A 144179-nucleotide genomic window follows, 5' to 3' on the forward strand; every position below is an offset into this window, starting at 1 on the left:
GCCTCCTCCCACTGTGAGTTGTAATGGACATTCAAAATACATGCTTCTCTCTATCCTCCAATGATCAAAACATATATTAGTTAATACACGTGTATAGATAAAAAAAAATCTACTCACCAAGTGGCAGCAGGAGAAAATGCATACAGAAGATGATGAAATGTGCAAGCTTTCAGAGACAGTGGCTGTTTCTTCTGGCAGAAGCGTTGAAGGGGAAGGAAGAGGGATGAAGGAAAATATATGTTAGCTATGGTTGTGTATTAAGGTGGAAGTAATTCACACCACTCTACAAGCAGCAGTCCATATTTGAATTATCAGAAATAATCAGTTTCCTGGTGAGAGACTTGCTTGGATAATCAAGAGAAACTATTCATGTCCTGTACAATACTTTTTAATTATTTTTTCATTTAACTTATATTCTTTAACGATGAATTAACAAATATAAAGTTTGTACATATCAACACTGTGAACTGGGATGATTTCAGAATGCACAGTCATATTAGTCTACAAGAAATTTCTTGTATCCTCACACTCATCCTTGCTATTGAGTCACGTGGTCTTTACTGGCACATCAGTGTAGGCACTTAGAGTGATGCTCACCAACCAATTCAGTTCACCAAACTGTAATACAAGTTATTGCTTCTGTTCATGAAAGGGCAACTGGCCACAGACAATTTACCAGTAAAAGATTTAAATACACCATAAAATAATACTGTCGTAAAACATTTTGGCATAACGGACAACACAAATAAAGAAGATCTTTGATAATTACAAATTTAGCAATTAACACCCACAAAAAATAAATTAAAATACCAATGTCAACAGACGTCACAATTACTTCCAATTTACAAGCACGAAAACAGAATATTATTTGCAAGTAATAAAATTTCGAACAGTGCTAGGAATACTAGAGAACTCTGAGTACTATGGGATAATTTTCAATATATGAAGTATCTAGATTTAAAACATCAACAAAGCATAATAGCAAAAAGTTAATAATAGCAAAGCACAAAGATGAGTTGTAACATAAACATTTTCTGAATGTTATATGAAGAAATAAAAATTATGGAGGAAAATAAGCAGTAACTTACGAAAGTCGAGAGATAAAATATGAAGTATTAAAAAGTGCAACAAGTAGAACTCACATTTATTTTACAAATAACACCAACCAAAAGAAATCTATGGTAGTAAAACATATGAAACAAATAGTCTCTTTTGGCGAAAATGAGAAGCAAGCAGCTTGCTGCACTCTAGCTCCGAAATGAACATATTATTCTGCTGGTTTCCGAAGAAAATTTCATAAGAAAACTTGTTGTTGTTGTTGGTGGTGGTGGTGGTGGTGGTGAGGGTCATGATTATGGTGAGGAGGAAGAGGGTGAAACAAAATGTAGACATATCGCCTATTTCTCTCAGATAGCACCAAAAAGGTCATCCTAATTTGATAAATGGTGCAACAGTGTTAAACTCTCATTTTGTGAGACACTGCAGAGATGACTGGAATCCAACCCAGAACATTGATTAAGTTCACAGATTAGGTACTTAATGCCATCACCACTCATCCTCTTGTCAGTCAAATAATGATGTAAAAATTCCATCCCTAACGATAATTCAAACCACATACCTCTGAGCTGAGTACCATCATAGAAGTGTGCAAAGTGATCTTTGCTATTTGGGAGGTTTAAGAATAAGTTTATGATGCCAAAAACACCAAAGTCAATAGGAACTCAAACAGTGTCTATTGACTCGCAGAGAGAGGTGATGAGAAAATTCTTTAACGTCAAAATTCAAACAATGAATGTATGTATTTGTTACTGTTTATGTTATTATATTAAATACAGAAATGAAAATTGGAAAATGATAATATTTAGAATATTTTCTCTCCATAAATGGCTAAAGCACACAGTTATCTATGGAACAGTAAATAAATTTTGCATGTACAATTCATACTGGATGAATATAAATGTTTTTCTAAGATAAAGCTGTGAGAGAACTGCATATCTATGTGAACATTGTCACATACAAGAAAGACAGTGCTGCAAAGTTTAATTTCAGGACTGTAGATTTATTTCGTATTTACTATGGATCAAACATTACATAGCCTCAAGCAGAATTTCAACATAATATGGTTTACTTTCAAAACTGGGATAAAGCACCATATTTGCACACTTGTCTTAACTGTCCACCAATTTCCCAATTTTGACAGCACTTTTAAAAAATAAACTCTGGCTGTGGTCAAGTGGAGTCAATAAAACCAGTGGTTGACAATCTTAAAATATCAGGCTCTTCTGAGATGGAGAAGATATCCTCAGATGTAAATTTCTTTGTAACAAATTCAGGAGTCTGGGGAAGTGAGAGTTGAGAATGTTAACTAATGTGAGTGGGCAATGATGAATCGCAGGATATACAAAAATAGTTCATTAACACAATTTAAGACTGCAGGAAATTAAAATATACCATTAATTACAACACCAACAGAGACAATTCTAGCTTGTGAACCATACTTACACACAAATTTGTGGTTATATAACTGATGCTAATAATTCATCACAAAACAAATTCACTGACAAGGTAAGTGGCAAAGAGAAAGAGTGTATAAAACATCATTTTTCTGTGGTAATACAATATGACAAAGACAGCATATAAATACAATTGAATCTAGGCATTTTGGAATGAAACTGATAAAATGACAGTATCAGATCACTATTAAAACTCAGAACAGTCTGCTGAACACACAACATCTAAATTATATACACTATACAATCACTATACAGGATAATCATCTGAGTAGAACAACTTATAAGAGCTATACATACAAAGCAAAATAAAAAATGTTAATAGTACAAAAAGGTACAAAATTATCAGCACATGAACATCTTTCTTAAAATCAAAGAAAGACCTACCACAATAATTTAAAAAATTGCAAGGTAAATGTCACCACTATACACAAATAATATGACATATCAGTTTGCATGATATAGTATGTTCATGCTTAAATTCGGCAGACACATTATCATGAAGATGAGTCATCAGATTCTTCTCGTGTGGTCACAGTTTTGACCATATGCTTAGCCACAGAAACCATGTCCTCATGCATGAGAGCTGAATAAAGTTCACCAAAGGTACAACTGCGAGGTTTTCGACCCTTCCACTCAAGTAACATCTGATACGCACATTCCCGGAAGCCTATGGAGTGATGAGCATGTTCCAGATTTAGTAATACCTGCTCCTCAATGCCCAATGTACGGCCAAGATTGCGCCAGTCCTTCCGAACAATTTTTGATGAAATCTGCCAGAGATCCTTATCACTCAGCTTACGTGGATTTTTTCTATCCAACAGAAAAACATCAGAAACATTAGGTTTAAAGCATTAGAAATAAAACAACACATTACAAATGTAAGAAACAATCATTATAAGTCAATATACATCATATATATTTTTCCCCTTGCAAAAGCACAGTAAAAACATAAATATTCTTTTCAGTCACCCAGCAAAGTCTTCAACCTTAAAGGTTGGACCTGTTGTCGCCTGTAACACACATTACACAATAACATCAAACACACACAATGACATCATGAAAGTCAAGGAAGAAGAATAAGAAATATATCCCCTGGGTGAGCAAAAGCCTTTGGTGAGTCGAACATTGCAGTTGGTTGCTCTTACAATCGGGGGGGAGGCCAAATGATTTTTGACAAAGAAAAGATGGATGTGAGTGTAATGAGAGTGATTCAAGAAGTGTTGAATGAATAAGAATTGGCAAATATCTTATCCAGCAAGTTGAGCTTTAAGAAGATTTTGTCTTAAACAATATTACCTAATACATCAGTCATCAGTGCTTAACTATTGGGCCTACTGGCACAGTGACTGACAGGACAAAATACTGAACACTATGTTTAAAATGTTTACTGAGGAGGACTTTACCATGGTTCGCCCTTTTGAGCACCAAATAAAACATGCTGATACAACATGTAAAAAGATAACTGATCACAAACTAAAAAGCAGCTAAACTTGTTCACTAGAAGGCAAGCCATTGGATTTGACAGTATACCCATCTGGTTCAACAGAGATGATGCAAAATAATTTGCTACTCTTCTTGCAACAAATAAATGTATACTTCTAGAGCAACTGGATATTCCTCAATTCATTCTCATTTTCAAGAAGTGTCATTGTACAGATGCATTGTCTGCAATGTCAATCTGTTGCCAAATAATGAACAATGTTTTATTTTTGCGTATTATGAATCTTCTAGAGAACATTTATCTCTACTGTAGGAACTGACATACCGTCTTCAACCAATGATTGGGAGAAAGTCAGTTCTTTCTGTCTGACTGTGAGATGCATTAGGCTGTAAATGGCAGCAGCAAAGTCAATGTCGTCTTCCTTGATTTGTGGAAGTCTACAATGTCACCTGCTGACTAAAATGTTATTACAGAATCTAGGACCAGGTCGGTGACTTGACTTAAGACTTCCAACAAAACGGTACTCATTTGGTCCTTCCCAACAGTAAATCATCATCAGACATTACAGTAGCATCAGGCATGTGCCCGAGCTTCATACGACCATTTGTGGGCAGTGCATTACATTTGCAGAAAGACCTGCAAAAGTTTGGCTCTGGATGTAAGGGCTGTCAATGGATTCTAAATGCAAACAACTGCAACATATTGCAAAGAACGACTAGGATAAGCAGAAAGAAGAAGAAATAGGTGAAATGACCAATTACTATTTGATCACATAATTGGCAACTGTAAATTATGTAAAACATCTAAATGTATGCATATGGGCTAATTTAAGGTGTGAAAAGGATTGAAATCATCAAGATATTCAATATCATTAATTAAAATTAACTTTAATATGAACAATTATATTTAAAAAATTGATCTTCATGCCACTGCAAAAATCAGTATTTCTATTTTAAAAATAGTATCCAGTGACTAAAGGCAAAATTGTTTGTTAAGCAAATGTAAGAAAAAGACGACGAAAATGTAATTGTAAATCGTGGTTTATTTGTCTCATAATGTACACAAACTAAATCATTTGATTCAGGGACATGAGACATGTCAAATTGTGGTAAAATTTCACCATAAACAAAGAACAGGTGATGTTAATAAACAGCATCAAAATCATAATACACCTTGCTCTAATTTCCATTTCATCCTCTATGAATTCTTCCATTGAATAGTAGTATTTCTCCCACAGAATTTGCTGTGGCCTGATTTTTAAAATTTCTGGCATCATATTAAATATGTTTTTGCCCATTAACTTGATATATATTGCCATCCCCATGTACTGAGGAGTCCATGCATATAATTTCAACTGGTGTGTGGGTAGCATAAAACTATTATTATTTCTTGTGTTAAATGTGTGGTTAAAATGGTTCTCCTCTAATAATTTTTGTCTGCTGTGTACGAAGATTATGATTTCATAAACATATGTGGAGGGAACAGTTAGGATTTGGTTTCCAAAATAATGGGCAACAAGACTCTGTTTGCTGTGCAGTACACATGTGATGGACAATTTTCTTTTGCAGTTTCAGTATCCAAAAAATTATCCCATATCTAATGGCAGATTCAAAATAACTATAATAAGCAATTTTTTGTGTACTCATGTCAGTGGAATTTCCTAGCATTTGCACTGCAAATGCAAATCAGCTTTGTTTATTTGACAAGAAGTCAATATGTGTATTCCAGCTTAAGTTCTTGTCCACATTTAGTCACAGGAATTTGACATTTTTCATAGGTTGATTTTTATGTTTTATTTTAAGTTCCACATATTCTGATTGATTGATTTTGAAATGTACCAAATGGGTTTTTGCAATATTCAGTTTCAACCCATTTGCTGAAACTAGTTTTCTAAGGTACCCAATGTGCTTATGATGGAGCTTGGATTTTTTTTCTGCATCGTCATCTTCAATTATTATAACACAAGTATCATCTGCAAACAGAACTGATGGCGAGTTAATATTAATGGATAAGTCATTTACAGAGAATAGGAACAGGATTGCCCCCAAAATGGAGCATTGAGGCACATCTTGTGATATTGTACTCCATTTAGAATAATAATTCATTGTATCTGAGGTGATAGTTACCCTTTGTTTTCTGTTGTGTAAGTATGATGGTAGATAATTTATAGCAGTGCACTTAATCCCGTACTTGTCTAATCTGTAGATAAGCAAGTCATGGTTCACGGAGTCAAATGCTTTTGTGAAACCACAGAAGATACGTACAACTTTACTCCTCTGATCGAATGATTTGCCTATCTTTACAATAATGTTATTCACTGCTTCCAGAGCGTTTTTTTCCTGGTTGAAATCCAAACTGGTTACTTATAATAATATCATTATTTACAATAAAGTTTTTTATCTAGCTTGCAGCTACTTTCTCTAACACTTTTGACAGGAGTGGAAAAATAGAAATAGGCCGATTGTTTCCCATGTCTCCCCTTGACCCTTTCTTGAACACAGGTCTGACTTCGGCATACTTCAAAACATTGGGAAAGCATCCCTGTTCAAAAGATTGGTTGTCTGCTTTAGTTAAGGGACGTGCTACTATGCCACACTCTGTTTTAATCACTTTAATGGATCCCATCCCATCCACCAGTTTTTATTTTTTAATGATAATAATAACATTTCAGACATTTTTTATTGTGACTTTTTTAAAATCCGAAAGATACTCAGCTTCTTGGTGGATTCCAAAGGAATTTACTTTACTCTGATACTCTGTTACATCAACATCTGACTTTGCCACATTTATGAAGAAGTCATTTAAACACACCAATATTTGAGCAAGGTTTACAACAAAGCTATCATCTACTTTAATCCTACATATTAATTCATTACTACTAACTCTAACACCTAACTCTGATTTGACAACAGACCACACTGCTTTTGTTTTACTTTTATGTTGTACAATGAACTACTTATTTGTTTGGCTGCCTTCACAACTTTTTTAAATATAGCTTTATATTGACGAACATACTCAGTAAAACCTCTATTTTTATTATATTTCTGTTCATTGTGGAGTTTCCTCTTCTTGGCACTAGAAATTGTTAGGCCCTCGGTTATCCATGTAAGTTTATTAGGCTTTTGTTGCATGTGGTTCTAAGTGGAAAAGTTTCATTAAATATTTCAAGAAAGCTACTTAAAAAGTTGTTGAAGTTCCTATTACTCAACATACAGCAGTTCATGAAATTTCTTTCTTAATTCTTTTATAAGGTAACAACAAAAATTTTGCTTGTACTTAATCCAAATAATATATTTCCCGAAGCAATCAGCCTTAAAATCAGTTTCAAATAATCTTATTGGTTAATTGGTTTGTGCCTGAACTTGATACCGATGAAAGTACTTATAATGGTTTTATACATTAATTGTCTCAAAATATCACTTTCAATACTGAGCAAATGCAAAATGTTGAGGCTGTCTTCTAACACAGAGGCTAAAAGCCCGTCTTTTTATCAACTTCAATGTTGAAAATGACCTTTCTTCACTGCTGTTTGTGACTGTAATGACAGGTACATTCTTAGGGGAAAAGGAGTACTTTATTCATCTACTTCTCCTTATTAATAAGATTTTCATTTTCCTCATCACCTTTTTGAAACTCGTGGGGGAAAAAAAAAACTTGAAATAAATCATTTCATTACCTAGTTGACAGTCTAAAGCCATCATCACAAATATTAACTAAATTTTGAGGTGCAACAGTTCTCCCATTTTTGGTATTTCCAATCAGTTGATAAACCTAACACAGGAATCAACTAATTTGTTTCAGGCCTCTTGTTACAATATAGATTTTAACTGATCTATGACAGGAAGGAAACTGCTGGTTCATCATTTGTATGATAGTCTGCTTGACTCCTGGTGCTCTGACACAGCCAAGAGGTGGTAAACATACATTAACTATGTGCTTGCATTGTGTTTCAGTTTCCTATTCACTGGAAAAGACTGACCCACCCTGACAGCTGTGCACATTAGCATGCTACTTCTGGGATTCAGAGAGAGGTGCTGGTCCCTGACTGAATCTACCCAGTAGATTAATGACAAGGGCTGGTGGGCTGGCCTGCCTGAATGTGGTTTTTTTGGCAGTTTCTCAAATCTGACAAGGTAAATACCAGTCTGGTACTCATGTCTTAAATTAGTCGCACAATTCACATGCATTTTGAATATGTACTCATACTTTCACAGATGGGATAACACCAGAGGCAGAGACAGATGGGGTACAAAAATTCTATCCCAGGGTGATGTCAGAACGGACATCTTGCACACCCTCTACCATGAACACTGTCAGATCTAGAAAAATGTGCCAACCGCCGAATACATGGGATAATGCTGGAAAAAGGGAGACTTAAGGCAAACAACAAACTCATCAGCTTTCGCCTCATATTCTTCAAAGCTATCCTTTGTTTCTATGAAGCTTGTTTGGCTTGCCAGCCAGTACCAATAATTGAAGACTATCATACTTTCCACTCACTAGAAGCATTATAACACTCTTAGTTCATTCTCTTTCACAACATGTGTACAAGAGCTAACAGTAAATGAAACAGGACAACTGGCATCAGACAACCATTGAGCTCTCCTGGCATCTACATCAAGTATCACAGCATGAATTCAACAAATGGATATTCTAAGGTGACAATGGTATCGACCTAATTGCGATACAGAAGGCAAAACTGAATCAAAAGAAAACTTCGTCTCAAGGGGAAAAATAAATAGCTTTGATTTGTTGGGTTTCACACATAACTAAGCCTATGGCGTACAGATATATGTGAGATCAAATATTGACAATTTGTCTCTTGTTGCCGTATCCACTGCCAATCATGATGTAATTGTGAAAATTGATGAGCTCACGATAATCAATGTCTACAAAGCTTCCTGCTTACGCCTAGCTGAAACATTGAATGCCCACATACATCCTGAAACGTATTTTGAAGACTTATACACTGATGAGCCAAAACATTATGACCACCTACTTAAAAGCATGTTGGTCCACTTCTGGAACACCATTCGGCAGTGATTCTGCATGCCTTAGATTCAACAAGTACTTGATATGTTTCCAGAGGTTTGTGGCACCAAATATCTACCTATGCACAGGTCACACACTTCCCATAATTTAAGTGAGTGTGGAGCTGGCACCCAACAGTGTCCCAGTTGAGTTTCATTGGATTCAGATAAGCCAACTTTGATGGCCAAGACGTCAATGTGAGTTCACTAACATGCTCCTCAGATCATTGCAGCATGATTCTGGCCTTGTGACACAGACAGTTATCCAGCTGGAAGATGCCATTGCTGTTGAGGAATACATCAAGCATAAGGGGTTACAGGTGGACCCCAACATTGTACACATAGTCCACAGCTGCAGGTTCCATGGAAGGCCATGTGAATGTTCCACATAACATAATACTACTACACTGATCCGCATCCACGGCGTGCTGCACGTTTTGAGCAACCATTCGCCTGGATGATGGCATACTTGGACACAACCATTGACAAACGGGATTCATCTGACCAGGCAACAAGATTCCATTGATCCGCGGTACAATTTTGGTGTTCCCATGCCCATCGTAATCATAATTGATGGGTCAAAATCGGAACACGTAGGGGTGCTCTTCTGGGGAACACTGTGTTCAACACTGTGTGCTGAACGTTGTGTTCCGAAACTATTACGGCTGCACTAATACTGTACTCTGTGTCAGACCTGCCACAAATTGCCACCTATCCTGTTATAAAGACTGGGCAAGCCTCCTTCTGTGATGAAGTATGGATGTCCAATGTCTTGCCACCTACTTTAGGTTTCAGCATTCTTCAACTACTTTCCACAGATGCTCACAACAGTAGCATGCAAGCAGGCAAAAAATTTTGCCCTTTCCAAAATGCTCACTCCCAGGCACTGGGCCACAACGACCTGGCTTTCATCAAAGTCGCTTAAATCTACAGATTTCCGCATTTGTGCCACTCATCGTCCCTAGAACAATTTCCTATTCACCTCTGCTCTGCTCTATACTTCTCTGACCATGCCAGATGCCGTCAGTGCCACTAGGCAGAAGCAGGAGGTGCTAGAGGCCTTCTCAGCAGTTATCGAAACAGAAAAAAATTATTCCTAGAGGTAAATATATCCAGCAAAGTGGAGACCACAAAATAAACTATTTCACAACATTGATGTTGAGAGACACAAAATGTTATGAGACTGGTGAAGACTTTGATTCTAAAAAGTAACATGAAAAAGCTGCGTATTGTCTACACTTCAAGAGCTCCAGAAGACTGAAGGCATAAAATTAAGGTTAAAAAAGGGATAAAGACCATCAAAGCAGCCTGCAACACAGAAACCAACTACTCACTCCACTTCAGCATGACAGAAATTGCAGTAATTCTTCTGGACATGAAATTAGGAAAAGTCCCTGATTTCAATGTCATTCAAATCAAATTACTCCTACATTTTGGAAACAATACATAGAAAGTGACTTCCCAGATTTTTCACCATTATTCTGCAGACAGGCAATATTCACCATCAACTCCAAAGAGCTAATATCATTGTCATCTTAAAAAAAGAAAGACAAATGACCTACATTGTTCAGCATGATTTACAAACTTCTGGTAAGATTACATTATAACAATATCAGCCCTAAAATAGTTAAACATATCCCTTCCAAACAGGCAGGATTTTACCCTCATCAAAGCCGGTCAGATCAAGTTCTCTTATTTACGATGTTCATTTGAACAGGAGATCAAAAACAATTGGAAACCCCAGCCACATTTACATCTACATCCACTCCTCTTACCATTATGAAGTGCATGACAGGGGACAGGGGGGAAATCTCATCATATCAATTATTAAGGCATTTTCCTGTTCCATTCACATGTGGAACATGACAGGAATGATTGCTGAAATGCCACTGTGTGAGGTGTAATTAGCCTAATCTTGTTTCGTGATACCCATGAGAGTTATACGTAGGGGTTGGAATATATTCCTCGATTCATCACTTAATGCTGCTTCTAGAAACTTCTAAGTAATTTTTCATGGGATAGTTTGCTTCTATCTTCAACCTTTTGCCAAGGCAGTTCTTTCCTCATCATCATAGCTCTTCCATAAACCTGTAACCATTTGTGCTGCCCTTCTTTGGATCCATTCAATATCCCCTGTTAGTCCTATTTGGTAATGGTCCCATAAGTGGTGGTGTTGTTTTGACTGATTACATTTCCTTAGTAAGCATATGAACTGCAGTCTGCAACCTGTTTTACCTAGACTGAGACTATGTGATGGTTCCGTTTCATATACCTGCAAATTGTTACCAGAGGTATTTGTATGAGTTAACCGATTCCTATGGTAACTCACCAATATTTCATTCATTTCTTTTTCTTTAGTGAAGTGCACATTTTTATGTTTCGGAACATTTAAAGCAAGCTGCCAATCTTTGCACCACTTTGAAATTTTATCAAAATATGGCTGAATAATTGTGCAGCTTCTTTCAGTCACTACTTCATTATAGATAACTTCATAATCCGCAAAAAGTTTGAGGTTACTGTTAATATTCTCTGCAAGGTCATTAACAAACAACATGAACAGGACACACCTAAAATCGATGAGTCAACATCCAAGATAAATTACTGCTCCTCCCTGCACAAAAAACTCCCAGTCCTGTCACAAATTTTCCTTGATACCCCAGATGATAATACTTTTGATAGCTAGCATAGATGTGGTGTGTGTTTAGAGTAGGTGAACTCCTAAGGGACCAAACTGCTGAGGTCATCGGTCCCTAGACTTACACACTACTTAAACTAACTTACGCTAAGGACAACACACACCCATGCCCAAAGGAGAAAGGTTGGGTTGTGTGGGTGAGGAGACCAAACAGCGAGGTCATAGGTCTCATTGGATTAGGGAAGGAAGGGGAAGGAAGTCGGCCGCATACTTTCAAAGGAACCATCCCGGCATTTGCCTGGAGTGATTTAGGAAAACCATGGAAAACCTAAATCAGGATGGCCGGATACAGGATTGAACCACTGTCCTCCCAAATGTGAGTCCAGCGTGCTAACCACTGCACCACCTCGCTCGGTCCCAAGGGAAGACTCGAACCTCCAGCGGGAAGGGCCCGTGCAATCTGTGACGTGGCACCTCAAACCGTGCAGCCACTCTGCGCAGCATAGATGTGGTACTGAGTAAAATACTTTTTGGGAATTAAGAAATTTTCCATCTCTCTGACTCCCTCTCGGTATGTCATGTGAGAAAAGTGCAAGTTGGGTTTCACTTGATCAATGTTTTCAGTATCCAAGCTGGTTGGCATGGGGATGTCATTTTGTTCAAGACATCTCATTAAATTTCAGCTCAGAATATGTTCTAAGATTCTACAAGAATTGAATGTCAAAGATATTGCTTGGAAGTCTCATGAATCACTTCTGCTACACTTTTTGTAGACGGGTGAGGCCTGTGCTTTCTTCCAACTACTGGGCACAGTTTTTTGTTCAAAGGATCTATGGTGGGTTACAGTTAAAAAGGGGGTTAACTCTGCCACAAATTCAGTATAGAATCTGATAGGGATTCTGTTGAACTCTGGAGCTTTGTTCAGTGTTACTTATTTCAATAATTTCTCAACACCACTTTAATATCTATTTTACTCATCTTTTCAGTGGGGAAATACTCATGGGTTTTCCTTTGTAAAGGAATATTTGAAAATGGAGTTTAGCATTCCCACCTTTGCTTTGCTACCCACAATTTCACTTCCTGTCACATTCAATGGAGACCGGACACTAACTCTGGTGGCACTAACAGCCTTTACATATGACCAGAATTTCTTTGGATTTTGTGAAAGATTTTTTGATATTCTTCACACATTGATCTTTATGTGTTTCTTTTAGTATCTGCCTATTTACAGCCGTATGCTTTGTTTTACATCTATTATAAAAAAACTAAACTCCTCCTGGACAGGCCATGAAGGCCCAACAGTATCGACCAGCCACCATGTCATCCTCAGCCCACAGGTGTCACTGGATGCAGATAGTGAGGGGCAAGAGGTCAGCACACCACTCTCCTGGCTGTATATGTTTCCGAGACCATTACATCTATTATGCAGTATTATATTTCTTTATGAGTTTCTTTGCTGTGACTGTATCCCTCCCATCACAGACTGTTCTACTGGGTACATATTAATCATGGTCAACTAATCTTTAAACCGTAGTTCCTCTCCACACTCTTCTCCTAGACTAAAAGTTTCAAGTTCCTGATTGAGATATGCTTCTTTATACACTTTACTGAACTTATAAATTCTTCTAATTGCTTTAGTTGCCATTTGTACTTTGGTAATCATTGTTGTTACAATTGCCTCATGGTCACCGACACCAGTTTCAATGTGGATGTCCTCAGAGAGGTCAGGTCTATTTGTTATCATTAGATCTGACATATTTCCTGCTTGGGGGGGGGGGGGGGGGGGTTGTCCCGAATTATCTGTTCTAAGTAGTTTCAGAGAAGGCATTTCAAAATGTTTCACAGTATGTCTTGTCATGTCTACCACTAACAAAACTGTTATTTCCCCAATTGACTGCTGAATGATTAAAGTCTCCACCAACGATTAATGTATGACTGTGGAACTTCTACACAAGTGAACTAATGTTTACTCTGAAGTTTCTGATTACATCAAGAGTTGAGTCTGGTGGTCAATAGAAGGACCCGATTACAATCGTATCCCTAGCCCCGGTACGGATCTTGCCGAAACAATCTCGCATGCAGGTCCAATTTCTATCTTGTTGGATTTAAGTTTCTTGTACATGAAATGTATATGCAGTTGCAAATATGAACATCTGTCATCTTTACAAGGGAATGACAACAATGAAACTTTGTGCCAGACCATAACTCGAGCCCGGATTTCCTGCTTTATGTGAGGAGCTCCCTTAACTCCCTTGGCTATTCATGCACAACCAATTTGTAATTTCCTTCCAAGAGAGGGCATTTTAACTGAAAACTGCTGCCTGGTATCTGTGGATAACTGTGATATTGCAGTGCCTGCGTTGTTAAGAAGAACAATGCAATGTTCATTTGGACATGCATACTTAGAATGTATTCGCAGTTGCAAATGCGAACAACCATCGGCTGTGTAAGCTGTATTTCATGACAGCTGTAGTTGCTGCAGTGCCTTCTCCTTTGGACATGTGTGCATGTCAGAAGGAACTCTGCATCATTCTTCTTAACAAGGCAGGCACTGCAACAACATAAGTTTCTTGTCTTCTGCGACAAATACATTAGCTCCATTTCCCATTAGTCTATCTTTTGAATTGCACTTTAATTTTCACCAGAAATCTCACTGTTGTCAACTTTTGGTCTTAACCACCTTTCTGAACCAAATATTATTGCATGATTCACAGCTTTTTATGAGCACTTTAAACTCTGGCACACTACTGTGAATGCTTCAAAAGTTAACCAGGATTCTAATACTCTCACCTGGGAGACAGGGGGCATTTCTTTGGATCTTACATGGATACTTCCAGATCTCCTCCAGCTATCATTATCTGGACCGGATGGAGAGTCGCCTAAAACAGTCAGCTGCCTGGTAGCAGCCTCTGACATATAGTGCACACCTGAACCATTAGGGGGCCGTACCGATCTCACCCCTTTGACATAGTCTAGGAAGGAATTCACAGCCATGCTTGTCACAGAACTTTTGCAGTCTCTTGTTAAAGCCTTCCACTCGACTCAGAACCAGGGGGCTACACTTCAGAGATGAAATAATAAATACAGCTGCACAAGTGAGACAATACTTCAGAGGCACACAATTTGATTAGAAGTTACTTGTGACGACTGGTGTCAAAAAGCCTTCTGGGAATCTATAAAAATGGAATCAATCTGAGATACGCTGTTGACAGCAGTCATTACTTCATGCGAATAAAGAGCCAGTTGTGTTTCACAAGAACGATAATTTCATGTCAGCGATTGGATATATCATTCAGCAGATTACTACTGCTATTTCCTTTCTCAGAATTGGGTGTCACCGGTGCAACTTTCCAGTCTTTAGGTACAGATATTTCGTCTAGTAGCCAGTTGTACATGAGGCGTTTGAAAAGTCCATGCAAAGTCCGAGAGATGGCACCACCAGCGTGTATCGAGGTCATGTTTGGTTAGTAGCATCTTTGGAAAGAACACACACCAAGTTTCAGCCATACTTGTCTAATTCTTTGTGTTTGGCATTCGTGTGAATCAAGGAAGTCGGGTGATTGTCAAAAAATGGATGAAAAAGAATTTCGTGAGGTGATTAAACATTACTTTACAAAAAGCAAAACGCCTCAGGAGAACAGTTTATAAGTGGTTTCATAATTTTCAGAGTGGTCATATGGGCACAAGTGTTGCTGAACGCTCTGGATGCCCTGTGGAGGTTACGACTCCAGAAATCATTGATAAAATCCATGATATGGTGATGGATGACAGAAGAGTTAATGTGAGGGTGATTGCCAGTGTTGTGGGCATCTTGAATGAATGGGTATATAATATTTTGCATAAACATTTGAACATAAGAAAGCTATCCACAAGATGGGGTCCACGACCACTCACACTTGACCAAAACGGAATCGTTTGCAGCTGTTCAGGAAGAATCTGCAGGACTTAAAGCGTCGTTTTGTCACTTTGAATGAAACATGGATACATTACTACACCCCTGAGACCAAACAACAATCTAAACAATGGGTTACTAAGGGAGATTCTGCACCAAAAAAAGGTGAAGACCATTCCGTCAGTCGGAAAGGTTATGGCGACTGTCTTTTGGGATTCGCAAGGGATAATCCTCATTGTCTATCAGGAAAAGGGTAAAACTATTACAGGTGCATATTCATCGTTATTGGAACATTTGAAAACTAAGCTGCAAGAAAAATGCTGGTGATTGGACCACAAAAAAGTCCTTTCCATCACGACAACGCACCAGCACACACCTCAGAAATTGTGGTCGCAAAATTAATGGAAATAGGATTCCAACTCATTTCACATCCCCCCTATTCTCCAGACTTGGTTACCTTGGGTTACCGCTTGTTTCCCAATTTGAAGAAATGGCTGGCAGGACAAAGATTTTATTCAAATGAGATGGTGATTGCAGCAACTAATAGCTATTTTGCAGACTTGGACAATTCCTATTATTCAGAAGGGATCAACAAATTAGAACAGTGCCGGATGAAGTGCATAAGTTTAAAAGGAGACTATGTCGAAAAATAAAAAAGGTTTACCCCAAACACAAAAGTAGTTTTTATTTTTGCATGAACTTTTCAAATGCCCCTTGTATATGACTGCTAAGTATGGAGCTATTGTATCAGCATAATCTGAAAGGAACTTAACTGATATACAATCTGGATCAGAGGCATTGCCTTTAGTAATTTAACTGCTACACTAAACCGAGGATATCTATGTCTAAGATACTCGTGTTGGCAGTCATTCTTGATTTGAATTCTGGAGTATTTACTTTGTTTTCTTTGGTGAAGGGGTTTTGGAAAACTCCACTTTAATGGCACTATCACTGGTAACAAAACCATTATTACCATCCAGTGGATGTATTGATTGTGTCTTGCTGGTAGTGTAGTTCACATAAGAATCAAATCTCTTTGGATTTTCTGCCCAATTTCAAGACAGACTTTCACTGTGGAAACTATTACAAGCATCTCACATTGAAGTACATGCTAAATTTTGAGCTTCAGTAAAACATGGGCATTCTTGGAGGTTTTGCATTCTTTTAAAATTGGCATGCCTTTTTCGTTGCTTCTGCGACAGTCTTGAATACCATGGGTATGGTGTCTGTTCTTTTGGACATGCAATGGTTAATGCATCTCCCAAGTAAGCAGGAGATCACGAGTTCCAATCCTGGTCTGGTACACATTTTCAATTGTCACTGTTGACTCAGTGTAATGTCCCTATGCAGCTGACATCCGTAATCCCTTCCCTTTTCTTTCCTTTCTCCCCCTGCAGCTTCAATTTAGATATAATCTTATTAATTCATTTGGTATGTATGTCTCAATTGCTGTCAATACTATTTCTTTCTATTTATGCCACACAATCTATGCTTACATAGTTGGCTTGGAAGGGGTGGAGACTCTCTCTTATGAAAGCGTCAAGCAAATATTTATCTGCTTTTTAAAAATAGATATATTTTCCATTTTTTGTGGATTTGGACATTATGATATTCTGTCTCACTACAACTTCCTTGTGGTCACTAACCCCTGTATTCATCATGATGCTCCCTGTTTGCTCAGCATTATTCATCTCTGAGGGGTCAAGTGTGTTTACGCAAACATTTCCACTTCGAGTGGGCTCCTGAACTAATTGTTCAAAATAATTTTTGGAGAAAGCTAAGATTCCACTTTATGCTACTACTGACTTTAAAAACATATTTTTTACAACACAGTGAGAGTAGATTGAAGTCCCTACCAACTATAATTGTATGAGTGGGGCACCTATTTGATGATGATGATGATGATGATGTTTGGTTTGTGGGGCACTCAACTGCAGCGTTATTGGCGCCGGTACAAAGTCCCAATCTTTACACAATCCAGTTTCATCACTTCCACAAATAATGATGAAATGATGAGGACAACACAAACACCCAGTCCCCGGGTGGATAAAATCCCCAACCCGCCAGGAATCGAACCCAGGACCCTGTGATCCAGAGGCAGCAACAATAGCCACTAGACCACAAGCTGCAGTACCTACCTGAAATGAGACTCAAGTTTTCTTTGAATTGTTCAGCGCTCAGAACCTGTGTCATGTTGAGTCAGAAGGGGAGGGGGAGGGGCCTCAGAAGGTGGTGGTGGTTAGTAAAAGGAACCAATTACTAACTGATTCCAGTTGTCAACTATAATCTCCACCCATACTAAACAATAGAACCCATCTACTTCAATTTCAATAAAAGATAAACTACTTCTAATAGCACTAAACACTCCACCATCAACTGTATTTAATCTATCATTTATGAACACAGCAAGAGCCTTTTTAAAAATTTTAGCTGAACTTATCTCCAGCTATAGCCAGCTTTCAATACCTACATAATGATTTGAGGTTCAGTGCCTTCTGTTAGTGCTTGCACTGGTTCTTTCCCAACACAGTTATGACTATTTACCCCTACGTCTACCCTCGTCATGTGTTTGCCCTGCACCCTTTGATACTGAAGCCCTTTCTGTGCTTTTCTGAGATACTCTAACCTAAAATACACCCAATCCCCTCCACACTGTGTCTGCTACAAATATAGCCGCCTCCTGTGTGTAATGGACCCCTGTCCTATTAAGTGTAACTCAAAAGCCCACAACCCTATGGTGCAGGTCATGGAATCTACAGCCTACATGGTCACATAACTATCTGAGCCTCTGACTGAGACCCTCCACTCAGCTCTGTATCAAAGGTTTCATCCCCAAGCAAGACTGGGAGTCTTTACCATTTCAAATAGCAGTCCAAAAATAGAATCTTTTCTGATCCAAAGCAGAACATATTGTTAGTAACAACATGAGCCACCCCCTACAGCTGGCTGCAACCCTTTGCTCTTCATGGCATGAGGAAACACCCGTTCTACATCTGGCATTACTCCCTCTGATATGTACACAGCCATATCCCAAAAGGGCCTTGTGAGTGAAGGGTCATCAACTCAGCTTTCATTTGAGCACAGCTGTCACAGACTCTATCCATACTAAAGGAGGTGGAATAAAATGCTATCCAGTTATTGAAAGTAGGACTGTGGTTAGTAAACACACAAACATGCAAGAAGTTTAACAACTGAAACTTAAAATACCACAGGAAAATCAAAATAAGTCACTTCTAGCAGGAAGCTCGTAACAACTCTCAAATGAAATGATATGCTCTGCTGAGGTGATGCAGGAAAGAAAGCTGCCACCTCATATCCTCCCCCCCCCCCCCCCCCCCCCCTCGCCCCCCCCCCCCCCCCAAAAAAAATGTGATGAAATTAGAGAACAATTGGTTTTGAGTGAGGATACTGTGGTCAAAAGTTTCTTACAAGGACAAGTTTGCAACTGATGATACAATACTAGCTTTTTGCAGCACTCACAAATACTTGAAAAAACATATTGCATCACCATACACAAGAGCACTGACACAAAAATATAGCAAAAATTGGATCTATCTGGCAAACGTGGTTTCACACAAATGAAAATTTGGAAGTCAGCTTCTACACTGGCATGCCATAGAACTCTGCAGTATCAGTTTATCCAGTTTATCAACCTTATGGCAGGATACAAAATAATTTGGAGACAGGGCATGATATTAAATGCAATAAAAGCAATCTACTGCTAAAAGGCATCAACCTTATCAATGTTGGACTTCCTAACAGATGCTTCCAAGTGGTTATGGGTAATAAATGAAGCAAAACAATGAACTTCCGCCGAGATACATAGCTGATATGCCTGAACCACCTCATGGAAGTTTGAATATGATTTTTTTTTTTTTTTTTTTTTTTGGGGGGGGGGGGGGGGGGGGCTAGCCAAGAGGGAACACAGGATTCACTTTGAGTACAAGTACAAGCTACTGTCCCTCAATAAACCTCAGAAGAAAACTGAGCTTCAAGAATCATCTCTCAAACACAGCTGCCAAATTTAGAAACAACAGTAACATATTGCAGAAATTTGCCGGCACTTCATGGGGTGTGAGGGTCTTCAGATGCGATGCGATGCTATGCTATGGACTTCACCTTTACATCTAATCTATCCGCTAACAGCATATTGTGCAGCGGTTTGGGTAGTTCCATCAATGTCCACCTAAACTGAACTATGCACATTACAATAGCACAATAAAGGGGATCCTAACCTATTGGCTGCCTGTATTAAGAAATATATCCCCACCTGAAATGAGAGAAACCACTTGGAATAAGCCCCAAGAACAACTTTCCTGTAGTTCCATTTTGTATAAATGGAATGGGACTGCAGCGGGAGAAAGACTTGAAGAAAATAAATACTGACAGCAGTAATTTTATTATTTTTATTGGTTTACTAGTTTCGGTGCCTACTGGCACCGTCTTCAGGCCCTATACATGTAGCTAGATAAGTCATCTGAATGTCCATGCTGTTATAAGGATCACTTAATTTCAACTGGCTTCCATAGATGTCTGAAATTCTCTGTAGTCATGGACTCTTTACATCTCTAATGAGTTGTTGTTTGAAGTGTGGAAAGTCCACGTTTGCAGAGGAGTTTCAGAAATCTACAGAAGCCAGCTGAAATTAGTGATCCCTATAATAGCATGGATGTTTAGATGACTTATCTATCTACGCGTATAGGGGGCTGAAGATGGTGCCAATGGGGCACTGAAACTGGTAGTCCAATAAAAATAATTAATAAAATTACTGCTGTCTGTATTTATTTTCTTCAAGTCTGAGAGCAACCTTATTTTACAAATCCAATAAGATATCCCCCAACTGTGAGAGAGTCAGACAGCTTTCTAAATACCTACCCCTAAAAAGCACAATAATTTTGGATTAAAATTGATTCAGCCTAACTGATTGCTGGAAAGAGGAATGGACCACACAGTCACACCCCACTTTTCACAATATGCCTCACCTACCAACCATATCATACGGATTTGACTGGCCTCACAAAATCTGCTCCACCCTGAATGGAATTCGAACAAACTATGGTAGACAGGCTGACTCATACAGATGGGAGAAAATGGCTTCTCCCAAGTGCAGTTGTGGAACTGCCAGGCAAACACACAGTTGAAGATTGCCCTTTGACAGTCTTCATGGGTGACCACTCTGAATTCCTGCTTCCAATAAAAAAAAATCAGCAAAATGTACACTCAGGTGTAATAGTGTTTCTGTAAATTTTCTGGTTTTCTATTCTTTTCTCGCTATCTTCTTATTTTCATATGATCTGCATGATTTATATGCATACTTAATATTTGTATTGCACACCTTTTAAATTTAATTCAAGTGATGCAGTACACCATACACTACATAATAAATAAAAACAAAGCTCTTTTAAAATTTTTCTCAAGGCTTGAAAATTGTCTTAGTTTTTTGGCCCCAGTTTGGTACGAATGTATGAATGATACAAATCTTTCAGTTTTGTGCGCCTCTAAATACTTGAAACACTGAAGTGAGCTGATCAATGGCCTTCATCTGCATCCAAGTCTAATGATACAGAATTGTCTCCAGGGGACACCACATGGTAGGAGTACTGTTCCTGCAGGCAGAATGATTTGCGTGTTCACAAGAAGCTTAGGGCTATGCTGCCAGCTGCTGGCAGGGTCTCCCAAGCCAGATAGGCCTCAGTGGACAAACCAGATGAAGAATGTCCCATAACATCCCATTTCACTCCTACCCACTCCCACAGTCCTTTCGCAATTCCCAAACATCCAACACAAAGTGAGAGGCAATCTGTGCCGCAGTGTCAGAGGCACATGCAAAGATGTATCATTAATGGAGCCTCAAGAAAGATCCTAAATTCTCATAGGGCAAAAAAAAAAAAAAAAAAAAAAAAAAAAAAAAAAAAAAAAAACTGAGGGACTTGATGAGCCGTCAATCACCCAAGAATAAGGGCTGAACCAATGGAAGCTGTTTCCGCAACTGGATCGGGCAACAGACCAGTCCACCGAGTGGAAACTGTTACTGAGAAGTTGGACCAGATCAAGATCAAATCCTTGCTTGGGGCTCAGAGGAGGAAATGCCTCAAAGAAAAACAGAAAATGAAAGTAAAGAATGGCTTCCTAAACACATGTTGTGGTCCTCAGTGCGAAGACTGGTTTAATGCAGCTCTCCATGCTATCCTGTGCAAGCGTCTTTGTCACCGAGTAGCTAATGCAACCAACACCCTTCTGCATCTGCTTACTGTATTCAACTCTTGGTCTCCCTCTATGACTTTTACCCCCCACACTTCCCTCCAGCACTAAATTGGTGATCGCTTGATGCCTCAGAATGTGTCCTACCAATCGATCCGCTTTTATAGTCACATTGTGCCACAAATTTCTTTTCTCTCCAGTTCTATTCAGTACCTTCTCATTATTTATGTGATCCTTAACATAAATGAATGGAACTAAAAGGTCTTGAATCAAAGACCTACAAAAAAGACCCCCTTCTACTGCTGCAAGAGAATAAGGGAGAAGTCTACTACTCCCATTTTTCAGGATACATGGATCCAGAAAAAGCCTAGGCAGGAAATAGGGAAACAGATCTATAGCACTGCAGTCTTGTTTTTCAGGACAGCAGCTAGCCAACAAGTACAGCTATCAGTCAGCATCACCTTGCAGTAAAGGAACTTGTTCAGTTGGTTCTCTTCGAAAAGATTTTGGGGGGGGGGGGGGGGGTAGCCTAATTCAGGAGGGTCTATCTGCTCTTCACTTCGTCTCTGTGTGGAGGGGAACAGTGGAATGGTTAAGGAGGTGGTGCACAAGATATCTCTGTGGGGGAAGGCAAAGCTACTGGTGAAGATAGCAGCTTAGTTCTTTGAGACCCAATTTGGGCACCAAAACTTCTTAAGGATACTTCTCCAAAACTCTGTTCTAAAAAATAAGAATGCAGAACCAGAAGGTCTTGACAGAGAAGTCGGCGAGAAACGCCTGGCAGCAATGCGAGAACAGGGCCTGAAATTGTACTTAGGGTACTCGCAGGTTGCTGTCAGCATAACCAAAGACATCAGAAGCAACCACGGCAGCGAATTGGAGACAGCAGGTTTTGCAGCTAAACCTGCAACACAGTAAAGGGCAACTGCCTCCCTCAGTCTTTTCCTGGGAAGACATTGGATGGATGTGGCCCTGATCCAGCAACCCTATCTATGTAAAGGAGGTATTTTAGACCTCGGAGGAATTGGAGGCAAGTTGATGTATGCTGGAAATCTAAAGAACTCCAGAACGTGCATTTATGTTAAGAATGGAATTTCATTCATACTGATGCCGGACATTTGCTTGGGAACTTAGTGACGAACAGGATGAACCAACATGAGGAAAAAGCACAAGGGAAATTGCATTGGTCTCAGCTTACCTTCCTCATGAGGACAGTACTCTTCCTTCCCATGAAGTGAGGAGACTGGCAAATTGTTGCACACAGCAGAATGAACACCTGCTGCAAGTTTGATGCCAATCCTCACAACCTGGTGTGGGGGAACAGTGACATGAGCAGTAAAGGTGAGCACCTGCTTGAATTTTTGCTAGAAAATAATCTGGAAATCTTGAACAGGGGTAGGGAATCTACTTTCAGGTACAGAAGTAGGGAAGAGGTAACCAAAGTAACTTTTGAGTACACGCTAACGGGTAGTTAGTTACGTCAACCAATGGTACATGGTGGTGGAGCCATCGTTATCTGACCAGATGTACATTAAGTATATACATTGATCAGCCAGAACATTATGACCACCTACCCAATAGCCAGTACGCCACCTTTGGCACAGATAAAATTAGTGATGCGTCGTGGCATAGAAACAGGAAACAATGAGGCCTTGGTAGGTCACTGGAGAGAGAGTTGCCACCACATTTGCACACACAAGTCACCTAACTTCCTGTAAATTCCAGGAAGGGGGACAATGAGCTCTGATCCCACATTCAATCATGTCTCAGATGTGTTCAATAGAGTTCAGATCTGGCGAGTTGGGTGGGTTGGTGGAGGGGGTAGCACATCATCTGGAACTCGCCGCTGTGTTCCCCAAACCACTCCATCACACTCCTTGCATCATGACGCATTATGTTGTTGAAAAATGCCACTGCCACCAGGAAATATCATCATCGTGAAAGGATGCACATAGTCTGCAACCAGTGTACAATATTCCTTGACCATCATGGTGCCTTGTATGAGCTCTACTAGACCCATGGATGCCCATGCAAATGTTCCCCAGAGCACAATAGAGCTGCCGTCAGCTTGTCTCCGTCCCACAGTCAAGAAACTGTTGCCCTGGAAAACAACAGATTCACACTCTTCCATCAGAAGATGAAGAAGGTATCGGGATTCATCAGACAATATACTGCTCTGCCACTGCGCCAATTTATAGTGCTGATGCTCACGTGCCCATTTCAGTCGTAGTTGCCAATGTCGTGGTGTTAACATTGGCACATGCATGGGTCATCGGCTGCAGAGGCCTATAAGTGTTCAGTGCACTGTGTGTTCAGACATACTTTTACTCTGCCCAGTATTCAAACCTGATGTTAGTTCCACCACAGTTCACTGTCTGTCCTGTTTTACCAGCCTGCCCAGCCTACAACATCCAATATCTGTAATGAGGGGTAGCCACCCAACCGCATCACATCTGGACATGGTTTCACCTTAGTTTCGCCATGTGTTGAAGGCCCTCAACACAGCACTCCTCGACCACCCATCAAGTCATACAGCTTGTGAAATGCTCGTGCTGAGCCTCTGGGCCATCACAATCTGCCCCCGGTCAAACCCAGATCGATTGCGCACCTTCCCCATTCTACACTGATACTACATGTACTGTGCGTACGGATGGCTAGCAGTCATTCCTCGACAGTTGGCACTGCTATCGGCTGGCTGGGTTTATATCGATAGTAGGTCGGTGGTTCTGCCTGATCAGTGTACGAAATTGAAATGAGTGTTAAACAGATCATAGCCTATAGAAATATCAGGAAAACAGACTGGGTCTCATATGAGATAGACCTAAACTCATGCTTATCTGAAGTCAGAACTTCAATAAGGAACAAAATAGAGACTTGAGGAAATGGTAGCTGCAGTGACATCTGCCACTACGACTGCATATTTAGAAGGCTGCACAATCATCAAGAAGATCACAAACAGAAATGTACCATGGTGGAACAATGTAAACCGTTTAGTGTCGCCTAGCAGCAAGAATCATTCCTAATGGTTGGAGCACACTCAGGATTGTTTTCATTCTGAAGCCAGGGAGAACTGGTCATATCAAGGCAAGGGTATGAGACTTAACAGTCTGACCTCCATTCGTCAAATGAAATTAGAAAAGCTGGTCATTGCGCATGTGAGGGAGAAGAAGCCGACTGAGGTTACTTTGCAAATAAACCAACATTCATATCAACCACGTAAATCATGACAAGCTGCACCACCAATTTGTTGGAAAGGTCGAAAAAGCTCTACACTTTCAGGAAACAGCTCTCTGCATCTTACTGCACATCAAGAGGTTGTTTACCAATATGACCTCTGAATCCATGGTTAGAGCTGCAGAAGAGCACGGCGCTGAGACTGCCATATGCAGGTGGCTTAAGACCATGCTAAGTAGATGAAAGGTAGCATCTACCATGATGAATGAGGAAATGGTGATCAATACCACTAGGGAGTGTCCAAAACGAGGGGTCTTGTGCCTACTACCTAGTGACAAATTAACTCACTGAAGATTTAGATACTAGATGCTACTATTGCCATGGATGCATTTGATGTGAGATTCTGGATGCCCAAAAGGAATCCTGTTATTTCCAATTTTTAACCTGTATGCTCCTGCCGCTGCCTCCATTGTAAACCAAAGGCATAATACGGGCACGTTGAGCATAGTCTCCATCCCAGCCAAGTGGCTCTGAAATCTCTTATCAGCTCTTGCTATGAGATCAAAAATCATTACAGAATGCCATTTATTCATAGTAATACTTGGCAAATTTGCTAGTACCATTAGCACACTGGCACAATGTGCACTAGACAATGTGAAAAACTGGTGCAGAAAACAGGATCTAGGGCCAAGTCCCAAGAAAAATGTTGTAGTACCATTTACAAGGAAGCAAATCCAACACACACACTGGAATCTCAAGCTCCTCAATGAAACTCTACAACAGGAGGGGGTAGTGAAGAATCTAAGTATATCCTTGGATGCAAAACTATCACAGACCCCTCATATAAAGAATATAGGTTCCAACACAAAAAGTACTCTTATGAACACTAGAAGGGCCTGCAGTAAAAACTGGCATCTGAACTCATGAGTACATACTGAATATACCACTGTGATAGGATTTATGGTAATTTATGGGGCAGCATTTTGGCGGAATGAAATAGAACAGAAGATGGGAAGGTGCAGAGATTGGCCTGCTTAGTGGTATCAACAGCACACCCACTGCTGGGATGGAGACCATGCTCAACATGCCCATATTATGCCTTTGGTTTGCAATGGAGGCAGCGGCAGGAGCATACAGGTTAAAAACCAGAAACAACAGGATTCCTTTTGGGCATCCAAATCTCACATCAACGTAGTGAGTGGGGTAAATATAAGAATGGTCAGGCACATGTCGGCAGACCACACAGACCACACATTAACTTCCCACTGCTTCAATAAACCCTTCACTTAACAATAGGAAGAACAGTGTACACAACCATAACACTGTTCAGGAGACATGGGGCCATAGTATTTAGTGTACAACCTGGGCCAAAGGGAGGGAGAGAAGACTCTATAGGAAAGCTGGCCACAGTATCCCAGTTGGAAGTATCCACTATCAGTGTGTGGCAGGAGGAGAATTTGAGTAGGTGGTATAAGGATCATAGCATCTACATGTATTCAGACAGCCAAGTGGCTCTGAAGTCTCTTATCAGCTCTTGCTACGAGATCAAATATCGTTACAGAATGCCATGAAGTCCTTGGAAGACTATGGGAAAGCAAAAGATAAACCTGCTGTGGGTACCTGGTCACTCAGGAATTAATGCCAATGAACAAGCTGATGGACAGGCCATGACAGGGGCAACGAATCCACTTATTGGACAGACCATGTCCCGTCCATCACCAAGGTGCTGATAAAATCAAAACTATGTTGCTGGATCAGGAGGCAGCATGTAGAAAATTGGACTACAATCCAAAACCAAAAACATGGTAAGCTAATGATGTCGAAGTCATGTTTCAAGAAAAGTTCTGTAATCTTGAACTTGAACAGGAAAAAAATTAAACTCCATGGCCACGAGAACTTTAAGAAACATCTACACTTGATAAGTATAGGAAGAGGAGGAGAAGAAGAAGAAGAAGAAGAAGAAGAAGAAGCCCCTAAGCATAGACTACGCGATGAGGATGATAAAGCCACACAAATCTTATCTTACAGTGTGAAGCTCTGGAGGGCAACATACACAGAATATTCATATTGGTATAAACTGAAGAAATCGCGTCTAATAAGGAATTAATACAGGGTCTCCAACTACTTCTTATGGGTACCAGTTTGCTCTATTAGAAGCACACGGAGGAAAACTGCAAATAAACTCTGTTTTGATGTGGGCAACACTGGGCTTGGACTACTGGTATTTTTGTCTTCCTGCATTAATCAAATGAATGATGTGGAGTAGTATTTTAACTGCTTGATTCAAGTGACATCTTCGCTGAAAACTCATTTGCCAATTATAAGGAGTGTTCAAAAGATGTCATAGGAGCCAAACGGATTTAAATTAGCATATGCTGCATTGGGATAACATAGTGGGACATCGGGGAATGCAAAGTGTGCATTATCATCTCCCACTAAAGAATTCAAAGCTGTGGCCTCAGCAGGCAAGGTGATTCCCGCCACCTTCTCAACATCTGACATCTGATACTCCTCGAATTCCTTGGGCATGGAAAAACCATGAACAGTGACGTGTAATGTGAGACACTCCGTAGCAAAGTCCATCAAGAGCACGTGGCCTTGGGTGCTCACTGAGGGAGTGATTCTGCTCCACGATAACACATATCCACAAGTCTCCAAGGTCACACAAAGTGTAACGGCCAAGTTCAAGTGGGAGCAGCTTGAAGATCTGCCCTACAGCCCGGTCATATCATCCTGTGACTTCCATGTGTTTTGTCTGCTAAAAAAGACCTCTCAAAGGGAAGCACTTCAACTTGGAGGATAAACTGAAGGACACAATGGAGGACTGGCTCCTGTCACAGCAACAGGAATTCTGGGAACAGGGAATCCTTTGGCTCATGAGATAGTAGTTGTGCTCAGGCCCCTGGTGATTACTTTTGAATAAAGACTTTAATTATACGCACAGTGTTGTTTTGCTCCTTTACTTTTGAGTATCACTCGAGGTTTCAAAACTTCCATGGAAACAGTTGGTGAAATATGATAAAAGCTCTAATAGTCCAACTTAGCTTCAATTTCTCAGTGACTAAAGTGTTGGGTTTTCAGGTGTCACTGAGACTTTGATTAAAGTAATAGAAAGTTTGCTCAGCTGCCCACTGAAACATTCAGCTGAAGGAGCCCACGCAAAATAATTATGTCTACATATTTTATGATTATAAATGAGTCCTTACCACAGTATTAGGGCTATACCCTCGACAGTGACCCTAAATGTGGCCCTGGAGTATGACAATAAAATCAGGGAAATTCAAGAACGCACAGAAAGAAGTTCTCTGAGGCTGTAGCTACTGCAATAACGAATACCATGTAGGCAGTACAGTTGAAGAGAATAGACATATCCAAAAAGGGCAATTACAGAAGTTGGACAGACAAACATAGGTATACGAAAAGAAACCGCATGGAACAGTTGATAGCAGAAGAGATACTTCAATTATTATAAATGTATGGAAAGTTCTGGTTGAGAATAACAAATTATTTACAAATAAAGGAGATGATTCACTGAAAGGCAGAAGCACTACGCTGCTGATAGGTACAAAAGCAAAAGGTACAGGGCTTTACTTTGAAGTGTATAGCAGCTCATGGGAGAGTGGGGAGCCGTCTGAGGGCACCACTTTGGGAGGGGATGGAAGTATCTTGGGTACAATGTCCCTCATTTCAGGGCATAATAATAGATAATCAAAGCCCTGACAAAGGACATGATTCAGTCGTTCCAGTCTTAGGTGGTAGTGGGTGACAAGGGGGGACGGGGGACCAGTTTTTTTGTTGTTGGTTCTTGGGATGGTTGTGAGGATCAGGTGAGTGAGGCGATATGGCATGGGAGATCTGTTTGTGTATTAGGGAAGGGAGAGCTGTAATGCCCACACAGCACCCTCCTATGCCAACCTCCTTATGGGCCACCTACAGGAAACATTCATAGCTTCCCAAAACCCCAAACCCTGGTCTGGTTCAGGTTTGTTGATGACATGTTTATAATCTCGATCCAAGACTCGGACACCTTATCTTCATTCCTCCACATTCTCAACAACTCCATATCAAATCCATATCAATCTCCATACCAAACCGACCAATCATCAGCAGTACCTGCACTTTGACAGCTGCCACCCCTTCCACACTAAAAAATCCCTCCCATACCACCTGGCCACCCATCACAGACATATCTGCAGTGATGACAACTCCTTCATCCTATAGGATGAAGGCCTCACAACGGCCTTCACAGACAAGAAATACACCCCCCCCTCCACCCCCGCAGACCTAATGCATGAACAGATCTCCCATGCCATATCCCCATATACATCTGATCCTCACATCCATCCCAAGAACCAAACACCTCCCTCCCCTTGTCACCCAATAGCACCAACGAATGAACCACGTCCTTCGTCAGGACTTTGATTATCTATAATCATGCCCTGAAATGAGGGGCATCCTACCCAAGATATTCCCATCTCTTCTAAAAGTGGTGTTCCGCCGCCCATCCAACCTCCACAACATCCTAGTCCATCCCTATGGCACTCTCATCCCCAATCCCCCCTGGTTTGGTTGGCAGGAGAGCCAACACCGTGTTACTAGAGGAAGCCGAAAGGCACGCGTTTTAGCTCACGCAGGCTGGCGTGAGGTCTGGAACAGGACAAGGAAATTAGACTTTAGAAAAAACGGACGTAGCTGGTGGAATACTTAACTTTAATCCATTAATGGTGAACATCGCTCTGGACAGTACATTATTCACAGTATCAATAGTAACTGGTAATGGCGCCTTGCTAGGTCGTAGCAAATGACGTAGCTGAAGGCGATGCTAACTATCGTCTCGGCAAATGAGAGCGTATTTTGTCAGTGAACCATCGCTAGCAAAGTCGGTTGTACAACTGGGGCGAGTGCTAGGACGTCTCTCTAGACCTGCCGTGTGACGGTGCTCAGTCTGCAATCACTGATAGCGGCGACACGCGGGTCCGACGTATACTAACGGACCGCGGCCGATTTTTTCTAAAGTCTAATTTCCTTGTCCTGTTCCAGACCTCATGCCAGCCTGCGTGAGCTAAAACGCGTGCCTTTCGGCTTCCTCTAGTAACACGGTGTTGGCTCTCCTGCCAACCAAAACAGGGGGGGACTGGGGATGAGAGTGCCATAGGGATGGACTAGGATGTTGTGGAGGTTGGATGGGTGGCGGAACACCACTTTTAGAAGAGATGGGAATATCTTGGGTAGGATGCCCCTCATTTCAACCTAGCAAGTGTGGTGTCTGGCAGTGACACCACACCCTCCCATAGGAATTGTACACTTGTGGAATACCCAGATGCAAAACCCTGCCTATCAACCCATGCAGCACCTCCTACTCCAGTCCTGTCACAGGCTTATCCTACCCCATCAGAAGCCACTGTGAAAGCACCCATGTCAATTAACAGCTCTGCTGCAATCACTGCACAGCATTTCACATTGGTATGACAACCAACCAGCTGTCAACCAGAATGAATGGCCACAACCAGATTGCTGCCAAAAACAAGGTTGACCACCCAGTGGCGCAACATGCAGCAGGGCACAACATGCAAGATTTCAAAGGCTGCTTCACAATCTGTGCCATCTGCATCCTCTCCACCACCACCACCACCACCACCACCACCAGCAGCAGCTTTTCTGAGCTGGGCAGATGGGAGCTATCTTTATAGCACATCCTTCGCTCCTTTAACCTCACTGGCCTAAAACTAAGGTAATTCGCTGTCCTCCCAACCCCCTGCCCAATAGTGTGTGTGTGTGAGTGTGTGTGTGTGTGTGTGTGTGTGTGTGTGTGTGTGTGTCTCCAACATGCTTAAGAAAGGAATTTCATTCCAAATGCTACCAAAGCAAAGCTCTGTACCTTTTGTTTTGGTACCTGTTGACGATGCAGTGCAGAGTCATCTCCTTTATTACTAAATAATTCAAAATACTTCAACTGACTGACGAAAGAAGGGAGTACAAAATTGTTGTTCATAATACAAGAATACAGAAATATACATCAACCTGGAACGAAATAAACAGGAAATGCAGAGAAGCAAAGGTGAACTGGTGGCAGGAAAAATGTGGAGAAACCAAAAAAGAAATGGTCATCAAAAGGACTAATTCAGCATACAGAAAAGCCAAAACAACTTTCAATGAAATTAAAAGGAAGGGTGTCAGTACAATGGGAATACCATTGTTAAATACAGATGAGATAATGGATAGATGGAAAGAATACTCTGAAGGCATCAATGAGGGAGAGAAATTGTCTGATGATACAATAAAAGAATAAACTGGAATTGATATGGAAGAGATAGGGGATCTGGCATTATAGTCAGAATTTAAAAGAGCTTTGGAAGATTTAAGATAAAATAAGGCAGAAAGAATAGCTAACATTCCATCAGAATTTTTAAAATCACTGGGGAAGTGGCAATCAAATGACTATTCATGTTGGTGTGTAGAATCTGTGAGTCTAGCAACACAGCATCAGATTTTTGGGAAAAACATTATCATTATAATTCTGAAGCAATCAAGAGCAGATATGTGCAAGAACTATAGCACAATCGGCTCAACAACTCATGCATACAACCTGTTAGCAAGAATAATATGCAGAAGAAGAATGGAAAAGAAAATTACTGATCTGACAGATAACAAATTAGTTTGACTTTTGCAAAGGTGTAGGCACCAGAGAGGCAGTTGTGACGTCCAACTGATAATGGGAGGAAGACGTTAAATAAATCAAGAAACTTCCATTAGATTTATTGACTTGGAAAAAGCATTCAACAATGTGAAATGGTGCAAGGCATTCAAAATTATAAGAAAAATATGAGTAAGCTATAGGAAAATATGGGTAATATATAATATGCACAAGATCCAAGAGGATAAAATAAGAATGAAGTGCTGGAATTAAAAATCCCAACTGTTCAATCTGTAGCTGAAGAAACAATGATGGAAATAAAAGTGAGGTTCAAGATGTGGAATTAAAATTCAGGATGAAAAGTTATCAACGATAAGATTTGTTATGACACTGCTATCTTCAATGAAAGTGAAGAAAAACTACAGGACATTTTTAAAGGAATGATCCGTCTAATGAGTACAGAATATGGATTGAGAGTAAACTGAAGATAAACAGAAGCAATGAGAGTAGTAGAAATGAGATTAGCAACGAACATCAAAATCAAGGACCACAAAGTAGACAAAGATAAGGAATTCTGCTACCTTAGAAGGAAAACAACATGTGATGGACAAAACAAGAATATAAAAAGCAAAGTAGCACAGACAAACAGAACATTTCTACCCAACAGAAATCTACTACTATCAAAAATTCTATGAATGTAATTTCGGAGGACATCATTGTATGATAGTGAATCATGGACAGAGGGAAAACAAGAAAAGGAGAGAATTGAAGAATTTGAGATGATGTTGACATTGAAAATTTGTGCACTTATAAGTAACAAGGCAGACTCAGCGAGAGAAGAAACATGGAAAACACTGACCGCGGACAAGAAGAAGGGACAAGATGATAGGACATGTGTTAAGGCATCAGGAAATAACTTCAGTTGTATCAGAGGGAGCTGCAGAGGGTAAAAACTGTGGGAGTGAAAGAAAAGGATGAGGAAGGGAGGGAGGGAGGGAGGGAGGGAGGGAGGGAGGGAGGGAGGGAGGGAGGGAGGGAGGGAGGGGGGGAGGGGGGAGGGGGGAGGGAGGGAGGGAGGGAGGGGGAGAGAGGGAGAGAGAGAGAGAGAGAGAGAGAGAGAGAGAGAGAGAGAGAGAGAGAGAGAGAGAGAGAGAGAGAGACTTATCAATACTTGTTCTCTCTTTTATTAAGAAAGTAATTGTTTATGGTTATGCCTTAAATCATCCTTACACACTTCACATGCAAGCCTGTTGCTATTCTTCATTATCATTGTAGAGAACATCTTTTTCAAAATCACAATGGATTATATTCTCTTTTACTGAGCAAGTACAATGGATTACCAACCTGTGATCAACAGTAGATGAAGATTTTATATCCTTGGCATCATCACCTGAGGATGAAATTGTTTCCGAGATATCTGAGAATTTTCTTCGTTTAGAGTCACTGACTCCAGGACTCTTCTTGTCACTGCTGTTAAGAGGTCGTTTTTGGCCCTTTGTAGGAGTATCTTCATCTGAAAATATATCCTCAGTATAAATGAGATTCAAATTACCCAATAACATCAAATTCATGATTCACAATATTAAAGTGCAGTTGAACATGTTTTACATAATTGCTCCAAGTACAAGACTATGTGACAATAAGTTAGCTCTGTTTACAGTACATATCATGCTTGACACAAAGCAATTTTAGATGGATTAAGCAGTTACAGAAGACACTGGGTGATTGCAGTGGATGATGGGGACTAAGTTACAAAACACATTGCATGGGGTGATTTACAAATGCACTGGTTGATGTGTGACAACAAGGACAAATGGAAACATTATGACCACTGCACACCACGAAACTGGATCCCACCTGGTGGCACTGCGGACATATGATGCTGTAAGGAAAGTATATAAGTGGAACAGAGAGGAATGACAAAACATTCTAGCAACTATATGGGCCATAGTTGTGGAAATCCAGTGACATAAAACATTTTGCTAAAGAGCAGTTTATTATGACCCATGGGATCAACCAGCTCGAAAGCAGCAAAGCTGTTTGGTTGTTCACATTCTACTGTTGTCAGTGTCTGTGGAAAGTGGTTGATAGACAATCAAACCACGAGTATGTGGCATCATGTTGGACATCTACACCCCATCACAAAACATGAACGTCTGAGGCCTGCACACTTTGTAAAACTGAATATGCAGTGATATGTGGCTGATCTGCTGGTATAGGTACAGGTGTTTCAGAGCACACTGTTTTAGTGCACATTATTGAACATCAAGCCCTGCAGCAGAAGAACCCTGTGTGTTCCCATGCTGACTCTTTGATATCATCTATTACAACTGCAGTGAGCACGGGATCAAGGTTGGGTAACAATCACAAAACTGGGGAGATGGAGCATACGAAAAGAGATGCAGGCTGGAGGCGTGGGGGTGGGGGAGTACAATGTCAGGATTGGAGAAAAATGTAGGAGATAATGACAAGGGAGGAAAGGATGAGAGGAAAAGATGGAAAGGGGGTAATTGAGGATCAGAACTAGAGAATACTGTCAATATGGTTGCGGGTATGACATATATGTTTAGCAAATGATTAGTCAAGTTTCCAGATAAGCAAAGTGTGGTAGTGAGCATTCAACCTGTTTAAACAGAAGGCTAGCATCACTTCACATAGAATCCTCCACAATTATTGCACCTTAAGTAGCATAAGGTATGGCTACTTGTGCATCTCAGCAGATCTTTGAAGTAATTAGAAATGTTTGTAATTTACCTGCATTAGGTCCTAGTTTGTGTGTGAATTGGAAAGGTCCTGCACCTGGAATGCCATCAGTGGAATAAGCCTTAGGACGCAGGACAGGGAGAGGAAGTGGCATAGAAGTGGTCTATGATATTGCTCAGGTTGGGTGGGTGATGAAATACCAATTTGGGAAATGACTGCACGATTTTTGTTAGGTATCCCTCATCCCAAGGAATGATGAGAGGTAGCTGAAGCCCCGGTAAAGGATAACAATGCATTTTCCACAGACTGAGTGATATAGAGTGATAAGGGAAACATTGGTTAATGGCTTGCTTGCAGTGATGACAAGTTTGTTTGTGTCAAAATAATAAATGGCAGGAGAAAATTGTTTCTTGACTAACTGGATGGGGCTCTGTCTGCAAGGTTATCAGTTTATTTAAGTAACTCTTGCTTCCTACTGCAGATGGCACATCTATGAATTCCAAGGCTTTTTGTGAAGCACTTTTTCATACAGTATGGGTGACAGTTGTCCAAATGGAGGTACTGTTGTTGATGAGTGAATCTTATGTGCACAGAGGTTTTTATGGTGCCATCAGAGAGATGTAGATCAACACCCAAAGTATCTCATGGAACTGCAATGGAATAGATGAAGAAAACTTGGTAATAGATGTTAAGGTTCAGAGGAAAGAGCAGGCTATCTTTGACATGTTCCTCATTACGAAGATGGTACCATGGGTCCTGAACAAGAAACAAGGTTTAAGATGTCAGAAGATTTTTCAATCCCTTTAAGTCCCTCTTAAATGGAGTGGCAAAGGAAAGTAGTAGGCAAGTACTGTGAGGATACATACCATTCCATAGGAGTGATGTCAATCCCTATTACATCTTCTTACTGACAAATGGTACTTGCAAATGAAAGCTATAAAACCAGGGATCATAGGTAAGAGCACAGATACTGTGCAAGGCTGTTGTTTTATTTGCATCCGATGAGTCATATAGACAGACAACATGCATCTTCAAGATGGGACAGCGATCGCAGCCACTTCCCAAAAGGAAATACCTGCTTGAGCACAAATATGAGAATCTGTGTAGGGATGTTGTAGAATCTCATTCCATCCTCAGAAATGCAAGTATAAAGTGGTGTATAAACTTCTCATGTGACTAGTATTTGTCATTATAGTAATTCTTTGATGTTAAGAGATACAAAGCATTCCACACTGCACTTTACAGTAATTGTTACGCCTTCCAGGCTTGCAAGCTATCTTGTATATAGACATGTTTCATGTGGAAATAAATGTTAATTCTATTAGATACCACATATTTGGTGACCCTGATAACACAACAACATAACCACATCGGCTTCAGCGCTATACACTGCATTGTAATGTGAACATTCATAACTTCCGAATCAGCAGTGCCACACTTGTTCTCGTACGAAAATGGACAATCCGCCAGTCATTACTGAGCCAGCTGTGAGCAGCATTCTGGCAACACAATCTGTTGTTGTGATCTGTGCAGCTTAAAAGCCAATTCATCCTCGTACAGATATCAGCAGACGAAACGAAGTGTAGATATGTAGTTGTAGCACTAAAAGAAGACTTAGCCGCTTAGGTACAAGACGTCCTTGCTGCATCGGCCGCCCAACGCTAAACGGTATGCGTCAATTAAGAAAGCACTAGCAACGTGCCTGCTGCAGTCGGAAGTGAAGTGACTAGAGAAGCTTTTATGGCTGAGGAGCTTGGCGATCAAACCCAATCACAACTTTTATGCCATTTGCATACACAGGCAAGAAACACAGTGAGCAATGACATGCTGTGCAATATTTTGTTGTCCCGATTAGCACCGGACACTCAAAAAATTCTGACAGTGTGCACGGATGATTTAAATGTACTAGCACAAACAGTGGACAGGATTGTCAAGCTGTGTCCCGCAACGAACATATCATTACTGAGATCACAGCAAGATGATACATCTGCAGCGACATTAGCATCACTCCAGTTGCAATTAGCAGAGTTTACCATGCAAGTAGTTGAATTACAAGTGACACACACACACACACACACACACACACACACACACACACACACACACACACACACACACACACACACACCAGTGACCACGCCTCCAGTGGTCAAGAAGTCTTAATTGCCCGCCATCAGCACAAAATTTGTGCTGGTACCACAAGAAATTCGGCAACAATGCATGAAAGTGTACACAACCACGCAAGTGCAAACTTGAAGTGGAAACCGTAGAGCAACAACTACTCACACCAGTAATGACTGTCAACTTTTCGTCACAGACTGCAGCACGAAAGTGCAATAGCTGGCAGACACAGGAGCAGAAGTGTCTGTGTACCCGGTAACTCTTGTACCATGCTGGAGCTGCGACGATTCCTGTATGTTTCCCACTAACAACTCTGGGGTGTAAGTTTAAAACACACGGCCAGATCACATTGTTGCTCAACCTTGAACTACGCTGTACATTTGAGTGGCGCTTCACAGTAGCAGATATGTGAAAGCATAAGATCTGGTTTCTTATCCTTTTATGATTTGATACCTGACCTCCAATGCAAGCAGCTGATTGATTACACTACAAACCTGCATACTCCAGGGAAGGTGTGTTGCACCACTCCGATGGCGGGACATACAGTCGCAAGAGATAAGCTGTCCACACGATTCACGATTACTAAAAAGAATTTCCTGAAACCATGCAGCAGTCACCTTCTCTCCCATCGGTTAAACACACAATGGTGTATCACATTTTGACCATGCCATGCCTGCCATCTCATATTAGGTGTAGACGTCTGACACCAGGGAAATAGTCAGTGGTGAAGAAGGAATTCCACAGTATGCTGTCAAGCTGGGCTGTCGCAATCCATCTGCCCATGTGGCGATTACTGGCAGCTCAATCCAGGGACCATGCCAGATCAGAACCCAGTGCCACATATAGAAGACTTTACTGCCAACGTTCATGGTAAGACTATATTTTTCACTACTGATCTAGTCCAGGTGTATTATCAGATCCCGTTGCCAAAGAAGATATCCCAAAGACAGCAGTGACAACACTTTTTGGTCTATTCGAGTTTACTAGGATGCCTTTTGGTCTGTGCAACACACCACAGATGTTTCAACATTTCATGAATGAGATCACTAGGGACTTATGACTTGTGTCATGTTTACATAGATGACATTCTGGTGATACCTGCGATGAAAGAAGAACATTTACATCATCTGGCTCCAATATTTAATCGTTTATGCACACAAGGCTCAGTAATTAATCCTTCAAACTGTACTTCTGGAGTGAGGGAAGTGCAATTTTTGGGTTACACAGTGGACGCACATGGCACTCGACTGCTGCAATACAAAGTGAAAGCCATAACCAAGTACCCTTGCCCCATCACAATCAGAGACTAGCTGGTTTTTAGGGGTCATAAATTTTTAGCAAAGATTTGTATACAATTATGCACTGATAATGGCACACCTGAATGAATTTCTTCTGAGCACACCACAGTCAAACGACAAGTTGCATTGGACAAGCGACGCAGATGACACTTTTCAAGGCTAAAAACAGCAATCGCAGAGGCTGCACAATTAGCACACCCAGTGACATAGGTTTCATTTGATGCCTTGTCTATAGCCATTGGTGTTATACTGCAACAACTGTCAAGCATTGTTGACGGCCCATAGCATTCTTCAGCCACAAGTTGTCGCCTTTGCTACTATGTTGGGCAACCTACGGCTGTGAACTGTATGCAGCTTACCCCACAGTCAATAAATTCACACATTTACTAGAGCACAGACAGTTCGCTATTTATAAAGACAACAAACCGTTAACATATGCCTTCACCGTAAAACCAGAGGAAGCATTGCCAAGGCAACTACACCATTTAGATTACATTAGACAGTTCACCAACTGCATGGTTTATATACAAAGGAAGCTGAACATACCAGCAGATGCACTATCATGTGTAGAGGTTGTGAACATGACAGCACATACATGCTCACATGTTGAAGTGGTAGCAGCTACCATTGATTTTGATGTCCCCGCACAGGCTGATGAGTTACAAGATTTGTTGAAACAAGCAGCTCGACTGAAGTTACAACATGCCACAATGCCTGAAGCAAACGTTGAATTGTATTGTGACCTATCTGGACTGAAAGCAGCTCTATTTGTGCCGCAACACTTTTGAGTATAAGCAATTGCATCAGTACACAATCTGGCACATCCAAGAATACAGGCCACTATTAGATTGCTCAAACAAAGTTTCGTCTGGCCTGGAATGCACGCAGATTGCACAACATTTGTCAAGCAATGCATTGCGTGTTAGAGGAACAAGATCACATAGCATGTTTGAACATGTGCATGTCGATATTATAGGATCACTCACAGTCTAAGAAGACTACAGTTATTGCCTTACAGTTGTGGACCAATTTACCATGTCGCCTAAAGGATGTCACAGCTAAAATCTTGGCGCAGACATTTTCTCGCGGTTGGAGTGCCCGATTCGGCATACCACTACGGATTACCACAGTCAAAGGACGACAGTTTGAAGCTTAATTTCCTTAGAGCATTAGCTACATTATTAAGCATGAAATGTATATGCACCACAGCCTATCATCCTGCATCAAATGGTATAGTTGAACGCCTGGATTCCAATGTCACACAATGCAGAATTGGACGGAGACACTACCTATTGCACTCCTTGGACTATGGATGTAATTCAAAAGCAATCTAACGGCTATGGCAGCAGAGCCATGTACGGACAAACGTTATGTCTGCCAGGAGAATTCTTGCATGGCATGGCAGACAATGCAGTTGATGCATCTTTGCTAGATTATGAGAGCACATATGCCAGCTTAGACCAACAGCACCCATAAGACAGACTGGGAGACACTCATTTGTGTGTGCAGATCTTAAGAACTGCACAAACATTTTCCTACACAATGATGCAGTACACAAGCCGTTGCAGCCACTATATGATGAACCACATCCAGTGATTAACAGAGGTGGCCACACATTTCAGATTAGAATAAATGGTATACCTACCACCGTTGCACTGGGCCGACTCAACCCATGTTTTTCAATGCATTTGACACAGCCAAGGACTGCAGGAGGCAAACGAGAAAAAAGGAAATATAGCACCAGAAAACATCCCCACAGCCACTACGAGACACCACATATGCCAGGTGTCTCAGATAAGAAAAAGACACCAAAGACATACCTCACATTCCTCTGGAAACATTAACTCCAGTGGCACAATGCCAGGTTTCACAAAAGCCATGGTAACACATGCAAGGTAATGTGTGAAGTTTAAACTACGGTATAATTAACAGTAGTGAGACAGCCATGTAGCATCTCATTCTGTGCCTGCCAGCACGAGTGTATAGTGGTGTACAAACATTCCATGTGACTAGTATTTGTTATTATAGTTACTCTTTGACATTACAGATACAGGCCATTCCATGCTGCTCTTTGCAGTAATTGTTAAACCTTCCACACTTGTAAGCTATCTTGTATAGATGTGTTTTATGTGGAAATAAATGTTAAATTCTATCAGATACCACAAGATTAATGAAGTACATATTTAATACCAATATACAGTTTGTTAATACAAATAGAAATTTTTTGTTATTTAAAAAAAGTTAGAATTGTCATGCCAAGTTTCTTAACAGCAGTAACAATGCTATTGGAGGAAGAGTCCAGCACCGCATTTCTAGAGATCAACAACAAGAATATACAAAGATAATGAAGAAACTCCAATAAATCACTCCACCTCTAACAGAATACTTTGCTTCTGGTGAGTATGAAAATGAAAACTGATCTTGGAAGAAGCTACAAAATCCAAACTACATGGTTGCACCTGGAAGTGCTACAGAACAGTGCTTAATGCCAAGCAATTATACAAAATTAACATTTTGATGACAGACTTCAATTGTGGTAGCCTAGCATATTACACAGTTTGAATTATTGCTAAAAATGTTATGGGAACTCGAAGTGCGTAAGAAACTAATGGATATCACACAGAGTAATAAAAGGAAGAAGCATCAGAATGTGGTAAGAACAATTACTGAATGAAAATGTTCAAGGAGAATGAACTATTTTATGCGAATAATGATTGTGAAATATTGTGCCATTGCTCTTGGCAAGCAAGTAAAAAAAACGGACTGGAAAAAGGAAGTGTGCAAATTTAATACAGACACTGAAAAGCTAACGTTAAGAAGACGTGTTGCTGATGAAATATGCTTACTGTCTTGAAGTACAGAACTGCTTTTCAGGTATTACTATTTAAATTGTATTCCAATATTAACCAGAAAAATGGAAGAAATGTTAAAAGTTATTTCTGACTTCCATGTTGACCTGAAAGCAATGTTGTTCTAGAACCACAAATACACAAATTAACATTTACTTAAATGTTCAAAGAGTTAGGTTAGAAAAAAGTTCTTCCTGAGACAGTTACCAAATTATGTACTGAATTCGATAAACTAATACTAAAGACTAACAAGCTATTAAACTAGATTAACATACTGCTGAATCACAGTAGGAAAAAATAGAGATAAACAGAAATTTGTTACAACTGACATCCACAATATTAAGTTTAAAAGGGGAATTACATTCTGATATAATTAAGCAGTATGATTTGGTTATGAAGGGGGTAAATCAACATTCTGGTAAATTAAATACCGATATAAAACAAATTTCTGAACTATTATGATATTACATGTTTCAGAACAGAGTAGGGACTCAGATGAAGTACCATAGTCACCCAAATGCAAGTTGACCTTTTCTTACCCAATTTTCATGGTTCAAAAATGTGCCTACAGCTTACATTCAGGGGCTAAGCCTAAGGAAGTTCTGAAAAATGCTGCTAGAAGCCACCATAAGTACTGGTAGCTATTCTGCCACAGAGGCTCTTGTGTTAGTAACAATCTATCTCCTCTTACATTGTCGATACACCATCAAAACACACATTTTTAAGAAACTTGCAGAAGTTCACTAGCATGGTAAGTACAGTTTTACACTTTGAGAGCTCCAGCTCTGTTTGTAAGCTGTCAGCACATGCTGATGTACATCATCCTATTTCTCAATGCTGCCAATATTTGCATTGTTAACAATAAATTCTGACCGCATTCAAGTATGCAGTGAAGCCTGTGACATCACCACTCACAGTCTACCTGCATGTAGTTCGTAATTATGGCCGCCTGTATTCTAGGTGGCCGTCCCCAAACTTTGTCAAACAACACCGACAGACAGAAGATGCTGCAGGAAAAAGATTTTCTGCAGTGATGACTATATTTACAGTTCACATTTTGTGTGGATCACTTGTGCTGGAAACAATTCTGTGTAGACAAATTATACTGTTTACAATGTCAAAAAAATAATCTAATAAAGTACCCTGCCCAACATGTACTACAGACGATAAAAATCAGTGTCTTGAACCGTGAATTACTCTTCACTCAGTTTATATCCTTTAAACCAAGCCTGATACTCTGCCAAGCCAAAATGTAACTTTCTTGGATGGAAAACTATATTACACTGAAAGGAAAAAATGCTTTGGATGACATCATGAGTTATGGAAAGACAGACATATGGCTCAAACACATGTCGTGGTAAAGACTATAAAAGTGTTAGTGGCCTTTGCTGCCCTTGTTCCACTCTGAAAATTTTTCTAAATATCATGATAGTGTTTGTGATGTAGCAGTAATTTTAAGTGCCCAACAAATTTAATTCCAAATGAATCACTACAAATAAGTACTACTGCCTGCAAATGCCTGAGAGCTGGGACTTCTTTATACTTTAGCCATCAAATGATGAGCCATATTTTATTTAATTTTTAAGAGAGGCTTGAGGATGGTAATCAAGTCTCATTTCTGTGGCGCAGCTTGCATTCGAGGTCAGTTTACATTTGGGTAAATGCGGTAGATGTTTCAGTCTGTTCTTTCACAATGTTGGAGGAACATGTTAATAATTTAATCAAACAAAAGGTTTAAAAAAAGACAGAATCATCTCCCAGTATATCTTATTTATAAGATAAAAAAAAAAAAAAAAAAAAAAAAAAAAAAAAAAAAAAAAAAAAAAAAGAAGAAAGAAAGAAAGAAAGAAAACTGAAGTAGAAACTTTAAAATTATGAGGGGAAAGTAGCTTTAAATCTATTGTTTATGCTGAATCTCTATGGAAAAAAACTCTGTAAATTCAGCACACAACTACTGCTGAATTGGTGAGAGCAATATACAAAGAAGTTTTGTGGAGAGTTCAACACTAACTGGAACAACCATGGTGATCAAATAGGACTTGATGTTGATTTATCTGAATGTACATTTAAGTTTAGACTGTATGGCAAACATAAATAAATATTTTGGGAAAACAAATAAAAAGAAAAGAAATGGGCATTTAAAATATAAGGTGGGAGGCCTCAAGCCTATATTAAGTAAACTTAGGTCTATATTATGTGAAATAAGAGAGGTTGGTCAATAGGAGCATCCTGAGAAGGGTTTGGGATACACTTTTCGATGCTACTGGCACTAAGTGATTATAGTGATGTGCCAAAAAGCTTAGTTCACCTCAATACTGGGAACAATCAACAAAATACCTTTAACACGATGAAGACAAAAAAAAATTATGACACAATAAAATAAATGATGTCCTAAAAGAAAAATTTTATTGGGAGAGAATTACGTCTGTAGATTTAAATCATTTTACATGTGAGGGGCATTACATATTGATTTATGCTTTAGTTTGTGTACACTAACTAAAAGTCTCCATGCCTCAGCGGATATGTTCACTTTTTCACGGTAGTCTGCAATCATGTTGCACATGCTTGCATCACTGATGTGGTGGCTTCTGTAGGCCCTCCTCCAATCACATTTTTGGTGCCTGTTACACACACTGCAGAACAGATGCTCTCAATTCCTGGATGTGTGTGAAATGATGTCCACACCAAGGATTCTTCACAGCTCTGAAACATCATAACCAGAAGGAGAATACTGTTCTGTGGCAATACCTGTAATCGACCGTCAGTGATGGCAGACGTTGTTGTCAGACACTTATGGGAATAAGCATGTTGTATTATAAGAACATGCCTTTCAGCCAGTTTCTTACAAATTACATGGCAGAAACCCTGAATAGTCTCACTACACAATTCAACAGAAATGAGCATGAAAATGGCAGAACAAGTGCTTATAAAACATGACAATGCTTGTTCCTCAAGACAACCATGGCTGCCGCACTGATGTAAAGTTCCAGGTACTGTCACAGCAACAGTATCCTACTGGCTTGGTCCCTTCTGGTTACCACATATTCAGGGCTACGAGGAAACATCTGCGCAACCACCATTTCATGTGTGTCCAGGAACTGGGAGTAGCTGTACTGCAGAGGGCATGACACACACAAAAAATGTGGTTGGTGGAGGGCATACAGAAGTTACCACATCAGTAGTACAAATGTGTGAAGCTTAATGCAGGCTACACTAGGGTGGAAAGAGTCATGGGATACCTCCTAATATCATGTTGGACATCTTTTTGCCCAGAGTTGTGCAGCAATTCAATGTGGCCTGGACTCAACAAGTCCTAGAAAGTCTCCCGCAGAAATATTGAGCCATGTTGCCTCTACAGCTGTCAATAACTGCGAAAGTGTTGCTAGTGCAGGATTTTATACATCAACTGACCTCTCAATTATGTCCCATAAATGTTCGGTGGGGTTCATGTTGAGCAATCTGGGTGGCCAAATCATTCACCTGAACTGTTCAAAATGTTCTTCAAACCAATTGCGAACAACTGTGGCACAAGACATGCCCCATTGTCATCCATAAAAATTTCATCAGTGTTTGGGAACATGAAATCCACAAATGGCTGAAAATGGTCTCCAAGTAACAGACCATAAGCATTTTCGGTCAATGATTGGCTCAGTTGGACCAGAAGACTGAGTCCATTCCATGTAAACACAGCCCACACTATTATCGAGCCCCCACCTGTTTGCACAGTGCCTTGTTAACAACTTGGGTACATGGCTTTGTGGGATCTGCACCAGACTCGAAACCTACTATCAGCTCTTACCAACTGAAGTTGGGACTCATATGATCAGGCCACAGATTTCCAGTCATCTACGGTCCAACCGAAATGGTCACAAGTCCAGGAGAGGCACTGGAGGCAATGTTGTGCTGTTTGCAAGGGCACTCGGATCGGTCATCTGCTGCCATAGCCATTAATGCCAAATTTTGTTGCACTGTCCTAATGGATATGTTTGTCATATGTCCCACATTTATTTCTGTAGTCATTTCATGAAGTGTTGTTTGTCTGTTAGCACTGACAACTCTATGTAAATGCCTCTGCTTTCGGTTGGTAAGTGAAGGCCATCACCCACTGTGTTGTCCTTGGTGAGAGATAATGCTTAAAATTTTGTATTCTCGGCACACTTTTGATGCAGTGGATCTTGAATACAGGACTCCCTGAAAATTTCCGAAATAGATTGTTCCATGTGTCTAGCACCAACTACCATTCCACATTCAAATGTCTGTTAATTCCCATGGTGTGACAATAATCAAATAGGAAACCTTTTCACATGAAGAATCTGAGTACCGATGACAGCTCCACCAACGCACTGACCTCTTGTACGTTGTGTAGGTGGTACTACAGCCATCTGCATATGTGCACATCACTATCAAATGACTGCTGTCAGCTCAATGTATGTTGAGAGAGAAAGTGCACATATCTGCTGAGCCATAAAGATTCTTCGTGAGATAAAAAAAAAGTGTAAATCCATATGGAACGCCCCTTGTATATTGACAGTAAATTAACTGTTTAGAAAAGAAACACACATGTAAGCATTATGCATTCACTGTAAGAAATACTTATTACAAATACGCTCTTACTACCGCACTTTTTTTGTTCTCCCCCCCCCCCTTTTGCAATGTTTTACAGCTACTGGCAAGAGGATATTACTTTTTCCCACTTTGCATTGCTTTACAATGTACGTGTGTGTGTGTGTGTGTGTGTGTGTGTGTGTGTGTGTGTGTGTGTGTGTGTGTGTGTGTGTGAGAGAGAGAGAGAGAGAGAGAGAGAGAGAGAGAGAGAGCAATGTCGCATTGAGAGGTGAGGAACTGGCAAGATAGTTGACTATAAAAGTAAATTATCACATGCTAACATAGACACTAAAATAACAATTACAAGACAGTCACATATTTCTAATGATAAGGAACACTTGCTAGAATGATGCAGATGAGTACTTAGAAGAAGCGTATCCAGGGTGTAAACGTGGACAAGAAAAAAAAATTCCCCGATTTTTCACAGATTTTCCGGTTAAAAATACACTTTCTCCCGGATGAAAATACACTTTTTCCATGTTAAGTGACAGTATACTCTTCCTCGGCACTGTAAAAGTCATCAATCCTTAGAATGTTTATGGTTTTATATACCGACATAGAATTTCCCGACACTTTAGAGAACTAAACTCAAAACACGTTTTGAAATACCTTTAATGTGCAGCAACATGTACGCTGCATATTTTCATATTATAAAGGTATAAATTTGAATTCCACCAAATAACGCATGTCACTTTCCGAAGCATTGAAATTGAGATTGCGATGCGCTTTTGTAAGCGTCATAGCTCATTCACGTGATCTCGCCAGCTGATAACAGCAATAGGACACGTGATATAGTCAGCCAACAGCAAGATCACTCTTAAGTAACGCGAATACACAAATAAAAAAAGTTAATGGCTTAAATTAATATACATAGCATTGACATATAATATTGGTCTCGAAGATTAATAAGTTGGAAGAGAAGCTAAGCTTCCACATATAATGTTGATAATGCTCGTCCTCAAAGAATTGATTTTTAAATGAGAGTCAAACGCTTTGTAATTTAAGAAAATCATCGTACATTCTCGCGCACAATTCATCTTGCTTAAAAGGGAATCTTCTTTGAATGTAACGCTTTTCAAACCACCATTCGCAATATTTTTCCACGGCATGTTAGAAATAGGTTCGTTTCAGCAGTTGCAAGATAGCGCCAGATAACTGGCGTCAGCGCGCTTGTGCAGCTATGATGACGCAGGAAGCCCATATGTTCGTACATGTAAAACATTAAAAGATCTTACATTATGTCATAAAAGAAACAAGACATCAAAGGATACTTCAAGAGCGTCGGAACCATACTGAAGTGCATAATTCGACTTAAAATGCACATCCGTACGTAAATTTTCTTGAAGTACCAGTACACATGTTTGGTTCTTTATTACAGCCTAATGCCATACGTGCACTTGAAATGCAGCGAACAGTTGAAACTAGCCAATAGTGTGAAATTAAACACTTTGTTTCAAATAAATTGACTGCCTCAGTAGAAAGGATTAATAAAAGCCAAATCTCTTTAGCAAACCACCAAAAATAACTTTATTGTTCTGTAAGGCGATTAATGCTTGACTGTAAAAGGTGGAAATAAAATCTGAAACTATTAACATATTTTAGCCTGCCATAATTATGCGAACGTATTTTTATTCATTTCCTAGCTCCCAGCCATAAAAATCCGTTTTGTTATCATTTAATGTGAGAGCAATAAACGAAGAGGAGACAACAAAATCACTGAACATAAACACAGGTCACGTGGAGACGACCCACCTCCCCACAAGAACTCGGACTGCTCTGTGCGTAAGCCCCAGATCTATGACATTTCCGAACCGGGGAAATATTAAGTCGTGGCACTCAGCCACACTTCCATAACCAGAAGCGGGAGAAGGTACTACTCATACGCGACTCAACTGCGCATGCGCAAGAGCCCGCCCGCAACTGCTCAAACACATCTAATTTAAACAGTTGTCACGTCATGCTCATCGGAGGCAATTTGTTGTTATAAAGCATTGCATAGTGTTCCTAAAGCCTTTGACACACTTTACTGTTGGCAGAAGCTTGTATGAGCACTGTTTCATTGTTGTATATGGCGCATTTCCTTTGCAACTTAAGTTGTTCCCACACTAAATTATCTCCACAAACAGAAACATAATGATAAGAATGTAAATAATTAGCAACTTACTAGAAATATTACAACAGTATAAGACCATGCCATTTGGGTGAAAATGGCAGTGTGTCTAAATGGGGGTGTTTTATTCTTTTTAGTTTACATATTTGCTACCCTGTTGATTTCACAGCTTGACATTTTAATAAGGCACGAAATTTACAAAGATATTAACTGACCAAAGAATAAAGCTAAGCATGGACTATTGATTTCAGATAATGTGACCATTTATTTACACGTGTATTTGAGGAAAGTTAATAAATAGTAAGGAAAAAGAATACAGAAAATAAAAAATATAAGAATATATGTTGAGATAAGACTAAATCTGCGACTTACGTTGTCAAGAAACTTTATGTCTTGTAGATCCACCTTTCCATTAAGAAGTGAATCTGACTGGCTTTTTAAATAGCTGAAAATTTCGATTTCTTGTAAGGTATTAATTTTTTTCCCTTTTTTGGCATGACGCATAATTTGGGACTTTTAATTAATGTTTGTTATTAATGAGATACAGTGCAAAGGCATCATTAGATTTTAAGTGCTCTTTAAAATATATCCACAGGTTTCTTCCAGTTTGCCCAATGCAAATATAGAAGTTCTGGGGATTGCTGGCCTGCTTTGAAGAGGCGCAGGAATTCTCATATGGTATACAGATAATTTGGCAATGGTTATTACATGTTGTAAAGAGACAAATGAAATGTTATACACTACAGGCCATCAAAATTGCTACACCACGAAGATGACGTGCTACAGATGCGAAATTTAACCGACAGGAAGAAGATGCTGTGATATGCAAATCATTAGCTTTTCAGAGCACTCACACAAAGTTGGAGCTGGTGGCGACACCTACAACGTGCTGACATGAGGAATTTCCAACCGATTTCTCACACACTAACAGCAGTTGACCGGTGTTGCCTGGTGAAGCGTTGTTGTGATGCCTCGTGTAAGGAGCAGAAATGCGTACCATCACATTTCCGTCTTTGATAAAGGTCGGATTGTAGCCTATCGCGATTGCACTTCATCATATCGCAACATTGCTGCTTGCATTGGTTGAGATTCAATGACTGTTAGCAGAATGTGGAATCGATGGGTTCAGGAGGGTAATACGGAATGCCGTGCTGGATCCCAACAGCCTCGTATCACTAGCAGTCGAGATGACAGGCATCTTATCCGCATGGCTGTAACAGATCGTGCAGCCACGTCTCGATCCCTGTATCACTAGCAGTCGAGATGACAGGCATCTTATCCGCATGGCTGTAACAGATCGTGCAGCCACGTCTCGATCCCTGAGTCAACAGATGGGAACGTTTGAAAGACAACAACCATCTGCATGAACAGTCCGATGACGTTTGCAGTAGCATGGACTATCAGCTCGGAGACCATTGCTGCGGTTACCTTTGATGCTGCATCACAGACAGGAGCGCCTGCGATGGTGTACTCAACAACGAACCGAGGTGCACAAAAGCCAAAACGTCATTTTTTCGAATGAATCCAGGTTCTGTTTATAGCATCATGATGGTGAACGCACATTGGAACCGTGTATTCATCATCGCCATACTGGCGTATCACCCGGCGTGATGGTATAGGGTGCCATTGGTTACACGTCTCGGTCACCTCTTGTTTGTACTGACGGCACTTTGAACAGTGGACGTAACATTTCAGAAGTGTTACGACTCATGGCTCTACCCTTCATTCGATCCCTGCGAAATCCTACATTTCAGCAGGATAATGCACGACCGCATGTTGCAGGTCCTGTACGGGCCTTTATGGATACAAAAAAATGTTCGACTGCTGCCCTGGCCAGCACATTCTCCAGATCTCTCACCAATTGAAAACGTCTGGTCAATGGTGGCCGAGCAACTGGCTCGTCACAATACGCCAGTCACTACTCTTGATGAACTGTGGTATCGTGTCGAAGCTGCATGGGCAGCTGTACCTGTACATGCCATCCAAGCTCTGTTTGACTCAATGCCCAGGCGTATCAAGGCCATTATTATGGCCAGAGGTGGTTGTTCTGGGTACTGATTTCTCAGGATCTATGCACCCAAAATTGTGTGAAAATGTAATAACATGTCAGTTCTAGTATAATGTATTTGTCAAACAAATACCCATTTATCATCTGCATTTCTTCTTGGTGTAGCAATTTTAATGGCCAGTAGTGTATTAACATTCATTCTGTGTTGAGAATCCATGTTCGGATACTATGTTTAGCAAAAGTTACCAATGTGACTGGTTCAAAGATGTACATGTTTAATGTCAATATACGGTTTATTAATACCAATGGACATTTAATGTTATTTAAAAGAAGATATGTTCCTTATCAGGAGTAACAATTCAGCTGAAAGAGGAGTTTTCCACAGCCTTTCAAGAGGTCCTGGTCAAGAATATATAAAGGAAACTCTGTTAAATCATACAACGTATAACAGAACACCTCAGTACCCGAGGCAGTTGTTTGGATTCATTAGATATTGTTTAGTTTGGTGGCTGTTCCCCTTATCATGTCAAAAATATCTCCCCCTATAGCACTTGGATGGAAAATCTTTAATGGGAAGAAGATGTAGTAGTGCTAAGACTTTTACAAATAGCAATATCCTACACAGTTATTACAGAAACTATTTGTTTAAACCATTCCTACTCTTAACAAAAAACCTGTTGTCACTGCAAATCAGCCACAGATCAGTATTCAGTGTATCACCCAATACTGCCCTGGCCTTGAAGAACTCAACCCCCCTCTCCCCAAAGCTTCTTCTCCATTCATACGCATCTGCCTAGGCTACTGCCCATACATATTCACTGTCACTGCAATGTGTGTGTGTGTGTGTGTGTGTGTGTGTGTGTGTGTGTGTGTGTGTGTGGGATGGGGGGGAGTGGGGAAAGGGGAGTGGGGGGCTTATTTGAGATAATTGGCAATAAATAAATAAATAGATAAATACTACATACACAGTCAGTTCAAAAGTATCCAACCTTATTTTTATTGTTGAAACCAACAATGGTACCTCAGAGCATCCGCACACTATGTTTGTAGTCATACGTAGGGTGCATTCCTGACTTTTTTTTTAATGACTGCGGAAACAACCAGTCGCTTGCTAGCCACTAACAAGTGAAAATGTGTACATGATAGTAGCTGGATTTTGTGTTGTGAGCAAAATGACAGAAAATGTGGAACAACAATACTGCATAAAGTTTTGTTTCAAGCTTGGTTATTCTCAAGGTGAAAAAAGCCACACAATTCAATAAGCGTTTGGGGATGAAGCAATACACACCACACAAATAAAGGAGTGGTACAAATGCTTCAAAGATTGCCACTCATCAGTGAAGAGTGAAGCACATTCAGGTAGGCCCTGAACATCTGCAAATAAGGTTGCTATTAAACATGTAAGGACTTTGGTGATGCAGGATAGACAAATCACAATCATAGAACCTGCAGACAAGGTTAAAATTAGTAATGGGTCCATTCATTCCATTTTAAAGGAATATTTTGACCTCAGGAGGATCTCAGAAAAGTTTTTGCCAGAGCCATTAACAACTAAGCAGAAGCAATTTCATTCAGTTACCACACAGGACTTGCTGGATACTGTGAACAGTAATCCCAACTTTCTTAAGTCAGTAAGTTCCAGTCACTGCAATGGACACATCCACCACTACCGAGACCCAAAAACGTGGGGCATGCCCACAGTAATGTGAAAGTCATGCTGACCATCTTTTCCGACTCCAATGGCGTGGTCCATCACAGGTATGCCCAGAAGGTGCTAATGTCAATAAGGAGTCCTACCAAGTGGTTCTGCGTCACCTTTGTGAAGCAGTGAGGCGTAAATAGCTGGACTCACGGGCAGTGAGCAGTGGGCAGCTGGGACCTTCACCATGAAAATGCACTTGCTCACTGTTCTCGATTAATTGTTTTTTGGCCAAACACCATACATATGTGGTTTGTCAGCTTCCCTATTCCCGTGAACTAGCACTGAGTGAGTTCTGGCACTTTCCCACACTGAAAACAGGCTCTGAAAGGGAACAGATTTCAGAGCAGAGAAGACATAACACAGAATTCGTCGGAGCAGCTGCACACCATACCAAAACAGGCTTACAGCTGTGGTAGCAGCATTGGGAGAGATGCGTAAAAACTAAAGGGGACTACTTTGAAGGTGACTAGTGTCACACAACTGTATCTGAATAAATATTGATTTTAGAAATAATAGTCGGCTATTTTTTGAACAGCCCTCATATTGTGTTCCAATTGCAAGACACATAACTATCCTCCCCCCCCTTTTTTTTTCTTTCTTTCGTCAACAAGACACTAAACATAAATACAGTGGTAGTACAAACTATACAAAAATCCATACCTGAATCAGAATCTAGTGCTTTAGCAAAAGGTCTGAAGTTCCAAAGCCTGCGTTTCACACCTCCACCAGAATCTTGGGAAGATGAGGCATGGCCATCAGAATTCTTTGACCCACTTGAACGATTGCTCCCACTTCCTTCACTTCCTGTATTACCGCCATTGATACGGAGGTCTCGACTCACTGCATAAAGAGCTTGAACAAACTCTTCTGGCGTACCACCACGTCCATTGTACATATTCATCATCATAAGAAAGGGGTCATCTGCATACTGAAAAATATCATAAGCACCAATCAGCTGTTTGAAAAAGCAGACAAATTAAGAGTTAAAAGTTTGCAAAAGAAACAAGACTACTCACATTATTAAGGAATAATTGGAGGTAACATATTAACTTACAACTGATCTTTTTTTAATCTTTGACTGTCATTATGCTATGACAAGTTTAATTAGAACTGATCAACTTGGTAACAGTGAACAAGCGGTTTGTTCCAGGCGTGTTCTTGTGTTCGAACAGAAAATTTTATTATGATATCTGATATCATTAAAAAAGAGAGAATAACAACACAAAATTGTGAACTTTTCATATCAGCTCAATTAATCACCTTTAAACTAACACTCCATAGATTTGAACGATTAAGAACAATTTTATTGTGTGTTCCTTATTCTGTGTAACTTACACAAAGAAATCATATGTTTTGTGTAACATTGCATTATTATAATCGCCTTATCATAACCACCATCACCACTACAACGACGATTACCACCACTACCACCAATCTCATATTGCGCCTCCCATCTCACTATCATAAGTTGTGACAGTAATTTTCGTAACTTTCATAATGGACTCCCATGCCCCACAAGGGATTGCATCAAGTTTCAAAAAATTCAGTTCTTACTCTTCTTCTTTATTTAATAAAAAATGAAGTGCCTGTCACAAGAATGACAATCACCATACACATGGAAGAAATTGTGCTGGGAACTATAGGATGGTTTTGTGGCATGAGGATATTTGATTGTACCCAAGTTTTCACCATGTGCAGGAAAGAGGAAGGAAAGATCTAAAGTTCCGACAGGACACACATGTGAGGAAGGACGGATGGATTCGGAGGTTAAATGTAAAGGTTAGTTGCTGGAAGGTGTTATAAATGTGATCTGGTGGACGGATAGTATGTAGAACAGTGTGTGGTGTAGTAACAGCAGCCATGGCCTGTAGTATACAATGTCACAAAAGTCAGGACCAACCACATTCGTCAGTATGAGCAAAGCATATACACAATAAAGGTGAGTGGGGAACTGTAGGAAAAGATGTGCAAGCTGACTCGGGGGTGGGGATTAGGTGGGAAGGTGAGAGGGAGGGGTGTCACGGTTGGATGGTGGTATGAACTGGGAGAGGCAAGATTCAATGTTCTAGATCTACATCTACAGAGATACTCTGCAAGCCACCATACGGTGCATGGTGTACCACTACAAGTCATTTCCTCTCTCATACAACTCACAAATAGAGCGAGGGACAAAAGACTGTCTCTGTGCCTCCATATGAGCCCTAATTTCTCGTATATTATTTTCGTGGTCCCTACGCGCAATGTAGGTCGGCGGCAGCAGGATTGTTCGGCAGTCTGGTTCAAATTACGGCTCTCTAAATTTTCTTGAAAAGAACACCACCTTCCATCCAGGGATTCCCATTTGAGTTCTCAAAGCATCTGTATAACAATTACATGTTGTTCGGACCTACCTGAAGCAAATCTAGCAGCCTGCCTCTGAACTGCTTCAATGTCTTCCTTCAATCCGACCTGGTATGGATCACAAACACTCGAGCACCAGCATTCTATATGCTGGCCTCCTTTACTGGTGAACCACTCCTTCCTAAAATTCTCTCAATAAACTGAAGTCAATCATTCGCCTTCCCTACCACAGTTCTCGAATGCTCGTTCAATTTCACATCAATTTGCAATACTATGTTTGACTGTGTGAAGTAGGACACTAATAGTACTGAATCCAAACATTACAGGTTTGTTCTTCCTACTCATCTGCATTAACTTACATTTTTCCACATTTAGAGTTAGCTGTCTGTAACTCATCACACTAGCTAGAAATTTAGTCTAAATCTTCTTGTATCTTCCTACAGTCACTCAACTTTGACACCTTACCATACACCACAGTACCATCAGCAAACAACTGCAGATTGTTGCCCACTCTGTTCCCCAAATCATTTGTGTATATAAACAACAGAGGTCCTATCACACTCCCCCGTGGCACTTCTGACAATGTTGGGATTAGGGTGGCTTTGGTCAGTGGCAAAGAAGTGTTTCCACTGTAGGGATATGGAGAAAGAGAGTAGGTTTTTGATAAGTCCAGCATGGGTAAAATTGGGTGTAGGGCTGAAGATTACATCTGTGGATAGGACAGAAACTTCTGTGGGACTAAGGTTTTTGGTGGGAGGTTAACAACGGTCTTTTGGGTTTGCTTGGGTTCTGGGTTTGTGGGGTGTTGGGAGGGAGTTTTGGAGCATTTGGTAAGCTGAAGAGGTCAGCTGGGCAGGGTGTGGGTGCTATAAGGAGTTGATGGAGGTTCACCGTGAGTAGGATGGGTGCTGATGGACAGTTGTGCCACAAAGCTGGGAGAAAGACTTCTAACAGTTTGCACATTTTATAGAGTGGTGTCTGGAATGCTCCTCCAGGTGTAGGAGTGCAAGATTTTCTGTTTCCGAGATGACATGTACGTGGTGACGATTGCACAGCAACAGTATCTTGTGGAGGGAGTAGAGGTGATTCTGGGACGCCTGCAAAATGGAGAGGTCAATTTTCAGTACCAGGTTCATGAGCGACAGGGACTGGCGGAATCTGAAAAGCTAAAGGTCATTGTGAAAGGAGGGGTGGGATCCTGAGAAAGGTATTTTTATGGTTAGGCCAGGGAGGGGGGAGTTCCACGGTTGAGACTGTAGTGGATTAGGGGCGTCCACTTTGATGAAAATCTCGCTGCCACTGGAAAAGACTGATTAAGGTGCCCTGGTAGGACGGATGCTTCAGCTCTAGGGAAGCACACACAAAATAAAAGTAAAACAGAATAGTAAATAATAAAATATATAACTCTACTTTGGTAACACTGGTTACAGAAATTGTAGAATGCAGGTTTAGCCTATCTGTCCTGTGTTAACTAGTTTTCCATGAACACAAACTAAATAATGCTCTCTGAATTAAAGTCGCAAGAAAACTATTCATCTGTCTTGATGTACTATTCGGAGGACGGTCCCAAACTAACAGTACTCAACTGAATCTCTAGGCAGGTGGATTCTGTCCATGCATGATAATCCTATTCACTGTTCTGTTTCTACTGAAGACTAACCACAATCTACCAATCGGCCATTGTTTCTGTCTCACTCGATGACTAGAAGACTTGAAGATACTATGAACGTTCTGCAGGAACTCCAAAGCAAGACTCAAACTAACTGACAACTTGCAACTCAAGACTTCTGTTTGTGTACAGTTATTTAAACTCGCGTCCCTCCTTTGGTAACACTGCCACTCCAGGGGGCGTGATTCCTGCAGTTATCGTGAATGGTTTGCACGCAGCGATGTTCCTGCTGCATAGAGACATCAATGGTACTTCTGGTACCAACTGCCGCAAATTCTTCTTGTGTGTCATTTCAGTACAGTGGATAGACAGCACTTAAGGAACAAGATGTGGGACTTGGTTTTAGACGGGGAAAGGTATACTTCTCTGAATTTGTGCAGAAAGATAGATCAGGAGTCCACTGCGGTAAGGATGATGTTAGGAAACAGGAATTGGGTAAGTGAAACGGTTAGATGCTTATCAGGAGAAGTGGGCAACATAGTGTGAGTTCATGGAGTGAATAGGACAGAAGAAATTAGGTTGGGAGCAATAGGATTGTTTTGTTGTGTGAGGATATTTGATCACGTGTAAATTTGCATCAAGCACGAGAAAGGAGGAGGGTTCACAGGTAGATGCCGTGTTTCCTGACTTCCGCAAGGCGTTCAATACAGTTCCCCACAGTTGTTCAATGAACAAAGTAAGAGCATATGGACTATCAGACCAATTGTGTGATTGGATTAAAGAGTTCCTAAATAACAGAACGCAGCATGTCATTCTCAATGGAGAGAAGTCTTCCGAAGTAAGAGTGATTTCAGGTGTGCCGCATGGGAGTGTCGTATTCACAATACACAGAAATGACCTTGTGGATGACATCGGAAGTTCACTGAACTTTTTGCAGATGATGCTGTGGTATATCGAGAGGTTGTAACAATGGAAAATTGTACTGAAATGCAGGAGGATCTGCAACAAATTGATGCATGGTGCAAGAAATGGCAACTGAATCTCAATGTAGACAAGTGTAAAGTGCTGCGAATACATAGAAAGATAGATCCCTTATCATTTAGCTACAAAATAGCAGGTCAGCAACTGGAAGCAGTTAATTCCATAAATTATCTGGGAGTACGCATTAGGAGTGATTTAAAAAGGAATGACCATATAAAGTTGATCGTTGGTAAAGCAGATGCCAGACTGAGATTCATTGGAAGAATCCTAAGGAAATGCAATCCGAAAACAAAGGAAGTAGGTTACAGTACGTTTGCCCAGTGCTTGAATACTGCTTAGGAGTGTGGGATCCGTACCAGATAGGGTTGATAGAAGAGATAGAGAAGATCCAACGGAGAGCATCGCGCTACATTACAGGATCATTTAGTAATCGCGAAAGCGTTACGGAGATGATAGATAAACTCCAGTGGAAGACCCTGCAGGAGAGACACTCAGTAGCTCGGTACGGGCTTTTGTTGAAGTTTCGAGAACATACCTTCACCGAAGAGTCAAGCAGTATATTGCTCCCTTCTACGTATATATCGCGAAGAGACCATGAGGATAAAATCAGAGAGATTAGAGCCCACACAGAAGCATACCGACAATCCTTCTTTCCACAAACAATATGAGACTGGAATAGAAGGGAGAACTGATAGAGGTACTCAAGGTACCCTCCGCCACACACCGTCAGGTGGCTTGCGGGGTATGGATGTAAATGTAGATGTGGAGGCTGTAAAGTTATGATGGAACAAATGTGTGACAATGGATGGGTGGATTTGGTGGTTGAATGTAGCAGGGAGTGTGGTTAGCTGCTGGAACATTTCATAACTGTGATCTGGATTACATATGGCACGCAGAATGGTGCGTGGCACCCCATGCTATAGGGTGTCACAAATATCATGCGCGACCATGTTGGCTAGCATGGGCAAGCGTATGCGTCACAAAGGTGAGTAGGAAAACATAGGAAAAGTACAATATCCAAGCAATATTGGAGAGATTTAGGCACAATTTAAATAAACAAGGTTGAGTGGAGAAAAAAAAAAAAAACAGAAGAAGGGTATAGTACTAGTGCAAGTGAGAAGTTACGTGACGTAGGTAACAGAAGAAGCATCTCAAAAAATTAACCAAATGAAAATTATAGTTTAATCTCTTATTCAAATAAACAGCAACTTTAATAATTAAAGAGGTAATAATAATAATAATAATAATAATAATAATAATAATAATAATATAACTATTTTCTTTCATGTAATCAACAGTACCTGCAGCTTGTTCTTAATTTCATTTTTGGTAAATCCTATATGTTGAGCAAATTTCTTCCAGTTATTGCCATCTGTTATTTGCAATGATCCAGCAAGCTCTTTCATAGCAAAAACTGTCCAACGTTCACAGCCCACTGGAGGTACAGTTTCAGCCTCAAGACCAGTCTGGAAACAAAAAACATTAACAGTAATGTACAAAAATACCAAAATTTGAGTATACAATCACAATGTTATTAATACATAACACTTTGTAGATATTCAGTTCTGTCAGTACTATACTTATGCCAAAATAATGGGGCGGCCATTAAAGATAGATACAGTGTAGTAGTAGTAATTTTTTTTTAAGGAATAAAGAACAATACCTGTAGTTTCATATGTTCTCTTACTTTCTTAATAAGTTTTCCAATGAATGATGATGATGATGATGATGATGATGATGACGACAGTCATACTTACACTGTTAAAAAAAAAATTAGGGGAACATGTGTATCAACATCCAGCATGTTAAATCTTTTTTGACCATGGCGGTACCTGTGGTCTTACTGCATGGCCTGAGATCTTCACTTTCAATGTAGGCAACGATTAAAATCATTCACTATATTTTGGCTGTGTTATGCATTACAGGTGACCCCTCACGAGGTGAGTGCCAGTGTCTCACTGTTTTCTACTGAGGTACACAGATAGCAGTTGTTATTTGTGGACACTGCATTCAACCAGGAACACATAATGCGACAACTTAATGCACTGCAAGTTGCAAGTGCAGCCTGTTTGATCCAAAATGGATGGACTTTTGGTCACGTTGCTGCAGATGCCAATGCCTCTCCATGTGTCTTCCATAGGTTGTGGTCACACTAATGGAAGACAGGTCAGTACAAAGGTGAGAAAGGCGAGTTAAATGAGGTTACCAATGCATTGCAAACCTATGTAAAGACCAACATCTGGCCATCTCTGCAAGACAATACTGGAAGGGCCACTAGAGCTGCTGTGCCTGATCAGACTGTAATGAACAGGTTACAGGAAAGGACCATACAATTCACACATCCTGTTCGAGTACCTCACTTGATATCATCATCTTGCAGCTCACCGTCAGTTATGCAATCGCATGTCAATTACCAATTCATCATCAGTGAAACATGTTATTCACAAATGAGTCCAGATATCCTGTGATGCAAGATGACGGCTGTGTTTAAGTGCAAAGTGTGAATAGTACCTGCCAAACATTGTCCATCAAATTGAAAGATTTCCAAGGTTGTGTAAGGGGGCTTGAGTGTTGACAATCATATATATCTTGTTATTGTCCATGGCCACCTTACCGTGAGGCAGTACATTGTACAGATCCTGTTGGATCATATGGTGGCTACTGTATACAGTGGTGGCCACAAATTGCATTTAATGCCAGGGCCTATGTGGCAGCCATCAGCAGGGATGTCTTCTGAAGCCTGGACATTGAACTAATGGAATGGCAGTTAGTCCCGACCTAAATCCTATCATGCATATGCGGGACATGCTTGACAGACATGATCATAGTCTTCCTGTTCTACCACGGATTCTTCAAGAACTCTCATGAGCTCTCATTAAAGAATGGGGATGGATACCACAGGGTGATCTATGTTGACTCATACAGAACATGCCACACAGGTATCAGGCAGAGATAAACACACACACAGAGAGGGCATACTTGTTATTGAAGCTCTCAAAGTCCAATGAAAAGCACCCAGGATAGTGGGATAAATGACACCTGTCATTGTCATTGTTTTTGACACCTGGCAGATATTTGTTTTTTTATGTAAATGATCGACGACATAATAATGTATTTCTGTGTACTTAATTTGTGCAAGATAAAGATATAATTTGGTAACATACCCAGTCCTCAATTATTGCTTAGTGCAGTATGGTAGATGCCCACAGTCATGTTCCTGTAATTCTTTTAATCAGTGTATTTTTGATGCTCAAAGTTACGTATCATGCAGTAGCGGATACTAACAACATACAGAAAGGGAAAATGAATTAACTAGTAGGATCCACAAGTGAAATAATGTTTCTGTAAGCAGGGATCTCTTTTAGGTTCTTGCATGTCTAATATCAGTACCAAGCAACACTACCAGAGGTGTAGTAGATCCATTATCACAACAGTCTCAAAAAGACAAGTGTACATCACCATCATCCACCTCATTTGTACTACTACAAAAACAATTACCATGTGAAGAGACAGTTGTACATTTACCTGCCATTATATTCATTTTTAATGGTGTGGTTTTCTTTTGCTGTAAATCTACACAAGAACTGAAAAGCAAGGTTTTTTATTCTTTTTTTTCACATGTTAGTATACTTTTAGGCCTACTTCTTTCAATACGAACTTTATTAGGGTTCTTTCTTCTTCCCTCTTCGATGAATATTTCTCTGTTTTGGATAACCCCTTAGCCTCACTTTTTACCTGTTCTGTTTTGCTTCCCTTCTGTTTTGCTTCTTAGAATCAAGTTCAGTTGGCTGCTTTTTAACATGCCACATTTTCTGTCTTTCACCTAGGTATACTGCCTTTCTATGTTATCATTACAATATTGCTTTACAGAAATAGACAGTAGTGATTACTTCTGCCTGTCAATGAAAAATTTGAATTTATCCCCATCTCTGAAGGCTCTCACTCATGTTGGGATTTTTGAAGCACAATGTCTAAATTAATGAATGAAAAATCATGTGGAGGTTGTTCCAGTTTCAATCAATACTAAGTAAGCATTTTTCTTCTGTCATCTTAGGTACTGTGATTGTGGAGTCCTTCACTATTAACTTCACCAATGGCCAGGTCATTCACAGAGACTGTCAGCCTAAGCTACGTCAGTTGCCATCAATCTGCATCCTCTGGCGGGGAGAGCTTCTGCAGGTAGGGACTGCACCGCCCTGTCAGAAGGGTTGGAAAGTGCGGACAGGCCAGCTCACTGGCAGTCTTGGTTAGGTCCTGGGGATGCTCACTTGCAGTTAATGTGGCCTGCTAATCAGTTGTCACTGTTTGTCTCATTGCTCTTTTGGCTTCAAGTGCCACCTCATCCTCATCACTTACCACTGGGATGCCACAACGCTGACAGCTTGTCATCTTTGGTATCATAATAGCACAGGCAATGATAATGTACACCAAACATTGCAAAGATTGTGGTTGATACTAGTGCCATACATTCATTCCTAGTGTGTTTCAGTTGCCTGAGACTGCAGTCGTGTGTGTGTGTGTGTGTGTGTGTGTGTGTGTGTGTGTGTGTCTGTTGTCTATTGCTGACAAAGGTCTTAATAACTGAAAGCTCTAATTGTGAGAGTCTTTTTGTTGCGCCTATCTGCGACTCAGCATCTCTGCTATATGGTGGGTAGCAACTTTCTTTTTAGGAATCACCACTCGACAACACAACAACTCCTCTGTGTAGTCGAACATATAACACATGGCAACATCATGAACAAAGCCACAGGGGCCATGTTCCTGAACATCGAAAAAGCTTTCAACCATCTCTTGCACAACAGCCTTATACGCAAACTAAGCGAAGCTGGTTTCCCAGACGGACTCGTGCGTCTCATACAGTCATATCTCATGAACAGATGTTTCAACACTGACGTGCAGGGCAAACAATCAACTCGACATGGTAGCCAGGCTGGAGTACCCCAGGGAAGCATCCTAGGGCCCATCTTGTTCAACCTGTACATTAACGACTTCCCAGCAACACAAAACACAACGCTAGCCATCTACGCGGATGACACAGCCATCCTTGCACAAGATTGGAAACCATCGAACATTAATTCACGAATACAGACAGCACTCAGAACTGCCAAGCCTTGGCTGGAGCGATGGCGTATTAAAGTAAATGTCGACAAGTGCGAAGCAGTACTGTTTACATGCAGAGTGAAACTACTGCGCAAACATCAACACAATAGACAGATAACGTTACATACACACCCAATATGTTTCCAAGAGAAAGTCAGATATCTTGGTGTCTGGCTGGACCAGAAACTTACATGGGGGGACCACATCGAATACATTGCCAACAGAGCACACGCAAGGCTCAAACAACTCTACCCAATGTTCAACAGGGAAAGCACAATGAATAGGAGGATGTCGAGGTCCATATACATGACACTGATTAGACCTCTGATGACATACGCAGCTCCCGTCTGGGGATATGCAGCTCCTACATGACTGCACCGCATGCAGATCATACAGAACAAAGTGCTATGAATCATTAGCAATCATTAGCAACGCACCGTGGACCTTCACGAAGAATACGGCCTTGAAACCCTCAAGGAAGTATTCAAAAAACACGCCACACAACTACACAGGAACTCAAGACACTCGAACAATCCTTTCATCCTTACTCTGGGAAACTACGATCACAACCATAGGTGGAAGCACAAGTGGCCAAAGACACTACTAGCTAGGGCATAGCCACCTATGGCAAACTAACATACACCAACAAGCGACAAACATCAGCAAGCCCCTGCATATAAGCAATGCTGACTGGAAATTACCAGCTGCTATTAGAGCCGACCAACAGGCCACAGCAGGAAAACCGACGAGCTCGCCCACTGATGCAAAAACAATTCGCCAACATCACCCTACACTGTGCATCCGATATATGACCTATCGGACACAAAAACGATGATAAACCTAACTGTTGCAGGTTACTGACACTGATCGAGAGTTCAACACCGGCACACAGCAACAGCCACCGAGCAATAGCACCGCACAATGTCAAAGGTATCGACATGCATGATACCCTCTACTAACAAAGCCTACCCTTGCACGACCTATCGCAGACAGCAAGACATCCACTACTGTTCTTACCACCTGACCTATCGCAGAGGTTTTTTTCCCTTGGCTCTTGCCTTGGCACTTTTTTTCCTCTGCCCTTCAAAATGCTACCCTTCGTTCGACTTCAACCCAATCTACCTCCAGATGAGCAAGTATTAATGGTTAACCTTAACCAGACGTACGCAAACATTGCAGTACCCACATCCTACGACACCTCACTTTAGTGAAAACTAACCCTTATGCAGAGATGGCAGTAGACCTTTTGAGTTGGCCATCATGCCAGTGTGGGCATGGAGGGGATCCACCTCTATTTAAAAAAAAATCTTTTTCATAATAATGTTACATTCCATCCTGGATTTTGCACTGTTTGATTAACTTGCACATTTTGCCAAACAAAAGCAACCCTGGCTCCTGGAGGGTGGCTAATGGCACAACAACTGGTGAATCTGAGGAGAAATTCCAGAAAGTAACAAAGCCTTACACATGATTATATCAGTGACACCAAAAGTGATAAAGTGTTGCTGAAGCTGCCTCTTGCAAGCCTCCCAGCCTTTGGACACATCGTCGTGAGGGGGAAAATTGGCTGGTGCACCAACGGCATGGAAGCCTGTATAGTCAACGTGGCTGACAATTTCTTGATAGCAACCATCACAGAAGTGAACACCACACTCATCGCCAACTGTGTCATCATGTTAGACACAATCAATAATGGTGCCATTTAGAACAAAAGTTTTTCCATCCACATTCAAGTAAATGACAAACTTAGAAATGGTACAATAAACAGCAGAAAACAAAATAGAGGAGCATCAGCTGCACTGTCTTTATATAGAGAAGGGCTCCGGTAGGTGGCGTGGTAGATGTTGGTAGGTGTCGTGCCATGTGCACTGGTCTTGTGACCCACTTCAAAGCGGCCTCTGGTGGCCAGCCCATATAGCTGCCACTGACAACCATTTGAATTGTAGCACAACTGCAGCCTGATGCCACAGTACATATCCTGGTGTTGCATACAGAGTTATAGCAAAATACAACAGTTTATATTCAAGCAATGGAAAGTCCAGAATGGAACAACAATACAGAAAGTATAGATTGCTACTCAGTACATAGAGGTGGGGTTAAGTCACAGACAAGCAGAAAAAAAGGTTGCTAAAGATTTGAGCTTCTGGACAAAAAAGTGCTTCACACAATCAAAACTCAAATATATAGTAATCATGTATGTATGCGTTATGTTTTTGTGAATGTCTGTGTCCCCCCCCCCCCCCCCCAAAAAAAATATACATGTTTAGCACCCTTTTTCTTTGTGGTTGTCTGTGAATGAACACCTCATCTATGAAGCAAATAGTTACTATTCAGAAAAAGAGAGGGTACACGAGGGAAGCATCTGTCACCCCGTCCAATTATTTATTCACTAGCAGATACGAGATTCTCCCCCCCCCCCCCCCAAATCCCCCTTCTCATAAGCAAGTAGATCTATCCACTGCAGAAAACACAGAGAGCAAGACACATATGGTCAAAAATGGCTTACATTGGACAGTGGGATAATGCCACTTAGCTAACGTAAGAGACACAGAAATTTCAGCCACCAGCAGTGGCCACTTCACCAAACGCTGAGGTAATTACTACCATTTATAGGAAATAAACCTGTAATTACCAACATGGTCATTAACCACAGTGCAGGTGGAGGCTCCTAATATGATTGCATTGCCTTTGGTACTACTCATTACAAACCATGTCAGTGTGTGGCATACCACTGCTAAACAGAAGTTACAGATTTCACATAATCAAAACTTAAAAAAACCGTAAGTTGCAGTCTTTGTGACTTGTGTACATGCGTCATTGTTTCCACACAGGTTCATTAAAACCTTTTAAAATCATTTCAGTACTCTCCAAATTATGCATGAGAGCATACTGTGAAAAAGGTATATATGAATGTACATTCTAAAATTAACGAAAAAAAAAATTTGTTTTCCTATGACCTACAGCATGTGGCAGAAAGGAGCACATATATAATGTTGTGAGAAAAGCAAACCAAAGACTGTGGCAGCAAGTCTACCCCACCCCTAAAGACACTGGTCTGCCTACACTATACTTGTCTGTCCTCTTGTGGAGTACTGCTGTGCAGTGTGGGATCTGCATCAGATAGGATTGATGGAGGACATTGCAAAAGTTCAAAGAAGGGCAGCTTGTTTTGAATTATCACAAAATAGTGGAGAATGTCTCATGGATATGATACATGACTTGGGGTGGTAATCATTAAAAACAAAGGTTTTTTTTCTTTTCTTTTTTTTCTTTTTTGTTGCAGTGCGGTCTTCTCATGAAATTTCAATTACCAACTTGATCTTTTGAATACAAAAATATTTTGTTGGTGCCCCCCTACATAAGGATAAATAGTCACTGTACTAAAATAAGAGAAATCGAAGCGCACATAGAAAGATTTAAGTGTTCATTTTTCCTGCATGCTGTTCGGGAGTGGGATTGTAGAGAAGTATAGCTGGAAAGTGGTTCAATGAACTCTCTGCCAGGCACTTAAGTGTGGATTGCAGAGCAGTTGTGTAGATGTAGATGTAAAAAGGTAAGAAGAAATAAATAAAACACTGTAGTACTTAGATTAGATTACATGTACTTTGATTCACTTCAGTTGATCCACAGTGAGGAGATCCTCCAGGATGTAGAACAAGTTAGGAAACAAGAATACACAATAAACATTTATAATGTAAAACAAATATGTTAATGTACCTCCCACAGATCCCAAGTGAAATGACTGTCATGCATGTGGAATGAGTCAAACAATTTTTAAGCACATTTTCATTTTAAAAGGTAAGAAATTTTAAATTGAAAAATCATTTTACAACACTTAGTTACAAAGATCACTCTACTACAATGAATTGGTACAGAACACATATTGTACTAATACTTGCATTATTTGATATTATTAGTAACACACACACACATCAGTCAGTTCTACTAGGAAATTCGTCAATGGACTAGGAGATAGCCAGGAATAAATCCTTTAGGTCCCTCTGAAACTGAAATTTATTAGTACTTGAACTTTTTATGGCTGCTGGAAACTTATTGAAAATGTGTGTCCCTGAATAAAGGACACATTTTTGGACCAAAGTAAGTGTCTTTTGTGTAGATTATTCATATTTCTAGTGTGACAAATTGCATTAAGGAATAAACATATTGGAAAGCGGTAGCTAATATCTCCAATCCTTAAACAGGTCTCTGGGATATTCTTGAGTTCACATCACAAATAATTTTTATCACACTTTTTGGACCCAGAAAACTTTAGCTTGGCTTGATGAGTTACCCCAAAAAATAATCATGACATTGTGGAATGAAAGTAAACAAAATATGTCAGTTTCCCTATGTCTGACAACATTCGCCTTGCAAGTAGAGATTTGTTTAGATGATTCAGCAGTTCTATGGTGTCTCCTTCCATCTGAATTTATCATCAACCAGTAACCTCAAGAATCTAGGACTGTCCACTTCTTCTATCTGTTCGTCATCAGATTTTACGCATATACTGGTGAGAAACCTCTTACAAGTTCTAAACAGCATGTAGTGTGTTTTTTTCAACGTTTTATGACATAGAATTCCAGAATGAGATTTTCACTCTGCAATAGAGTGTGCACTGATATGAAAATTCCTGGCAGATTAAAACTGTGTGCTGGACCGAGACTCGGTCGAACACAGACTTGGCTAGGAAACATTTATTAATATCCATGACAATTTTCATTAACTGGTCTTTCTAAGAGTACACTTGATTAGCTATTTATTGCAATGTTTGTAACATCTGCAAATAAAACAAATTTGGCATCTAGTAATATTACTGATGAAAGGTCATTGATATACACACACAAGAAAAGTAAAGGCTCTAACTGGAACCTTGTAGGATGTGATGCGGCATCACAGTTGGATGATGCCTCACAGCTTCATAGATGTGTCTTTCCTAGTGTCATCCTTTGTTTCATGTCAGAGGTATAGAATTTGAACTGTTTTGCAGCATTTCCTGTTACACTATAATATTCTAACATGAGTAAAAGGATATTGTGATTTACACAGTCAAATGCCTCTGCCAGACCACGAAATATAATACTAGTCTGTAATCCAGGCTGTTCCAACTGAGCTCCAGGGAGCCGGAGAGCTCCGGAGCACTCACTGCGGCAGCTCGGAGCCCACGTGGAGGGGGAAAGCGAACTCACTGCCCCCTGGCCACATGCAGCCGCAACTGACGCAATAATCTGTGTTCATTGACAGCTATGACTAGCCGCGGGAGCCCTGTACCTCTATTGGAGGATACCTTCCTATTCATTGAGAGGGATGGTCGTCCGCAGTGTCTTGTATGTCAAAGTATTTAATTCTGCGAAGAGGTACAATATACAACAACATTATACACGTCTTCACACAGCGCACTACAATCAGGCTGAAGGCGCTGCACGCAGAGAACTGGTAGCCAGCCTTAAGAACGACGTACCAGGAGATATAAGTTTAAAAACGGTTTTGTAATACAGAGGGTATCAAAACATGCAACATAGTTCGTGTCCTGTAACGCATTTCTAATTTTCAGGTGAATGAGAGTGGAGAAAACACTACTGAATCTGCAATTCGAGCAAGCTACAGGGTCGCTCAAATCATTGCGACGAGTGGCAAGCCGTTTTTGGTGGGACCACTCGTAAAATCGTGCACGGTAGCAGTTGCAGAATGTTGCCAATCTAATCCTGGACATGGCAGCAGATTTAGAGACACTGCTCAGGAAAAAGGTGGAGAGCTTTGTTGCATTTTCGCTAGCGCTTAACGAAAGCACCAACATATCGGACTGTGCTCAGCTTGCAGTCTTTGTGGGTGGTGTCGACATGGAGCTGCAAGTAACTAAAGAACTCCTGGATGTGGTACCACTCGATTACACCGTAACAGGACGTGACATTTTTGAAGCTGTTTGTGAATCAGTGGACAATATCAATTTGCCGTGGGATAAGCTCCATTCTGTAGCGACAGACAGTGCACCACAAATGATCGGGCGTCACCAAGGATTTGCTTCTCGTTTGAAAAATAAACTCAGGGACGAATTGGGGAAAGACATTTTGACTCTTCATTGTTTTATTCACCAAGAGGCACTGTGTGCTGAAACAGTAGAGCTAGGTGGCGTAATGAAAGATATCGTGAAGTGTGTGTATTTTGTGCGGCGCCACGGTATGAATCATCGCCAATTCAAAGGATTCCTGAAAGATATGGAAGCGGAGTATGGGGATATACCTTGCCACAGTACAGTTCGTTGGCTGAGTGGGGGAAAAGTTCTTGATGTTTTCTTTGCCATTCGTGAGGAAATATCCTTTTTCTCGAAATGAAAGGGGAAGAAATGCGTTGTCTGAAAGATATGAAACCTGGCGTTCCTAGCTGACATAACTATGCATCTGAATAATTTAAATCTGTCATTGCAGGGCAAAGGGCAGCTAATCGCTGACATGCGCGACCAGATCAAAGCGTTCGTGGATAAGTTACGTTTATTTGAGAGACAGATGAGTAATGGACATTTAACATTCTTCAATCGTCTTGCTTCTTTAAAACTACCTGAAGGTACTACTTTCGGCGATTACCAATCATAAAGTTCAAGCAGCTCATCACATCGTTTGAAACACGATTCCGAGACCTCACTAGTTTGGAAATGGAACTTCAGGTGTTCAGCAATCCTTTTTCGGTTCCCCCCGATGCCTTGTCATCGTCACTTCAATTGGAGATTATTGATTTGCAAAATTCAACTTTGTTGAAAGAGAGGTACTACAACATGTTGGATTTGTCACGATGGTATCTTTCATTACAGCAAAAAACACTTCCCAAGCTTCACAACAATGCCGCTCAGATCATGTGCATGTTTGAATCTACGTATTGTTGTGAGCAGCTTTTCTCAGCAATGAAAAGAGTAAAAAGTAAGGAATGATCATTTCTTTAGGATGCAACAATGAAGACCATCGTCCGCATTAATGCTGCGAACACTTTGACGCCTGATATTTCTGATCTTGCAATGAAAAGAAAATATCAAGCTACAGCAATTTCTTGTAAAACAGTTGTTTCTTATTTATTTCCCGAACATCGTATTTCCTGGTGTAGCCTGTCACCACATCTTAGCAGCTAAGAGTATGAGGTTGTCGATCTTGTAAGACGCAGCTGGCACATAAAAACACTTGCCTTGCCGCCTGCCTCAGTCAACCGTGCCACGTGCCGGCCCACTTGAATGGTCACAGCGAACGACACGGCTCCCTGGAGCAGGGAGCACTCCGCGGTTCACAACGGAGCCGACGAGCTGGAACAGCCTGCTGTAATCTATTGTCTACTGAATTTAGTACAGTTTCACTGCATGTATGGATGGCCTTCTCAATATCAGAACAGTTTAGAAATCCAAACTGTGAAATTGACAATACCGGTATACTATTTGATGTCAGATAGTTAAGAAACTGGTTGCATTTTAGTTTTACTAAATTTTTTGAAAAATGTTGGCAAAAGTGAATTTGGACAGAAATTTGACAATATTTTTTATCCCCTTTCTTAAACAAAGGCTTAACCCTTGCATATTTCAACCATCCAGGAATTGTTCCATTGAAAACAATTGTTTACATAGACACACTAGGTAAGTTCTTGTAGAACATAAATACTTTTGGATTAAAGAAGACCATCCACTGAAAAGCTTGCACCATGCAGGAGCATAAGCGTGTGTGTGTGTGTGTGTGTGTGTGTGTGTGTGTGTGTGTGTGTGTGGATTGGGGGAGGGCACCTCCCCCCCCCCCCCCCCCCCCCCAGCTTGTCAAAGGATAACCCCAAAAGCTAGCACATTTTCTTTCCTTTGTGTGTGCCAATTAATAACTCAATACTTCTGCTTTTCGGTGAGTGGTCTCCCTGAATCCAAAACTGGTTACATTGATAGTGTAATATGTTACTGAGCTCAAAATCACACTATTTAATTAACTTTGATGACTTTTATCATACTAGAGTTTTTTATTTTAAAGATTTTATGGTGGACATTACTTCTACTAGGTTAGGGATGGTCAGTGACGTTACTACATATAACCTGTATGAGGTACTGTCTGGCAGCGTCTACAGGGCCTGACAACCCCATCTTTTCAGTCACAGTATTGAAATGCTTGTCAAAAAGTTTTGTAACACTGCAAACATCTGTTACAAATGTTATCATTTGCTATTAATGCTATGTGCCCCTCTTCATACCAGGTTCTAACAGTCTCCTACTTCACTATATTCCGTATCACCTTTATTTTGTTATCTGCTGTGATTACCTTTTTCTCATAATGTATTTTCTTTGATGTCCATGTTACTAATGTTTATATTTTGCAGTATGTCTTGTAATATGCTACAGCATCAACATCAGAGCTGTTTCTGAATGGTAGATACAGTTGCCTTTTTCTTTTACAATATTCCTCTCATCCTTGAGTCGTCCATGGCTTCTTTCCAGACTTTGGTATAACCTGGGTTAGTTTTGGGGCCAAACATTATTGAAATAAGATAAGCAGTTTATTAACAAAAGTTTTTTATTTTTCATCCATGCCATAAGCACTGTATACATCACTCCATTCATGTCTTTAAGGAGTGTCCTAAAATAATCAATTTTTGACTTACTAGCTAAGCCGTGGCGTGGCTCTTGGGCGCAAGACGCTATCGATTACTCCTCCGGTTGAGGTTGGCACTATGTGCTATTGCGAGCGCCTCCTGTCGGAGCGGGTCCTAACGGGGGAGTGAGTATGAGTAACGAGAGTCTGGGGCGGACAGCAGGGGAGAAGGGACATTGCGGCCGCACTCTGAGGCGACAAGAGAAGAGTTGTTGTGCACGGCCGAGAAGGGAGGGTTGAGCAAGGCGGCAGTCAGCATCGCTTTCCGAGGAACAGAGAGTTGCAGCAGTCCAGCGAGCAGACACCAGCTCCGGGAGCTGTGGACGTGACGTGGGTCATATTATGGCGCAGTATAGTTTGCTTGGTATGCATCTGCTGCTCCCTTTATGCCCACGTGTGTTGTTCTGTCCGTATGTGCATTGAAAAGGTTGCGCTCCAGCTGGAACAATGACTTGTGCTTTACGTTCATGCACCCTGACTCATTTGTTTTGCTGCAGGCAGTTGTAATTCAGAGATTTTTTTTTCGTCACGATTGCCTTAGCACGGTGGTGCCTAGCATCCGAGAACAAGACAGCTAACGTGTGACCTGTTTTGGGTTTTGGAGTCCTGTTTGGGCAACCTAGTTATCATGCACACAAATGTATTGCTGCCGAGTGAGGTTAGCCCTAATCTTGTGAAACTGAACTTTCAGTGACTGGCTCGTCTGCAAATTAATTAATTTAACCTTTGTGGTGTATTTTTTGATTTCAATGGTGAATTTCTTGTCATTCATTTGTGTATGTTTCGCCGTTAATGATAACTGTAAGATAGCAAGGTCTTGAAGGGCTCGCGTATCGTGACTGTTTAATTTGATTTCTTGTTTATCGGTCTGGTGAAAACTTATGCCAAGTTTACTAATTTCCGCCTGTGGTCCGGAAGTTGGTTTGAAGGTAAATCCGTGGGTAAATCTTCACTGGACCTAACTGTTAACTGATCTTGGGTTGAACTAATGCCATTATTAAATCGTTTCTTGTGTGCTATAAATTGTATTACCATAGACAAGGAGACAGGGCGCATTCTGTGGTCGAGGGGTAGGCACGGTTGCTGCTTTGCGCGTGGCGTCTTGTCGCTCGCTATCATTTCCCGCATTAGTACGGGCAGCGTGAGATTTGTTTGCTCGCAGTTGTATGGGCGCTAGTCAGCTGTGCCTGCTCCCGCTTCAGGGTGTGCCGTGTTTCGTAAGGCATACGCCGACTTTCAGTCACTGTTACTCCTGTGTTGTTGTCGGTCGCTTACAGAAACATTAGTCTGTTTTAGCACGGTGGCCGCTGGGCCGTGACGATGTCGGTTGATGACCAGCGTTGGGGCGGTCGTCCGTTCTGAGTGGCTTCAGTCGCTTGGACTTGGCAGTTACCTTCTGATTAAACAGATCAATTTGTTTATTTGCAGTAAATTCCTAAGTAGTTCGTGAGAAAGGTTGTAATTGAGCTTTTCATGAATTTACACAACTCAAGCATTTTGGTAAAGCATTTTCCTATCTATGTTTTATTTAAATGAGAATTCTTTATTGGGGTTATTCACCTGTTGATGCTTAACATAAAATTTGTAACTTAGCTTTCATGATTTTATTTAATAAGCATTCTTGTAAAGCAGTCCTTTACCTACGTTTTATTGATTGGTAATTCTTTATTGGTGTTATTCACTGGTTGAAGGTTAACATATGTTTGTAACCAAGTTTATGTCCTTGCTTAATTGAAATTTGTTAAGAGCCTTTATTGCCGGAAGATCATTAAAGCTTGAGTGCTTGTAATTGTGAATAATGTTGTCTATGTTGTGGGCTACCCTTCCACTTCCACAGCCAAGCTGTCCTATCTACCAGTACACTAGCTATCCTCTTGAAGTCAGATGCAAAAGATTTTATATCCTGTTCAGTGTTAACATTTAACAAAAGGAATTGCATGTCATGGTCTGAGAGGTCATTGACTATTGGTTTTGTAATATAATTTTGCTCATTAGACATTTCTATAAAGATATTATCAACAGCTTTTTGTGAGTAATTAACTAACCTACTTAGAAATATTATGATAGGAATTAAGTTAAATGATACTATTACTGACTAATAACTTCTTACTGGGGCAGTTCTTAAGAAAAATTGTATTGTAGCCGGTTGAGCATTAATTACTGTGGACAATTTAATTCATCATGCTCTGCTGCTCCCCAAGTGCTGAGAAAGTGTTTAAACAGGGACCTGGCTGTTCCTACAGTGCTACTGACATGTTAGTGCATCCCGTTCAACTGACTTCTCACAGCTATGGACAACATACTTCCACATTTCAACGAATAAACAAATTTCAAGTTTTTCTTTGTGTGCTATCATTTGCAAAAAAACATTTCAATATCTCGAAACATTTACAAATACGACAATTGTTATGACCACATGATTCCCGACGCGAGGGACAGAAATGGATACACTGTGTGACACCATCAGGTATAAATACCAATAACTCGAGAACCAAATGAGTTGTCACGGCAGAACACAACTTCAAAAACATTGAAACAAGCAGGTTTTGCAGTGATCACCACAAACAAGTGTGTATTTTTGTATTAATACTGAAAAACTGTTTAAATTTAATTGTAACTGTACATAGAAAATTTGGAAAATTTTGAGCTGTTTATGAGACATTCAGATTCCTTACTGTGCTGTCTATCAGACAGCAACATGCAGTTAACAATCTGTGGCCATTTCAATGAAGATTTTGTACTGGATTCTGATAGGATAAATGATCTAGAAATCTTATTTGTATTCTACAATTGGATCTCTTTAATTAATTTTCCAACATTGGTGAATGAAGATAGTAAGACTCTAATTGATAATGTATTCACTGATGAGGCTCGCAGCAAGAAAATAACTGTATGTCCAGTTATATATATCTCTGATGAGTTAGTTACTATAAATAATATAGTGCCTCATAGTATATGTACCCCTCAGTGGAAATCAGAATAATTAATAGCTGTAGGACAAACTTTTTAAGAACAGTTTACAAGAGATGACATGGGATAAAATTTATAATGGCCCAAAGACTGATATAAAATTTAATATATTCCATGATAAATTCATATCATCATTTGGAAATAGCTTTCTTTATAAGCTAATCTAAAGGACATTAAACAACCACGTAAAAAAAATCATGAATCACTAGAAAGATTAAAGCATCTTGTGAAAGTAACAGGGAAATGTGTCTGCTGGCAAGAACAAGTAAAGATCTTGCACTATAAAAACTACTCAAAACTACTAAGAAACGACATTAAAAACCAAGAAACATGCACATTATGTCAGAAAACAGTGATTCCAATAACAAAGTGAAAATGGAATGTAGTGAAACAAGAGGCAGGACAACCGGCCAGTAATAGGATAAAATTACAATTGTTTTAAACAGAAGGGCTATAAAAGTGAGTCACAGGTAGCAAATGCTTTTAATGAACATTTCTTAAACATGGTAGAAAACTTAGGGGCAAACAGTTCAAGAGAAAAAACACAGCAGTATGCTGCAAAAACAAACCTCATAACACTCAATCATATGGATGTCTCACCCAGTTCTCCATCACAAATTACATTAATTACATATTCTCTCAAAAGTAAAAGCTCATCTGGATTTGATAGTTTTTCGAACATAGTATTACAAACTTGCTACCATATAATAAGCACTGTCTTTCCAGAAATATGTGATGTATCACTAACTTGGGACATTTTTCCAGAGGGACTATAAGAAAGGTGATAGGGGAGCTTTCAGTAACTACCAATCTGTTTCATTAATGGCATCATTTTCCAAAATTTCTGAAGTGACATATTCTAGAATAGTATTCCACCAGAGCAACAACAATATCCTTTTATAAATAACAGTTTGAATTTCAAAAGAGTTGTTCAACTGAGAATGCCATCTACACACTCACTCACCAAATTTTACGAGTGTTAAATTACAAAATAGCACCAGTTAGTTTTCTGTGACCTACCTGAGGCATTTGAACTGTGCACATCACAATATTCTCCTAGGTAAACTGAGGTTTTATGCAACTGATAGTACAGACAACCAATTCATATCATATCTAACCGAAAGAATGCAGAAATTTATGCTTAACAAGTCAACTAGTGCAAGTTGTGAAGATTGTTCTGATTGGGGAGAAATCACTTGTGGTGTTTCAGTCTTAGGTTGACTATTGTTTCTCATATACATGAATTATCTACCATCTAATTTATAATATGCAGAATTAGTTCTTTTGCATAGACAGTGAATTTTCAATTTTATGTTTTTCGCAATTCTATCAATTTATAACCCTTGCGTAAAACCCATAAGATAAATGCTAAAAATTCCCCGATTTTATTCCTCTTTCTAGTAAGGTTTATCTCAATTTTATGTTCTTACTCAGCGCCTCGCTTGACTTCCTCCTGTTTTCTTCCTAACTATTGACATCTGATGTGACTGAATTTGTTATAAGGGGCACAAAAGGCAGACAGGTCACACTGTGGGTAGCGGCGGAGTTAAGGGAATATTTTAGGCTGTTGCATAGAGATGTGACATGAGAGAGGAAACAGTGACGCAATCCACAACTGGCACTGCCAACACACATTGCAACGTTTTGCTTCACCATGCAATTATGATACAACTACTGCTGGATTACAGCGTCATACACACCAGGTCAATATGTGATGAAGAAGCCCAGCCGCCACCTCCTCTTGTGTAACTAATAACTCAGTCTCATCTCTTTGCATGTATTTCTGGTGTACTGTATTCAGCAACAATATTACCTGTCAACCTTTTAAATTCAAACACTGAGTCTCGAGGGATATGCTCAGTCAGAATCGAGGAAATGACGGACATTTCCGGCTAGTGAGCTCTTATTGGCTGGAGACTTGCTATGTCACCCAACAGCCAGTGCAGCCACAACACCACACTAACACGCTTTCTTTAGCTCACTCCGTCTAAGTTTACAGACCTTAGTCTACGAAACATTCAAAATTACTAAAGTACTGAATTAAAAAGTATAAACAGGCACAGAAGCTACGAATCGAAGTCGGTGCGAGAATTTCATTTTTACCCTCCTAGATTGCAATTTTACCAACACATAACTTATAAACAAATCGCACAGCCATAAACGAACAACAAAGAAATTTCAAAATTTTACGTCATATAACAAATGTATTAGGGAAAAAAAGTGGATGTTGCCACTAATAATACCACAATGTACGTAAAAGAAGAGGCTAGCACTTTTGCTAATGATGTACGAGGTAACTGAGCCATTTCCCAACACATTACGGCTACAAATTATACTTCAAAACAGTCACTTCGAAGATCCTTTCATTTTAATTTCACCTCGAAAATAGCAAAAAATTATAGTTTACATGGTGAAATAAACTGAAAATTGTAAAACACGGTGAAAACTGTCGAATTACAACATCTCAGATGTTTGTTTTCCACTTGCAGCCAATAGCTGTATAGCATGGTCATGTCAAGCGAATGCTATAGATAAACAGCAAGCTTGCTTGACAGCTTGTTACAAATTATGGCTGATGTGATCACTGTATGGCAAACGGAGTGATCATGGCTTCCACTTATGTTTATCTGCTTACAGTAGTTCTGCTTAGAGCCTGTCGGCAGAATCTGGAACGTGTTGTTCCTCTACCGACTGCAGCCCATGTAGGCTACTCCATCTGCTATGTGTGGTGCCATAATTAACAGGATGTGTTCAATGAAGAGTCGTGCGATGGCTTGTTTGTCTTTGCTCCAGCCCTCAATTATGTTTAATATGTTGTGATGGCAGGCAGATTGTTATAAATGTAACAGATTACTGGGACAGAGAAACACTAAAATCACAACAGCCTTAACTATATTTTATGTTCATTGGTATGAGAACCATGTGTGAGGGAAAACTTGTGTGTCTATAGTGCATTCATGAAACCTGCTGTGTTTACACTACAGCAAGCAATGAGTTCGAAGTGCAAATAGATTGCACTGGCAATAATGCAAAACACTCTCCTTCAACCACTCAGCACAATGAACAAGGAAAAGTTTACAAGCAATACATTAGAGGTCACAGCACTCACATCACCGGAGTATGCTGCTCTGCCATTGATTATAGAAGGAAAACCCACACATGTTGAATTCCGACACTTTTCATCGTACTTCACAGTTTTCTGTTTCATTCACCACATTCAACAATTTTTACTTTTTTCTGGGTGAGCAAAAAGGAAAGATCTCTGAAAAATGAGTGTTTCTTCAAAACTGATGAACTTCATTATCACAAATTACTGTATAAACATTGTATTGTACATTTAATTCCCTTCACTTGTACAGATTCTATACTATGTATTGGATACGATTATGATTTTTAACCATAAATGCCAATTACATATGTTTTTGCTCATGTTTTGAGGGTTTTGATATTTTCCTTGATTCTGCATTTTCGTCAATTTTGTGATTCTTATGTCTAGATCACATGAAAACGTAAAATAGCAGTTACACAGTAACATGAGTATTGTAATCAATCCAAACATACATACAGTATCAGAAGTAAATTCTTAAAAGTATCATTGAGTGGTTTTCTGCGAGTGGTCTCACTTTAATTTCAAGATGAGACAGCATCTCAGTTCAGCATATCTAAAAGTACTACAACAATTACAGCACATGGAGAATAAATACAACATAGGGTGGAAACTTCAACATTTTCAGGCAGCAAACATGTGGGGTGTTATTTGCCATAATTGTCACAGGCTGTTGGTCCGGAAATAAATTTGTAAAACAATGTTTCCCTTTCTAATTGTCAACATCCTGCAAGTTTTTACAACTGAATACAGTGGAAAAAATTGCAGTTGGTTGGATATGGATTCTATCCCTCTGTGGAAACATATGCTACAGGTTTGTACCTTAATTTTCTAAATATTCTTTTCCTCAAGGAAATGTCTGAGTTCCCTGTCCAAAGGTCCAAGACTACTCTAAAAACAATCCCATTATCTTCATAATTTTTTATTTCTTTCCAGCACAAAATTTTCTCACAGTTGAAAATTTCTTTAAGTTACCGTTCGCTTGGATTATTTTGTTTTTAAAACATAGTAAGAGAGTAACACCCTGCACAGAGTCCTAATTGCATGGAGAGACTTTGCATCTTTTATTTATCTTACAATTGCAGTATTCATCTTCAAACTGTGATTATTTCATAAAGGTTTTACTAGCCTCTCAATGCAATTAATCAAATTCAAAACCTCTCTTATCTGTAACACTTACTGCTCAACAACTCGCGTAACAGTGCTTGCCGAAGTTTGCACAGCCAGCACAGCATCTGGAGCTGACAGAGCTTAACAGATTTTCATTTAAGTCTCAAAGTTTGTGGCCAACAGTGGCCAAATTACAGAAGTACAAAATACAGAATTGTAATTCTTAGCATCTTAGTAATTCTTAGTATCTTCTTTCACAGTTTACAGAAGACATAGCACCTCTGTTTATATTTATGAGAGATCACCTGTGCATCATATTTCCAATACATATCCTTACAATTCCCTACTTATCCTTACAATGTGATGGTTTTAAAACAACACTTTATGGCCTTTTCAAATGTGAGAACTGTGAGTCACTGGACCAGTCATTTAAAACGGCAATACTGGAATCATGCAGCACAACCTCTAATATTTACCTCACATTAAGTGCTACAAAGGCAATTCTCAGCAATGACCTTTCTCAGGTTACCGCAAGTTTTATGTGTAACTACTGCGTTTGCCAAATATTGCAACCTCTAAATGGAAATGTTTGTTCTTTGACCATAATGCAGAAAATGTTGAATGAAGCAATGTAAACAGAATAAGTTCAGTATTAGTACAAAAATACATATTCCTTGACATGCTCTCTACTCATTCATGTTGTTTGTTAGTGTGCATATGCTCTTATCCCTCCCCCCCACCACTCCCTCCCCAAATTTGCCCTTCCCTAGCACCCCTCCCCACAAAACACATTTAAATGAATAACTGTCATTGGCAAGCGCAAGACATCATTCCATACCTTATTTAGGTTGAACTCGAACAATGGATCTTTTGCAGCTGCACTGACAAATCTTTCTACAATGACCTTTCCAAAAGGACCTCGTTCGACATTAGCATCTGGCTTGAACCTGAAACATTTTAATAAAACTCTCTCCATTTTTAGTGAAATTTTAAGTGTTCTAATAAATAAATCACAATCAGAAGAATGTCACAGTATGAGAATTAATGAAAAGATTTCATCATAATACAAATAAGGCAATTCAAATTATACTTACTTGCTTGTCTGAAAGAACAGACATCACTAACAATCGACAGCCGTATGAAATTAGCTCGAAATAAATTCACTGAGTGTGAATACCTTGGCACCCATTGTGTTAGATATAAATATACTACCTATTACTGGCGTATGAAAATTTGTGATAGTCCAGATGTATTAACAGATAGCCGAAGTGGTTAAGGCAATTGCTCAGGATAAGCAGGAAATTCAGATTCAAAACCAGATCCAGCACAAATTTTCATATGTCTTTAATAGGTAGTATCGCTATACCTAATACAGCCATTACCAAGATATTAACACTCAGCAAATTTATTTTGAACTAATTCAAATCATGTTTACCAAAAAATGATTTTTAATGCCCTGTGCCAGAGAAAAATAAATGCAAGGAAGGAAGGTACCATATTTTATACCACCCAGCTTCATCAATACCAATTACCACAGACAGACTGTCTTTCATAAATAAACTGTACAATGTTATGGAAGGAAATGGAAGATGAGGAATCGTATACTAAATTTTCACAAAAAGTTAGGTGTCATTGGTGAGTACTATAGATGTCATATATGTGACGTTAATATGAGTTGTTGAACGTTTGATCTCAGTCGTCTTCCAATGGTTACATGCCGAGGTCCCATTGACGTGAAGTGTGGCACTCGATCAATCTGAGAGATTGAGAGATATTTTCTGAAATTATAAAATGTAGGGGACCTACAGGGGGGCATGGTGTCCTAATGGAAATCAATAAGTCATGTTTTCGTATGACGAGTGGAGGGTGAAGGTATGATGTTGTGGGACGTTGGGTTTGGGGTGCTGTTATTTCACGCGGGGAATCTTCTGACGTAGTAATTTGGGTGGTTGAAAATCATACTAAGCAAGTTTTATTTTCTCTTATACAAAAATATGTGCTAGAGGCTTTATGATAATGTTTGGTGTGTTCGCTGTCATAAAGGGTTGGGCAGGAAAGATTTACAACCACCTTGTCATGAACTATATCTTCGAAATTAAAGACTTTGAGACTAGGACATGTGCAAACACTTTTGAGAGATATTGGAGGGTTGTGAAATCTGTTGTAGGGAGGGACAAAAGGTGCTATTCTGTCCTGCAGGCTCACCTTGATGAGTACCGCTAGCAGAAGTGTGTTCCTCGGGGTTACTGTAGTTTCCAGGGGTCCACAAAAATACAGAAAATGTGTAGGTCCTTGTTTGTAAGTTAAATAGGAGTGGGTGACAGTAGGTATAGTTTTCTTTTTTTTGGGCGGGGGGGGGGGGGGGGGGGGGGTGTTTTCGATTGGATTTGTTTCATGTGTGGCATTGATTTCTTTTACTTTGTTTTTTTTTTTTTTTTTTTTTTTTTTTTTTTTTTTTTAATACTTCAGTTTTTTAATGTGATAGTTACATTGTTTCATTTTCACGTGTTTGACAGTTCTTCATTTTTTTGTTTTATTTCTGTTAATGAGTTACAATCTATTTCGCAGCAAAATCTGCATCTAGTAAGATGAATTTTTTTCTTCTTCCATTTTCTCGTTTTTCATTCAAGCAGCTACTGATACATGATGTATGACTTGTATGTTTTGTAATGGAAAGTTTTAAGTGTTCGTAATTTTTTTTTAATATTGTGGTTCATCTTTCTGTTTTGTTTACCTAGTTTGTGACATTGTCACCAAAGTGATATCAAGTGTAATTATTTCATAGATTTTGGTTCTCTGCATTGGTAATGACCTTTTCAGTTGTGCTATATGTCAAGTGATGTTTTCATAACCACATTTTGTCAATCACAGTGATTTTTTACTTTCTGCATTGATATCATCATTTTTAAGTTGAGCTATATAGCTCAAATGGTATTTTCGATATCGACTTTTGTTACTTTTCATGATTTTTGTGTTACCTGTTGGCTTTTTGTATTGATATCAGTCTTTCAAGCTGAACTATACAGGGTAGCCAGAAACAGTCTAGAAAGCTTGTCATGGTGTTACAGGGTAGATTGTGCAGAGAAATAATTGTTAAGTAAAAATTCCATTCATTCTAGTATTTCTGATTTAATTAGCACTGAAGTTCGACACTCATGTTTTTGTATGTACAAATTCAAGCAGCCTGCCAGAGACAGTGTCGCCAAACATATTCTTCAAACTGAACAAACATAGCTTTTGCAATCCTAGCTTCAATGATAATGAGCATTTGAACAAATGTTAACTCCCAGACCTGCAGATGTCTGTGCATTAGCATGTATTAGCGCATCCGTGCTTGAATTTGCATGCGCAACGACCTGCTAATTAAATCAGAAATGACACAACATATCAAATTTTATTCATAACAATTACTTTTCACCACATACTACACTGTTACACCCTTACAAGTTTTTCAGGCTGTTTCTAACCACCCTTTATAGCTCAACGACTGTTTTTGACATCGCCTTTCGTCTGTTTTCGCTAAGTGTACTGGTATCGGCTTTTGGCTTTCTGTACTGGTATTTGTTTTTGGCTTTCTGCATTGGTACCGATCTTTCAAGTTGAGCCATACATCTTAACAGTTGGTTTTGATACCGCCCTTCATCAGTTTTCGCAATCTTTCATTATGTATATTGGTATTACAGTTGTTTTGCACCTTTTTTTTAGACTAGTGCTGCATTGTTTTTCTGTGGGTGTTTCAATTAGTATATTTTACTATTACTGTGGTTTTGTGTATGAAATGTTAGTTTCTGCTCCCCCAAACATTTCCCCCTTTCTGGAGGTTGTCCCATAAGCTTCAATATTTATTATTAATAATTTGTACATTTCTGTATTTCATGTTTATATTTTCACTCCACGGTAACGTGTATAATGCTTTTGCCCACCAATTTGAAATCATGTTTGTGTAACATTTTGAGGTTTCATGTGATGTTACAGATCAAAGCTGACAGGCATTACTGTGTCCTCATGAATATTTTTGTACTTCCTCCTTTGCCCAATGTTTAATCATAGTTACCTTCCTTGTATGTATATTTGTCTGTCCTACTTTTCTTACTGCCATTTTTTGAGACCTCCATTCCTCTTCTCCTCTTCTCTAAGGCCATAAATACTAAAGTAGTGAATACTACTGTAATGCACATCAGCATTCCTCAGTATTTGAGTAACTCACATCTTTCCACATTGATTCTTCTGGATGATTCTCTTAAACTTCAGTCAGTTCCTCATCAATAACACAATGTGGCAAAAGTCAGCTGCTCCCGGGTACACCTTATAATCCAATACATGATTTTGGAATTTGTGTGTAACAATGATGTAATCAAGCTGGAATCTTTGTGTGTCTCCAAGTCTTATCCGTCTCCTCTTACGGTATTAGTTATTTGTCCTCTCTCTGCCCTACATTCCACCTTCCTATTTAGAATGAATCTTACTCTTGGTATACAATTTTTGCTGCTGTTGATAGTACTCTGTTTTTGTCCAATCAGATACTTTTATCTTCTTTCTGTGACAGTAAACTGACACCATTATTTTTATATTGAGTCACTCCCCTTTTCAGATTTTCTTGCTTTCCTAGCACATTCAGACTTCCAAAATTGCACACACCATTGCGTACTCTGACTTCTAAAATGTTACCCTATGGTTTATCATACTACTCTCTCTCTCTCTCTCTCTCTCTCTCTCTCTCTCTCTCTCTCTCTCTCTCTCTGTCCCTCCTCCCTCCCTACCTCTGCCTCCCCCCAAGGCTTTGTTTTGGACCTACCATTTGGCAGTCACATCTCAGATGTCAGAATGAGGGACTAGTCCCATGAATGCCAATGAAGGGATCATCATACCAAGTTTTCACTTACAGGCCACATGTCCTATGGATACAAAATATGTGTCTGTAATGCAGTGGTTTCCATTGTCTTCTGATCCTCAAGCCTTAGGTTGGGTGACTCTTTGCACAAAAAGTCTTCAGTTGTGATTGCTGATGACCTTTACCAAAATTTATCCAGTGGCTGGGATTGAACCCGCAACTCAACTCAGGTAATTTTAATAGCAGTTGAAATGTTAATCCCATACCAAGGTGATTATCTGCTGTTTAAATACAGCAAATAACCTCATTCCTACAGGAAGAAAACTTACACACCACCACAACTTCTTCTTCTTCTTCTTCTTCTTCTTCTACTACTACTACTAATACTAATACTATAAAAATATCAGTATATACTTTTACTGTAATTTTCAAATATAAACTGGCATCTTCTGTATAATTTAATATACCTGCAAGCATACTGTTTCTCAAAATCTCGGCCTCTGAAGTCTGGTTCCTCTTTCACCATATCGGCATCCTCACCTGCCTCTACATCAGCTTCAAACATTTGTGAACGAAGCCTTACAAGAATGCGACCTGGTCTGACCATCTTTGGTTTCAAACTGGAACCGACCCTGTGCCTAAAGAAATGAAAGGATCACAAAATAATTTCACCAATAACATAAAATACAATTTTTAAGATATCACTAATTATAAAGTATAAACACTAGTGTAAAATGTTATAAGCAAGCAAAGACATTAACAACCCAAATGCTGGTTTGTATGAAACATTGCTTTATTGGAAATGGTCCAAGTGGAGGTGGTACACTCTAACCTTCCTCTGACCTTTGAATTGACTACCCCAGCCATTTACAGGGGGACCTTCACCTAACATGGAATTCGAACCATGGTGCAAGCTGATATTTAACAGACATTATCAGGGTCAATTGATAAGAATCCTATCATTGTCCGGGATCGGACCTCAAGCCTCTGGAATCACAGTCTGACACTTAACTGTAGAGCCAATGAGCCGCACCTCAAAATGGTGACTACAGCATACTTAGTAGCTATTGTTTACACGGAAAATTTCAGAAGTTGAAAAACAATAGAAAAACTCAAATTTAGTCTCCAGAACTTTAATGGGTAAAATATGTAATTAAAAACTGATGAAAGTGATTTACTTGAAAATATTTCACAGGTAAATTAGTGATCAAAAACTTCTGCAGTGACGCAATTCTAGTTTAAAATTCATTTACAGGAGGAAATTCAATAGGGGTAATTACCACACAACAGGCTACACAATACTGACATTAACTGGGTCAACAAACTAGCAGCGACTAATCTTATCAACAGCCCACGTAGCACTCAAAAATGCCTTTGCTAATGAAAGAAAGGAGAACTTGACAGAACTATGTATTCATAAATTCATTTTATCTAACTGAGCGTATCCCTCATCAAACGCATCTGTAAACATATTTGAGTTTATACAGCTTAATTATCTACTTACAGGTGGCATGTTTATTACCGGCCTGCTTGTATAGCACAACGCCCAGTGCACAAGTTTACAAGACAGGGAGGTGAATCAGACAGGGTTACATTCAAGAACAACAACTGTTGGTACAATTCCACATGAGTTTGAATGCTTCTGCTTTTCCCATCATTTTGAGGGATACATTTGGGAGGACATAACACACAGAATGAATTTTCGCACTGGAGCAAAGTGTGCATTGATTTGAAATTTCCTGTCAGTTTAACACTGTTTGTCAGACTGGGACTCAAACTGAATCTGAGACTTTTGCCTTCTGCAAGCAAGTGCTCTACCAACTACACTATCCCAGCACGACTCATGATTCAAACACACAGCTTTATTTCCACAAGCAGCCCAGCCCCTACCTTTCAACAGATCTCAAAGTATGAGGGTGGGTCTTGAGTTGTGCTTGGACAGCTCAGTCAGTAGAGCACTTGCCCGTGAAAGGCAAAGGCCTCAGGTTTGAGTCCCAGTCCTGCGCACAGCTTTCATCTGCCAGTAATGTGAAATCAATGCACACACCACTACATTCTGGAAGCAATCCCCCAGGCTGCAGCTAAGCCATGTCTCCACAATGTCCTTTCTTGCATGAGTGATAGTCCCACAAGGGATGCAGGAGAACTTTTTTGAAGTTTAGAAGAAGGAAGGAAGATCAAAGTTTAATGTCCTGTCAACAGCTAAGATATTAGAGATGGAGCACAAGCTCGGATAGTGTGAAGGATGGGGAAGGAAACTGCCCAATCCATCAATTGCCAGACTGATTTAAGGAAATCATGGAAAACCTAACTCTGGATGGTTGGATGCAGATTTCAACCATTGTCCTCAAGAAGGTGAGTCCAATGCACTAACCACTGCGCCGCCTCGCTTGGTGTGAAATCTGGAAAGTAGGTGATGAGAAAACGCTGAAACTAAATCTGTGGGGTAGATCATGAGTTGTGCTTGGACAGCTCAGTTGGTACGGCACTTGCCCAGAGAAGGCAGGTCCTTGGTTCAAGTTCTGGTGCAGCATGCAGTTTTAACTTGCCAGAAGTTTCACGATGTAAAATGTTGCCAGACACTTCTTGGAATGTAGGTCCTCAGAATTTTAATGACTTGCATCTCTGTGCTGCATAATGATTTGCATAATGGTTCTCTTGTAGTGTCTGCCACTGAAGTTTGATGAGCATCTACATGGCAGTCCCCGAACTAATTAAACGCATGACGAAACACGTAACTCTTCTTTGTATCTTCCTATTAATCCAGCCTGGTAACATCCCCAGCCCTATGAGCAATACTCAAAAAATGACCAAATGAAGGGTTTGTAAGTGATTTTTTGAACAAGTGAATTAAATTTTTGTAGAAATCTTCCAATGAAGAGATTGTGTTGGCATTTGATTTTACTACAAGTAGTTTTATGTAAGCATTAAACAATGCAAACTCCACCTGGTTGGAACATAAACAATTTAAGGAAAAGATAAACAGTTACTTACCATAAACATGACACATTACGTTGCAGACAGGCACAATTAAAAGACACTTACACATCTGCTTTCAGCCACAGCCTTCACCAGAAAAAAAAAGTGAAAGAGAAATACATGCACATTCACACAAGCAGACACACCTCACACACACGACTGCCATCTCCAGCAGCGCTTAACTTCGGTGATCTGACAGGAACCGGTGTTACCACTGCAGCAAAGCCGTTGGCTTACAGAAACCATGGGAGACCTAAATCTGGGTGGATGGACAGATGTGTAAACTATCACCCTCTGTGAACATGAGATCAGTTTTACCTCACTCAGTAATTTAAGTGGGGTAGGGAAAATAAATTAAGTTAAGACTGCAACTTAGCACCACCACTGTTTAAAATATATACCAATGGAGTAACTAAAGAATTTCGAACCCAAAATCCATATAGTATCAAATTACACAGAAAAATTTACAACAGTCAGATCTGCAGACTGCATGGCATTACTGGCAGTAAATAAAATGAATGACTTCCTAGCTGAAAAATAATATGAGCATAATTACGACAATCATCAACATAATGAAATGTATACGGAAAATGGAGCAGAATGGTAACATCTGGTTAGGTGGAAAGAAACTAGGACACATGAACAAGTTCTGATACTTGGAAGCCTTATGTTTTCTGATGAAATACGTACAAGAAGCCTCTGGGATAGAATTGCTCAGGATAAAGGAGCATTCAGTATGAAGTGTTATCTGCTGACATCTAGGGCTCTCTTATCAAAATAGTTATATAGTTTGTAAAAAGTTTTCTTGGAAGTGTAGCAACATATTAATCACAAATATGAATCTTCCTGACAGAAGATAAGAGCCTTGAAGCTTTGAGGTGTGGTGCCGGTGTCAAATGCTGCACGTATATTGGCCAAGTAAAAGAACAAATGAAGAGGTATTAAGAAACACAGAAGAGGAACATAATTTAATGACAAAAATTGCAGAGAGATGCAATAGTTACATAAAACGTTTATTATGTCGCATCTCAGTACACTATTTTAAGCCTCCCACTAACTGTAGGGTTGCGGAGGAGAAGTGACAATTGACTGAAGCCTTCAGGTGCATCAGAGCAATCTATGAAATAGTTATAAAGATGTAAGAGAACCCAATTATTTTAAGCCATTAAATTCCCATTACAGCCACTACCTAGTTGAGATCCAATTGGGCACAACAATCAAAATATACACCTGGAAATGTGGCACAGATGTTGGATAAGATGCTTACTCCTTGATCCTCTAAGAATTAGTAAAATCTTACAAGAATATAATATTCACATAGGCTACCTACAGCTAACCAACAGATCATTTCTGGGAAACCCTGCAATAAAATGTTCATTGGTACATTCTATGATGAATGAAATACCAGCAAGGTTATTGGAACAAACATTAAACTGGGAAATGTATTTAATGTTGTAGCTGGTGGTGGAGCTGCTGTTGCTGTTCTGGTCTTCAGTATGAAGGAAGACTGGTTTGATGCAAATCTCCATACTAGTCTATCACAAGCAAGCTTCTTCATCTCTAAATAACTGCTGCAACCTAAATCCATTCACAACTTCATTTTTACCCCCCTATCACACAGACTATTTTTTATTAATATAATGGAAGGAAACATTCCACGTGGGAAAAATTATATATAAAAACAAAGATGAGGTGACTTACCGAACAAAAGCGCTGGCAGGTCGATAGATACACAAACAAACACAAACATACACACAAAATTCAAGCTTTCGCAACAAACTGTTGCCTCATCAGGAAAGAGGGAAGGAGAGGGGAAGACGAAAGGAAGTGGGTTTTAAGGGAGAGGGTAAGGAGTCATTCCAATCCCGGGAGCGGAAAGACTTACCTTAGGGGGAAAAAAGGACAGGTATACACTAGCACACACGCACATATCCATCCACACATACAGACACAAGCAGACATATTTAAAGACAAAGAGTTTGGGCAGAGATGTCAGTCGAGGCAGAAGTGTAGAGGCAAAGAAGTTGTTGAAATACAGGTGAGGTATAAGTGGCGGCAACTTGAAATTAGCGGAGATTGAGGCCACGAAGACCTAGGCTGTAGGGAAGGGACCGTTTGATGTGACAGCTGCCACCCATTCCACATCAAACGGTCCCTTCCCTACAGCCTAGGTCTTCGTGGCAAACGAATCTGCTCCAGTCCGGAATCCCTGAATCATTAAACCAACAACCTGAAAACAGCTTTCGCATCCCGCAACTACCCTCCCGACCTGGTACAGAAGCAAATAACCAGAGCCACTTCCTCATCCCCTCAAACCCAGAATCCCCCACAGAAGAACCACAAAAGTGCCCCACTTGTGACAGGATACTTTCCGGGACTGGCCCAGACTCTGAATGTGGCTCTCCAGCAGGGATACGACTTCCTCAAATCCTGCCCTGAAATGAGATCCATCCTTCATGAAATCCTCCCCACTCCACCAAGAGTGTCTTTCCGCCGTCCACCTAACCTTCGTAACCTGTTAGTTCATCCCTATGAAATCCCCAAACCACCTTCCCTACCCTCTGGCTCCTATCCTTGTAACCGCCCCCGATGCAAAACCTGTCCCATGCACCCTCCCACCACCACCTACTCCAGTCCTGTAACCCGGAAGGTGTACACGATCAGAGGCAGAGCCACGTGTGAAAGCACCCACGTGATTTACCAACTGACCTGCCTACACTGTGATGCATTCTATGTGGGAATGACCAGCAACAAACTGTCCATTCGCATGAATGGACACAGGCAGACAGTGTTTGTTGGTAATGAGGATCACCCTGTGGCTAAACATGCCTTGGTGCACAGCCAGCACATCTTGGCACAGTGTTACACCGTCCGGGTTATCTGGATACTTCCCACCAACACCAACCTATCCGAACTCCGGAGATGGGAACTTGCCCTTCAGTATATCCTCTCTTCTCGTCATCCGCCAGGCCTCAATCTCCGCTAATTTCAAGTTGCCGCCACTCATACCTCACCTGTATTTCAACAACTTCTTTGCCTCTACACTTCTGCCTCGACTGACATCTCTGCCCAAACTCTTTGTCTTTAAATATGTCTGCTTGTGTCTGTATGTGTGGATGGATATGTGCGTGTGTGCTAGTGTATACCTGTCCTTTTTTCCCCCTAAGGTAAGTCTTTCCGCTCCCGGGATTGGAATGACTCCTTACCCTCTCCCTTAAAACCCACTTCCTTTCGTCTTCCCCTCTCCTTCCCTCTTTCCTGATGAGGCAACAGTTTGTTGCGAAAGCTTGAATTTTGTGTGTATGTTTGTGTTTGTTTGTGTATCTATCGACCTGCCAGCGCTTTTGTTCGGTAAGTCACCTCATCTTTGTTTTTATATATAAAGACTATTTTTTATGGTTTAAGATGTGTGTATCAACCAATCCCTTCTTTTAGTCAAGCTGGGACATACATGTCTTTTTTTCCCAGTTCAATTCAGTAGCACCTCATTAGTTACTCAATCTACCCACCTTATTTTCAGCATCTCTGTAGCATCATATTTCAAAAGCTCCTATTCTCATCTTGTTTGAACCGATTATCATCCACATTTCACTTCCATAAATGACCACACTCTATGCAAGTACCTTAGAAAAGATTTCCCAACACATTTTAATAATAGCTTTTTTTCATAAAACTTTACTTACTAATGCCAGTCTGTATATTATATCTTCCCTACTTCAGCCATCGTCAATTATTTTGCTGCTCAAATAGCAAAACTCACCTACTACTATTAGTCTCTCACTTCCTTATCTAATTTCCTCTGCATCGTCTGATTTAATTTGACTAAATTATATTACCCTCGTTTTACTTTAGTTGATGCTTGTCTTATAAACTCCTTTCAAGACACTACCTATTCCATTCCAATGTTCTTCCCAGTCCTTTGCTGTCTTTGACAGAATTAAAATGCCACTGGCAAACCTCAAACTTTTTATTTCTTCTTCCTGAACTTTAATTCTCTTTCAAGCTTTCTCCTTGGTTTCCTTTATTGTTTGCACTACATACAGACTGAATAACACTCCAGATAAACTATAACCCTGTCTCAGTCCCTTCTCCACCTCTGCTTCCCTTTTACATCCTTTAGACTCTTATAGCAGCAGCTTCTTTTCTGTACAAGTTGTGAATAACTTCTTGCTCCTTCTATTTTATTATAGCTATGTTCCAAATTTCAAAGAGTGCCATCCAGCTATGTGATGTATGAGCAATAAAATATGAGTAGCAATGGAAAATCACTATCAATAAATATAACTCTGACCTGATGACCATGTCAGGTACTATGGAATTCAAAAAACATACTACAGACATCTTGTGTTTTCTGCTTCTGATGGTGTTTTATCTTACAGTTACGGTTTGTGAAAAGTTCCACAGAATCAAACACTAGTTCACTGCCAATATTATTAAATTGCTCTTACACAGAACCCTGAAGCACTCATCTTTGATCAATACCACACCAATTCAATCTTTTCCTACCCAAGTCTCAAACCCTCCAGTGTTGCTTTACTGCCTCAGTCTTTGAGCTTTTAGTTTTCTTACTGCTGCCCACATTTTCCAGAATTTATAAATTCTGTGTCTGGCTTCATAATCCCTCTAGCTCTACCGTTCTGGCCTCAGACTGGCCAATCGTGAGCGATCGATGGTCCTGTCATCCTCAGCCAATAGAGTCATCTGAACACACTATGGAGAGACAGACATGGGGTCAGTACACCACTCTCCCAGCCATCGTCAGGTCTGCCACTACTTCTCATTCAAGTAGCTCGTCAACTGGTATCACAAGGCTCAGTGGACCCCAATCCAATCACCTACGAGAAATCCCTCGCAGGACACCTGAACCAGAGTCCTTCGCATGGCAGTCCGCCAAGCTCACCACTATTACAGTACCACTATTAAAAAACAATTTTGTTTTATTCCAGTCCATTGCATCCATGTTCTTGTTCAGAGCTACATCCCTAACAACAGGCAAGTTTCCACTTTTCCACATACTCTGGTATTTCTCTTCACTTAGAAGAAAGGATCTACTGTTTCTGAGTCCGAGGTATTACAGCTTTTAATGATGTTATCTACCCATCATACCATTACTTCCACTTCACTTCCACTGTTGAATGCAACATTAGTTAGGAGAAGTGTAGTTGCATATAATCATAGATGACAAATGATGTCCAAAAGACAATAAAATCATTACACATCAATACAAGTAAATGTAATCCAGAATACAAGAAATTAAGTGCACAAGATTTTTACCTGTAATTTGTTGTTTCCGGTAAGCGATGATCTGATCGGTAACATATTACTTCGAGCCCAAAGCGATTGTTGGTTCCACTTTCTTCCATGAAAGCTTGGCACATCATTGAAAAAGATATATATGGGTAAAAGTATGACATTCCCATTTTTGCCTCATATAACGTAGTTGATAAAACATCCCATAATATCTTGAAGAAAGAAAAATGATGAACCGGGAAGGAAACAACAGGCATGTTCATGCCACGCACTGAAACATTATATGGGCCTTTCAAAGGAACATCAAGTCTATTCCACACCATTGGTTCACCCTCACGAGTTGAACTCTGCCAAACACTCAGTCGTACATGTGGCCCAAAATGCTGCACAATTTCATGATAATCTGGTACTGGAAGCCGAATGTACACCTAATGAAAATAAGGAAATGATGTAAAAACATGAGTTTAATTTGCTAAAAATAAACACATTCTCTCTTTCAGATAAACAGAATTAAAGAATTTATGACACAGTTTTAAAACAATGGCTTGCATTGTTAGCTTTAATAGTTGGAAATAATCATTCTACATCTACAGTTGCCAATTCTTAGTAATAATATAATATTTTTCTTTCAAGTTTATCTGTGAGTGAAATGGAAACTTTTAACTTTCAGATCTATGACTTATCATCCTGAATATTAGACAGTGTACAAGACTAGAAATAAAAGAAAGAATATATGACGTAATGGATAGGAAGAAATTACAGTGGTACGGGCATGTACAACAAATGGAGAAAACCAGAATACCAAAATTGATACTGGAGTTGGAACCGGAGGGGAGAAGAAGAAGAGGACGACCTATGACCACCTGGCTCCAAAACGTACAGCACACAATGAGGAGAATGGGTGCAGAGGAAGAAGACACACAAATATTTTGAGAATATAGTTTAAGTACGTTTATTGTTTGTATTATAATTTCCAAGTAAATTATTATGTTGGAGAAAAGCCTCTGTAATGAGGAAAAGCTCAAAATAATAATAATAAACAAGACTAGAAACTGAAATTTTATAGTAATGATAGTGGAGATTAAGAGCCCAAAAGTTAAATCAGCGATTACGAAAAAACCCTTTTATACGAAGAGACTGGGTGGAATGGCCCCTTGGTTAAAACACCAGGCTTGCTTCAGGAGGAATGTGGTTCAAATTCCTATCAGTCGTTCAAGATATATCTTTTCACACATTCTTTCCTTCAACCTTTGACAACTGAAATAGTGTTTCTAATATCCTTTATTTTTGAAGTATGTTAAATTCTAAGCTTTCCTTACAATAGCGAGAAAACGAGTATTGCCTATTTCTAAAACATGAGAAACTTCATAATTCACATGCCTTTTATTCCATCTGATTTACCACCAATTTATGCAGGACTTCATCCATTTACCTTATTGCTACAAAGCTCTTTGTTATGGGTTTGATTTCAAATATCTTTGCAATGACACATGAATGTCATTTTTGGATCACATTTTTTCTTATTTAAACGCCTTCATCAACAAACAACAAATCTCTTAAGATGCACTTTTCACTTTCTCAGTCTTAAAGTGCTTCAATGGAGAAAAGTACGGAAGATTACGCTTTTACAGTTCATACGAGACAGAATGCAAGTATCTTCGAGGGAAAAAGCCCACAGGTTTAGGAAACGCATGAAAATCAAAATCTGGATTTTAATCATGCTCCTCCTGAATGCAAATCCAATGCATTAAGCACTGTGCCACCCTCACACAGCACTTAAACTGAGTCTCGTTTGAAATTTTCAGTTTCTTTTTTACACAATAGTTACAACATTTGGTACTGGAGAGTGTTTTATTGTCTCTTGCTTGATTGTGCAACTCTCTACAAACCAAAGCACACACTTGAAATCAGCATCACTCCTTACTTGGAGAAAGCAGCACTGGAATTTTACACAAGGTGTTAAGAAAAATCCCTCTGCCTCTAATGGAGTCGTATGTTGTTAGGTACAACATACATCGATAAACCAAATGTTATCATACAGGCGCATGAGTAACAACATGGTACATTTTATTAGTTAATGACAACTTACTTACCGGCTGTCTATTCTGATCAAACTGATGACCATGAGGACCCAACATGATGACGGGGGAAGCTAGAGCGTATGCATGGTGTTCTCCTGTTGTAAGCATATGAGGCTCGCTATCAAACAATATGCGCAAGTACGCATCAAGATCATGCTCCAAACATCCCTGAGGAAAAACTACTTCAACACCAGGAACTTCTTCCAGGTAAAGACGTCCTCCACGGCGACTACGAATGTGTCGCATAACTTCTGGGTATGGCTCTTCCATGATTACAGTAAAGAGACTGAAATGGCCTGCTGTTATCACAAGATACCCATTGCTGTGGTGGAGCAAGAAATACACAAACATTTAAAGTTATCTTCTGATGGATGGTAACAAAGTGGATGCTAATAGATCACACAACAGGTACACAGGATCGAATGTGCATGCACACAAAGGAAAAAACAATTAAAAAAATAATAATGATAACAACAACAACAACAACAACAATAATAATAATAATAATAATAATACCTTTCTGATAGAGGAAACAGACTTACTTCTGCTCACTATGGCTACAATAAAATCTTGTTCATTCTTGTGGTAGTCGTGAGAATGAATTATTTAACTGCACCACAGGTGCAATTGGTTTACAATTGTTATACTTATTACTCATACAAACAAAAAATTAAGGATAAATTATGCGATATCATATAAGAACACTGGCATTCACCCTACCTGTATGAATAATCCTTCTGGGGTAGTCTTTTCCAGCAAGGAAGTTCGCCATCTGGCGTATTGCTGCATAGACAAACAAGCCATTTTTCATCCTGAGGTTCAATGCTAAGTGGAATGGAAAGAAGTGCTGGATAACTCTCATGAAAATGAACACCATGAGGTTCCACAGACACCACAGGACTAACATGGTGAACACGCATACTTCGTGACAATCCATGCCTGAAAAATGGAGTCAAGAATACTAAGTAACCAAATCAGACATGGTACTTCATTGGCAGCCAAAATGGTTAGCTGAAAACAGTGGAATATTATACAGTACACACATTATTTCAGTCTAATGTATAGAAGCAAATGCCGTTGCAACAAATAATATTAAAGTTCAGTGCTACCTAAAGATACATATAAAAGTAACAGTATATAATACCATCCTAGCTTTCAGAAGTATTAACTCCTTCTTTGGGGAGGAGTAGGGGGGATGGGTTTGCCACAGTTAAAGAGGAAACATAGGTCACTCAGGCCCACAGATGACAGGGACTACCCTGTAGTGAGGATGTAGGGCTACCATGCTACACTGTATCCAGTTGAGATACATTTGAGTGAATATTAAGTACATCCCCGACACCTCAAACCAGAAAAATCATATATACTAATCTAATGATGTCAAAATTCCAAAGCTGTAGTTTGTTGTTAACAGAGCAACCATCAGATGATGGCTTATTATATCCGTTACACAGTCATGTAACTGCAACTGTCCATATTATGGAAGAAGTGACAAGTTTGAAAATTATATGTACCAGAAATTATTGCTAACAAGAGATAATTATTCAAAACTGGTTGTTATAAAAAAAAAAATTATTTGCTCTTAACTGTGAATAATTATCTTTCCTTTTATGCAATGCTGTATACCCCAAATTCACCTAAAACGTGGAATGTGACATTACAGCACCTATTATGCAGATAATTTGGCATTTAGGTAGGAAGCGTTTTATATATTCCAGGTGTTTGAAAATGCCACAAATGCTGAAACTGGCAGCCAGAGTTAAGAATATATAAAACATTTTACAATTAGACCAGTTTGGAATAACGATCTTTTTTGAAAAATTTCCGGTGGCTGAGGAACCAGCTGCAGCAAAGTTCACTGTTAGCAAGAGTGTCACAGACATAGAGTTATCACAAATAACTGTTGCTGTAACAGCTTCAAATTTAGACCTACATGATGTGATTGGAGTACCTTCAACAAGCAAGAAGTGCACGCTGAATATCACTGTCCAACTGGTAACAGTGTGCAAAAATCAACAGGTGAAGCACTTGATTTGAATCATCAAATTGAATTACTTACTGATTGAGAAAAAAAAAGAGAGTTCCGAGTACTACTGAGTTTATACATTTTCTATGAATGGAACAACATCTTGGCAATTCCACAAATTCTGCACTGGATACCTCCTGGAAAATAGGACCCATAGCACAATAAACTTACAGTATCCCACATAGTTGCAGTCAAAGCAATGATAGATGAAGAACCACAAGCAGTTTCATTAAACCCAGGGAACCTCGGGCAAAGTAATCCTCACATTTACAAAAAAATCACCTCGGCTCCATAGGATGACCCTACTAAAGCTCCAGTACTCACTACTGGAACCAGAATGTTCCAACACTACCAGGAATTTTTCGTTTAACAAATTTGTCATTTTTAGAGAGATACCCCCAATACAGTGTCTGTTCAACTCAGTCGCGCCATCACTTTCAGCTGAGAGATGCTACAATCAACTGAAATATTATAGATAAAATTTGAGAGAAGACACACCATGAAAATTCTCTATCCATATCATCATTTTAATGTACATTAAGTTAAGTGACTTACTGCAGACAAACTCAAGCAAAATCTTGTACTAGTAGAAATTATAAAGATTTAAGCAAACCTGACAAATTTGAAGGAATAGTTGATCTTGGACAAAACTAATTATAACTGAACATTTACCAGAGTGTGTCCTGATATGGTGCATACAATGATGTGTAGTTGGGGGATGGAAGTAGGGGACAGTGAGGCAAATTGTATGATGAGACTGTCTCAAATATAGCAAGGAGGTTAAAAATGGATGTTATGCAGGTATGAACAGATGTCAGCACAAGACAGACTAGCACAGAAAGCTGCACTGAATGTGTCTATAGAGTGATAACAACATGCAACAATTACCAATATATGAATTATTACTGATAAAACAGTTAAGCAGTTCATTATTCATTACAATCAAATCTACAACATCACTCTAATGACCATGATTTTTTTTAAAGGGAACTGAGTACCTTGATTCCCATGTACAACTAAACACTATACTGTTTCGGAGCTATGGGCAGTTTATATAATGTGGCAACTTCTGCTTCTAGTACGTGCTAATGATCATTTGAATGATCTACTGTTACCTTCTAGGGATTTTTAATGAGAGATATTGATGAAAATGATACACACCAGTGACACTATCAACCCATACTGACAGCTATGAAGTCATAAGCCACAAGGAACAAGAGATCCTTGAATCCCTACAAATATAGGGAACAACTCTGAATGTGAAGCTGGAACAGACATTTACCTACACTATGAAATGCAGAAGGAGGGGGGGGGGGGGGGGAAGAGGAAGATATAAAACATAAAGAATGTGTATGTTGTTGTTGATGTGGTCTTCAGTCCTGAGACTGGTTTGATGCAGCTCGCCATGCTACTCTATCCTGTGCAAGCTTTTTCATCTCCAGTACTTACTGCAATCTACATCCTTCTGAATCTGTTTATTGTATTCATCTCTTGGTCTCCCTCTACGATTTTTACCCGCCACGCTGCCCTCCAATACTAAATTGGTGATCCCTTAATGCCTCAGAATATGTCCTACCAACCAATCCCTTCTTCTAGTCAAGTTGTACCACAAACTTCTCCCCAATCCTATTCAATAACTCCTCATTGGTTATGTGATATACCCATCTAATCTTCAGCATTCTTCTGTAACACCACATTTTGAAAGCTTCTATTCTCTTCTTGTCCAAACTATTTATTGTCCATGTTTCACTTCCATACATGGCTACACTCCATACAAATACTTTCAGAAAGGACTTCCTGACACTTAAGTCTATACTCGATGTTAACAAATTTCTCTTCTTCAGAAACCCTTTCCTTGCCATTTCCAGTCTACATTTTATATCCTCTCTACTTCGACCATCATCAATTATTTTGGTTCCCAAATAGCAAAACTCCTTTACTACTTTAAGTGTCTCGTTTCCTAACTAATTCCCTCAGCATCACCCGACCTCATTCGACTACATTCCATTATCCTCGTTTTGCTTTCGTTGATGTTCATCTTATATCCTCCTTTCAAGACATTATCCATTCCGTTCAACTGCTCTTCCAAGTCCTTTGTTGTCTCTGACAGAATTACAATGTCATCGGCGAACCTCAAAGTTTTTATTTCTTCTCCATGGATTTTAACACCTACTCCGAATTTTTCTTTTGTTTCCTTAACTGCTTGCTCAATATAGAGATTGAATAACATCGGGGAGAGGTTACAGCCCTGTCTCACTCCCTTCCCAACCACTGCTTCCCTTTCATGCCCCTCGACTATTATAACTGCCATCTGGTTTCTGTACAAATTGTAAATAGCCTTTCGCTCCATGTATTTTACCCCTGCCACCTTCAAAATTTGAAAGAGAGTATTCAAGTCAACATTGTCAAAAGCTTTCTCTAAGTCTACAAATGCTAGAAACGTAGGTTTGCCTTTCCTTAATCTAGCTTCTAAGATAAGTCGTAGGGTCAGTATTGCCTCACATGTTCTGATATTTCTACGGAATCCAAACTGATCTTCCCCAAGGTCGGCTTCTACTAGTTTTTCCCTTTGTCTGTAAAGAATTCGTGTTAGGAATTTGCAGCCGTTACTTATTAAACTGATAGTTCGGTAATTTTCACATCCGTCAACACCTGATTTCTTTGGGATTGGAATTATTATATTCTTCTTGAAGTCTGAGGGTATTTCGCCTGTCTCATACATCTTGCTCACCAGGTGGTAGAGTTTTGTCAGGACTGACTCTCCCAAGGCCGTCAGTAGTTCTAATGGAATGTTGTCTACTCCCGGGGCCTTGTTTCGACTCAGGTCTTTCAGTGCTCTGTCAAACTCTTCACGCAGTATCATATCTCCCATTTCATCTTCATCTACATCCTCTTCCATTTCCATAATATTGTCCTCAAGTACGTCGCCCTTGTATAGATCCTCTATATACTCCTTCCACCTTTCTGCTTAGAACTGGGTTTTCATCTGAGCTCTTGATATTGATACAAATAATTCTCTTTTCTCCGAAGGTCTATTTAATTTTCCTGTACGCAGTATCTATCTTACCCCTAGTGAGATAAGCCTCTACATCCTTATATTTGTCCTCTAGCCATTCCTGCTTAGCCACTTTGCACTTCCTGTCGATCTCATTTTTGAGATGTTTGTATTCATGTTTGCCTGCTTCATTTACTGCATTTTTGTATTTTCTCCTTTCATCAATTAAATTCAATATCTCTTCTGTTACCCAAGGATTTCTACTAGCCCTCGTCTTTTTACCTACTTGATCCTCTGCTGCCTTCACTATTTCATCCCTCAAAGCTACCCATTCTCCTTCTACTGTATTTCTTTCCCCCATTCCTGTCAATTTTTCCTTTATCCTCTCCCTGAAACTCTGTACCACCTCTGGTCTAGTCAGTTTATCCAGGTCCCATCTCCTTAAATTCCCACCTTTTTGCAGTTTCTTCAGTTTTAATCTATAGTTCATAACCAATAGATTGTGGTCAGAGTCCACATCTGCCCCTGGAAATGTCTTACAATTTAAAACCTAGTTCCTAAATCTCTGTCTTACCATTATGTAATCTATCTGAAACCTGTCAGTATCTCCAGGCTTCTTCCATGTATACAACCTTCTTTTATGATTCTTGAACCAAGTCTTAGCTATGATTACGTTGTGCTCTGTGCAAAATTCTACCAGGCGGCTTCCTCTTTCGTTTCTTACCCCCAATCCATATTCACCTACTACATTTCCTTCTCTCCCTTTTCCTACTACCGAATTCCAGTCACCCATGACCATAAAATTTTCGTCTCCCTTCACTACCTGAATAATTTATTTTATTTCATCATACATTTCTTCAATTTCTTCATCATCTGCAGAGCTAGTTGGCATATAAACTTGTACTACTGTAGTAGGTGTGGGCTTCGTGTCTATCTTGGCCACAATAATGCGTTCACTATGCTGTTTGTAGCAGCTTACCCGCACTCCTATTTTTTTATTCATTATTAAACCTACTCCTGCATTACCCCTATTTGATTTTGTATTTATAACGCTGTATTCACCTGACCAAAAGTATTTTTCCTCCTGCCACCGAACTTCACTAATTCCCACTATATCTAACTTTAACTTACCCATTTCCCTTTTTAAATTTTCTAGCCTACCTGCCCGATTAAGGGATCTGACATTCCACACTCTGATCCGTAGAACGCCAGTTTTCTTTCTCCTGATAACGACGTCCTCTTGAGTAGTCCCCGCTCGGAGATCCGAATGGGGGACTATTTTACCTGCGGAATATTTTACCCAAGAGGACGCCATCATCATTTAACCATACAGTAAAGCTGCATGCCCTCGGGAAAAATTACGGCTGTAGTTTCCCTTTCCTTTCAGCCATTCGCAGTACCATCACAGAAAGGCCATTTTGGTTAGTGTTGCAAGGCCAGATCAGTCAATTATCCAGACTGTTGCCCCTGCAACTACTGAAAAGGCTGCTGCCCCTCTTCAGGAACCACACATTTGTCTGGTCTCTCAACAGATACCCCTCTGTTGTGGTTGCACCTGCGATACGGCTATCTGTATCGCTGAGGCACGCAAGCCTCCCCACCAACAGCAAGGTCCATGGTTCATGGGGAGGAAGAATGTGTATACTATGTAGGAAAGGGTCTCCATTATGAATTCAAAATGTTAATACCAATATGACTGACGATGAATTAGCTTTAATCATCACTATCCTCTTATCAGATTATAAACATTATTTACAATTTTATCACAATTACATTTGTTTGGTATTTTGGGTGCTGTTCAATACCTTTGTTCAGTAGCTCAAAATGATTAATTTTAGCAATTCAAGACACAAGATATAGGTTACTCTTACAGTAGAATTTTCTAGATGAATGTTGAGATACAAGGACGCTTATCTGTCCAAACACACTGTTTATGATAGCCTAGAATACGGTTATGTAAGAGATTTAATCAAGTGTTCAACCCCTCAGCTATTGCCCCAAAATTTGAAATTGTAAAAAATCAAACCTTCCGGGAACAGTTTGCAGACTGTGTCATACTATTTTAACCCAACACTTGATTTAACTTTTATCCAGAAAACTTCTGTGTCGCGTTTTAGCAAACAGTTACAAACTAGCAACTTTCTGACTGGTTTGAAACTCACAAATTATCTAGTGACTTTTCCCACATACCCCAGGGCACGCCGTATGATAGATAAATTTTCTCAACTCCCACTTTCTACACAATTTAATTTCAACAGCTCACATATTATCTAAGAAGACAGACATTCAAATGCTCATTTATTCCATGTGTAGAGGCAGAAAAAGCCTACAACAATGTTAAATGGAATACTTTCTTTGAAATTCTGGATATAACAGGTGTAAAATACATGAAGCAAAGTTTTACAGAATTTAGACTGCAATTGTAAGAGTTTAAGGACATGAAGGGAAGTTTTAATTTTGAAGGGAGTAATCCCCAATGCTATTCAATTCGTATGTTGAGCAAGCAGTAAGATAAAGCACAGAGGAATTTGAAAAGGGGATCAAAGTTCAGAGAGAAGAAATGAAAATTTTAGGGTTTGCCAATGACACTGTAATTCTGTCAGAGATAGCAAAGGACTTGAAAGAGCAGCTGGACAGAATGGACAGTTTCTTGAAAGGAAAATATAAGATGAAAATCAACAAAAGTCAAAAGACAAGAACACAATAGAATGTAATCAAAATAAATCAAGTGATGCTGAAGACATTAGATTAAGAAATGAGACACTAAATTAGTAGGCCTACAACTAAACAGTACAGTCTGGTCAGTAAAATAATTGGTGACAGCCAAAATAAAGAGAATATAAACTGTAGACTGGCAATGGCAAGAGAAGCATCCCTAAATAAGATAAATTTATCCATCAAATATAAATTTAAGTGTTAGAAAGCCTTTTCTAAAGGTATTTGTCTGCTGTGTAGCCTTTAACAGAAATGAAACATGGATGATAAGCACTCAGGAAGAACAGAATAGAAGCTTTAGAAATATGGTGGTGCAGAAGAATGCTGAGGGGTAGATGGGTAAATTGTGTAACTAATGAAGGTGGAGATGTACTGAGTAGAACTATAGAGAAAAGAAATTTGTGACACAACTTGACTAACAGGAGAGATTGGTTGGTAGGACCCATTCTGAGATATGAAGCAATCAGCAACCCAAAGATTGTTTTGAACACCACAGTGCTTTACTAGGCATGGTCCTGTTGGAGTTGGTACAGCATTGGCCTCCTCCAACTTCTGAATTATCCAGCCAGTTACGGATGCACCCACAGTTTAATGCAAATTCCGAACCGTGGTGCAACTTGGCATTTTTCATACAAACAAACACTGCCAGAGGTGAAAGATGTGACAAATGACAGATAAAAACCTAGGATTGACCAGGAATCAAATCCAAGACCTTTAGACCAGCACCTTACCCACAGACACTGAGCCTCTCTGAGACACCAAGGAAACAAATTTAGTGTTGGAGAGAACTGGGAGGGGGGGGGGGGGCGGGGGTAACTGTAGAGGGAAGCCCCAAGGCATGATCACAGTAAGCACCTTCTGATTTGATGTAGGCTGCATTAGTTGTTTGCGGATGAAGAGGCTTGCACCAGGTTGAGTAGCATTGAGAGCCACATCAAACCAGTCTTCAGAGTGAGAAAAACAACAACACATAAAAGGTTTTAAAGAAAACCAAGATGAAGGTTGGGAGAAAAAAAAGCAGGTAAGTTATAAAAATTTAAAGTTTTTCAATGACAAAGTAATTCCGTCAGACACAGCAAAGGACTTGAAAGACCAGCTGAACTTAATAGATACCATCTTGAAAACGAGATTGCAACAAAAACAAAACAAGAGTAATGAAGTTAGGGAATAAGACAGCAAAAGTAGTAGCACTGTCCATTCAAGTCGCGTGGCATTTTGCAGATAACGACAACGCTGCACCGCTGGCCACCAATAGCGACACCCTGGTCTAATGAGATCTATGGGCTGGCATGGCAAGACAAAAAAGTTTTACCTTCCATGGTTGCAACAGCCGACATATCTGGACCATTAGAGACAATGAATATTGGTGCGAAGAACTATGTGAGATAAATTCAATTATTATTGGTACTATACCTATGTCCCCTGCTGTTCAATCAATCCTCCGTGATCCTACAATCCAACTGACCTGATAGCAATGCAAAAAGCATCATGTGTTGGATTTTTGAGTAAATGTGCACTTATGGTGTACTGCAGCTTTTTCATTGCAAACTGTTGGTGTAATGAATGGTAAGAAGTGAACAAAACGAACTGTGAGTCATTGTCAGTGGCCAATAAGAACACTCGTTTATAATTTCCTGTGGTTCATAAATGAAGCGAGTTGGTGTTTTGCTCTATTACGTTGGAATTTAACCACATCCTCGGAATTTTCGGAAGAAAATCAAAAATAAGACATATAAGTAGGTTATTGCAATGGTGAACATATATCTCAGGCTATGATGGCAATCATATTTTCATGTTGAGATTCATTGGCTTTGCCAACTGATAACCAAATTGTCACATTCCTACCTAACTTAGGCCTTGGGCTAAGCTGCAGGTGTATCTGTCACAACATTCAGTTTTCTTGACAGTATCCATATAGAAAACAAATCAATTCCCATATTGCGCTAAAAGTAATCATTCGATTCAACGATTCTCATTGGATACAGAACACTATCAACCAACTTGCTATAATGGATGCAAACAAACTGCTAACAGTAACACACAGTGAAAGAACTTAGCACAGCCACACTGAAGCAGATTTTTGTATCACTCTGGTACTCTACTCTGAAATAACTGGTTTAAATCTCAGTACCATAAGAAACTTTTTATCAACAGCATCTGGCCAGCAAGTGGGGGCAGGGGGCGGGAGACAGCAAGAAGCAGTGATCTTCATTTGATGGTACTAAATTGGTAATCAACTTCCCAATGAGCTACTGAGTGCGTAACACACTCATTATGAGTAATCCATGTGACCTCTAGTTAAATGTTTTTCACATAATCAGATATCATCATCATCATCATCATCATCACTTTCTTTTTCAATGTCTTTACTTCTGTCTTAATTAAGAACATCTTAAATAATACAACATGTTGGGGGCAAGTGATATCATATCATTACCGTCAATAGCTCAGTGTTAACAGTCAATTTCAGTAAATTCAATCACCATGCACCATGCACATGATAAATAAAAGATAGAAAAGTAGTATCAAAATAGCAAACACGACTTCCACAAAAGTTCAATAACTGCACATGTCAGGTCAGAAAACTAATGTCTTGAACTCACAAATGAGATTCATTAAAATTACATAACAGAACTGAAAGAAAGTGATAAATTGCCTTCAAGACCATTTAAACAAGCAACAAAACTAGGAAAAAAGTATAACTTGAACTAAAGGAAAATCAATGGTCACTGACACATAAAAAAATGATAACACCTGCCAGTCATAGGGAAATACGGAAGCGTCCGATCCCGCCCGTCTGCTTTGACCCATGACGTCACAAATATGGCGGAAACAAAAACAAACACACACACTTTCCACAAGAAGCCTAATGACACTAACGGGACAAGTGCGGGAAATGGGGTGTTTTGGGTGGGGGGCAAACTAAATATAAACAAATTTAGACACCTTGCGTAGCTACAACGTGTAAGTGAAGACAGCCATGCATGAATACCCACCCACCTCCCCAAGGGTCGTAACCCCTGCAACCCATAGAAGATAAAGATGCTTCAGTAGGTGATTAGTGTTTTTTGTCTTTTTTAAAAAAAAATCTCACGGGATAGAACGAACAGATCAGAAAGATAAATATAATAAACTGAAACAGAAATTCGAGGACACAGATAATTAAAATAAGTAATAAGTGTTTTTAAATTAAAAAAAAAAATAATCTCACGAGATAGAACGAACAGATCAGAAAAGTAAATAAAATAACATAAAACAGAACTGGAGACAGCCACACTCAAACCAAACTCCGCGCCGTCATGACGTCACACACGACAACACCCTTACGTCACGGGTCAAAGCCGACGCGTTGGATCGGACGCTTCTGTCAACCCAATTGTATTTGGTTACCTGTGATGTAGACTCATATGTTACCCAAGTCATCCTCCACCTCAAAAATTATTATGTAAAATAAAGTAAAATCAATACACATAAATGATCCTTTGAGTATTAGCGTAACTCTGTAAAGACTCTGTGTTATAGCCACAAGTGCATTTTCTAAATTTTACTCAGTTCAGCCTGATTAGGTCTTGGAACCTCAGTGCAGATGATACTGTAACAGATCCCCAGGAATAAACTGACATTATAGCTGCTGTCATGTCTCCTTCCAGTACATATATTCAATATCCACAGTTTTGTTTTTGGCGAAGCCAACAAATGTGATACTAAAAACACTAGGCTGTGATGATAAGACTGACATGTAGATTTGCCAGAGATCTACGTTAGGCGGGTTGTGGTGACTGACTGACTGATCTGTAGCTTAGCCCACGTGAAAAAATCAGTAACATCACATTATGGTCATCGTACTGTTTATGGCATTCATCACAAGTCTCCTATATGGCTGGTCAAAGCCGACAACGCATATTGAACATTTCTCTACATCCATCTGATGAACAGAGATAAATACTGCATGACACTGTACACACATAAGTGTAAAGATGTTTAATATTACATTTTTGTTTTGTCATCTATATGTTGAAAGGCCAGACAAATGTGTGGTTCCTGAAGAGGGGCAGCAGTATTTTCACGAGTTGCGGGGCAATAGTCTGGATGATTCACTGATCTGACCTTGCAGCAACAACCGGAACAGCCTTCCTGTGCTGATATACTGTAAACAGCTGAATGCAAGGGGAAACTATAGCCATAATTTTTCTCAATGGCATGCAGCCTTACTGAATGGTTAAATGATGATGGCTTCCCCTTGGGTAAAATATTCTGCGGGGATTACTCAGGAGGATGTCGTCATCAAGAGAAACAAAACTGGCATTCTGTGGATTGGAGTCTGGAATGTTAGATCACTTAATCGGGAAAGAAAGTTAGAAAATTTAAATAGCTAAATGGATTGGTTGAAGTTAAATACAGCGGAATTTAGTGACTTTGGTGGCAGGAGGAACAGGACTTCTGATCAGGTGAACACAGGGTTATAAGTACAAAAATCAAATACAGATAATGGAGGAGTCACTTTAATAATGAATAAGAAAATAGGAATGAAGGTAAGCAACTATAAACAGCATAGTGAATGTATTATTGTAGCCAAGAAGACACGAAGCCCATACCCTACACAGTGGTACAAGTTTATATGTTAATTAGCTCCACAGATGATGAAGAGATTGAAGAAATGTATGACGAGATAAAAGAACTTATTCAGATAGTTAAGGGAGATGAAAATTTAACAGTGTTGGGGAACTGGAATTAGATAGCAGGAAAAGGAAGAGAAGGAAAAATAGTAGGTGAATATGGACTGGGGTAAAGGAATGAAAGAGGAAGCCACCTGTCAGAATTATACTCAAAGCTTAATTTTATCTTCAGTAACATTTGGTTAAGAATCGAAAAAGAAGATTACATGGAAGGGACCTGGAGACACGGGAAGGTTTCGGACTGATTATATAATAGTTAGAGATTTAGGAAACATTTCCAGGGACACATGTGGACTCTGGCCCCAATTTATTGGTTACAAACTGTAGATTAAAACTGAAGAAAGTGGAAAAAAGGTTGGGAATTAAGGATATGAAACCTGGATAAGTTGAAAGAACCAAAAGTTCGTAAAAGTTTCAGAGGGAGCACTAGACAACATTGACTACAACAGTGAAAAGGAATACAGTAGAAGACAAATGGGTAGCTTTAAGAGATAAAATAGTGAAGGCAGGAGAGGATCAAATAGGTACAAAATCAAGGCCTAGTAGAAATTCTTGAACAACACAAGAAATATTAAATTCCGTTAGTGAAAGGAGAAAATATGAAAATGTAGCAAATCACACAGGCGAGAAGAAATACAAATGTTTAAAAATCAGGAGCTCCTATGGGAAACCAGTCCTAACCAAAGAAAGAAAGCTGAAAAGTGGAAGGAATACACATCGATCAGCCAGAACATTATGACCACCTACCTAATAGTCAATATGTCAATATTTGGCATCACATCTGGACACACAAGCCACCTAATTCCTGTTAATTCCAAGTATGGCGCGGGGAGGGGGGGGGGGGGGGGGAGCTCTGACACTACGTTCAATCACATCCCAGATGTGTTCAACGTGGTTCAGATCTGGTGAGCTGGGGTGCCAGCACATCAATTGGAACTTGCCACTGTGTTCCTCGAAACACTCTATCATGATCCTGGCCTTGTGTTACGGTGCATTATCCTGTTGAAAAATGCCACTGCCATCAGGAAACATGATCATCATGAAAGAGTGTACATGGTCTGCAACCAGTGTACGATACTCATTGGGTGTCAAGAGTGCCTGACACGAGCTCCACTGAAGCCACGTGAAAGTTCCCCGGAGCATAATGGAGCAGCTGCCAGCTCTCTCTGACCCACAGTATAGGTGTCAAGGAGCTGTTCCCCTGAAGATAACGGATTCATGTCCTTCCATCACCACAATCAAGAAAATATCAAGATTCATAAGATCATGCAACCGCTCTGGGACTACGCCAATGTCTAGTGCCCATTTCAGCTGTAGTTGCTGATGTCATGGTATTAACATTGGCACATGGATAGGTCGTTGGCTGCGAAAGCCCATTGTTAGGAGTGCTTGTGTGTTCAGACACACTAGCAATCTGCCGACCATTAATGCCTAATGTTAGTTCCGCCACAGTTCGGCGCCTGTCATGTTTTACAAGTCTGCCCAGCTTACAATGTCACATATCTGTAAATGAGGGGTGGTCACCCAACCCCACAATGTCTGGACTTTGTGTCACCTTGGGTTCACCAAGTGTTGAATACACTCACCACAGCACTCCTCGAACATCCGACAAGTTGTGCAGTTTCCAATATGCTAATGCCAAGCCTCTGGGCCATGATAATCTGCCCTCAGTCAGACTCAGCTAGATCATGCACCTTCCACATTATATGCACAGTCAGTATGCTCACTGATATTACATACACCATGCGTGTGTCTGACTAGCAGCCATTCCACGACAGGTGACACTGCTATCACCTGGACAAGTTATTATCAATAGTTGCTCATTTATTATGGCTGGTCAGTATGTAGAGGGTCTATACAAGGGATATAAACCTGAAGGCAATATCATAGAAATGGAAGTTTATGTAGATGAAGACGAGATGGGAGATATGATACTGCAAGATAAATTTGACAGAGTTGTAAAGACCTAACTCGAAACAAGGCCCTAAGAGCAAACGATATTCCGTTAGAACTACTAATAGCCTTGGGAGAACCAGCCATGATAAAACTCTTTCATCTGGTGTGCAAGATGTATAAGACAGGCGAAATACCCTCGGACTTCAGGGAGAATGTCACAATTCCAGTTCCAAAGAAAGCAGCTGCTGAAATATGTGAAAATTATCGAACTATCAGTTTAACAAGTCATGGTCACAAAATACCAACCCGAATTCTTTACATAAGAATGGAAAAACTGGTAAAAGCTGACCTCGGTGAAGGTCAAATTGGATGCTAGAGAAATGTAGGAACATGCGAGGCAATACTGACCCTATGACTTACCTTAGAAGATTTTTTACCAACATTCTAAGACAAAATTATTAGAAGAGGAAATAAAGCACTATACCAGAAAGATAGCCTCACCAGTAGCTTTTCTTTTCATACTGTGTCGGCTTTGGGCTGTGTACAACCAAATGCTACAAGAAGACTTTCACTGCTTACTTCAGTATAATTAGAGAACACTGGTACATTTATATGGGAACCTCTCAATAACTGGTGGATTGTAGAGGCATGACTTGACAAGTAAATAATAGTAATAAGAGTAACAACAGAAATGATTCTTCCTGCCAGATTAAAACTGTGTGCCGGACTGAGACTCGAACTCAGGACCTTCACCTTTGGCGGGCAAGTGCTGTAACATCTGAGCTACCCGTGCACGGGTAGACCAGATGTTAGAGCACTTGCCCGTCAAAGGCGAAGGTCCTGAGTTCGAGTCTCAGTCCAGCACACAGTTTTAATCTGGCAGGAAGAATCATATCAGTGCACACTCTGCTACAGAGTTAAAATCTCATTCTGAACAACAGAAATGAATTTTAATGAAGGCTGATAACAGAATATTTTTGGTGTGTTTAAATACATATAGTTGTACAAAAAACTTACACCAACTCCTGTATTCACAGCAAACCTCTACAAAGAATGACCTTGTCAAAATGAAGCATTCAAATCACAAGGAGTGATCTGGCCATGTATTTGATGCCACCCAGTCATATGACAGTATAGTTATCCTATGATCAGAGATATCTAAGATTTGCTCACTTACTGCACAGGCACAGTAACAAATATTAGAGGCAGGAGAATAGTGATACCTTTTTACTTAACCAATGTGAATTAATATTTTCTCCCTGTTATAAACAAGGAGGACAACATTTCAACTTTTGCTTGTACACTAATAGAGAATTTCACACAATATTGAAGGAATCCTCATCAGACTGCTTTACAGGATGATATTCTAAAAGTCACTCTTCTTCTTATGTGTGCCAAGCTTCTTCAAATTTTTATACATGAAGCAGATTTCTAGTAATTCCTACCTTCCAACATTCTCAAAATCATCACACTGTTACAGTTAAGTATAGGCAATTACCTGTAAAAATTACTGCTTTCTCCAGACTTCACATTAATTCTGAATACTCCTTTATAGCCACTACTGTTTATTTTAGGAATGATCGCTGTGACCTGACCACTCCTCAATAATGTTACTTCTACACTCTCCCGCAAATGCCTGTAGTAACGCTGTTCTGCTTCAGAATCCCACTCCACTTTGTTTTGAGTTTCGCAGTCATTGCCATCCGAATCCCATGCAGCACATGACAGATCAGTTGGTTTACTATCAAGCTCCTCAAAATCCTGCTCCTGGCCAGTCATACTACCGACACTGCTTGACCCACTATCTAGTTCAGTTATTCCAGTTATGGACTCACAGTGACAACTCTCTACAGAACTAACTGGTGAAAAATCGTTGGCTGCTGAACAGTTCCTCGATCCTTCTGACGCAGTTCCGTAGTCGCTAGTGTTGGCTAGGTTCTCTAGCGTGACACACCTCCCACCAGTAGATATTCTCAGTTCTTTAGGGGCAGTGCGCACTTCACTTTGTATACTATCTCTTCCTAGCGCTTTGCGCTGCTTTCGTGTAAGTACACCCGAGAAAATATTTCGCTGGACGTGGTAAGGTGGAGGTTTGATAGGTGGCTTCATCAGATTCTGTTCTGGCGCATCGGCACCCACTTCCCGACTCTCTTGCACATTTGACACCACGTATCCGCACGTCTTCTGCCATAATTTTGTTGCACTTCGAGTCACCCGAACATGTTTTCCGTATGACTTGTCTTCGTGTTGACCTTTCACCGTCCTCTCGCACAGTCGAGCATCCAGGACACCATTTGATCGAGTAACTCGCTTTTTACTGTGCACTGCACTTTCGTTTGAATCAGCAAAACCTGAAACTTCTGATTTTTCCGTGGGAACACAGGACCGCCTGACATCTCCCCTTAACATCGCAATCACACATAATGCTTGTTAATTTACTATTTGCTGTGCACCAGGTTTAGAGGCGGAACCGTTTTCCATGTCAAATTACTGTTTTTTAACTACACTTCTCCGACATACGATGAAGAAATCTTACAACACTCCGGAACACGCATACTACCAAACGTCTACAACACATAAAAATATAACACACTGCTCATTATCGTTAAGATTTTAAACTGAAAAACACATTTATGGAATATTGTAAACAAGACGCTTTCTCCACGGCAGCCATATTGCACTGAATATTTCATTCATGATGGCATACAATTACCAACATTGTCCAGCCATAATTCACCGTTTCCACCTCTTGCATGCTTCCACAAGAGCCGTTGCACTGTCAAAATATACGAAATAAGAGTTACGTGATCAGTTTTGACAGAATTGTCAACACAATATAATATTCACGATAAAAATTAAAATGTTTATTTTCAGAAATATTGGCATCACTGCTACTTGTTATGATGCATGATCTTTGCTTTGTAAGCAAATAGTAGGGGGTAAAATGTCACGCACTTGCAAGTTCAAACAAGTTGACGGAAGGCGGCAGTTTAAAAACTATTTAATATAATGAACATAACGCAGAAGATAGCTGACACGGAAAAAAGAGATGCTCACGTTAGTCCTGTGATACTAGCACTGTATATTCCGATCGGCTATGGCTGTATTAGAACCATTCCGGCATTTGCTTAAAATGATTTGGTTGATTGGTGCTGACCGGTGTGGCCGTGCGATCTAGGCGCTTTAGTCATCCTCTTGAATGTGAGACCAGTTTCTTAACAAGTACACATCCTCTTCCAGTTTGTCCCGAAATCGCAAAACAGGAACATTCTTTCGATTTTCACTTTTTTAACCGATGCCAAAATCTAACTGCGTGTTGTTCAACAATTACCTGAGACACGTCATATAATAATATTATAAACTGTACAAATTTATATTGAATTCACACAGTTCAAAATATTCCGTAAAATAAAATGTATAGGCCTATTACTAAACCATTATTCGAGCAAGATACCATATACATTAATTCACACCCACTGCAGATAAAAATTGCACTTTAGAGCTGTATTTCTAAATAAACCATAATAAGTAATCAGCACTATATCAAGTTGTGCGTTGGGCTCAGTCTTATCAAATACCGTCTCTTTAAATATAGAGAGCTGTAAATGTGATGTCTTCACGTTAAAGCCAAGCATTATCAGTCACCCTATGAACTTGTCCCTGAATAATTTTGCGTTACTTTGGACCCAAAATGTCTCCTCAATTCTGCGTATTCATTACTTTACCCGGGTGCACGGTAGGCAGCTACTTATTTCCTGAATTTACTATCTTCTATAAAAGTTGTTGTGCTCAGATTTTCTCGAAACTGAGAGCTGGATGAATCCCGAAATAGAAAGCTCCGAAATATCTAATGAGGTATGGTACGCATTATCGGAAAGACGGCTAGACGCTGCAGGACGGGGAGTGTTCATATTGTCTGTACTGAGGTTGGCCGGCCATTGTGGCCGAGCGGTTCTAGGCGCTTCAGTTTGGAACCGCGCGACCGTTACGGTCGCAGGTTCGAATCCTGCCTCGGGCATGGATGTGTGTGATGTCCTTAGGTTTGCTTTAAGTAGTTCTAAGTTCTAGGGGACTGATGACCTCAGCTGTTAAGCCCCATAGTGCTCAGAGCCATTTTGTACTGAGGTTGAAAGTGTGTCTGACTCTGAAATTATTTGGACACGAGTAACCGGCGTAAGTGTACCCAAGTCAATCGTCAGACGTTATTAGCGGTTACCAATTCCGCCATAACGATTGTAGAATTATTCCAAGAAAGTCTATGATCAAAAGCAGGGAAATGCTCCGATCACGCAATATTAGTTAACTGAATGGGACATATACAGATTTATTGCAGGTGCTACGAACAGTCTGGTGCAGTAGTTCTGAACACGTTTTCCGAAAACTGTCTCGTGCAGCTAATTCGAAGCCCACATGCAGTGGAAATGTATTTGACTTCGTAGCTACAAACAAGTCTAAACTTGTATGAAATATATAATAAACTTTTGTATGAAATAATTTTGGGTATTGGACCGCGCCATTGCAAACTAGTTTAGTTGTTTGCAATGACGTGACCAAATACTCAAAATTATTTTATCCAAAATGACACTGCCCTGGAAGACTACAAACTTGTATCAGAAGCCAGAACTTATCGACGGTGTCAGTTTGGAGACAGGGATTAGTTACAGTTGTGCCATCATAGCGACGATGATTACTGAGGTTAATAAATCCATCGAAAAGGCTAGGAGAATATATGTGCTGGAAATAGCAGACAGGCTAAGTAGTTTGGCTTAAATGAAAGAGAAGCAATTCGTGATTTCCGTGAATATCTTCAAGGAAATTTCCAGATTCACCACTTCATCTGAAGCACACTTTGTGCGCACTAATAATATCTTCCAGTGAATGTGGAAGGGATTTCTCTTAACTGAATAGTATAGTCACTTCGTCTAGGTCATCTATGCTGATACAAAGAACTTCTGCACTGCTGGTCATCAAGATGGTAGGGCCTCATCTCACTCAGTTCAAACCTAGCAAATGTGTAGACGTATGGCAGCTCCAAGGCCATCATATTGTAATTGACAGCACAAGCAAGAAGCTGTCTAGAAACGCTGAGAGTACATCAGAGGATATGTTAAAACTGTGTAATTTGCTGCAATAATAACTGACACCTCTCTTCGAGAAAAAAAGCAGTGGACAGACCTATGTGTAAATCGTAGTCTGGAGAAGTACGTGCCGAGTAAGTGGATTAAGGACGGAAAAGACTCACCGAGGTTTAATGACACAATTCGGAAAATGCCGGGAAAGCGGTAAATGTAGGACTCTCGGGTCAAAAAAGAACGTGGAAACGTCGACATGAAAAGTTAGCGGAAATTCGTACGTCTTTTACAGATGTGTCCTTAACGAAGGATCCTGCCGAGAACCCAAGAAAATTCTAGTCTACGTAAAATTACTAAGCAGGTCGACGGTTTCTGTCCAGGCACTCGTCGACCAGTCTTCGTGTGGCAGTAGAAGACAGCAAAACGAAAACTGGAGTTTTAAATTTCGCGTTTAGAAAATCATTCACGCAGGACAATAAAGACACAAAATCGTTTGACCGTCACTTAGAAAAAGGCAGCATTGGCGTTGAGAAGCAACTTCCTGTCACAGCTCGCTTTTATTACTAATCTCTCGCCCAACGACTGGAAAAAATCGCAGTATATAAGCAGGGGAAAAGTACGGACCCTTGACATTGGTATGCTCAATATTCTTGAACTTATTCTAAGATCGAATATAATAATTTTCCTTAAGACGGAAAAGCTTCAGTCAAAAAATCAGAACGGATTTAAAAAGCATCGCTCGAGAGGAACTCAGCTTGCCCTTTTGTCGCGTAATAACCTGTGAATTATTGATGCAGGGCACTAGGCAGATTCCGTATTCCCACATTTCTGAACAGCGTTTGTCGCAGTGCCCGACAGCAGACGGTTAACGAAGGTCCAAACACACAAATAGATTCCCAGACATGTGAGTGACTTCTTCTTCTTTGGTAGCGCTACAGCCCTTGGTGAGCCTTGACTTCTTCAAGAATTTTTCTCCTCATTTCTCGGTTGTTTGCTGCTCTTTTCCACCCCCGGACTCCTATACTGGTGAGATACGCTATTACGTCGTCAGTCCATCTTCTTCTACGTCTCCCTTTTCGCTTAGCTGAATGGATCACACCTTTCACCACTTGCTTTGGAATTCTGTCCTCTGCCATTCTCTCTACCTGTCCCAGCCATCGTATTCGCTGTAATTTCACAAATTTTACTACGTGCCTATCTCGTATTAATATTTGTAATTTGGCGCTCTAGTGTATTCTCCAGCCTTCTTCCTCCCTTATTGGACCATAAATTTTGAGTAACATTTCCACTCAAAGGTTCTTAGTGAATCTTTGTCATGTTCTGTCAATGTCCATACCTCTGACCCGTATGTGATAACTAGGAGGACTAGGGAGTTATATACTAGTAGTTCTGTTTTTCTTGTAACAAGGCTATTTCAGAAAAGTTGCATATTTGCAAAGTAAGCTCTGTTTCCTGCTAGTAATCCTTCCCTTACAATCTTTCCAATTCTGTTATCGTTTGTTATTAGGCTTCCCAGGTAGTTAAAAGAGGACACTCTTTTGAAGCATTTCCCATTGAAGTTTAGGTTTTTAGGGGTTCTTCTGGCCTCAGATTGCGACATTACCATATATTTTATTTTGTTTTCATTTACTATGTGCCCAATTTTTAATGGTTCTGCTTCCATGCCAGGTATATTTCTTGGAGTGTATTGATGTTTCTTCCTGCTATAGCAATGTCATCAGCGTATGCACATATGTGGCTAATTTTCATAAATATGGTGCCTCGTTTGCCGATTTTATTTACTACACCATGTAGGGTGATGTTGAATAGGACGGCGAAGAGACTACCATCTTGCTTCATGCCTTTATTCAAGTCAAAGCATTCACTTGTTCTGCTAAGGACCTTTACTTTTGCTCTTGTCTCTGTCATTGTCATTCTAAAAAGTCTTATTAGTTTAGCGCATATGCCAACTTCTTCCAGTACTCTGTATAGTTCTTGCCGGTTTAAACTGTCAAAGGCTTGTTTGAAGTCGATGAATTGGAAATGCAGATCTATATCGTATTCATAGAACTTTTCCATTATTTGTCGTATCGCAAATATTTGATCAGTTGCTCCTCTGTCTGGGCGGAAGCCACACTGATGTTCCTCTAGTATTTCTTCAGCACACTTCTGTATCGATTCGTTTAATACATTTGTCGAGATCTTATAAATTGCGCTTAGGAATGTTATACCTCCACACTTTTCGCATGCTGTTCTATCCTCATTCTTATAAATGGAGATTATTATTCCAGTTTTACAGTTATCTGGTATTGTTTCCGTTTCCCATGTATCTGATATTAAAGTGTGCAGTTCCTGTATTAGATCCGCCCCACAAATTTTTATTAATTCAGGGACTGCGTTCCTCCGAGGCTCGATTGTTTCTTTTCTTGTGCACAGTCTGGGAGACCTCTTGTAGTGTTGGCTTTCTTGCCTCATTGGTATCATTGTTGTCTCTTCACCTTCACCTTCTACGCTGGTATTTAGTGTATCTTTGAAATACTCTGCCCATGTTCCCACTATATGTTCTTCCTCCCGTATCATTTTCCCATCTTATTGTGCATTGAACCGGGGACCTAGAAGCGACGGAGAGGCTTCATCCCGCCGTAGCCCTCAGTGGATCACAACCCCACAACAGGCCACACCCACCTCACCGCCGCCCCGCACCGAACCCAGGATTATTGTGCGGTTCGCCACCCCCTCCCTCCCCCCCACCCCCCAGTGGACCCCCCACGCCCTCGGACACGTCTCATACCAGACGAGTGTAAACCCATTGTTTGCGTGGTAGAGTAATTATGGTTTATGGTGTACGAATACGAGGAGACTGTTTGCTGAGCAATCGCCGACATAGTGCAACTGAGGCAGAATAAGGGAAACCAGCCCGCATTCGCCGAGGCAGATGGGAAACCGCCTTGAAAACCATCCACAGGCTGGCCGGCACACCGGACCTCGAGATTAATCCGCCGGGCGGATGCGTACTGGGTACCGGCACGGCACGGCACGCCTTCCCGGGCGGGCTTCCCATCTTAACTCGAGCATACCACTATTTTTGGATGGAATCTGCTCATTTTTTTCCTACAGTATGATAGAAATTTCTTATTTTACTCAGTTCCTTTAACTTTTAACTCTAGTTCTTGAAATGTCTTCTTAGTCCATTGTCTTTTCTTTGTCTTGCACTGTCTGTTAGCTCTTCTTAATTCTCTATATTGTTCCACGTTGTTCCTGGTTTCTCTTTGCAGCACTTTTGTTCTTGCCCTGATCTTTTCCTCTGTTGCTGACCTGCAATCTTCGTCAAACCATTCCTGGGCTCTTCTGTTTCTTCTTATGCCTATTATTTCTTCTGCAGCATTTTAATTACTTTTTCAGTCCTGCTCCATCTTTCGTCTACTCCTACTGCGGTCTCTTCATTGCTCAACTTTCTGCTTAGTGTTACTTGGTATTTTTTTAGTTCATCAGGGATTTTCAGTTTTTGAGTACTCCAGTTCATCTTCTTTTCTATTCTGTTGCCATTTGTTAATAACAATTTCTCTCTCAAGACTGATTTTATCACAAAGTGGTCTGAGTCACAGTTCGGTCCTCTGCAGCTCTGTACATCTATAACTGACGTGGAGTGGCGTGCAATCACTAAAATAAGGTCAATCTTATTGACTTCTCCATTTACTGCAGACTTCCTAGTAGCCAGACAGATCCTTTTGTGTGGGAAGCAGGTACTTTTAATAAGCATGTAAGTCCTTGCTGCAAACTGGCATAGTAAGTCTCCATTCTTGTTGTTTTCTTCATGTAGTGAATATTTTCAGAAATTTCATACTGATGTTCATTCCTACCTATTTTTGGATTAAAATCTCTATTACTAGCATAAGGTCATACTTAGGTACCGCGCAGCATACTTTTTCCGAGTCTTTGTAGAACTGTTCTTTAATTATATCCTCTTTTTCCTCTGTTGGTCTTGCGCATTTATTATGGATATATTCCTAAATTTCCCTCTTAGTCTGAGTCTGCACATCCATTCACTTATGTGTTCAAACTCTAATAGGCTTTTCCTAACTTCCCTATTTATTATTTTAAAAAAAAATGGTTCAAATGGCTCTGAGCACTATCGGACTTAACTTCTGAGATCATCAGTCCCCTAGAACATAGAACTACTTAAACCTAACTAAACTAAGGACATCATACACAACCATGCCCGAGGCAGGATTTGAATCTGCGACCGTAGCCGTTCCAGACTGTAGCGCCTAGAACCGCTCGGCCGGCAGTTATCATAAACCTTGTTCCGAATTGGCCTGTTCTTTTTCTGGTCCACCACAGGTTTCTCCACCTCCTCGTTTCCTTGCCATCTTATTTCCTGTAGCCCTACGACATCATATTTAAATTTTAGAATTTCATTGGCTACTGCTTTCATTTTTCCAGGTTGAAGCATTGTCCTCACATTCCATGATGCTACTTTCAGATCCTACATCTGTTTCCTTCACCGGGGTTATGGTACATGTTTTCCATCCCATTTCCGAAGCTTCATTTGAATTTCCGTAATATTCTTTTTTTTTCAATTTTGGGTTATTAGCCCCATGCCCAAACCCCAATCTGGAGGATAAGAATTTGTATCAGGTTTACTCCTCTAGGGCAGCTGGGTTCACTACGTCTCTAGAGCCCTCCCTGCCCTATGTTGTGGGACACACTTCGTCTGGCTCCTCAGTCGAGACCAATCCGGCTTGAATGACCCTGCCAGTAGCTACGCTACCGCCGGCACAGCCCTCGATTTCAGCGAAGTAGGCCTACGCAAACCCTCCCGCCAGGCGCTGAAAGCGTCTACTATAAGGCGGTGTCCCCTGGGAAGGATGTGAGTGGCTAGAAGGCTTCTTAAATAGTAGAATCTAGTAGAGTCTGTTAAGTAAGAGCGTGGTCGGCATTACACACAGATGGTAAAAGATATAGCCTTACTTCGGCCGGGCGGCGTGGCCGTGCGGTTCTAGGCACTTCAGTCTGGAACCGCGTGACCGATACGGTCGCAGGTTCGAATCCTGCCTGGGGCATGGATGTGTGTGATGTCCTTGCGTTAGTTAGGTTTAAGTAGTTCTAAGTTCTAGGGGACTGATGACCACAGATGTTAAGTGCCATAGTGCTGAGAGCCATTTGAACCATTTTTGATATAGCCTTAGTTCATTCACATACCAGCAGAGGGAACCTGTATATTTCATGCAATGTCTATAAAGAAGTAATTTACTTTGAATTCTTGACTGAGATACACAATAAGACTCACGAGTGCAGCTTATGGCCGCGTTTATCAAAGATGTTTGATGCCGACTGCGAATCGTTGATTCACCGACAAAAATGAAGATTAGATACTGCAGGAGGCCAATAATCCGAAGTACTGCAGCAGGCTTAGCACCGACTGGGAAAAGGGGAAAGGTGTGTACGTATTGGATTGGCCATCGCCTGACGTAATTTCTATTGAAAATGTATAGTCTTACATAAAAAAAGAAGTTGCAAGAAAAAAAGAGCTTCACTGTGAAACAACTCGACACATTTGGTGGTGTCTTCCACGTGAATACACGGAAAACTTGGTTTCAACCGTGGCTCGGAGATCCCAAGTAATTATCGACGCTACGAGTGACTGGACGTGTTATTAAGTGTAATTACATTTTTTTTTTTTTGCTCATATATGATGTCTGTATATGTTTTAGTTTGTAGTCAAGTACTTTTTTTTTTACTGTTTAAACCGACCACGTTCCTGCTTAATAGACTGTACGTTGCCCTCGACGGGGAGTGTTCGTCAGGAACAAGGGTTTTGGCCCATGAAATGTGGCGCGTCCGCTCTTGTTCTCTGTATTTGTAAGTAATCTGAAGGAGAGAGCTAGTAGCAATCTGAGACTGTTTGCTGATGCTGTACTATCCTGGGTCAGTGGTTGTAGTTTTAGAACACTTCAGAGAGAACTTGCAGAATATCGTCAATAACTTTCCAGATCACGCCGTTGTAATACGGGGTGACTTCAACTTGTCAGGTATAAAACTTCCTGGCAGGTTAAAACTGTGTGCCGGACCGAGACTCTAACTCGGGACCTTTGCCTTTCGCGGGCAAGGTAGGAGACGAGGTACTGGCAGAAGTAAAACTGTGAGAACGGGGCGTGAGTCGTGCGTGGGTAGCTCAGTTGGTAAAGCACTTGCCCGCGAAAGGCAAAGGTCCCGAGTTCGAGTCTCGGTCCGGCACACAGTTTTAATCTGCCAGGAAGTTTCATATCAGCGCACACTCCGCTACAGAGTGAAAATCTCATTTTGTCAGGTATAGATTAGGAGAGCTGTGCCATTAAAACTGGTGCCAAAGACAGGAATTTGTGTGACATTATTCTGTATGTCTTGTCTGAAAATTGCTTCGAGCAGATGAACAGAGAACGAAATCGTGAAGGTAGCTCCTTAAGAGCTGCTAACAACATACAGACCTGAATTTACCGAGTCAGTTAACATAGAAGAAGGTATTGGTGATTATAGGGTGGTGATAGCAACTACGAGTAGTGCACGTTTTACAGGAACTGTTAAAAAAGATAAGAAAATATTTTTGCTTAGCAAGAGTAACAGGATATAAACCGCAGAATATCTGGATAGTCAGAATCAGATATTCAGAGCTGAGGACGAAGATACGGAACTTAAGTGGGAAAAATTCAAAAGCATCGTTCAATATGTTCTGCTCTAGGTCTCAAGGGACGAGAACAGTGATTTAATAGCCGTGTGTGAAAACTGTTACGTAAACAAACAGAACTTCATCACAGATTCAAGAGAAGCCAAAACCTAACTGACAAACAAAAGCTGAACGAAGCGAAAATGAACGTAAGGAGAGCAGTGAGTGAAATGTTCAGTGACTCTTGACAGTAAAATTTTGACAACCGATCTGACTAAAAACGCTAAGAGGTTTTTGTGTTATGCAAAATCAGTAAGCGGTTCGAAATCATCTATTCATTCACTCAGTGACCATTCGACGCGCAAGTCGCCGAAGTGGCTTCAAATCGGAAAGACTTGCAACCGGCGAACGGTCTACCCGACGGGAGGCCCTAGTCACACGACATTTACATTTTACTCAGTGACCATACTGACACCGATACGGATGGCAACAGAGAGAGCGCAGAAATACTGAATATGGTCTTCCGAAATAGCTTCACTGCGTAAGATCGTCACACGATCCCTCCTTCCAATCATCTTCGAATTTAGGAAACCGACGGCGGAATAGAAAAGAAATTGCCATCGCTTGGTAGTGGAAAAACATCAGGACCAGATGAGGTATATGTAAGATTTTGCAAAGATTATGCCAAATAACTTGCTCCCTTCATACCAGCAGTTCATCGTAAATCACTGGAGCAACGAAAGTTACCTAACGACTGGAAAAAGTCATTCACTTTTTCAAGAAGTGTCGTAGGACAGATTCACATAATTATAGGCCTATATCGTTGACGTCAATCTGTTGTAGAGCTATGGAACACGTTTTACTCTCAAGAATTGTGAAGTTTTTGGACAACGACAATCTCCGCTATAAAAATCAACATGGATTCCGCAAACAGAGATCTTGCTTCGTGTCTCCATTAGATCCATGTAGAGAATGGTGCTCAGATTGATTGCATTTGAAACCGTCCTACACTACCGTTTAGTGAAAAAGAAAGAGCTTACCGAGTATCGGACCAGATTTGTGACTGCATTTAAGACATCCTTGCAGGCAGAACCCAATACGTCACTCTTTTAAGGGGAAAAAATAGTTGGATGAAAGGTAATTTCTGGAGTACCCCCAAGGAAGTGTGATAAGACCGTTACTATTTACAACGTATATAAATGATCCAGTAAAAAGCTACGGAAGCAAGTAGCAACGCCAGGAGATAGTAACGATTTGCAGAATGACCTGCAGAGGACTGATGAGTGGTGCAGACTCTGGCAGTTGACCCTGAACGTAAATAAATGTAACGTTTTGCGCATATATAGGAAAAGAAATCCACTACTGTACAACTACACTACTGATGACAAACTGCTAGAACTGTATATATCGTAAAATAAATGGTTCAAATGGCTCTGAGCACTATGGGACTTAACAGCTACGGTCATCAGTCCCCTAGAACTTAGAACTACTTAAACCTAACTAACCTAAGGACATCACACAACACCCAGTCATCACGAGGCAGAGAAAATCCCTGATCCCCCGCCGGGAATCGAACCCGGGAACCCGGGCGTGGGAAGCGAGAACGCTACCGCACGACCACGAGCTTCGGACTATCGTAAAATATCTAGGAGTAACTATCTAGAGCACCATTAAATGGAATGACCACATAAAATTAATAGTATGAAAACCAGATGCGAGACCAGGAAGAATTTTAATGAAACGTAGCTCATCAACGAAGAAAGTGGCCTAAAAGACACTTGTTCGACTGATCATGAGTACTGTTCATCAGTCTGGAATCCTTACCAGGTTAGGACTGATAGCAGAGATACAGAAGATCCAGCGAAGAGGGGCGCGTTTCGCCACGGCCTCTTTTAGTCGGTGCGACAGAGCTACAGAAATGGTCAACAACATCCAGTGACAGATGTTACAAGAGAGATGTTGTGCATCACCGAGAGATTCACTATTGAAATTTCGAGATAGCGCTTTCCGGGAAGAGTCGAACAACATATTACTTCCTCCCACATACATCATGCGAAATGACCACGACGAGAAAATTCGAGAAATTAGAGCTAATGCAGAGGATTTCCAAGCTCCATTCGCGAGTGGAACAGGTGCCCCAAATCCAACCAGTACTCTTCATGACCGAGATTCAAGTAACAATGAACTAACTAAGAAAGAATAGCTGGTGGTAACGTTAAAAAGCATGTAGCTACCTATTTATAAGAGATGCTGGAAGTGGCGGCCATGGGCATCCAGGCATCGCTGACTTCGTGTGGTGAAGTTACCAGACAGCGAGGTCATCGGTTTCATCGGATTAGGGAAGGAAGGGGAAGGAAGTCGGCCGTGCCGTTTCAAAGATACCATCCCTGCATTTGCCTGGAGCGATTTAGGGCAATCACGGAAAACCTAAAGCAGGATGGCCGGACGCGGGATTGAACCGTCGTCCTCCCGAATGCGAGTCCAGTGTGCTAACCACTGCGGCATCTCGCTCGGTGCTACACCCTGTAATTATGCAAGCATGATGTTGTTAATATCTCCAGTAATGCTACGTGTAAGATCATCTATTGTGCAAGGATTGCCAGCATACACTTTGCTTTTTAGTTTGACCCATAAATAAAATTCACACGATGTTAAGCCCAGGGACCATGGGGGTCACACGCCTCTATTGACAAGTCTGCTTCGTTGGTGATGTAGGCCATACTTTGGTTGGATGTATGAGTTCAAGCTCCATCTTGTTGGAATACTGCATACGGCTTCTCTGGATCAGTTAATTACGCATAGAAAGGGTCAAAGATCTCTAAATACCTGTCACTGATTAAGGTAATCGATATACATGGATCCAATAATACGCATACCGGACAACGCACACCAAACACTTATCTTCTCCGAGTGGAGAGGTCCTTCATGCAGAATATGTGGGTTTTCTTGGGGCCAATATCTGCAATTCTGGGAGTTAACATAACCTGACAAATGATACCAGGCCTCAACTGGTGTGAAGTAAAGCAACGGATCCAAGCAATCATTAGCAATTAATGTTAACAGACCGTTACGATAATGAACTCTTTTTTCCCCGATCCTCAAATTTCAACTGTTGCACTACACTCACACGATAGGCTTTTAATTTAATATCTTTTAGTACACGATGTACGAAATACACCAACCGGCTGCGATAACCTGTTTACCGACTTGCGGGAAGTTCTTGCAGTGTCTATAGTTTCAGGGGTCCTCACTGTCGGTCGCCTATTCCTTTCCACATTCTGAACGGATGCTACAGCCCTCCATTTCATGTACAGATCTTGGAGAGTTTCCTACCAGGACACTTCGCTTCTAACGTTTCTTTAAATTCCTTCATGGAACCTGTCTTTTTGTAACACTCCACAACATCAATTCGCTGTTCTAATGCGAACTGCCCCATTTCTGCAACAACTCAACAGTACGAGCTTCTCACAACAACGGACGCACGAACACACAGTTGCACTCAACTTTCCGATAATATGCAAAGTAGCCAACTTTTTAAAGTGTTGCCAGTTCACAAGCAATTCGACTAGAGGTGATTAACCGTTACGTGAGGTGTACCGGTTTTATGTGGTACACCCTGTAGAAATACCCTCCGCCACATACCGTTAGGTTGCTTGCGGAGTATGATGCAGGATACAGCATGACGTAGACAGAATTTCTGTTTGATGCGATGAATGGCAGCTTGCACCTAATGTAGATAAATGTAAGTCAATGCAGATGAGTAGGGAAAGCAATCCTGTAATGTTAGAATACAGTATTACTGGTGTGCTGCTTCACACAGTGACGTCGATGAAATATCTAGGTGTAACGTTGCCAAGCGATAGGCAACGGAACGAGCACGTAAGGACGGTGGAAGAGAAAACGAATGGTCGACTTCCGTTTATTGGGAGAGTTTTAGGAAATTTTAGTTTATATACGACGGAGACTGCGTAGAGAACAATTGTGCGACCCATTCTTGAGCACTGCTCAAGTGTTTGGGATCCCCACCAGTTCGGATTAAAGGAAAGGGTGGATACAATTCATAGGCGCTGCTGCTAGATTTGTTTCCGGTAGATTCGAGTGTTACGGTGATGCTTCGTGAACTCGAGGAGGAATCCCCTGAGACAAGAAGACGTTCATCTCGCGAAGCACTGCTGAGAAAATTGAGAGAAGAGGTATTTGCAGCTGACTGCAGAACGATTGTTCTGCTGACAACGAACGTTTCGCATAACGACCCAGAAGACGAGTAAGAGAGGTTGGGGCTTGTATGGAGACATATACCAGTACACATTCGTTTTTCTCTCGCTCCACTTGCGAATGGAATATGAAAGGAAAGACAAGTAGCGGTAAAAGGCAGCCTCCGCCATACACAATATGGTGGCTTGTAGAGTATGGGGCAGGAACCAGGTAAGTAAATTTTTATGAATCTGAAGAAAAAGCAATTTTAATGCCTGAACTGTGATTACATTAATATAAAATACTTTTCATTTCATAAATTAAACATCTTGGATGCATTGAGCGTGGAAATGCACTACTGGCCTTTAAAATTGCTACATCAAGAAGAAATGTAGATGATAAACGGGTATTCATTGGACAAATATATTATGCTAGAACTGTCATGTGATTACATTTTCACGCAATTTGGGTGCATAGACCCTGAGAAATCAGTACCCAGAACAACCACCTCTGGCCGTAATCAACGGCCTTGATACGCCTGGGCATTGAGTCAAACAGAGCTTGGATGGCGTGTACAGGTACAGCTGCCCATGCTTCAACACGATACCACAGTTCACCAAGAGTATTGTGACGAGCCAGTTGCTCGGCCACCATTGACCAGACGTTTTCAGTTGGTGAGAGATCTGGAGAATGTGCTGGCCAGGGCAGCAGTCGAACATTTTCTGTATCCAGAAAGGCCTGTACAGATCTGCAACATGCGGTCGTGCATTATCCTGCTGAAATGTAGGGTTTCGCAGGGATTGAATGAAGGGTAGAGCCACGGGTCGTAACACATCTGAAATGTAACGTTCACTGTTCAAAGTGCTGTCAATGCGAACAAGAGGTGCCCGAGACGTGTAACCAATGGCAATCCATACCATCATGCCGGGTGATAACGCCAGTATAGCGATGACGAATACACGCTTCCAATGTGCGTTCATCGCGATTTCGCCAAACACGGATGCGACCATCATGATGCTGTAAACAGAACCTGGATTCATCCGAAAAAATGACGTTTTGCCATTCGTGCACCCAGGTTCGTCGCTGAGTACACCATCGCAGGCGCTCCTGTCTGTGATGCAGCGTCAAGGGTAACCGTACCCATGGTCTCCGAGCTGATAGTCCATGCTGCTACAAATGCCGTCGAACCGTTCGTGCAAATGGTTGTTGTCTTGCAAACGTTCCCATCTGTTGACCCAGGGATCGAGACGTGGCTGCAAGATCCGTTACAGCCATGCGGATAAGATGCCTGTCATTTCGACTGCCAGTGAAACGAGGCCGTTGGGATCCAGCACGGCGTTCCGTATTACCTTCCTGAACCCACCGATTCCATGTTCTGCTAACAGTCATTGGATCTCGACCAACGCGAGCAGCAATGTCGCGATAGGCTACAATCCGACCTTTATCAAAGTCGGAAACTTGATGGTACGCATTTCTCCTCCTTACACGAGGCATCACAACAACGTTTCACCAGATAATGCCTGTCAACTGCTGTTTGTGTATGAGAAATCGGTTGTAAACTTTCCTCACGTCAGCACGTTGTAGGTGTCGCCACCGGCGCCAACCTTGGGTGAATGCTCTGAAAAGCTAATCATTTGCATATCACAGCACCTTATTCCAGTCGGTTAAATTTCGCGTCTGTAGCACGTCATCTTCGTGGTGTAGAAATTTTAATGGCCAGTAGTGTAGTAATATTGGCATCCGGAGTGTTCATAGAATGAATTAATTTCCCAAAATGCAGTCAAACGTCGCTCTGTAAGGAGAAATAAGCAAGTAAGTCGAGGTAAACAGACGCAATAACTCCATACTAACGGCGACTAAAAGAATATCTGGTTGTGATAATACAACGATAGTACTCGTATCATGCATATTTAGCTGGTGGGCAGCTGACTTAAGAACTTCATAGTACCAAGACGGAAGAATCTTCATATTTTAATCTGGAAATTGGAAGCAGATCTAGAACAATAAACGGAATTATTCCAGTGGATTGGAGAATTTTTTTCCGCGACAGTGTATTTTGTTGAATCCCACCTACGCAGGGAGAAAGGAGCACTGTAATCAATTAAGAGAAATTAGAGGTCGCACAGAACGATTTAACTGTTGGTTTTGAAAAGCTTCCGGCTGTATCCGACCGACGTTTCATTTTTATTACGCACTTGATTTAATTCTGTGACGTGATACACAGATTTTCTGTTTGATAGAGTAATGCATGACTAATGTGGGATGTGATATGGGGCAGGAATGATGATTGCGAAGATTAGCCTTTCCTATTTTCTAGTGTTTCTCTCTGTACTGAGTCTGTTGTAGTTACCGGTCATAGCAGCCGAGCCGTGGCTAAGGCGAGTGCAGTAGGACGGCAGTGGGAGAGGTCAGGACTGGGCCCCGAAATTAACGGAGACCCGGGCTATTAAGTGGCAGTGGCTGGCTGCCATGCCGTCCCGTCCACTCAGCTGGGTGATTGGGAGCGCGAAGCTGGCGCGGTCCTCTTAACAGTCTAGGTACATCTGCAAGACTATGATATTTATCATTAACACTCCTCACGATTGCAGGCTCTGAACAAAGTGGGTTGTTCAGCGTGATAAAATATGCTCATAACATGGGATCGCATAGCACCACCGTTGAGGGATAACTTTGTAATCTGCTGACGTCTTGCTGGCTTGGCTGTTTGGGAACAGTCCACGAGTAGTTTTGACGCGACAACCAGGCTGTGTTCAGTTTGGTCGGCGTCCGCGAACATCGGAAACATGAGTTCTGCCATTCGTCGGAAATAGCTACTTTCTGAGGCAGCTTATCCTAATAATAATGATACTATTGGGTATAACAGGAAGAAATATTAAAAAGGTAGACTCTCATTGGCCAAGGTTTACACTTTCCTTCAGATTGACTTCTATGTAATTTTGACGACATCGCACACGAAGGTGTAGCAGAGAACAAGATTTAGCGTCGTTGGAGCTCGGAGATTGGTACTGCTTCCAAATACGACATTCGGCCTTCTGCAGATGATCGTGGGAATGGGGGCGTTTGTGTGCTATACATAACTAGAAACTTAGATCGATCACGAATCGCGACTGGATATCCTGGCCCTAGCTTTGCTGTTTGGTCTTCATGTATGCTTGTCGCCTTCAATTTTCGTAATCGACGCAATCATCATGACCAATGTGACCTAATCAGATTTGTATTTTCATGTCCTGTGTTGTTTTACTTGCGGTCAGACTGTCAATAGACCACGATTTTAATGAATTCTGCTTTGACTTCAGTCGATGAGCGTCCTCTCCTCTATACCCACAATTATTAATTTAATACTAGATCCATAGCTACAATTCATTTGTCAGGGCCACCCACCTGTTCTGTTTCCTTGTGCATATCTCATTATCGTACACCTGAAAACTAGTGGGACTATCCACACGTCAGGAGGGATGCTTGATACAGTTCACTTAGTAGATATACGTATTCCCATACTCCAAGTGGTGTATTGCAGTTTTTCCACACACTGTTAGGGAATGGAACGGTAGAGAATTCGTGCGAAAGTAGTTCGATGAAACCTCAGGCAGTCATGTAGATGTAGATGTTCCATTTTACATGTTTATCATTCAAAAACTAATCTATGGTTTTAATACATATGATGCTGCTTCTTCAGACAGATACTATTTTGTTTGATGGCTTTTTGTCAGCTGTATTTCAAGTAGTAGTAGCTTTGAAAAATTTTTAGATTGCTTTCTAGAAATTTTCAATGAAATCTTTCCATTTATAACCATAAGTAAATTGCAAAAATTTCTAGTGCCGTGAAAAAGAAACTCCAAAGTGAACTAAAATATTAAAAATGGGCATTTTGTAGGGTACATTAGGTGTTACAAAACCATTTGTCAAAAAGTTATGAATACTGCCACACAGATGGCTAACAATTTCACTTCACAACACAAAACCAAGATAAAGACAATCACATTATGAGAAGCAAAACTCTGCAAACCATTACCAGCAGCTAGCTGTAGCATCAGTTCTCACAATAGCAAGAGTCAGACAATTGCTGCCATGACAAAAAGTATCGTAATTACTAATGCTACAATTAAATATACCTCCTACAAAAACACAAGGGCCATCAAGGATAGAGGTAGAGGCAATTCCAGTTTATTTTTTGCAGCGCCAGATATAATAAAAATAGGCATTCTGTAGAGTGTGTTAGATGTTAGAAAGCTGTTTGTAAAAAAGTTGTGAAGGTAAACACACAGACGGCTAACAATAATTTCATTTCACAACATAAAATTAAGATAAAGGCAGTCTGGTCAAGTGTCAATTCAAACTTAGGTGTTAGCATTAGAAGTCATGTACTATCTAGGATTAAGATAGATAGTAACCTTATTGTAAACAGTTCAAATATCGGAGTCTTTAAATGAATTCGTCATAAATGTTGCAAAGGCATATGAGGGAACACGTGGGAAATAATCGTCTTATTTTAATTATTCCAATTCTGTCAAAAGTGCTGCAGAAAGTAACTGCATCTTGATTCAAAATTTTATTGTAAAAACGTGATATTATTCTAAGTAACAAATGTGGAGTCAAACAAAGAAAAAACACTAAATGCAGTGAACAACGTTTGTGGAAAGATAAGAATACTGTTAGACAAGTGGAGTAAAATTGTAAGGATCTTCTGTGACTGTTCAAAAATCTTTGGCCCCATAAACCATCCTTTGCTTATCCACAAATTAGATAAATATTATGTCCAGGGAAATGTTCTGTAGAGGCCTACATCATACCTATAAAACAGAAAACAAAGGGTAGTTATCAATTCAGATGCAATGAATTACTGTTCTAAGTGGAATTCAGTATCACAAGACATGCATCAAGGCTCCAGTCTAGGGCCGATGCTTGACCTATTCTGTGTAAATGACTTATCCATAAATATAAATTATCCATCAGTTCTCTTTGCAGACGACACTTCTGTTTTAGTAGGAGCTTGTCATGCAGAAAGAATTTTGATCTCTATTGTGAGCACTCTAAATACCCTAGAGAAATTTGTTTCAGTTAAATGGGTTAAAAGTCATATGGTATGTTTCAAAACCAAACACTGAAAATGTGTAAAGTTTAAAATACAATGGAAAAAAAACTTCAGGAGAAAGTTGTTAAATGTGGACAAGAACTTAAACTGGTTTACACGTATTGACTTCTTATCAAATAAATGAAACAATTTTGTGTTCGCAATGCAAATCCAGCAACTGCTACTGATTTGAGTAGTTTAAAAATAGATTATCATAATTTTTTAATCTGACATAGCTTTCTAGAGACATTTAAGTAGCTTATGTAGGATACTGAAGTTGCAGAAGAAAATCGTCAGACACATGTATGTGCACAGCAACACTTACAGATCCTAACTGCTCTCTCGAATTCATGCGCGAAATTATAATATTTTTACACAACAAGGCAAAAATTATTTCAAGTGAATCATTTTGGCCACATTTACAAGACATGAAACAAATAATTTTTTACTTGCCACACACTAATTGCTATTATACGCACAGTCTCCACTGCATATTTAGATGAAAATATACAATAAATTACGAAGTGAAAACATATTTAACATAAGCCAAATCATCGAAAAAGGCTGCAGAAGATTTTGGGGAGAAATGTTACTATTCAATAGAAGAATTCATGGAGCATAAACTGATAATTTGAGCGAAGTGAAAATGTGATATTAGATTTTTGTGTAACAAAACTGTATTATTATTAGGACATTATTTTACCATCAGTTCTCTGCATATGACGAAATTTTACTATAGATGTTTGATGTGAGTCTTGTACCTGAAGGGAATAATTTACATAATGTATGTTACAAGGTCGATAAATTACGATTCACTTTTCACACATGCAAGATAAGTACATTTTAATGTTTCTGTATAACACTCTTCACTAAGATTGTTATATGCATATCACAAATTGCTCAGTCCATTTAGCAACTAATATTCATGTATGTATTGGCCATCTACACAATATTTGTAACTTGTCCAATTATGCATGGAGCATTGTTTTCTGTGTAAAGCTAAATGAATGTCCAGTATGATGCAAATGAAGCCGGCCGGGCTGGCCGAGCGGTTCTAGGTTCTTCAGTCTGGAACCGCCCGACCGCCACGGTCGCAGATTCGAATCCTGCCTCGGGCATGGATGTGTGTGTTGTCCTTAGGTTAGTTAGGTTTAAGTAGTTCTAAGTTCTAGGGGACTGATGACCTCAGAAGTTAAGTCCCATAGTGCTCAGAGCCATTTGAACATGTAAATGAAAAACAACTGAGTATCATAAGAGTTGCCCTTATTGACCTGCTTAGCAGGGCAGCCTAGACATCGGGGTAACAAACATGTGTAGGCTTCCCTGTATGACAGGAATGTTGTGACTGGAGTATCAGCTTGCTTAATCGAATTGTTCAGATGAGCACAGCTAGCAGACAGCTATGATGGCTAAGGGAGTGGATGGACAAAGAGAGGGGACAGGAGGAGATGGATAGGGAGAGAGGGGGACAGAAGAGGATGGACAGGAAAGGGTGGAAGCAGAGGAGGGACAGAGAGAGGGGGAGGAGGAGATGAATAGGGAGAGATGGGGAGAAGGATATGGATAGGGAGAGGCAGGCAGAAAGAGATAGATAGGGAGGGGCAGGTAGGAGTAGATGGATAGGGAGAGGAGGTAGGAGGAGATGAATAGAGGCAGTGGGGAGGAGGTGGATGGGTAGGATGGAAATAGAGATGGGGCAGGGGCAAATGGAAAGAGAGATGGGGACAGGAGGAGATGGACAGAGAGATGGGGGTAGGAGGAGATGGTCAGCGAGAGGAGGAGGTACAGATAGACAAAGAGACAAGAGAAGATAGAAATGGAGAGAGAGAGATTGAGGAGGAGAAGGAGGGGGAGGAGATGGACAGAGTGAGGAGGTGGAGGAGGAGATGGATACAGAGAACGAGCGAGTAGGAGATAAACAGTAGTGGTTCAAATTACCCAATGCAGTGGCTTGTAGGGAATTTATGTAGATTTAGATGCTGAGGTCATGAAAGCAGCTGATAGAGTAAGTTGAGAAGACCAGCCATGCACATAGAATTTGTACAAAGCTCACAGTCTGCAGCATTGTTTCGAAAATTTGTGGGATTAGGAGGTCCTAAGTCCTAATCATGTAAATAGCATGATATGAGGAGTTCCTATTGCCTAACCACATAAATAACACATTCATTGACGTTGAAAATAAAATGTTATTTATTAACACTTGAGTGAAGCACCATTACATTGTGTGTTGTTCAAGCAAAGTACAGGCAACGACTGTCTTTAGACAGCGATAACACTCACTGCGACGTCTTTTTTTTTTTTTTTTTTTTTTTTTTTTTTAGAACTCAAGCCCAAAAACGTGCTGAAGCTATGGCTGCAAACCTCTAAACCTCATCTTCTTCTCCTCCTATGTTGGAGGTATCCAGCTGTGTCATGGCCATCCGCGTGAGCGGAAACATCTGGGACCTTTCTCGATGTTTTTGTGGTTTAGTAACGACAGCGCACAGTGAATATGGCGTGGATGGAAAGAGAGATGGGGCAGGGGCAAATGGAAAGAGAGATGGGGACAGGAGGAGATGGACAGAGAGATGGGGGTAGGAGGAGATGGTCAGCGAGAGGAGGAGGGACAAAGAGACAAGAGAAGATAGAGATGGAGAGAGAGAGATTGAGGAGGAGAAGGAGGGGGAGGAGACCATATTGGTTGCTGTAGCCATACGCTATCACTTGCACATAAAGGTACGTTAGCTCGAAGCGAGCATGTGGTCAGCTGTTGAGTGACAGACACCACAATATTATCCTTTCCTGATATATGCCATACTTTGGTGGTGAATTGTGCAATAAATTCCGCCTGTCTGCACTGGCAAGGTGAGTTGAGATCGGTTACTCGTTGAGAAACATTGTGAGCGATTTTTGATCTGCGAATATTGCAAAATGTTGAACTTCAACGGACGATCTAAAATGTTTGACGGCCAGAGAGATGGAAAGCAATTCCCACTCGCCTGCTCTTCATTTCTGCTGTTGTTCAGAGAGATTCTTCGAAAAAGCTACAAGTGACTGCCATTTTCCATTAACTTTTTGTTGCAGTGTAGCACCAACTGCCATCTGGCTTGCATCCACCACAAGTGCTAAACGTATACCTAATTTTTTCTGGGCTCTTAGTGTAGTCTGAGACAGAGTCTTCTTGAGATCTCGAAGAGTGAATTTCGTTTCCAATGTACACAGAACCTTCTGGTGGGCCAATCTTTTTTTTTTTTCTTTTTTCTTTTTTCATTAAGTAGGCTACTGCGCGGCTCCTGCACAGCTGCTAAACGAGATATGCGACGGGGACAATAAATAAGTATTCTGATGAATCTGCAGAGCCATTTATAAGTTAGAGGAGGTGGCATCTGTTGTATAGTCTAAATGCTCTGGAAGAGAACTGAGGCCTGCATGTGAGACTGAGTAACCAAGAAATTGAACATATGGTTTGGCAAACACACATTTGGTTGTGTTAATTAAGACACATAAATCCTCTAAACGACGAAAAAATTGTCGCAAATACTCCAGATGCTGTTCCAGAGATGGTGAGAACACTAAAATATCGTCCCTGTAAAAAAAAGGAAGGGTACTTTCTTCTCACTTTATGCATTTACTGCTTTCAGGTTTGTGCTGTGTTTTGCAGAATATATGGAATAAATTTAAATTGTAACAGCCCAAACGCCATGATAACAACTTTTGCTTGTCAGTTGGTAACATCAATACCTGTGACAATGCTGTATCTTAGACAGTTATACTGAATACAGGTGCGCTCACAATATTTCTATTGAAGTCTACCTCGTTAGGGACCGGAACTTGGTCTGGAATTATTCTGGCATTTAAGGCACTGTAATCGTCATATAGCCTCCATGATCTATCCTTTTTTTGCACCATGTGGAGCGGCGAAGCCCAAGAGGTGTCAGATCTGGTTAAAGTACATTCTTTGAACCTTTTGATGTAGCTGGCTTTTGCTGCAATAAGCTTGTCTGGCGGTAACCAGCGAGGACATGTAGCAAATGGTTGCCCAAGGGGTTGTGGGAATATGACCCAACATTGAATGAGGATGCTTCACACTAGCATCGACTGGGTTAGTTAGTGCTGGAAATTCGTGAAGTAGCCTGAAGTAGCCTTTGAAAACGTTTTTCATTAGATGTTGACAATAATTTGTCTGTCACAGGAATATTTCTGCAGATGATAGAGTTCTACTCACTTGATACATACGTGTGCCTTACGCATTGTGTCAAACGCAGCAACGACCCTGTTAGAAATGACCCAGTGGATGCAATTTAACCATACTTCTTCATGTGGACAGGCATATGCACATCACCCATCACATGACCTGATGTGGGAGATGCAGCAGGCAAAATTGTCTCTGAGGAAACATGCACGGATCAACGATTGACTAGATACAGCATGACCTGGAAATGGTGAAGGAAATCAGCACCAATTATTAGACCACTCATATCAATTACCACAGAAGTCCATGTCAGATGAAAACCACTATCCAGATTCAATGTTAGCTTCTTTTCTCCGTAGATGGAAATTCTGATATCCCTGGAAGCCATCAGTATGTGCTTCGTAGCTGCCACTGGTTGCTCGCTTAGTCTCCCAAGATAAACTGCACTGCAAGTGATTGACCATCAACACTGTAGCATTCGTGTTTGCGTTGCTGTTGACAAGCACGTGCGCCCTCTTAATGTCTGTCTTCTGAGTTTGGGTAATTGCAAGGTTTTGTTGACTCTCAGGCTGTATTGTCGAATCATCTGTGGTACCAACATCATCCAAATGCTTCACTATCCTCAGCTTTATGGCACTGCAAATGTCTGGTAATTCGCTTATGCTGCTGTATTTTTTTATTTATGTTTTATTTTTTTATGGCCATGCTGCTGTTCCTTTCTGTCTATCTTTGCGTTAAGTGAGCCAACTCTGCAGCCAGTGGAGAGATGGAAACTCGCTGTCAGCCTGCTGCAGTTGTGGAATGGCCATGCTTATTATGGGCCAGTGGTGTGAGCTTGCATGGTCATGTGCATTCCGCGACCACTGACTGGTCCATCTGTGATTTTTACTGACAAACTCGAATCACCCAAAGCATTCACTATTCTATCTACGTTGAATGTTAAGCCTGTATAAGAAGCTACAATGGCTCGAATGTTGACCTGCAGCTCACATAGCCAAAGACACATAATGAGTTCTCTGGTAATGGTTCTGGCCAGCCGAAGCATGTTAAGATGGTAGCACTTGTCGAAGCTGTCTCCTGATAATACTTTATACAACGTATTTCTGGTGACAAAAATAACCCTGCAATGTGGCTTCTTAGGGGGCGGCATAGCAGTGCTGTTGCAGAGCACCTTCGGTCTGTTCAATAACGACGTGTATTGGTCATCTGGGTAGAACAGCTCACACGTCATATTAGGTTTATGTGCTCCGAGACGGATGGAGGAACTGTGATAGTGCCACAGATTAGTGACACACAAATATACACATTCTATCTATCGCCTGCGCCTGTGTCCCGCATTGTGCGTGGGGTTGGCGTGGTTAAATCGGATTTGGCATGTTAATTTGAAGGGGTGGCCGGATGCCCTTGCTGCCGCCACCCCCTCCCCCCCGGGACGGAATCAGAGTACCCCATCTGTCGGCGTCTAGTGTAAATCATGGAAAAGTGCGGATGCGTGTCAAATGTCTGTGAGTCGTGGAACTGAGGCGGGACGTGAGGACCAGCCCGGTATTCACCTAGGGGGATGTGGAAAACCGCCTAAAAAGCACATCCTGGCTGGCAGGCAAACCGGCCCCCGTCGTTAATCCGGCGGGCGGATTCGATCCGGGCCGGCGCGCCTACCCGAGTCCAGGAAGCAGCGTATTAGCGGTCTCGGCTAACCTGGCGGGTCACACAAATATACACATTATTCCACTGCAATACTGAAGTTGTACGGCAACTCGTTGGATGTGCTTGCTGGTAGATATAACTAAGCAGTGGCCTGTCAAGGCATGCATTACTGGATACAATGTCAACAAGGCTACTGTCCATCCTGGGCGTCAAACTGTCAACCATTGCCGTAAACACTTGTCCCCATGCGAAGGCTATAACCGACTCTACTTGTAGGCTAAGTCTCGCAGGCTGATGATCTTCACTACGAAATATAGCTACGAACAGCGACCCTGGAACTCCAACACCGTGTTACGAGAGGAGGCCGAAATGCACGCGTTTTAGCTCACGCAGGCTGGCGTGAAGAACTATACTGACGTGAGGTCTGGAACATGAAAAGTAATGAGAATTCAGATAGCGGACGTAATTAGTTTCATACTTAACTTTAATCCATTAATGATGAACGTCACTCTTGACGGTACATGAGTCACAATATTATCTGTTAGTAACTGAATATGGCGCCTTGCTAGGTCGTAGCAAATAACGTAGCTGAAGGCTATGCTAAACTGTCGTCTCGGCAAATGAGAGCGTATGTAGATAGTGAACCATCGCAAGCAAAGTTGGCTGTACAACTGGGGCGAGTCCTACTGAGACTCTCTAGACTAGACCTGCCGTGTGGCGGCGCTCGGTCTGCAATCACTGATAGTGGCGACACGCGGGTCTGACGTATACTAATGGACCGCGGCCCGATTTAAAGGCTACCACCTAGCAAGTGTGGTGTCTGGCGGTGACACCACAGTTTCAGCTTGCCAGCTGTGATAGCGTCCATTGTCGAGGACACAAAAAATTACATTGGAGTCCAGATGCGACACAATCACAGTAAATTTATCATAATAATTATGTACACTATGTTATCGGAAAATAGCTTCCACTTGCTTGAACTATAGCTTCAGTTTGATGGGCTAGAACGTCGAAGCTTGAGGCTGTTGATATTTGAAAAGATATCCGCATTTTGCCATTTACTGTATGTCCTTGTGTTTAACGGAGAGATCTTAGGTGTATAGGCGAGTGTTGTTCTTGTTTCACCTAGGTTTCTGTGCGTTAGCCGATCCTGCCATTGTCTGTGAGAATATACACGCGCAAAATTGAAATCTTATGCTGCGTAATTCGTTCAAAATAGAGCCACCACGATGGGATTAGGAGTGCCTATGGCGTTACCACGTAAGTAACAAGTTATTTATCGTTGAACATAAAATATTGTTTTTTGTCACTCAATAATACACATTTAATTGGAGGACAATTACATTGCATGTTGTTTAAGCAAAATAAAGGCAATTACTGTCTTCATAAAACGATAACAATCGCTGTCCTCCGCTAGTGACGTCGTGATGACTATTGATAGGACGCCACAAACTCACCTCTGGTTCTAAGCAGAGAAGGTCTACACCAGAAACTTTGAAGGTGCTGCGACAGGCAAGGCTGTGAGATGAGAACTATATGGCTGCCGTTAATATTTTGGTAAATGATGCACTGCACATCAGAGGACATCAGAGGCTGCTACCCGGGTAGCTCACTGCGTGAAGTGTGCGTACAACGATTTTTTATTAGATTATGTGAGTCCATTAGGTTGACCATGCAAGTAGCTTTTGTGGAGAATTGTTGAAATATGTAGCAATAACTTCAGGTATGCCACAGGGGAGGCTGTTAGACTTGCTGTTCATGATGTATATTAATAACCTTGCTATATTAACTGTTGTTGTTGTTGTTGTTGTGTTCAGTCCTGAGACTGGTTTGATGCAGCTCTCCATGCTACTCTATCCTGTGCGAGCTGCTTCATCTCCCAGTACCTACTGCAACCTACATCCTTCTGAATCTGCTTAGTGTACTCATCTCTTGGTCTCCCTCTACGATTTTTACCCTCCACGCTGCCCTCCTATAATAAACTGGTGATCCCTTGATGCCTCAGAACATGTCCTACCAACCGATCCCTTCTTCTAGTCAAGTTGTGCCACAAACTTCTCCCCAATCCTATTCAATACTTCCTCATTAGTTATGTGATCTACCCATCTAATCTTCAGCATTCTTCTGTAGCACCACATTTCGAAAGCTTCTATTCTCTTTTTGTCCAAACTATTTATCGTCCATGTTTCACTTCCATACATGGCTACACTCCATACAAATACTTTCAGAAACGACTTCCTGACACTTAAACCTATACTCGATGTTAACAAATTTCTCTTCTTCAGAAACGCTTTCCTGGCCCTTGCCAGTCTACATTTTATATCCTCTCTACTTCGACCATCATCAATTATTTTGGTTCCCAAATAGCAAAACTCCTTTACTACTTTAAGTGTCTCGTTTCCTAACTAATTCCCTCAGCATCACCCGACTTAATTCGACTACATTCCATTATCCTCGTTTTGCTTTTGTTGATGTTCATCTTATATCCTCCTTTCAAGACACTATCCATTCCGTTCAACTGCTCCTCCAAGTCTTTTGTTGTCTCTGACAGAATTACAATGTCATCGGCGAACCTCTAAGTTTTTATTTCTTCTCCATGGATTTTAATACCTACGCCGAATTTTTCTTTTGTTTCCTTCACTGCTTGCTCAATTTAGATATTGAATAACATCGGGAGACGCTACAACAATGTCTCACTCCCTTCCCAACCACTGCTTCCCTTTCATATCCCTCGACTATTATAACTGCCATCTGGTTTCTGTACAAATTATAAATAGCTTTTCGCTCCCTGTATTTTACCCCTACCACCTTCAGTCAACATTGTCAAAAGCTTTCTCTAAGTCTACAAATGCTAGGAATGTAGGTTTGCCTTTCCTTAATCTAGCTTCTAAGATAAGTCGTAAGGTCAGTATTGCCTCACGTGTTCCGATATTTCTACGGAATCCAAACTGATCTTCCCCGAGGTCGGCTTCTACTAGTTTTTCCATTTGTCTGTAAAGAATTCGCGTTAGTATTTTGCAGGCGTGACTTATTAAACTGATAGTTCGGTAATTTTCACATCTGTCAACACCTGCTTTCTTTGGAATTGGAATTTTTATATTCTTCTTGAAGTCTGAGGGTATTTCATCTGTTTCATACATCTTGCTCACCAGATGGTAGAGTTTTGTCAGGACTGGCTCTCCCAAGGCTGTCAATAGTTCTAATGGAATGTTGTCTACTCCCGGAGCTTTGTTTCGACTCAGGTCTTTCAGTGCTCTGTCAAACTCTTCACGCAGTACATATCTTCCATTTCATCTTCATCTACATCCTCTTCCATTTCCATAATATTGTCCTCAAGTACATCACCCTTGTATAGACCCTCTATATACTCCTTACACCTTTTTGCTTTCCCTTCTTTGCTTAGAACTGGGTTTCCATCTGAGGTCTTGATATTCATACAAGTGGTTCTATTTTCTCCGAAGGTCTCTTTAATTTTCCTGTAGGCAGTATCTATCTTACCCTAGTGAGATAAGCCTCTACATCCTTACATTTGTCCTCTAGCCATCCCTGCTTAGCCATTTTGCACTTCCTGTCGATCGCATTTTTGAGATGTTTGTATTCATGTTTGCCTGCTTCATTTACTGCATTTTTATATTTTCACCTTTCATCAATTAAATTCAATATTTCTTCTGTTACCCAAGGATTTATACTATCCCTCGTCTTTTTACCTACTTGACCCTCTGCTGCCTTCACCACTTCATCCCTCAAAGCTACCCATTCTTCTTCTACTGTATTTATTTCCCCCATTCTTGTCAATTGTTGCTTTATGCTCTCCCTGAAACTCTGTACAACCTCTGGTTTACTCAGTTTATCCAGGTCCCATATCCTGAAATTCCCACCTTTTTGCAGTTTCTTAAGTTTTACTCTACAGTTCATAACAAATAGATTGTGGTCAGAGTCCACATCTGCCCCTGGAAATGTCTTACAATTTAAAACCTGGTTCCTAAATCTCTGTCTTACCATTATATAATCTATCTGAAAACTGTCAGTATCTCCAGGCTTCTTCCATGTATACAATCTTCTTTTATGATTCTTGAACCAAGTCTTAGCTATGATTACGTTGTGCTCTGTGCAAAATTCTACCAGGCTGCTTCCTCTTTCGTTTCTTACCCCCAATCCATATTCACCTACTACGTTTCCTTCTCTCCCTTTTCCTACTGAGGAATTCCAGTCACCCATGACTGTTAAATTTTCGTCTCCCTTCACTACCTGAATAATTTCTTTTATTTCATCATACATTTCTTCAATTTCTTCGTCATCTGCAGAGCTAGTAGGCATATAAACTTGTACTACTGTGGTAGGCGTGGGCTTCGTATCTATCTTGGCCACAATAATGCGTTCACTATGCTGTTTGTAGTAGCTTACCCGCATTCCTATTTTCCTATTCATTATTAAACCTACTCATGCATTACCCTTATTTGATTTTGTGTTTATAACCCTGTAGTCACCTGACCAGAAGTCTTGCTCCTCCTGCCATCGAACTTCCCACTATATCTAACTTTAACCTATCCATTTCCCTTTTTAAATTTTCTAACCTACCTGCCCGATTACGGGATCTGACATTCCACGCTCGGATCCGTAGAATGCCAGTTTTCTTTCTCCTGATAATGACATCCTCTTGAGTAGTCCCCGCCCGGAGATCCGAATGGGGGACTACTTTACCTCCGGAATGTTTTACCCAAGAGGACGCCATCATCATTTAACCATACAGTAAAGCTGCATGCCCTCGGGAAAAATTACGGCCGTGGTTTCCCCTTGCTTTCAGCCGTTCGCAGTACCAGCACAACAAGGCCGTTTTGGTTAGTGTTACAAGGCCAGATCAGTCAATCATCCAGACTGTTGCCCCTGCAACTACTGAAAAGGCTGCTGCCCCTCTTCAAGAACCACATTTTTGTCTGGCCTCTCAACAGATACCCCTCCGTTGTGGTTGCAGCTATGGTGTCTGGCCAAAAGATACCCCTCCGTTGTGGTTGCACCTATGGTACGGCTATCTGTATCGCTGAGGCACGCAAGCCTCCCCACCAACGGCAAGGTCCATGGTTCATGGGGTAGATATTAACTGTAACCTCTGTATTTCGCAGATGATGCAGTTATCTATAACGAAGTACCGGTTCTGTCTGAAAATAACTGCACAAATATTCATCTGGGTCCTAATAAGATTTCAAATTGGTGCAAAGATTGGCAATTTGCTTTAATATTCAGAAACGCAAAATTATTCATTTTACAAAACGAAAGAGCGTGTTATGCTGTACCTACAATGTTAATTAGTTACAGTTATAATCTGTCAATTCATACTAATACAATGGCGTGACAATTTGTAGGGATATGAGATGGAACGATCTCATAGTTTCAGTCGTAGGTAGCATGTGGCAGTCTTCGGTTCATTGGTAGAAGGCTAGGGAAATGGAATCAATCTAAAAGAGAAACTGCCCTCGAACACTCGGTTCATTGTAGAAGGCTAGGGAAATGGAATCAGTCTAAAAGAGAAACTGCCTCCGAACACTCGAGTGCTTCATCCTAGAATATTGCTCAAGTGTGTGGAAACGGTACGAAATGAGAGTAACAGGGTATACTGAAAGTAATACAGAGAAGGGCAGCACGAATGGTCACAGGTTTGTTTGACCCCCGGCAGAGTATCACGGATGTGCTGAAGAAACTGTACTAGCAGATGACTGAAGACAGACAAAAAAACTACCCAGAGAAAGCCCGCTTACAAAGTTTCAAGAAACAGCTTTAATGATAAAGCCAGGAATATGTTGTAATCTCCTACGTATTGTTGCCGTGGAGATCGGCATGACGTGACTGGAATAATTACAGCACGCACAGAGGCGTTTAAACAGCCATTCATCCCGCCCTCCATACGTTGAGACGGGGAGAAGCCCTAATAACTGGTACAGTGGTAAGAGGTCTCTGACATGTATTTCACGGTAAAATGGAAATGAGCGTTTGGCGTCATTGGCCGGGAGGCCCCTTACGGTGCAGGTCTTATTACATGCGACGCCACATTGGGCGACCTGCGCACCGGATGGGGATGAAATGATGAAGACAACACAACACCCAGCCCCTGAACGGAGAAAATCCCCGACCCAGCCGGGAATCGAACACTGGTCCCTTAGGACAGCAGTCCGTCACGCTGACCATTCAGCTATCGGACTATTTCACAGTGATCTGCACATTATGGATGTAGATGTAAATATAGATGTAGAAAGAAAAAAATAGAATGAGTCAAGTAAGTACCACATTTATGAGTAATGACTGCTAAATATAATTTAATTAAATGAATTACTGATTCTGAGAATTCTCTCTAGCGGCGAATAAAAAGGATGAGATAAACAACCGATCACGAACCGATAACTTACGTCGCCGCGAAAATTGTCACTATACTGAATGCCAATAATATTCCCGGAAATAATCTGCAATTATAGAAAAAATATGTGTATACGCAGCTACAAATCTTAAATATATGTCTACACGAAATGAGACGTGCGGTCACGTAACAGCAAGGCATCTCATGCGCAGCATTTATTCTTACCGAGCTCCGTACCCAATGGCTCAAATGGTTCAAATGGCTCTGAGCACTATGGGACTTACAATCTGAGGTCATCAGTCCCACAGAACTTAGAACTACTTAAACCTAACTAACCTAAGGACATCACTCACATCCATGCCCGGAGCAGGATTAGAACCTGCGATCGTAGCGATCGCGCTGTTCCAGACTGAAGCGCCTAGAACCGCTCGGCCACACCGGCCGGCCGTACCCAATGGAAGAGGCTGAATCTCTATATATGAAAGGCAACGTCCCCACTGATAGGCTCACTGATTCATCACCGCCCACCCCAAACCGCTAAGTATAAATCTTGAAATTGGGAGAGGGTATTGGTCTTACACTGTAGGCGTCGTTTAAGAAGGCATTTTTCGAAATTCCGCCCCTAAAAAGTAAAATAGGTGACGATAAGTTTTTGTAAATATGTCGCAGTTAAAGCAGTTTTGAAGCTAGACCTACGAAAATCGGTATTTGGTTTCTCGGTCAGACATTAAGTAATATGTGTCTCATCATTTTTGGAAATTTAACTTCTAAGGGGGGCGAAATAGTGGGTGGAAGTTTCTTTCTGAAAATAAATCTTTATTAAGGAACTACGAAAGTACTTTTAAAGCTACATCTATAAAAATGCTATTTCATTTCTCAGTTACGTGTAATACAAATACATTTATCTGTGTTTTTGGAAATTCAGCCCATGACGGGTTGAAATAGGGGAGAAATATTTTATGAAAATATGTTATTATGAAAACACATTTAAAGCTAAATTTATGAAAAATTTAACTTGACTTCTCAGCTGGAAATAAAAAAAGCGTTTTACTGTATTTGCAAATTCAGCCCATAGGTTCTGCAATCATTTTTGACGCTACATCTACGAACATTTGTATTTGTCGTGTCTATTAGAAATTTAAAAAATATACATTTCATTGCTTTTGGAAATTCAACCCCTAAGGGGATGAAACTATTTCACTGTAAAAGCAAAATTTTTGAAAATTAGTGTTTAGCTTTCGGTTAGAAATGAAAAAATACGTATATCACTGTTTTTGAAAATTAAACACCTAAGGGGGTGAAATAGGGCCAAGCTGATTCACTGACTCGTCATCGCCTATTACAAACAGCGATAGACAGAAACTTGAAATTTGGAGGGGATTTGGATCTTATACTGTAGGCCTCACTTAAGAAGAGATTGTTCGAAATTCCACTCCTGTGTTAGTGAAAAAGGAGATGAAAGGCTTATTGAAAGTATGTCGCTATTAAGGCAATTTTGAAGCTAGAACTATGAAAACTGGTAAATGGTTTCTCAGACAGAAATAAAATAAGTGTTTCATCATTTTTTTGGAAATTCAACCACAAAGGGCGTGAAATGGTGGGTGAAAGATTTTTTGAAAATATATCATTATTAAAGAAACTACTAAAAAGCTACATCTATAAAACTTGTATTTTACTTCTCAGTTAGAAATTAAAAAACACTTACGTAGCTCTTTTTGGAAATTCAATCCCCTAAACGTATGAAATAGGGGATGAAAAGTTTTACGAAATTATGTAGGTATGGAAGTACTATCAAAACTAAATCTATGGAAATTTGTGTTTGCTTCCTCTGTTAGAAGTAAAAAAAAAAAAAGTATTTCATTGCTTTTGGGCATCCAACCCTTAAGGAGATGAATTAGGGGATGAACGTTTTTAAGAAAACATTTATAGATATTTAAAAAAATTTAAAGCTAAATTTACGAAAACTGGTACGGTATTTCACTTCTCGGTTGGATACAAAGAAATAAGTGTTATGAGATGAAAGTTTCTATGGAAAATATCTCCAAGAACGCAAAAGGCATGATGAAGAAAATCTTTGGACTCCAGCTACTAGAATCGCTTTTCGGCCAGAAGTACGTCTGGAAAAGACTATGTTTCTAAGACTTTAGCTGGCGTGAAATGTTTAGAAAGTGTTGCAGTTTGTGAACAATATAAAATTTCGTTTGAGGAAAACAAACAAATCTGTGCAGCTCATATAGTCTATGCGAGAGAAGCAGCAGGCGCTAAACTGATAGATAATGAATATTTGGTACAATGGGAAGTACATCATCGTAGTGTACAGAATATGGATGTAGATAACATCTGACATCAGTGACAGACCGAGAAATTTTCTAATAGTCCAAATATATTCATCCTGTTGATGCATCCATTCGTTTAGCACTCTGTCGTTGCCAGGGAATGGTGTTAAGTAGTTATTCTACATTACAAATGCAATGGTTATTCTACAACTATCCATATATTCTGCAAGTCTAATACATAGCGTATTGAAGATGATACTGTCCGTTCGTTGTTCTCGTCTTCTCGCGAATGGAGAGCGGCTCTTGTATCCTTGCTTGCCCTTCTTTCTTATCTTGTTCCTACGGTTCTCCCGGGAGAGATATGACGCAAACGTAGAGCCTGTTCCAAATATTTGTTCTCTTACGTTTCCCAACAGCGTTACTCCAGTCTTCCAAAGATGCCCATGCTTTCTATAAGAGTGCTTCCATAACACTCTCGTATTGTCTGAATGAGTCATTAAAATTGTAAGCTTCATGTGTCCAAATGCCTTCAGTTCCTCGTTTTCGCCGATATGGCAGTGCTCGACAACAGATGGCGTTAGTGTCTTGTACCGGCTCTGTTCCAGACGCAACTGTTTCCCAAATTCTCCCAGTAAATTAAAGCTTTATTGTGTCGTTCCTACAAGTGATTCCAGGTGTTTCTTCCAATCCACGACCGTTCATTATGCTACACCAGGATGTTTAATCGTTGTGACCGAGTCCGGTAGTATACTGGGTGTAACTGAACGACGTTTTAAGAATTAGGCGGATTGTAGAAGATGAAATTTTGAAAGTTATGATTTAAGGAACCTACAGCCTTGTAACATCAACCAAAACGGCCTTCCTGCGGTACTGCGAACGGCTAAAAGCAAAGGGAAATTACAGCCGTAATTTTTCCCGAGAGCATGCAGTTCTACTGTGTAGTTAAATGATGGCATCCCCTTGTGTAAGATATTCCGTAGGTAAAACAGTCACCCATTCGGATCACAGGGCCGGGACTACTTAGGAAGATGTCATTATCAGGAGAAAGAAAGCTGGCGTTCTACTGATCGGGGCTTGGAATGTCAGATCCCTTAATCGGGCAGGTAGGTTAGAAAATTTAAAAAGGGAAATGGATAGGTTAAAGTTAGATGTAGTAGGAGTTAGTGAAGTTAGGTGGCAGGAGGAAAAGGAATTCTGGTCAGGTGAATACAGGATTATAAATACAAAAACAAACAGGGGCATGCTGGAGTACGTTTAATAATGAATAAGAAAATAGGAGTGCGGATAACCTACTATGAACAGCGTAGTGAATCCATTATTGCAGCTAAAATAGACATGAAGCCCACACCCACCACACTAGTAAAAGTTTATATGCCAACCAGCTCTGCATGATGAAGAGATTGTATGATGGGATAAAAGAAATAATTCGGATAGTTAAAGGAGGCGAAAATTTAATTGCGGTGGGCGACTGGAATTCGAGAGCAAGAAAACGAAGAGAAGGAAAAATAATAGGTGAATATGAACTGGAGGAAAGGAACGAAAGAGGAAGCCACCTGGTAGAATTCTGCACAGAGCACAACTTAATCATCGCTAATACTTAGTTTAAGAATCATGAAAGCAGGTTGTTTGCTTGAGGAGACCTAGAGACACCGGAAGGTTTCAGATTGATTAATGGTAATACAGAGATTTCGGGGCCAGATTTTAAATTGCAAGACATTTCCAGGGGAAGATGTCGACTCTGAACACATTTATTGGTTACGACTTGCACATTAAAACTGAACGAATTGCACAAAGTTTGGAAGTTACGGAGATGGGACCTGGATAAACTGAAAGAGGTTGTAGAAAATTTCGGAGGGAGCTTTAGGGAACGACAGACAATAGTAGGGGAAGGGAATTTAGTAGAAAAAGAAAAACGAGAAATTATTAAAAAACCAGTAAACGAAACAGGCGAAAGGGAATACAAACGTCTAAAAACTGAGATCGACAGGAAGTGCAAACGGCTAAGTAGGAAAGGTTAACGAACAAGAACAAGGATTTTGAAAGCGTTTATCACTAGGGGAAAGATAGATAAAGCCTACAGGAGAATTAAGGAGAAAAGAAAACCACCTGAATGAATATCAAGAATACAGATGTAAAACAAGTCCTAAACAAAGAAGGAAACTGAAAGGTGGAAGGAGTAAATAGAGAGACTATACAAGGAAGATGTACTAGAGGGCACTATTATAGAAATGGAAGAGCACATAGGTGATGATGAGATATGATACTGCGAGAAGAATCTGACAGAGCACTGAAGGACCTGAGTCTTAACAAGGCCTCGGGGGAAGACGACATTCAGTTACAACTACTAATAGCCTTGGGAGTGCGAGCCACGAGTAAACTCTTCCATCCGGTGACCAAGATATACTAAGACGAAATACCCTCAGACTTCAAAAAGAATAGTAATTCCGATTCCAAAGAAAGGTGTGAATATTATCGAATTATTAGTTTAATAGGTTATGGCTGCGAAATACTAATACGAATTCTTTACAGATGAATGGAAAAACGTGTAGAAACGAAACTCGTAGAAGATCAGTTTGGACTCTGGAGAACTGTAGGAACTAGT

At 40.4% G+C, this 144179-nt stretch overlaps 1 protein-coding gene across 1 annotated transcript; it reads right to left on the reverse strand.

The window, feature by feature from the left end:
* Window positions 1-372: 372 nt before the first annotated feature.
* On the reverse strand, window positions 373-108843 carry LOC126457980 (uncharacterized). Its single transcript, XM_050094741.1, has 10 exons — window positions 107677-108843; window positions 92591-92809; window positions 91883-92192; window positions 89814-90217; window positions 82028-82198; window positions 77568-77676; window positions 57148-57312; window positions 51577-51844; window positions 32865-33033; window positions 373-3323 (listed from the first exon to the last, which is right to left on the reverse strand). The coding sequence occupies exons 1-10, from the start codon at window positions 108585-108587 to the stop codon at window positions 3008-3010; spliced, it is 3042 nt and encodes a 1013-aa protein (XP_049950698.1). The 5' UTR covers window positions 108588-108843; the 3' UTR covers window positions 373-3007.
* Between the last annotated feature and the right edge of the window lie 35336 nt (window positions 108844-144179).

Source organism: Schistocerca serialis, chromosome 2 (genome assembly GCF_023864345.2).
Source record: "Schistocerca serialis cubense isolate TAMUIC-IGC-003099 chromosome 2, iqSchSeri2.2, whole genome shotgun sequence".
NCBI lineage: Eukaryota > Metazoa > Arthropoda > Insecta > Orthoptera > Acrididae > Schistocerca > Schistocerca serialis.

Coding starts and splice junctions, on each gene's coding strand:
- LOC126457980 (XM_050094741.1), bottom strand. CDS start 108,587: ATGTTAAGGGGAGATGTCAGGCGGTCCTGTGTTCCCACGGAAAAATCA. Junction 51,845..57,147: donor AAATTAAGAACAAGCTGCAG/GTACTGTTGATT, acceptor GATATTTTTCAG/TATGCAGATGACCCCTTTCT. Junction 33,034..51,576: donor AGCACTAGATTCTGATTCAG/GTATGGATTTTT, acceptor ATATATTTTCAG/ATGAAGATACTCCTACAAAG.